Source organism: Oncorhynchus masou, chromosome 13, assembly GCF_036934945.1.
Source record: "Oncorhynchus masou masou isolate Uvic2021 chromosome 13, UVic_Omas_1.1, whole genome shotgun sequence".
NCBI classification, from domain to species: Eukaryota; Metazoa; Chordata; class Actinopteri; order Salmoniformes; family Salmonidae; genus Oncorhynchus; species Oncorhynchus masou.
Genome location: NC_088224.1, coordinates 53,913,159 through 54,034,305, shown reverse-complemented (window position 1 = coordinate 54,034,305; position 121,147 = coordinate 53,913,159). Strand labels below are relative to the sequence as shown.

At 45.0% G+C, this 121,147-nt stretch overlaps 4 protein-coding genes across 7 annotated transcripts; 1 reads left to right on the top strand and 3 right to left on the bottom strand.

The window, feature by feature from the left end:
* Positions 1–6,308: 6,308 nt before the first annotated feature.
* Positions 6,309–53,811, bottom strand: prkd2 (protein kinase D2). The gene is made up of 18 exons (XM_064984292.1): positions 52,879–53,811; positions 22,247–22,385; positions 20,203–20,334; positions 19,373–19,674; positions 19,001–19,184; positions 18,821–18,892; positions 18,028–18,190; positions 17,836–17,947; positions 16,248–16,325; positions 15,473–15,794; positions 15,021–15,073; positions 14,830–14,902; positions 14,612–14,718; positions 13,813–13,974; positions 9,948–10,046; positions 9,436–9,703; positions 9,219–9,304; positions 6,309–9,022 (listed from the first exon to the last, which is right to left on the bottom strand). The coding sequence occupies exons 1-18, from the start codon at positions 53,203–53,205 to the stop codon at positions 8,801–8,803; spliced, it is 2,901 nt and encodes a 966-aa protein (XP_064840364.1). The 5' UTR covers positions 53,206–53,811; the 3' UTR covers positions 6,309–8,800.
* Positions 53,812–55,744: 1,933 nt separating this feature from the next.
* LOC135552587 (striatin-4-like) lies at positions 55,745–81,509 on the bottom strand. The gene is given in 19 exon segments (XM_064984294.1): positions 55,745–60,628; positions 60,754–60,961; positions 61,113–61,199; positions 61,369–61,467; positions 63,133–63,273; positions 63,348–63,515; positions 65,768–65,889; positions 66,022–66,069; positions 66,363–66,538; positions 66,760–66,878; positions 67,166–67,261; positions 68,102–68,139; positions 68,141–68,256; positions 68,342–68,525; positions 68,798–68,992; positions 69,963–70,041; positions 71,280–71,350; positions 71,438–71,541; positions 81,219–81,509. Coding segments are annotated over 18 exon segments (2,304 nt in total). The 3' UTR covers positions 55,745–60,628; positions 60,754–60,791.
* On the top strand, positions 81,475–85,991 carry LOC135552590 (ribitol 5-phosphate transferase FKRP-like). Of its 4 annotated transcripts, none has more exons than XM_064984302.1 (2): positions 81,475–81,558; positions 82,669–85,991. In XM_064984302.1, the coding sequence occupies exon 2, from the start codon at positions 82,817–82,819 to the stop codon at positions 84,422–84,424; it is 1,608 nt and encodes a 535-aa protein (XP_064840374.1). In that variant the 5' UTR covers positions 81,475–81,558; positions 82,669–82,816; the 3' UTR covers positions 84,425–85,991. The 4 variants fall into 4 exon arrangements, with proteins under 4 accessions (XP_064840374.1, XP_064840371.1, XP_064840373.1 ...); XM_064984299.1 differs by lacking the exon at positions 81,475–81,558 and adding an exon at positions 81,822–81,990; XM_064984301.1 differs by lacking the exon at positions 81,475–81,558 and adding an exon at positions 81,822–81,994.
* Positions 85,992–88,204: 2,213 nt separating this feature from the next.
* LOC135552589 (neutral amino acid transporter B(0)-like) lies at positions 88,205–101,800 on the bottom strand. The gene is made up of 8 exons (XM_064984298.1): positions 101,103–101,800; positions 94,025–94,067; positions 93,563–93,631; positions 93,227–93,393; positions 92,683–92,916; positions 92,237–92,431; positions 91,882–92,016; positions 88,205–91,678 (listed from the first exon to the last, which is right to left on the bottom strand). Exons 1-8 carry the CDS (start codon positions 101,624–101,626, stop codon positions 91,435–91,437), a joined length of 1,611 nt encoding a protein of 536 aa, XP_064840370.1. The 5' UTR covers positions 101,627–101,800; the 3' UTR covers positions 88,205–91,434.
* Positions 101,801–121,147: the final 19,347 nt, after the last annotated feature.

The window sequence follows — 121,147 nt, the reverse complement described above, 5'->3', positions numbered from 1 at the left end:
TGCTCTCCCTGTTGAGTTGATTGATCTGTGCATGTTGGTAGCCTAGTGGTTAGAGAGTTGGGCCATCCACCGAAAGGTTGCTAGATTGAATCCCAGAGAAAAGGCAGTTAACCCACTGTTCTTATGCCGTCATTGTAAGTTTGATCTTAACTGACTTGCCTAGTTAAATAATATATATATTTTTAAAAGCCACAAATTATGCGTGTGCGTGTGCGCAGGCAGGCAGGCAGGCAGGCAGGCAGGCAGGCAGGCAGGCAGGCAGTAACAGTTAGCATCAAGGTCCATCTGTACTTAGCAAGTAGGAACATTTAATTTGGGTAGAAATGTCATGAAAAATATGGATGATGGTCTTACTCTACTCTGAGTGCACAACAGAGAGTGTATATGTCCAACCATGCCTTTTGAATGTTTTGCGATATTATAAAATATGATGTGAATGAATTACTAAGGCCTAGATTCAATCAGGTGACGTGTTAACGTGTGATAGCACACACCCACATAGGGCATATTGTGGCTGTGTCGGTGGGGGAATTGCGTTGGAGCACTCAATTCCATGAGATGCTGCTCTTGCATCATTTTCATGAAGCCACACCTGCCACAGTCATATCAGAAGTTCAGAACGAGTAAGTGTAGAGGCCATATAGAAATAATAACTCTCAAATTGAAAAACCATTCAACTAAATAATGAGGGTTTCGTTCATCTTAAATGGAGGTGTCGATTGCATCTCACATTCCAGTGCTTTCACTTGTTTACAAAGCTGCATGGGATTTCTGTTCATGCGATTCTGTGCAGCCAATGGCAATTTCTGCTTTAGGGGCCACTTGTAGATTTGACACCTCTATTATAGTTCCACCTCTGACACCGCCAAAACAGCACTAAATGCGATTGTCAGCTAAATCGAATCGGATTGAATAGAGCTCTTAATACATTGTAGCCCAGAGGGGAAACTGATATCTCAGGGATTCTTGAAAGATGGGGCGAGAGACAGAGCTACACTACCATTCAAAAGTTTTGGGTCACTTAGAAATGTCCTCGTTTTTGAAAGAAAAAGCTGATTTTGAATGGAATATCTACATAGGCATGCAGGGGCACATTATCAGCATTATCGGGGCAGGGGATTTTGCCCATAGGGCCGTTATTAAGGTACCCCCGTCGAGGGTGATACAAGTCATCTCACTCAAGTTCTTATGTCACCCGGCTAACAGGTGACTCACAGGTCTGGTTATGTATCCTGCCCTTTTAGCCAGAGATTAGCCTTGTGTGGTGCCGTTAGGCTTGTTTCGGGATCTTAGCTAATATCAATCAGACTTAGAGTACCTCTTGTTTTACTTCAGCTTTCCCTTTGTATGCTCTTATATCTAGACTCACGCTATACCTTGGTTACGATTTACAGTCTATGTCCGTCGACTAATACTGCTTGAGTATTAATATAGAGTATTACTATTACAATAAAATGATTATTCTGTCCAAACTATTATATTGTCTTTAGTGTAGAAACTAGACTTGTTTCCCTAGATTGGGAGTGTCAGAGGTGTTCTCTCCCCGAGGGTTTTGGGTCTAGTTTCTGCTTTTTATTCAATGTTTGCAATTCACACAGTTGTACACGTTATTACAGTTGATTTTTTAGTCCTTAATCTATAACATCAACAATCATCAAAACACTTACTACTATTAATGCCTTATATATGTATTACAACAAGCGGTTAATTACCTTAGCGTAGGTTGACCTGGTTGGTCCCCAAAGAGTATTCTTCCAACTCACAATTTCTCTAGAGGCTTATTCAATCACTCAGTATCTGTTTCTCCTGCTAGATGTTTGTACTATGATTTAGTGATTAGTGAAGAGAACGGTTCGAGATCAAGACCCTTTGTAACACCACTGATGCTATTTATCTACTCCGGTTAAGGGGTGGACATCTTTAAGCAACAGGAGTGTAGAGGGGAGTTGTCTCAGTATGTCTCGTTCAGAAATCAGAAGTCAAGAGATACAATTGTTCGAGAGTATGAAAGTCAGATATGACCTTTTAGGTTGATGATAGTTGAAGTATCACAAGCTGTCTGTCAGTGATAAGTCAAGTAGCACTATCATGCCTATCTGTTGAAGGCATGTTTTTTATATACTCTTTTGTCGGGACCAAGTCAACCCATGCTCTGAATTATGTTTGTTTTTTTCACAGCGTAGCCTAGCACTAAAAATGCCTCTGTGAGCGTGTCGCAGCAGTGCTATTACTAGTTGCAGTACTTCGGGTGGCTGTGTCGTGAGGTGGCAGTGCTATTATTATTTGCAGTGCTTCTGGTGGCTGTGTCTATCCATCATCTAAACCCAAATCTTCTGTCAAGTTCACCCAGTCAAACTCTACTTCTGGTTTGACTCCCTCCGTCTTGCTTGATGACTCATCCTCCCCTTCATCTGGGGGTGGTGCCTGAACCCGAGGTATGTCATTGAACCAGTTGTTCGGCTCCCATTCCAGAGGCGGGGCCAATGGAGGAGGTGCCCTCAAAGCTCTTTTTTGTGCTCTTGCGTCAGCAACCATCACTCTTGTGTTCCAATGGCACGTTGTGTTAGCTAATCCAAGTTGATCATTTTAAAAGGCTAATTGATCATTAGAAACCCCTTTTGCAATTATGTTAGCACAGCTGAAAACTGTTGTACTGATTAAAGAAGCAATAAAACTGACCTTCTTTAGACTAGTTGAGTATCTGGAGCATCAGCATTTGTGGGTTCGATTACAGGCTTAAAATGGCCAGAAACAAAGACCTTTCTTCTGAAAATCGTCGGTCTATCCTTGTTCTGAGAAATGAAGGAGTAATTGCCATCCGAGTAATTGCCAAAAAAATGAAAATCTCGTACAAACGCTGTGTACTACTCCCTTCATAGAACAGTGCAAACTGGCCCTAACCAGAATAGAAAGAGTGGGAAGCCCCGGTGTACAACTAAGCAAGAGGACAAGTACATTAGAGTGTCTAGTTTGAGAAACAGACGCCTCACAAGTCCTCAACTGGCAGCTTCATTAAATAGTACCCGCAAAACACCAGTTTCAACGTCAACTCAACTTCCTAGGCAGAGTTGCAAAGAAAAAGCCATATCTCAGACTGGCCAATAAGAAGAAAAGATTAAGATGGGTTAAAGATCACAGACACTGGACAGAGGAACTCTGCCTAGAAGGCCAGTATCCCGGAGTCACCCCTTCACGGTTGATGTTGAGACTGGTGTTTTGATTGTACTATTTAATGAAGCTGCCAGAAAAATGTCGCCCATACAATCACAGTCACAGACAACAACCAAAATGAAATGTGGGGTTTTAGGAGGGGTGTCCACTGAAAGTTGACTAGCCAAAACACTTTTTCAGAGAGTTTGAAATTAGGATAATTTTCTCCGGACAAGGGCATTTCTGGGTATAAAGTCGACATGGAAATGAATAATATTGAACATTTCCCCTTATAAAATCCCCCTAAATGTTTAAGGTCAAATAATGTAACCAAATGCAAAAATGTCAACTTTAAATAAAAAAGCTTCCCTGCCGGACGAGGACTGTCCCAACTTTCAAGAATCCCTGCTCTACAGTTACCAATAGTGTCAACTTTGCCAATTACATCCACAGCAAATTCAGGAAGTTGTGCAAAATAAGATATTGGACAGGATGTCTCTACCGTGTAATCTAGGTTGATAACAGGGCATTGTGTGTTCTCTGTTTGAAGACATTTAAGACCGCATAGACCAATCACTGGCACGTGACATCCATCACCACTCGGCCATCTAATTTCTCTGTATGGGTAAAAAAAGTAAACTTGCCCATGTTTATAATCTTCTCTAAAATCTAACATATAACCTTTTTAGTGCTTAGAAACAGCTATTGGTCACAGATGCACATAGGGGCACAGAATTCACCATGGCACCATCATGCTACTTATGATTCTAGCCACATCACCCTGGCTGACAGTCCGCAGAGCAGCTGGTGCCAAGTCGAGTCCTGTGTTAGCTAACCAGGGACTGTTTTTCTGATGACTGCAGCTGTCCAATCACGGCTGTATGGTAAACAAGCCCTCGGCTTGGAGGACAGATAGCTCTGCTATGATTACACATACTTCAGCTTCACATATCTTTACGCAGTTTGTTCATCTCACTCTCACTTTTTTTAAACATTTTTTATCTGTATTTATTTTTTGCAGATAAATGGTTGATGAATCATGATGCATTTCACCTCCAGCGTGACACTGTTTATCTTTTGTAAAGTGTAGTTGGTATTTTAGAGTATTTTTTTGTGCTGGAAAAATATGGTAATGGACAGGTCATGTATTCTTCCACATTATCTGTGCATAGTAGAGCAACTTAAGCTTTCCATTATCAGTTCCACTTGCTTTGCCAAAGTAGTTTGTTATGAAGTCTGTACGTTACGTGGGTCAAAACAGGGATATATCAGCCCATTATTAGAAACTCTGTAGGACAAGGTGGGTGGATGCATAGAGGTGAGCGCTGGCCTGGTCTGTTTCTGAGATACAGTATATATGAGAGGGATTATAATGTCACAATGACATCCAGCACTGTACTTCAATAAAAAAAAAGTTGGTGTAAGTGTGTCTGTGCTTGTGTCCGTGTGTGTGTTTCCATGTGTCTGTGTGATGACTCCTAGGTCATGACCATGTTTGGCGTTGTACCGAGAGGAAAACTGAACTAGTCTAAAAATGTATACTGTAGGCCTATTGTCTGTTGCCATGGCAGCTAAAGGTCTAGGCAGAGTCCTCTCATTGAAATACCCCCTTCCATAACTTGACTGTGAAGGAACCATCCTTCTGGATCACGTCGCATAATTTAACAAGTATGGGTTTCATACCTGGGTTAAAATATTATTTAGTGTATTTAAATTACTTTCAAATACTTTTTGGGTTGTTTGTTTTTATTGTAAAGACAGTTGAATGTATTTGGAAATTCACTTGGAAAGTATTTGAAAATACTCAAATACCCTCACTCTAATGCATTCATTTAACCCTGGTATTTGAAAATAGGATTTGAAATAAGTATTCAAATACACTTTCAAATAGTAGGCTTTTCATAGGAAATTATTTGACAGATCTTTCAAATACTTCCAATAGAAGTAGTTGATTATTTGAAAATACACAAATACACAGAAAATACATATTTAAATAACAAATACCGAAGTATGTGAACTCATGTTTGATGGGTTTATTGTTGCCACCAATAAATTCAGACTATGATGTCCTTTTTACCTGCTGTGTGAGATTGCCACTTACCAACCAGTAGGAGTAACAAGTGTTCCTCTGTCAGACCCAGCAGGCTAGTGAAGAACTTTCACCATTCAGTTTGGTCCTGTGCAGCTAAGTCGTTAGAGCATGGGGGCTTGCAACGTCAATAGTCGTGGTTTCAATTCCAGCTGGGTCCACCATATGCAAATGTAAAATAAGCATCTGCTAAATGGCATATATATATATATATAGCAGGTACTTTCCTTCACAGCTGGCCACAAGGCTCTCATATTATGCCCGTGTAGAATAATGCAAAAAGCTGGCTTTGGATCCTGACAAGTGGCACAGGTGTCAAACTCATTTCATGGAGGGACGACTGTCTGCGGTTTTCTCTCCTCTATTGTACATGATTGATCAATTAAGGTCACTGATTAGTTAGGAAATCCCCTTACCTGGTTGTCTAGGTCTAAAGTGGACACAAATTGAAAGAAAATAACAAGAATCAACAGACACTCGGCTCAGCATGGAATGAGTTTCGCACCACCCCCTTCTAAACCATGAGAATTGAATGGAAGGCGGTTGGAAGCCATGTCTATCTGAAGCCCCAGTTCTCTCCCATCTGTAGTATGGCATTTACACTCGAGATCTAGGAGAGCTGATTGACAGGCTGTGAAAAGGCCTTGGAAGCAGGACCCCCAAAATGTGATGAAGATGTGTTAAGTAGGCAGATATTGGCCTGTCAATCAGAAGGGGAGAAAACATCTTACGAGGAAAATCTCATCCCACACACGTTGATTATTAAGCATTGTCGACGCTCTCGCTCTCTCTCTGTGTATTTATCTCTCTCAATCGGTCATTCAATCCACATACTGTATGTTTTGCAGTGTGATGGAAACTCTGAGCAGATAATGTCTGATGAGCACCACTGATGCATGTCACGAAAACATACGTGCCGGGACGCAATTTGATCTCGATATGAGTGGTATGCACCACCATCATTATTCACCCCCTGTAATTCTCCCTAGTCTTCCATATGTCACCCCTAATCTTCCGTCTCAATGTTCAAGAGGCAACGCGCTGAATAAAATGACACAGATGAAAAATGGTATGTCAAGGTTTGTACTGATGTTACATATAAATGCCGGGATCTTCGATAGGTTTACATTCGCCAGGCGTACATCGATCACACTACATAAAGACATGGTTATACGTGTACATTAATAGTCCTTCATAACTATGCTTTTCTTCTAGACAAATCTACTGCACATGGACATGCAACTTGTTGACACGCTAGGTTCATAGTCAGTCATCAATATCATAGCACTCCTCCCACACTTTAACATTGACTCCAAAGATGGGCCGTTTGTTGACTTTCTACTGTATCTAAAAGAGCCCCCCCCCCCCCCACTATGGCTTTGTGATTTAGCATTTCCGATGACGAGCAGTCTCCACTCTTCCCTAATAACTCATCATCAATAATGGCGTTGCACCAACCAGGACAGTTCCGGGCATTTTTCCTATTTTGTTGCATTACAACCTGTAATTGAAGTAGATTTTTATTTGGATTTCCTGTGATGGACATACATAAAATAGTCCAAATTGGTGAAGTGAAAAAAACAACAAATGGAAAAGCTGTGTGTGCATACGTATTCGCCCCCTTTGCAACGAAGCCCCTAAGCAACCAATTTCCTTCAGAAGTCACATAATTAGTTAAATAAAGGCCACCTGTGTGCAATCTAAGTGTCACATGATCTGTTACATGATCTCAGTATATATACACCTGTTCTGAAAGGCTCCAGAGTCTCCAACACCACTAAGCAAGGGGCACCACCAAGCAAGCGGCACCATGAAGACCAAGGAGCTCTCCAAACAGGTCAGGGACAAAGTTGTGGAGACGTACAGATCAGGGTTGGGTTATAAAAAAAACTTTGAGCGTCCCACGGAGCACCATTAAACCCATTATTAAAAAATGGAAAGAATATGGCACCACAACAAACCTGCCAAGAGAGGGCCACCCACCAAAACTCACAGAACAGGCAAGGAGGGCATTAATCAGAGAGGCAACAAAGAGACCAAAGATAACTCTGAAGGAGCTGCAAAGCTCCACAGCGGGGATTGGAGTATCGGTCCATAGGACCACTTTAAGCCGTACACTCCACAGAGCTGGGCTTTACGGAAGAGTGGCAAGTAAAAAAGCCATTGCTTAAAGAAAAAAATAAGCAAAAACATTTGTTTGCCAAAAGGCGTATGGGAGAAGATACTCTGGTCAGATTTAGCTTTTTGACCATCAAGGAAAGCACTATGTCTGGCACAAACCCAACACCTCATCACCCCGAGAATAACATCCCCACAGTGAAGCATGGTGGTAGCAGCATCATGCTGAGTGGATGTTTTTCATCGGTAGGGACTGGGAAACTGGTCAGAATTGAACATTTAAATGTCTTGGAATGGCCTCGTCAATGCCCAGATCTCAATCCAATTGAGAATCTGTGGTATAACTTAGATTGCTGTACACCAGCGGAACCCATCCAACTTGAAGGAGCTGGAGCAGTTTTGCCTTGAAGAATGGCAAAAATCCCAGCGGCTAGATGTGCCAAGCTTATAGAGACATACTCCACAAGAGACTTGCAGCTGTAATTGCTGCAAAAGGTGGCACTATAAAGTATTGACTTTAGTGGGGTGAATAGTTATGCACGCTCAAGTTCTGTTTTTTTTTTTTCTTGTTCCACAATTAAAAATATTTTGCATCTACAAAGTGGCAGGCACCCCCCCAAAAAATCATTTTAATTCCAGGTTGTAAGGCAACAAAATAGGAAAAATGCCAAGGGTTGTGAATCCTTTGTAAGCCACTGTATCAGAGGACAGTTTTAAAAGGGGCAATCTTCGATTACTACATGCATTTCTAGCTTTGTTTTCTTTGCTGTCATTTGAACTGCAGATTTCCTCTGAGACCATGACACCCCACATGCACTGGTCTGCTGCCTACAGTTATAAGCCTTTTATCTACCATTCACAGGCACTAAATGACTGGTCTGCAGCAAACAGGTCTGACAGCACATGCAGGGCGATTCCACTCATCACATTCAATGAAAATAAAAAGGAACGGTTCATAAGGACTTGTTTATGGGTGGGTATAAGTTACGCATTAGTGGATCGATCGAGTCCTTAATGTTTTTTTTTGTCTGTCTCTCTCCCTCCCCATCTCTCTCTCTCGCATCCAAACTGACCTTTGCCATACTGCAGTTTAGACTGAATGAGCACACTGCAGCAACAATATTCTACACGTCCCCTGACCACTGGATACAGTATGTCCTTGTGGGATACAGAAGAGCAGTCTGTTAAACTCAAAGAGTTCTAGGGTTGAAGAGAGAGTGTTCAAGGATGGGGTCTGGAGATTGGACAGACTTGGGCAGGAGTGGGACACCATTTTAGTAGACGGACAGGGGCGGGATCATGTCTATAGAAGGCGCTGTTCTACAGCTAAACCTCCCAGCCTCACCCTCCCCACTCTCCAGACCTCCAACCATCCATCCAGCCAGCCCCTCTGTCTCTACACTCGCTCCCCACACTCCCCTCCTCTGCTGGTTCTCCAGGTTCTCAGAGTATGCTGACCCTCTCGGTGAGCCCCTGCATGTCTGCGTCCTCTCCAGCCTCATCGTCGGAGCCAGGCGCAGGCAGAGGGGGAACCAGGTGGGCCGGGTAGGGGAGCGTGTGCTCGCGGGCAAACATCTGCCACCGGCAGTCGTCGCTCTCATGGGTGATGTAGCGCTCACCCAGCTTGGTCTCCAGCTCCCTTAGATCCAACCACGTCTGGTAGTCCTGGAGAGGAGGAAGGGAGGGAGGGAGGATAGGCATGAGGGGGAAGAAGATAAGAGCATAGGAGGAGGGAAGTGGATGAGACAAGAGGTTTGAGGATGGAGAGAAACATGAGAAATAAGTAAGTTAGGGGGCCTTGTGTCTCCACTGTAGGTAATGGACTTCTGTATGGCCGCCATGATTCTGTTGACTAGCGTACCTGTAGATAGGAGTGACTCAGGCTCTTGTCCACGCTGTAGCGTTTCCTCATCTTCACCTGGAGCAGGTTGTTGATCAGGTCAGTGGCTGAAGAGAAACACAGGCACACAGGTGAGAACAGTATGTGTATGCCAAAAGAATCTGTATATTTGTGTATACTTACCCATGCACAAGACACTTGAATTGGCCATTTAACGGTGCAAGTGTGTGTGTCTTACCATCAGGTGAGATCTGTTTCCAGGGGTTGGGTGGGTACATGAAGGCAGCGTTGTGGATCTGGTCGTTGATGTCCTCGTCCTCGTTGAAGGGGAAGGTGCCACTGAGGCTGACGTACATGATGACTCCTACAGACCACATGTCCAGGGAGCGGTTATAGCCCTGGTTGAGGAGCACCTCTGGGGCCAGGTAGGCCGGGGTGCCCACCACCGAACGCCTGAACGACTTCTCACCAATGATACGGGCAAAGCCAAAGTCACACAGCTTCACCTGAGGGGGGAGAGAGAGAGAGAGAGAGAGAGGGGGGGGGATGGGGGGAGAGAGAGACAGACAAGTGTGAGAGGGAGTAAATAAGAAGAAGAAATACTGCATGAATCGCTACTTTGGAGTAGAATAAAGTCAGGGTGAATTTGTATACTATGCATTAAGGTACATTACATGGAGTAAAGGGCTGTCTACATTAGCTTGGATGTATAGAGTCTGTGTGTGATAGTGTGATGACAGGGTTCTGTACCTGGGGGAAGGGCTCGGCAGAGGCCAGCAGGACATTCTCAGGCTTCAGATCACAATGGACAATGTTCCTAAAGTGCAGGTTCCTCAGAGCTGCCAGAATCTACACACACAAACAAACCCGGATTTGGCTTTGACTCTCTGGGGCGTAAACAAGAAACTAAAAATCACACAGAAAGTGAGAATACACCCCCGAAAAAAAACATACACCTAGAATGTGTTTGTTACATAGTGAGTGATCTGTGGAGTAAAGCAACACGAAACGGTGACCAGCAAACCCTCAAGCGAATATGAATATTGCGGCTTAAATTGTTTTTTTTAACTGTATCCAAAACAGTATCAAATCTTTTTTTATATATATTTCAAATACATTTCAAATTTGAATCTTTGCTAAAAATGCATATAATGCCTGACCATATTCCAGAAATGCATGGCTGTGACATCTAGTCTACAGGGTGGCTAAACTGGTTACTAATTTGGCTTCTTAAATGACTCGTTACGTATTGATCAGTAGTTAGGTTTCCATCCAAATTGGCAAAGATTTGACCGTGAATATTCTAAAAATCGGCATTTTCCCACCAGAGATGTGTTTCCATCAAATTGACTTGTTGCAGATGAAAGGTGATGACGCGGTGCACATAAAAATACATTTTGTGGTTAAATTCCCATGTACTGAATAAAAAATACAAGGTAGAAAATACAAGTTAAATGGGTTTCCATCACATTTTCAACTCTACTGAAGGTTTTCTCACAAAAATGTTGCGTTATATAGCGAGTGTGTCCTCTATGGTATTGGCACACGCACTCTAGCCAACAGCGCTATCTGCTGTTGGCTAGAGAACACGTACACTGAGTATATCAAACATTAGGAACACCTTCCTAATATTAAGTTGCCAAAGTGGCTAAACTAAGTTGATCTTATTCCGGCAATGGGCACGGCCATCTTTGACTTTGACTACTTGTGTTTTATAGTGAATGGCGTTCTGGGATTAGGGAGTTTTCACTTGTCAAACACAAACAAACATGGCTGCCGTCGTAAACAATTTATCCTCTGTTAGCCGACACCTATCTCGTTGTGGCTGCCAGAGATGTGGCACATTGTAAACAAGTCTAGCTGTTCGGTCGCTAACTTGTGTTTTAGTTTTGTTATTTAGACTGGTTCATGGATTGAGTTTGGCTGTGGATGTGTTCTGTATGATGCTTGGAGTTCGCATTTATCTTTTACGATGAAATATGAAATTGAGGAATAGAGTTGTGAATAACTTAATTTTCCTTCAGTACAAAACATTGTTTAGAAATGTTTTATGCATCATACATTCTGTTGCTACTGTTCCAAATCACATATTTGCGATAGTACGCTGCAGGGACCACTCAACAATGATCACAAATATGAGCGTGAAAAACCCGGCAGCGTTGCATTTCTCCACACAATCCAGTGCGCCTGGCACCTACTACGATACCCCGTTCAAAAGGCACTTAAATATTTTGTCTTCCCATTCACCCTCTGAATGGCACACACACACAATCCGTCTTAGTGGTCTCAAGGCTCAGAAATCCTTCTTTAACCCGTCTCCTACCCTTCATCAAAACTGATTGAAGTGGATTTAACAAGTGATCATGGCTTTCACCTGGTCAGTCTATCTCATGGAAAGAGCAGGTGTTTTTAATGTTTGGTATACTCAGTGTATTGCGTACATAATGAGATTATGATGGACCAAAACAATTGTATTTTATTTTTATAAGATTTTTTTTTTCTTCCAAAGGGCAGCCAAGCATCCATTATCTTGTGACCAGAATAAAACAAATTCACATAGAAATGTGAGATCTGTCATTCTCATGGCAAGCAAGTCAAAGAAGCAGTAGATCTGTTCTATGTGTGCAATTTCTATGCTTCCCGTTCTTAAGTTTCGTTTTTCGCATCTTTTACTTTCAGTTTTGTACACCAGCTTCAAACAGCTGAAAATACAATATTTTTAGTTTTGGAAAATATATTTCACAGCAGTTTAGATGGTACAATGATTTTCTACACTATACTATTGTTTTGTCACATAAACTGAAATTAGGCCAATTATTAGAATTTTTGCAACCCGGAAATGGATTTCTGAATAGGGCATCTTTAACATTCGATCATAAAGAACACATGTTCAACTTCATAAAAAACATGTTGTTTTCCCATCTCAAGGGGAAAAATAAATAACTACAATAAGTCAATTTTGTATTTTATTAATTAAATAATAGATCTGGGACACTTATTCTTCTTACAGTTTAGCAATGTTTGTTCTGTTTTGTTTTGATCGATTCAAACTAAATCTATACATCGCACAACTCCGCAATATGTCAGTGTAGGTGTAGGTCTTGTGCTTCCAAGAAGAGGTATTATATGGCTCTACAGTGGAGGGTTAACTGTGTTGTGGTGCGTTTGTAACCAAGGGGGAAGTGGGGATTTATCACATCTGGGGAAAATCCCTTGAACGCACTCCAACTGGTAATTACGAGTTAAATCAGCCATGAATCCCCATGTGACAAGAGTAATGGAAGCTTGTTATGTGCAACAGGGAGGGGCAATTACCGTAAATGCAAGAGAAAAAACATGTAATTGTTCAAACATTTCTAGCCTGCCTATTTATAGGTAAACAAGGTTTACGTGTTATGCTCGACCCGCTCAGTTTTTCACCACAAAACAGCAGAAAATGGACAGAGTAGAATCAGATCAGCTGCTTTTATACTATGATTTGACTGTTAGATGTTCAATGTTTCTTTTCAAATAAATATATATTAAAAAAAAGGAATAGTTTCATCATATTAAATCCAGTTTGGTTCCCGTAACGGTGTAGATCTTAAAAGGAGGGACAAATCATTAAATCACATTAAATAACAATAATATTCAGAAATAAGTTAACACAATAACTAAGGCTTTACAAAAATGAATGATGCGAGAAATGGAGGTGGAAACGCCTTTTTGCTCAAATATTGATATAATAACCGCCATATCGAAGTCACGCAATGTTATGGTGTGTGATCCTCCCACTACGACTGGGTTAACCGTGCAGTTTACTAGGCTACAGATGAAATAAGTTACGATGAACTTCACAGGGTTGGAGAAAGTGCTCGGTGATGAGCTTTAACGCTCCTTTCCAATAAATATCGAGGGTCTTATTCTGGTCACATGATGATCGATGCTTGACTACTGTTTGACAAATACAAATAGCCTCGCTCTTATCCATAATAATCTCATCATGTAGACTAGCCTACCTGCACAGCCTACCCGCAATGTATCTGTGAGCTGTTGGCTGTTGAGCGTGTGTACCGAGACCAGAGTAGGCACATTTGTTTTGTCATAACAGCTTTTTTTGTGACAAAACTTTCCGTAGAGTTAAAAATGCGATGGAAACACATTGAAATGTAGATTTTTATTCAGAACAAGAAAAAAAAAATCAAATTTTGTTTGCACTACGTCATCACCAACTGATTTTTTTTATCCGCAACAAGTCAGTTTGGTGGAACCACCGGTGGGAAAATGCACATATTTTCTTTATGCAGATTTTTAAAATATTCGCATGAAAATCTGTCGCCAATTGGATGGAAACCTAGCTACAGTGAAAACCTGGAGTATTTTGAGGGGGTTCAAATCTTCCATTTTCAGGGGACTTCATTTCATATAACAGACATTTACAAATTCAATATTAGTGCATAATTGTTACTTAACTTATCAAAAGGCACTCATTTCGTGGAACATTTCAATTGGACAAATACATTAATTGCCCAATTGTAAATATTTCACATGTATCCTAAAAGGAGTATGAAAAATACAATTTTAAATGTATTTTCCCCCCATACGGGAGCAGGAGCACACACACACACACACAGACCTGTGTGATGAGGAACTTGGTGAGCCTCTCTGGGAGCCTGCCTTTCTCACTGGACAGGATCATCTCCAACATGTCTCCATGGAGCTTCTCCATCACCACAAACACCTTCTCTGGAGTCTCAAACATACACTCCAGGTTCACTATGCCCAGGTGACGTAGACTCTGGGAGATGGAGAGAGGGAGGGGCAGGAGGAAGAGGGGGAGGGGTTTGAGCGCGAGAGCGAAAGCGTGGGGAAAGTGGGGGAAAAGTGCGAGAGACAGTGAGAGAGAAGAAGAGAGAGAGAGAACGGGCAGAAGAAGAGGGGGGAGTGACACACAGGGAGGGAGAGAAAGAAACAGAGAGGTAGAGCGGAGTAGATGGAAGAATGAGAGAGATTTAGAATGAGTATCAGTTAGTTAGAGTATAGTGTGAAGGCAGTGTTTACTGACCTTTATCTAACTACACCCCATAGAGATGATAACGATGCTGCAAAACCTGCCAATGTAATTGAATGCAGTTGGCATGACAACCCCATGATGTAAAAATGAACCCTCGTGGCCTGTACAGACGTTGGACCTTAATTTGATCACTCTTTTGTTACTGATAGCGTGTAGTGTATTCGAGGTTTGCATGCCAAATGGCACCTCATTCCCTACATATTGCACTACTTTTTATCGGGGTAAAAATATGGTGCCATTTGGGATGCAACGCTTGTGTGGCAGCAGTAAGTCACCAGCCAGCCAACAATTAGCTGATGAACTCGACTTGTAGTGGGAGACCCGTTGAAAATGCGTTTCTGCGTCTCCCCCTGGTGGTCACCTGCAGTATGGCCACCTCGTTCCTCAGCTGGCTCTCCTGCTTGGTGGGGAAGCGCAGCTTGTCAATCACCTTCACCGCCACGTCGCGCCCTGTCTTCCTGTGCTTCCCTGGGGGCGCGGGGGGGGGGGGGAAGAGAGGAAGAGAGGAAATTACAGGAGTCTGATTAACTGAGATTCAACGACTCAAAACAGAGAGTGTAGACGATTAGGGACACTCACCCCCATACACCACTCCAAACTGGCCAGAGCCGAGGATTTCATCTGCAAATATCTGGTACACCATACCAATGTCCTGGAGGAGAAATTGATTTTTTTTAAAGCATCATCACCATCATCATCACTACAAAGTCCTGGGTAATGATTGTGAACGGGTATAATGTATTACGACCGCGTGGCAAGAGACGACTCACCACGTTCTCCTGGATCACACTGTTGGACACTGAGATGCTGACTGAAGCCTGTCCTGCGGATCAAAGTCAAAAATGCTAACCATCCACACTAACATATACAGGACTTCCACCTGAGCTTATGTGGGGTCACAACAGAGAGATTGAGCGCGCGCGCGCGTGTGTGTGTGTGTGTAAAGAGCTCTGAAAACAAGCTTCTGAGTTCCTCGAGCTATGGACTGCATACCACTCAGAAGCCTTTCACTGTTAAACTCCCACAACAGCAGTGCCCCCCCCCCCCCCCCCACACACACACACACACATACAAACTAAATCCAGACTAAGAGCAGGACTGAGATCAGATCCAGACCTCGTGATTCTGTTCTTCAGATGGCTAACGTTAGAACTAAGATACTTGGGAATGAAAGTTTCGCAAAATGAACATATTATTATTGTAAGGTGGTATTATATCTTACTGTGAGGAGTGTGTCCCTCTACCGGTGGTGCATCCTGGAAGATGACTGGCATGAGGGCCTGGCGAATGGCGCCCTCCCACGCCTTGGCCACCTCCCGCCCCACGCCGCTATTGGGCACCACGTTGCTGGGGGAGGGGGGTGTGGAGGGGAAGGCCTGGGGGGTGGTGGGGGGCAGGGCGGGGACGTGGACGTTGGGGTCCTCCCCTACAAAGTAGCGCATGGTGCCCATGACAAGCTCGAAGCAGTGGGGGCTGGTGCCCGGCGGGACCAGGGTGAAGTCACCTGCGGGGCGCACCTCCAGAATCTCAGACAGAGGAATCTCCTACAGGACGGGGGGGAAGGACGTGAGGCCAGGGGATGTACGCAATCAATCATGTGAAGACAAGCACAATCGAGACATTTTTGAAAATGTTTATGTTTTTTTTTTTTTTTACTTTGAAAATGTGGAATAGGTTGTGTAGATCAATAGGACTGGGGGTTTTTTCAATCCCTTTTTAGATGACATTTTAAGGCATAAAAATGTGAAAACTCCGCAAGGGGTGTGTAGACTTTCACCAGGTCAATGTATGTGAGAGCGTCTACATCTGTATCGCTTTCTCTTCGGGGTTTTAGGCTGGGTATCTGTATAAGCACTTTGTGACCACTACCGATGTAAAAAAAAAAAGGCTCTATAAAATAAAGTTGACTGATCGATTGACTGAGACCCGACTCACATAGTGCCTGTGAAGTTTATTGGCTTGCTAACCTAGTTGAGCGGAGCTGGAGAATACAATACCTTATAGTACTTGTTGGTGGTGTTGTTCTGGAACAAGATGATGCACTTGCAGTCCAGACGCCAGTAGTGCCGCTTTCTCTGTGGGGGGTGCCGGAGGAGTAGGAGGGGACAGGGGGGTAAAGGGGGTCAACCAAGGTTCACTGAGGGGGTCAGAGGTTAAGCTGTGGTCCAGGAAGAGTGGACAAGGAAAAGGATGAGGCGGGCCAGCTGATGAGTGGAGGAGAGGGAACGGGAACGAAAGGGAACGGTAGGAAGAGAGAAGGAGAAAAGAGACAGTGACAGTGTCAGCAAAGCCAGGACAGGTTGGCTTTGAGAAGGCAGAAAGTGTCAGGTAAACAGCAACACTTTCTAAGAGGAAGGAGAGAGAGAAGAAGAAGAGAAAAAAAAAAGGGGGCTGCGGATGTGAATTCAACACACGTCACCCGGGTGTCTTCGTTCGGCGGTGAGCAGGTATACACTATCTATCCCACTCAGCCAGAGACACACAAACACACTTTCACACAGATGAAAAAGAGGGAGAGCATTAACGAGAGCATTAAAAGGGGAGGTCAAAGTTGCAGAGGTAAGAGAAACTCCGACCAAAAACATTGTGAAGAAGAGGCGGAGGACTGGAGGGGTAGGGGAGAATGATAAACAGTGTGTCAATGTCGCGGAGGACAAAGGTGGAGGAGAAAGCTTCTCTGAAAGTTCTAGAAAAGAAGAAGGAGTGGAAACACTATTGTAAGGGAACCTAATAAACGCTTTCTACGGCCTTTGTATGTGTTCACCATGTATTAATCATTACTACAACATGTATTATTACATGTATAAACCATTTACTAATCATTAGTTAAGTCTTTTTGCAGTCCCTAATCTAAAGTGAGCACTATTTGTACTTTTTACGTCTTTTTTTTGAGTGACCAGTGTAATTTGTCACAACAGGATGGGCATGTGATTGGCTAGCTGACTAAACTCAACTTCAACGTTTTATGATGGTGTTGAGCGGCGACTAGTGTGGGCGGATTGGAGCTCTGACGTCACAATTTTTAAAATATATATATATTTTTTAAATGTAAACGACTGATTTTAGCAACCAAAGAATAGCCCCCAATTACACAGAACTATGTGGTGTGTAATTGTGGGCTATTCCTTGGGTGCTGAAATCAGTCATATTTAAAGTCGGAGAACCAGTCCGCCCACACTAGTCGCCGCACAATTCCAGCGTAAATCGTTGAGTTTAATCGGATAGCCATTGGTAGACGTTCCTGCAGTACCTGGTAAAAGAAGAAGCACACAAAACAGGATGTGTAAGAAAATATATGTTCATGTTAATTAGGTACCCTTAAAATAGAGTAGAATAAAAAATAAAGGAACGTTTTAGAAAAGAAGTAGAAAAAAAAGTAACATTTGGTGTGGTAGAGGAGAGAGAGAGAGAGAGAGAGAGAGAGAGAGAGAGAGAGAGAGAGAGAGAGAGAGAGAGAGAGAGAGAGAGAGAGAGAGAGAGAGTAGAGAGAATAGAGAGAATAGAGAGAATAGAGAATAGAATCTGGTGTGGTAGAGAAAATGTCTCACATTGTCAGTCGGTCAGTCAGTCAGTCAGTAGCATTACCAGTGTGTCCTTGTTGCTGTAGTGCACCACCCAGCCCTCTTTGATGGATGTGCTGGAGCGACGGGTGGTCTGCCTCATGGACTGAACCACCCTCATCAACGGGATGTTAGCGCTGAGGAACAAGCGGGACAGGGTTAGGTGGTCGGTGGGTGTGATGCGTGGGCGTTGGTGTGTGTGAGCGTACGCGCGTACCTCTGGTCCCCGCCGACCCCATCCTGGCTGCTCTCGGGGGAGAAAGAGCCAGGGATGCTGCAGGCCTCGTCTGAATCATCCATCAGAGAAGACTTGTCTGAGTCTCCATACTCACTGCTGTAGTCCATAGGCACCTCGTGGTCCACACTGGGACTCAACATGTCTGGAGGAGAGAGGAGGACAGAGCCAGCCACACATGACTACAAATTGATCTAGAGAATAGACAGAGAAAACAGGGTAACACCACCTTCCATTACAACGCCCCACTACACCAGTACGTACGTAGGCTGTACTTACCACTTGCGTTGTCTGATAAAATAAATAAAATGCGCAAAGTAAGTACTATATAATATTAGTGCTCCATATAAGTACTAATACTGTATATAATATTGGGGGCTATGTACGTGGGTACGCAGACCCACAAGCCACTGCCGCCCCGCATGACAGAGTTACACCCCCCCATCAAAGTTAACCCTCCCTGCTGTAGACAACGTCCTCTCAAGTGCGGCTGGACAAATCATGGTACAACGTGACACAACCTGATGAAACATGACACAACATGACACAACATGGCACAATGTGACACAACATGACAAATCATGGTACAACGTGACACAACCTGATGAAACATGACACAACATGACACAACATGGCACAATGTGACACAACATGACAAATCATGGTACAACATGACACAATGTGACACAACCCGATGAAACATGACACAACATGACACAACATGACAAATCATGACACAACGTGACACAACAAAGACGTGTTTTGTCATCTTTACCTCCTATGGTCTCCCCCAGGCAGTCGTTGGGAACCTTGTACGCACAGCGCTTGTGGCAGTTGAACTTGCAGTCTACGACACAACGCGAACAATCAGCGACAGTTCATCTTCCTCCCAATATGCACTCCAAATACGTTTATACCCTCTTGATAAACACCCAAAGGGGGCCCCCACACTAACCTTTGCATTGCAGCCCTTGTCGGAAGAGGCCCCGGAGCAGCCTCTTGCAGTACTGGCACACGGTGGGGCGCGTGTAGGAGTGCACGGCGAACGTGTGCGGCACCTTCACTTTGCTCATCAGGATCTTGTCCAGGTGCACCGGCCGGCCCGTGTAGAACCGCCGCGCCTCGCTGGGGGTCCGCGGCTGGAAGGGGACGCGAGGAGACCAAGAAACTAGACTTACACAGATCTATCAGTGGCATTTCTACCTATGTAAATCAGAGCGCTGGCTTTCCCCTTAACTACCGCACAGAGCCACGGGGGGGGGTAAATGACGCGTCACATGACTTCCTGCATATATTGAATTGAAATGGAATGCGAGCGTTGGCTCACCATGTGAGTGTTGGCGCGGGCCATGGGTCTGGTGATGGAGGCGCTGCTGGACAGGCCCAGGGACGCTGACGCGGTGCAGGTGGAGTTCGGGAGCGTCTGGGTGGTGTGAGAGCGGATCAGGCTGGCATCCTCCATGCAGGTGCTGACTGAGCTGGTCCCCACGCTGCTCAGGGACTCGCTGGTGGACAGACGCAGCGACGGGCTACTGGTCAGAGACGTGGTGGACAGGCGCCGCTTTCGAGCGCCGCTGCAGTTGTTGGGGATGCTGAAGGCACAGCGCTTGTGGTAGTTCAGACCACAGCCTGCAAGGGGGGGGGGGGAGAGAGAGAGAGAGAGACACACACACACATATATATATATATATATATATATATATATATATATATGAGAGAGACACACACACACATATATATATATATATATATGAGAGAGAGAGAGAGAGAGAGAGACACACACACACATATATATACACACACATGGATATATATATGAGAGAGAGAGAGAGAGAGAGAGAGAGAGAGAGAGAGAGAGAGAGAGAGAGAGAGAGAGAGAGAGAGAGAGAGAGAGAGAGAGAGAGAGAGAGAGGAAGGGGGAGGAGATGGGGAGATGAGCTCACACACGAAGGGGAAATTACTTTGCTGATAGCTACTGTATTTGAGAAAGAATACTGAGATGTGGTTTTCCCACCTCGCTATCTTGAGATGAATACTCGCAGTTAGTAAGTCGCTTAATGTAAATATAAACCCATATCCTTCGTCAGACAAAGTTCTTATCGGGCAAGCAGAACAGGCCCCCCTCCTCCTCCCCTCCTCTCACAATCTCTCTCATACCGTCACATTTGAGGCCCTGTCTGACCAGTCCAAACAGCATCTCTCCACAGTGGTCGCAGAAGGCCGGGGCGCGGTACGAGTGGACGTTCAGGGCATGAGGCCGGATCTGGAAGTCCTCGAAGGTGGCCGCAGCTGCAGACGGACAACACAACAGAGAGCACAACAGTCAGTCTGGGCATCAACCTGGGTATCAACCTGTCAAACACATTAGCAATGATATACTGTCTGTGAATATGTTTTGTACTTCAGCCTTTTGGAGTGGAGACCACATGTTTCATATGAGGCAACATTACAGAATGTCACCTTTCATTTGAGGGTATTTTCATACATATTTGTTTTTTTTCCGGATAGAAATGAAAGCGCGGTGCTTGGCCCAAATCCATAATGCTGGAGTACAGAGCCAAATTGTCCAAACACATATGGTGTTGAGTGCATGGTGTTATGCATGTTCCCTGTGGCTCTACTTAGCGTTCCATAAGGATACAAGGGATAGGAACAGAGGGGGTTCGGAGGAATTAGAGGCCGAGGGGATCAGAGAGAAAAAAAGAGGAGGGGAGAAGGAAGACGAGGATGGGTGGATGAAAGGATGAGTAAGGGGAGAAGGGGACGGGGGGATGAAAGGATGAGTAAGGGGAGAAGGGGACGGGGGGATGAAAGGATGAGTAAGGGGAGAAGGGGACGGGCGGATGAAAGGATGAGTAAGGGGAGAAGGGGACGGGGGGATGAAAGGATGAGTAAGGGAGAAGGGGACGGGCGGATGAAAGGATGAGTAAGGGGAGAAGGGGACGGGCGGATGAAAGGATGAGTAAGGGGAGAAGGGGACGGGGGGATGAAAGGATGAGTAAGGGAGAAGGGGACGGGCGGATGAAAGGATGAGTAAGGGGAGAAGGGGACGGGGGATGAAAGGATGAGTAAGGGGAGAAGGGGACGGGCGGATGAAAGGATGAGTAAGGGGAGAAGGGGACGGGCGGATGAAAGGATGAGTAAGGGAGAAGGGGACGGGCGGATGAAAGGATGAGTAAGGGGAGAAGGGGACGGGCGGATGAAAGGATGAGTAAGGGATAAGGGGACGGGCGGATGAAAGGATGAGTAAGGGATAAGGGGACGGGCGGATGAAAGGATGAGTAAGGGAGAAGGGGACGGGCGGATGAAAGGATGAGTAAGGGATAAAGGGACGGGCGGATGAAAGGATGAGTAAGGGATAAGGGGACGGGCGGATGAAAGGATGAGTAAGGGAGAAGGGGACGGGCGGATGAAAGGATGAGTAAAGGATAAGGGGACGGGCGGATGAAAGGATGAGTAAGGGATAAGGGGACGGCCGGATGAAAGGATGAGTAAGGGATAAGGGGACGGGCGGATGAAAGGATGAGTAAGGGATAAGGGGACGGGCGGATGAAAGGATGAGTAAGGGATAAGGGGACGGGCGGATGAAAGGATGAGTAAGGGATAAGGGGACGGGCGGATGAAAGGATGAGTAAGGGAGAAGGGGACGGGCGGATGAAAGGATGAGTAAGGGATAAGGGGACGGGCGGATGAAAGGATGAGTAAGGGATAAGGGGACGGGCGGATGAAAGGATGAGTAAGGGATAAGGGGACGGGCGGATGAAAGGATGAGTAAGGGAGAAGGGGATGGGCGGATGAAAGGATGAGTAAGGGAGAAGGGGACGGGCGGATGAAAGGATGAGTAAGGGAGAAGAGGGACGGGCGGATGAAAGGATGAGTAAGGGGAGAAGGGGACGGGCGGATGAAAGGATGAGTAAGGGGACGGGCGGATGAAAGGATGAGTAAGGGAGAAGGGGACGGGCGGATGAAAGGATGAGTAAGGGAGAAGGGGACGGGCGGATGAAAGGATGAGTAAGGGGACGGGCGGATGAAAGGATGAGTAAGGGAGAAGGGGACGGGCGGATGAAAGGATGAGTAAGGGGACGGGCGGATGAAAGGATGAGTAAGGGAGAAGGGGACGGGCGGATGAAAGGATGAGTAAGGGAGAAGAGGGACGGGCAGATGAAAAGAGAGCAGAAGTGGATGAGAGACTGCTACCCACCGGAGAGCACCACCTCCACCAGGTCTCCCTCCTGGATGTCCTGGGGAGCCTTGACCAGCTGCAGGATGTTGTTGGTGCCTGTGTCATGTTTAAATAGCAGGATCTTGTCATAGATGCCATAGAAGCCACACTCTGGGAACTACAACAGACAGACAGAAAGAATAGATTAATACCTCATTCATATCTTCTTCTTTTTTTGTATAATTTCACCATCTCTAAAAACCAAGGTAATCTTGGAGACACTGATGTACCGTCTTGACGCATATGAGAGTGAGAGACATATCATGTGTAGTCTACGGAATTGCTATATGGTGTCACACCCAAGTTGTTAAATAAATGCTGACCAAACAGATTTTTTTTTGCATAGTGCATAGTGATAGGCTGCAGATGTGCCCCCCAGTGGAAACTCTATTCAGTGAAGCGTTAAGGATGGCACAAAAGGCAGGCAAACATGCATATACACACCTGGCAACTGGGTGGTGAGTTAGGGGGAAGGGGGGTAATTAACCGTTTCCTGTTGTGTGTGTGTGTGTGTGTGTGTGTGTGTGTGTGTGTGTGTGTGTGTGTGTGTGTGTGTGTGTGTGTGGCTCTCACACACACACTCACTATTCTGAGAAAACCATGCTGGTCGCATGGCAAACACATACAGTGGGCTCCAAAATAATTGACACCCTTGATAAGGATGAGTAATAATGACTATATTAAATAAATAATTAAAATATTGTGCTATATCGTATGACTACTGTTTTCAAATGACTTTGTGCCCAATAGAATTTAATGGTGAATAATGTATGTGTCATTTTGGAGTCACTTTTAGTGTAAATAAGAATAGAATATGTTTCTATACACTTTACATTCATGTGGATACTACAATAATTACAGAAAATCCTGAATGAATCGTGAACAATGATGAGTGAGAAAGTTTCAGGGGGGTCAAAGACCATATCTCTAGGACACGCTAACCTCTCGTGTCATTGGTAACGGCGAGAGGTGAGCGTGTCTTAGAGCTATGGCAATCATTTCAGACCTCACTGTATATAATCCAGAATCCTATTTCAGATATCAAGCGGTTAAAATGTACTGACAGAGAGTTTAGAAAAAGATTCATTCTCAACAGTGCAAAATGAAGGTCTCTCAGTGAGCAGCTGTCAAATCAAATTCACAGCTGACTGGGGGTCAGTGTTAAGATAACCCTTCCCCGAGCCACAGAACTGAGAAGCAACAATCAAATCTAATGTTATTTGCCACATGCTTCGTAAGCAACAGGTGTAGACTAACAGTTGAAATGCTTACTTTGTCCAGAGATAAATATAAAAGAAATAAAATGTATAGAAATAGTGACACGAGGAATAACGAATGAAAAATGAACATGCTCAAATACAGAGAGTACCAGGACCGAGTCGTTGTGCAGGGGTACGAGGTCATTGTGGTAGCTATGTACTGTACATATAGCTAGGGGAAAAGTGACGAGGCAACCGGATAGATAATAGACAACTCCATATCATACGGGGATGGGCAGGGGTGCTCAGTAGGGAACAGACAGAACACATTGAAAAAGTCACAGGGGTAACACTATAACCCTGTCTCTCACACACACACACACACACGCACACACGCACACACACACACGACTTCCAAAAGTGCCCTGGCAGTTACGAATGAGTCAGTCAATGCCACCTAAGCGAGGCTAGTGGTTTGTATGGACAACCCTGTGCTCCTGAATAGTTCGTATAGTCTGGTTCAGGTCAGCAGCACTATACATGTTACAGGGTGCGGGTCAACAGGGCTGGGACATGACCACTTCATCCAGCACCACAAGAATCCCCAGGGTATAAAACAGCTGGCACGCACAGTATATGGGCCTATGAGATAGGATTGCTTGATGGCGGCATAAAATGCAGCATGCTGCTAATGTTAGTAAGGGAGTCGGTGTATCTGGGTCATCGAGAACAGCGAGGTGGTGACCTCTCCCATATGGGGCGTGGCACAGGTACGTTCAACTTGTTTGCTAGGCCTGTCAAAGGGATGACGGGGTTATGGGATAGCGTTACTCGTTTACTAGGAGAGAAGGCCTGCGTGCTGGAACGTACATACTGTTAACAGAGCACTGGAGCTGGTCAAGAGAAAGCAGCCCCGACCTCTCGCTCGCCCCCTGCCACCTCACCCGGAAGGCCCTCCTGTTGTCGACTTCCAGACTGACGAGAAGAATATCAAATAAACCCATCAACTTCTGGAAGCAATCGGGACTCGAATGATGCAATTCCATATTCCACATGATGAAACGAGCATGAATTTCAAAAGAACAATTCTCCCTGTCATTTTACAATATACCGTGTTGACCTCGGTAACAATTCAACCGTTTCACTTGGGAGGCGTTTCGTGTGTTACGTGTCTCGCCTCGACAACCAGAGACAAACAAATGCACGTGGCATATAATCATGCACGCCTTTCCATTATTTAGCATGAAATTGTGTAAACTCCTCGCAGCCTAGCCCCTACTGTACACCCTCGATCAATTTCACTCCCTCCGTTTTGGGACATTTGTCATGCAAATGGAGGGCTGGAGAGAGTGGGGAAGGGACTGGTTTGGTATTCAGCATCTGTCTCTCTCCTTCTCTGTTCCACCCCCATCTCTCTCCCTCTCCTGTTGCCCCCCCCCCCGGTTGTTCCCATGATTCCACCCTGCAGCCCATCTGGCCAGACCCTACACACTAACAGGAAGAGGGAAGCGGAAGGGGGAGAAGATAGGGAAGTTGTTTTTTCTTCCCGTTATCAAAGACCAGAATTAGCAACTTTCTGTTGGGGGGGGGGGGGGCGCAAAATGTTGAATGCGGTTGCAAAATAGTTGGAAAGAGATTCTCGACGTGCCGATTCCATGCGCAAAACGACATTTGATTCAGAACTGAAGTTGTTTGTTTTTTTTCATTTTAAATGATTATACAGATTTCTTGCCTCAAACAGACGTTATGTATATGGGGCACACAACGATCTGAGCTCTGCAGATTTTGGCTAGGAAGAGAGAATTATTAGATCACTTATTCTGGTATTGCCCCTACAGTATGTAGCTTGTTTCTGGTCACAGGTTCAGGAATGGCTGAAAAATCACATTAAGTTCAAATTAACCCAATAAATAGCACTGTTGGGAGATTTGGATAGCCAGTCAACCAATCAACAGTAATAGAAGTATATACATTAGCAGTCAAACGTTTGGACACACCTACTCATTCAAGGGGGGGGATTTCTTTATTTTCTACATTGTAGAATAACAGGGAAGACATCAAAACTATGAAATGACACATATGGAATCATGGAATGACGATAAAAAACAAATCAGAATATATTTTATGTTTGAGATTGATCAAAGTAGCCACCCTTTGCCTTGATGACAGATTACTTCATTCATGCAAAGATTGTTATTTATGTTTTTACTAATAATGCCATGTATATAAAATGTCTATATATAATAACAAAAGAACAAGCTGTAAAAACACTACACACTCCCTGCCTGTACACATTGCACACACTCCCACAGTCCCTCTGTTTATGTCTCTGCTGCTCACCAAACACACCCTCTTTCTTTCTCCCAGTGGGGAATCAACAACATCACATCTGAGGAAGGCCAAGAGCTTTGCTTGACTCCCTGCCAAACAACACAACCCTGTTAGCCCACCACACCCAGCTGGGTCATGCTACTATGCTGCCCGAACAGGAGTCAACAACACACACAGTGAGACCCACTCCAGACCAGGCCTGTCCCAATACCCAGAACCACAAAGGAACCCCCCATCCTTACTGCTCCCACACTAACTTTCCAACTCTGTTCGTCAACATCACACCCAAACCTGCTATAGGGCCAGACCAGAACGCTGTCACCACAGACCTACTCAAGGTTATAATGTCCATCGTCCCAAACCACAGTGGTGGGCCCTAATCACAACACACTGCCACACTGTCCCAGTACGCCACACCCAGCCAGTGTTTTTAGCCAATTTGGGTTGGGCCAAACTTAACCTAGGCAACGATGTAGTATTGTTGAATGCATTAACAGTCTGACACCTCGGCTAGATGACATAACCAAACCTCCCTTTTCATTGGCCTGGCTCTTCTACTTTTAAGTGGAGCGACTTGTGGTGTGGGTAACAAGACATCCTCTCTTTCCCGGTATCTGGGTTAGCATAGCGCATGGGCGGCATAGTGTACTAGGCTTCTAAGCAGTCTATATCTAAATGCATGGAGACTGTGTGACTATTTATTTGCACAGGTGCGTTTGTGCAGTATGTATTCAGACAATGGGAGCGGGTGCAATCATATCTTGTTGGCAGATTGAGTTCGTTTGCCTGGAGATAGTGTGTCTCTAGCCAGCGTCTTTGTGTTGCCAAGGATCAGGTTTCCCTCCTGCTCCCTCCTCGGGCCAATGCCTTCATTATGACTGACTGATCAATTATGGAGGTCCTCCTCCCCACCCATTCCCACTCTCTATCCTGCCATATTCCTCCTTTGTTTTTCCTCCCCCTTCCTACTTTCTCCTGCCCTACTCTCTCTCTCTCAACTCCCCTCTTTCCTGGTTCCTCCACTCTCTCAATTCTGCCTCCTCTCTCACTGCTCTTTCCATCCCCATCATCCACTGCTTCAGAATAAGTTAGGAAGAGTTGCCCAGCCCAAGGTAAAAACCCGTCAGGGCTTTAAAAATCTATCCAACCACTCATTCTAACCCCAGTCAATCTCGACAAAGTACCTCAGGTTGTCGCTAATAAGCAGTGATGCCATTGCCACGTTTGTCACCTCCAGCCGTCTGACCCCTTCCCGCCCCGTCGTTCAGAAGTCCAACAAACATGGGGAGAAATGTATCCACCAGCGAGGTGGGTTCATTCCCTCTATTAGCAGATGAAGTCATGTTGCTGTTGGCTGTGACTGAGGGGAGGGAGTTCTGTTCTGGATTGGCTAGTGGTTGGAGGGGCTCTGCTGCTGCTGGGTTTGATGTTAGATGATCAAATTCTCCAGGATTTCTGTCGGTGGGCTATTCATTCTAGCCTGGGTACTAGTCTGTTTCTGCTCTTTTGCCAACGCCATATGGATTGTCATGCTTGACAATGAGTACGCAAAAAGCACAAACAGATCTCGAACAAGGGAAGGGCTTACCAAGAAAAACTTCCAAAAGGACTAATTTGAGGTAGAAAGGAGTTAGAGCACTCAACAACAAAAAGTTGAGATCTATTAACGTGAGATCAAATATATCAATTGTACAGGATCTATTCTCTCTCATTCTATTCTCACTGACTGGACTATGTTTTGAGTCACACAAAGAGTAGAAGGGAGAGAGATGACCCTATAGCAGTCCTTATAGCAGCCAGCCCTCATCAGAAAATGTCCTACAGACTGCACACTCTCCCTTTCTCCAGGTGTCCACCATGTTGACGCTGTCAATAACAACTAAACTCAGCAAAAAAAAGAAACATCCCTTTCTCAGGACCCTGTCTTTCAAAGATAATTCGTAAAAATCCAAATAACTTCACAGATCTTCATTGTAAAGGGTTTAACCTTTCTAGCGCAGGCATTCCGCTAGTGGAACCCCTCGACAACATTCTGCTGAAAAGGCAGAATGTGTGCGAAATTCAAAACATTTTTGGGGAAATATGGAACTTTCACACATTAAGTCCAATACATCAAATGAAAGATAAACTTCTTGTTAATCTACCCATCGTGTCCGATTTCAAAAAGGCTTTACAGCAAAAGCACAACATATGATTATGTTAGGTCAGAGCCAAGTCACAAAAACACCCGGCCGTTTTTCCAGCCAAAGATAGGAGTCACAAAAAGCAGAAATATAGATACAATTAATCACTAAGCTTTGATGATCTTCATCAGATGACACTCATAGGACATCATGTTACACAATACAGGTATGTTTTGTTCGATAATGTGCATATTTATATCCAAAAATCTCAGTTTACATTGGGGCGTTATGTGCAGTAATGTTTTGATTTTAAAAAATCCAGTGATTTTGCAGATAGCCACATAAAATCCCAGAAATACTCACAATAAACATTGAGAAAAGATAGTGTTATTCACAGAATTAAAGATAGACTCTCCTTAATGCAACCGCTGTGTCAGATTTTAAATTTTTTTTAAGGAAAAAGCATAATCTGAGTACGGCGCTCAGAGCCCAATCCAGCCAAAAAAATATCCGCCATGGAGTCAACAGAAGTTAGAAATAACATTAGAAATATTCACTTACCTTTGATGATCTTCATCAGAATAAACTCCCAGGAATCACAGTTCGACAATAAATGACTGATTTGTTCCATAAAGTTCCATAAAGTCCATAATTTATGTCCAAATAGCCACTTGTTGTTAGCGTGCTCAGCCCAGTAATCCATTTTCACGAGGCGTGAGCACTACATCCAGAAAAAAATTGAAAAGTTCCGTTACAGGTCGTAGAAACATGTCAAACGATGTATGGAATCAATCTTTAGGATATTTTTAACATAAAACTTCAATAATGTTCCAACCGGAGAATTCCATTGCCTGTAGAAAAGCACTGGAAGGAGAGCTAACTCTGTCGGGACCGCGCATCACGAGCCTGAGACACTCTGCCAGACCCATGACTCATTCAGCTCCCATTCTCCCCTCCTTTATAGCAGAAGCCTGAAACAAGTTTCTAAAGACAGTTGACATCTAGTGGAAGCCTTAGGAAGTCCAACTTCACCCCATAGAAACGGTGTATTCGGTAGGCCAAGCATTGAAAAACTACAAACCTCATATTTCCCACTTCCTGGTTGGACTTTTCTCAGGTTTTCCACTGCCATATGAGTTCTGTTATACTAATAGACATCATTGAAACAGTTTTAGAAACCCAAGAGTGTTTTCTATCCAATACTAATAATAATATGCATATAATAGCATCTGGGACTGAGTAGGAGGCAGTTTACTCTGGGCACGCATTTCATCCAAAAGTGAAAATGCTGCCCCCTATCCTAAACAGACTGTTTCCCATGCTTGTTCAATGAACCATAAACAATTAAGGAACATGCACCTGTGGAACGGTCGTTAAGACACTAACAGCTTACAGATGGCAATTAAGGTCACAGTTATGAAAACTTAGGACACTAAAGAGGCCTTTCTACTGACTCTGAAAAACACAAAAAGGAGAATGCCCAGGGTCCCAGCTCATCTGCGTGAATGTGCCTAATGGCATGCTTCAAGGAGGCATGAGGACTGCAGATGTGGCCAGGGCAATAAATTGCAATGTCTGTACAGTGAGATGCCGAAGACAGCGCTACAGAGAGACAGGGCGGACAGCTGATCGTCCGCGCAGTGGCAGACCACATGTAACAACACCTGCACGGGATCAGTACACCCGAACATCACACCTGCGGGACAGGTACAGGATGGCAACAACAACTGCCCGAGTTACACCAGGAACGCACAATACCTCCATCAGTGCTCAGACTGTCCGCAATAGGCTGAGAGAGGCTGGACTGAGGGCTTGTAGGCCTATTGTAAGGCAGATTCTCACCAGACATCGCCGGCAACAACTTTGCCTATGGGCACAAACCCACCATCGCTGGACCAGACAGGACTGACAAAGTCTTCACTGACAAGTCGTGGTTTTGTCTCACCAGGGGTGACGGTCGGATTTGCGTTTATCGTCGAAGGAATGAGCGTTACACCGAGGCCTGTACTCTGGAGCGGGATCGATTTGGAGGTCGAGGGTACGTCATGGTCTGGGGCAGTGTGTCACGGCATCATCGGACTGAGCTTGTTGTCATTGCAGGCAATCTCAACACTGTGCATTACAGGGAAGACATCCTCCTCCCTCATGTGGTACCCTTCCTGCAGGCTCATCCTGACATGACCCTCCAGCATGACAAAGCCGCCAGCCATACTGCTTGTTCTGTGCGTGATTTCCGACAAGACAGGAATGTGTTCTGCCATGGCCAACGAAGAGCCCGGATCTCAATCTCATTGAGCACATCTGGGACCTGGTAGATGGGAGGGTGAAGGTCAATCCCCCAGAAATGTCCGGGAACTTGCAGGTGCCTTGGTGGAAGAGTGGGGTAACATCTCAAAGCAAGAACTGGCAAATCTGGTGCAGTCCATGAGGAGGAGATGCACTGCAGTACTTAGTGTAGCTGGTGGCAACACCAGCTACTGACTGTTACTTTTGATTTTGACCCCCCCCCCACCCTTTGTTCAGGGACACATTATTCAATTTCTGAGAGGTCACATGTCTGTGGAACTTGTTCAGTTTATGTCTCAGTTGTTGAATCCTGTTATGTTCATACAAACGTTTACACATGTTAAGTTTGCTGAAAATAAACGCAGTTGACAGTGAGAGGACGTTTCTTTTTTTGCTGAGTTTAGAATCTTTATCTTGGGCAGAGGGTAGATTGTCCAAACCGAAGTAATTGAAATAAACACACATCGAAAATATAAAAACGTCAGCACTCAAAACAAACATAGTGAAGTCAAGGGTACACACACACACACACAGTACAAACAAATGAATAGGCTGGGTGTCATGGAGAAGTCTCTTTGATTTTGAAATGGGAGCTCAGAGAACAATATATTCTATTCAGACCAAATGACGTCATGCTTCATAAGCAGCCCTCTCCACATCGCTGCTCTCGATCAGTTTGTTTGTTTATTTGCTTCCTTGTTTCTTTTAACAGTGCTATCACCTGACCTCGTGGTCATCTGTTGTGATCATCCAGGCTGTATTCAGTAGCCTCTGGCAGAGAGCTCCTTGTCCTGATTCTGGCCCGGCTTCTCCTGACATATTTTCTCTCCATCTCTTTCTCTTTCTCTCTTGAGGCTATGGGTTTGATTAGATTCAATCCGTGTGATCGCTCGATTGAAATGAAAAGGTAATTTCCGATTGAGCCAAGTGTGCAGTTTTTACAGTGAATGCAAACTCCGCTAATGTGGGAACATTTACATTTAAATGTAAATTGAGCTACAACGTGCTACGGATTTAATCAAACCCTCAATCGTTTTACTTTCGCTCCTGTCTTGGATTGACCAGACATATCACTGGCATGTGATCATATAGTAGAATAGGATATGATGAAAATGTGTTGGAAAACAACAGGGAAATGAGGCGTGTATTTACTATAGTGTTTCTGTTTTATTATCTTTGACATAGAAGTGGAGGCTTTCTCCTTGAGGAAACCTACTGGAGAAATGTTAAAAGGGCACATTTTTCAGAGCTTCTTCTCTTTTCTATAACCTATAGGGAACACAGTATGTTGTCTATACTGTAAGGTTTCTCACATATGGGTGGCAATAAATCAGGAAATGGGGGAGGGGGATGCACAGGGTATACTCAAATTAAATACTGTAGTGTTTACTACAGTTTTTTTTTTAAAGTGTAGCGTTTTTGCGGACATTGCTGTAGTATTTACTACAGTGTTTTTTTGGATACTACCTTAGCATTTCTTATAGTATTCTACAATATACTACAACATTCTTTAGTAAGTAGTACACAATTGAGGGATACTACAGTATGTAGTATAGTATTCTACAGTATACTACAGTTTACTACAGAATTCTATAGAAAGTACTGTAGTATTCTATAGTATTTTTTCATGTGGGTTCACTCAGTAAAACACAAAGCCGTAACAGGAAACAACAACATGATGCGGGGCAAAACCACAACTCCCCGACATTATTAAAGAGGTGCCCTGAGAGGGATTAGACATGTGAGTTTTTTTTATGTTGACCTCTCCTAGGAAAAACTCTCATTTAGAGCATTCATAGCATTCTACAGTGCTTACACCATGGCCTCACAGCAACAGAAAGGACTGTGTTTAGGACCTCACAGAAAGAGCAACCTTGTCTATGACATCACAGACAGAGAGAAAGCAAGAGAGAGGGACTGTCTTTGGCATGGTTCCCCAACTGGTGAACCGCGGGCTGAATTTAGCTCGCAGGTGGTTTTATGTGGGCCCCCAAGTTTTCTGAGCAAATTATTTTTATTATTATTTTTTCCAGATTTTTCTTTTTTGGACATAAAACACTTAAAAACACCAGGAAATCAGATTCAAGTGGTTTTAATTTTGGAAATCTTATTTTATTTGATAAAAAAAAATCAATCAATCATAATCACTAGTTATAACTATGCATGGTTGATGATATTACTAGTTTATCTAGCGTGTCCTGTGTTGCATATAATCGATGCAGCGCTGGAGGTTGATTTCAACGAAAGCGCATTAGCGAAAAAAGCTCAATCGTTGGACGACTGTACCTAACCATAAACACCAATGCCTTTCTTAAAATCAATACCCAGAAGTATATATATTTTAAACCTGCATATTTAGCTAAAAGAAATCCAGGTGAGCAGGCAATATTAACCAGGTGAAATTGTGTCACTTCCGGGTATATGCAACAGTTTGGGCTGGCTAGCTCATTGCGAACTAATTTGCCAGAATTTTACGTAATTATGACATAACATTGAAGGTTGTGCAATGTAACAAGAATATTTAGACTTAGGGATGCCACCCGTTAGATAAAATACCGAACGGTTCCGTATTTCACTGAAATAATAAACGTTTTGTTTTCGAAATGATAGTTTCCGGGTTCGACCATATTAATGACCAAAGGCTCGTATTTCTGCGTTGTTATGTTATAATTAAGTCTATGATTTGATAGAGCAGTCTGACTGAGAGATGGTAGGCAGCAGCAGGCTCGTAAGCATTCATTCAAACAGCACTTTCGTGCGTTTTGTCAGCAGCTCTTCGCAAGCACAGCGCTGTTCATGCCTTCAAGCCTATCAGCCTAATGGCTGGTGTAACCCATGTGAAATGGCTATCTAGTTAGTGGGGTGCGCGCTAATAGCGTTTCAAAACATCACTCGCTCTGAGACTTGGAGTAGTTATTCCCCTTGCAGAGGGTAATGCTGCTTCGAGTGTGGCTGTTGTCGATGTGTTCCTGGTTTGAGCCCAGGTAGGGGCGAGGAGAGGGATGGAAGCTATAATGTTACACTGGCAATACTATAGTGCCTATAAGAACATCCGATAGTCAAAGGTATATGAAATACAAATGGTATAGAGAGAAATAGTCCTATAAATACTATATTAACTACAACCTAAAACCTCTTACCTCGGAATATTGAAGTCTCATGTTAAAAGGAACCACCAACTTTCATATGTTCTCATGTTCTGAGCAAGGAACTCAAATGGTAGCTTTTTTACACGGCACATATTGCACTTTTACTTTCTTCTCCAACACTTTGTTTTTGCATTATTTAAACCAAATTGAACATGTTTCATTATTTGAAGCTAAATTGATTTTATTGATGTATTATATCAAGTTAAAATAAGTGTTCATTCAGTATTGTTGTTATTGTCATTATTACAAATGAATAAATAAAAATAGTTCGATTAATCGTTATCGGCTTTTTTTGGTCCTCCAAATACCGGTATCGGCGTTGAAAAATAATAAAATCGGTCGACCTCTAACGTGTACCCCTCCAGCTATTCTGACAGCCTTTAGATCGCCAAAGTGATGACATTTTCATACATAATCTATGATAGCAGGGTCACAAAAATACCACTTTTATCCTCCCTCTACCTAAATACTATGCAACTATCCAAAAAGTTACTTTTATCGATAACATAACTGTGTTGTGAACAAGGCTCATCAGTACAATATTTCAATAGCCATACATGGCTTTACGACAGAGTCAGAAACAGAAGAGTTCTCACGATAGCCTTGTCCTCCTGTTCTTCTAAAGGTAAGAGGAACATACACCCTCCTCAAACAGCCATTGTTTAGACAGCCATGTCTCGTTTTTCAGCTGAACACACTGTACAGTACACAGCACCAATGCCAAACCCCATCACTGGGAGTGTGAGTATCTCCAGACAGGGCGTGGAAAGTCCTCCATAGTGGGAAAGTCCTGTGGGGAGTTAGAACCCTCCCTGTTCAGGGACATGTTTAGAACGGGGCCTAACAGAGGACATGAAAGAGAACCATGCTGCCACTGAAATAGGGACAAGTGTTTAATGAGGCATTGCCGTAGCGACTGGGGTGTAAAAGACGTCAGCGTGCAGCCTCATTAGCACCTGACAACAGCTTGGCTCGTAGCTGGAATTTCTCCTTTCTCGTTGTGGGTTAGCGGGGCATGGGCTATTCTTAACCCCGTGAGGTCACTGTGACGAAGGGATGAAACAGACGACAGGAATGTCTTCTATTCCTGTCCTCCCTTTGCCCCCAAATCAACACCGCAGGGTAAGAGTGACAGCACAAGCCAGTGACGTCAGAGTTTATAGAGAGAGAGAATGACAGAGGTGAAGTCGGACGGTTACATACACCTTAGCCAAATACATTTAAACTCAGTTTTTCACCATTTCTGACATTTAATCCTAGTAAAAAATCCCTGTCTTGGGTCAGTTAGGATCACCACTTTATTTTAAGAATGTGAAATGTCAGAATAATAGTAGAGAGAATGATTTATTTCAGCTTTTATTTCTTTCATCACATTCACAGTGGGTCAGAAGTTTACATACACTCAATTAGTATTTGGTAGCATTGCCTTTAAATTGTTTAACTTGGGTCAAACGTTTTGGGTAGCCTTCTACAAGCTTCCCACAATAAGTTGGGTGAATTGTGGCCCATTCCTCCTGACAGAGCTGGTGTAACTGAATCAGGTTTGTAGGCCTCCTTGCTCCCACCCGCTTTTTCAGTTCTGCCCACAAATTTTCTATAGGATTGAGATCAGGGCTTGTGATGGCCACTCCAATTCCTTCACTTTGTTGTTCTTAATCCAATTTGCCACAACTTTGGAAGTATGCTTGGTGTCATTGTCCATTTGGAAGACCCATTTGCAACCAAGCTTTAACTTCCTGGCTGATGTCTCGAGATGTTGCTTCAATTTATCCACATAATTTTCCTGTCTCATTATGCCATCTATTGTGTGAAGTGCACCAGTCCCTCCTGTAGCAAAGCACCCCCACAACATGATGCTGCCACCCCTGTGCTTCACGGTTGGGATGGTGTTCTTCAGCTTGCAAGCATCCCCCTTTTTCCTCCAAACATAACGATGGTCATTATGGCCAAACAGTTCAATATTTGTTTCATCAGACAAAAAGTACGATCTTTGTCCCCATGTGCAGTTGCAAACCGTAGTCTGGCTTTTTTATGGCAGTTTTGGTACAGAGGGTTCGTCCTTGCTGAGTGGCCTTTCAGGTTATATCAATATAGGACTCGTTTTACTGTGGATATAGATACAAAAGTATCTATTGATTTGCACTTTTCACACCAAAGTACGTTTATCTCTTGGGGACAGAATGCGTCTCCTTCCTGAGTGTTATGATGGCTGCGTGGTCCCATGGTGTTTATACTTACGTACTATTGTTTGTACAGATGAACGTGGTACCTTCAGGCATTTGGAAATTGCTCGCAAGGATGAACCAGACTTGTGGAGGTCTACAATTCTTGGCTGATTTCTTTTCTGATTTTCCTGTGACGTCAAGCAAAGAGGCCCTGAGTTTGAAGGTTGGCCTTGAAATACATCCACAGGTACACCTCCAATTGACTCAAATGATGTCAATTAGCCTATCAGAAGCTTCTAAAGCCATGACATAATTTTCTGGAATTGTCCAAGCAGTTTAAAAGGCAAAGTCAACTTAGTGTATGTAAACTTCTGTCCCTCTAGAATTGTGATACAGTGAATTACAAGTGAAATAATCTGTCTGTAAACAATTGTTGGAAAACTTACTTGTGTCATGAACAAAGTAGATGCCCTAACCGACTTACCAAAACTATAGTTTGTTGAAGAGAAATTTGTGGAGTGGTTGAAAAATTAGATTTAATGACTCCAACCTAAGTATGTAAACTTCCGATTTCAACAGTAAAATGAAAAACAGAGAGGAGGGTGGTGGTAGGAATATTGCCTATTGTTAATGCCATTAATCCGATGCGGAAGTGTGAGAGTGACCGGTTGTTGCAAACTGGGAGAGGACTGCAGAATCGCAGAAATCCAAACCTACTAACTACACCTAGACACAAGGCCCAATACTCTCTGGAAGACAGGAAGTCAGAATGTTCGCTAGAAGAGAGTGTTTGTGTCACAACCCTGAGTGCAGTATTCCCCTGCGTCCTCACATTCAGCCTTACCACACACACACACACACACACACACACACACACACACACACACACACACACACACACACAGGAAGAAACAGGCCCGGGCCTCCTAATAGCCAGACTGTTGGCCCAAGTTTCAGAGAGAAACCCTGGAATTGAGCAACAGAGACTAGATGTGTAGGACACCAAATTATTCACCACTAGCTTAACATAAAGTTGTAGTAATATTAACCCTAAGTATGTGATTTTAACTGTAATGCAGTGGAGGCTCCTCCTCTGAGGAAGGAAAGGACCATCCTACTCAGTGAATTTCATAAAAATAAAAATAAAAATTGTGAAACCTTAGTTATAATTTTAAGATAAAACCATACTAAATATATTCACGTTACCAAATAACTGATTGAAACACACTATTTTGCAATGAAGGTCTACAGTAGGATCAACAGCACTCTATAGGGTATCACCATGGTGTATCCGGAGGACAGCTAGCTTCCGTCCTCCTCTGGGTACATTGGCATCAGTACAAAACCAAGGAGGCTCGTGGTTCTCACCCCCTTCCATAGACTTACACAGTAATTATGACAACTTCTGGAGGACGTCTTCCAACATATCAGAGCTCTTGCAGCATGAACTGACATGCTGTCCACCCAATCAAAGGATCAGAGAATGAATCTTGTACTGAAAGCATAAGCAACAGATAGCTAGCACTGCAGTGCGTAATGTGTGGTATGTACTTGAGTCAAAGAGAGAGAAAGGCAATAGTTTAACAGTTTTGAGCAAATTTATTTGTTCAAAAATGCAGGAGAAGCAGCAGAGAGAGCTAACTATATTTCATTTTATTTGTTTACCTTTCACTTAATTAGCTAATGCAGCTAATTTAGTCTACTCAACAACCTGACTCAAACAGAGAGGAATGCTATTTATGTGTTCTTGTTCAGTGAACGCGCCTTTTTTCGCTGACTCGTGGTTAGCGGTGGAAGGAAGTATGAGGCACTGCTCTGTCTGAACTTCGTCATGGAGAGTAGGACATGGAAAGGCACACAGGTTTACATTCCTGACGTGGCTGCTGCATACCAGAACATGCTCTGTAAACCAGCAGGACAGGAGTGGGAGAGGAGTGGAAAAACTGATGACACACACACACACACACACACACACACAAGCGTGACAACACAGATACACACACACACCAGAGTGCAAATACAGATATGCCCACATCTAGTACCAATAGTGCCAATCTTGACCAGCAGGGCCAGGATATGGCGCCAATCAGCCTGCTATCTGGATCCAGGGCTATATGACATATTCTACACAAACCGGAAGAGCCCAAGCTGGAATCATTTTTCCTCCAGTATACAACAAGGGAATAAAAGTCCAGATTCATATACCTCCTCTTGACCACAGAACTTGGCAAGCCTAAGAAAACAGGCCTACTTATTCAACAATGGACCAACATATCCAACCTGGACTCAGGGGTAGACGTAACATTGTTACCATAAATTCGAGACACTACCATCAGTATGATATGTATTCATTTATGGACATCCATCATCCATTTTGTGTGATACTGTATGTTACGAATTACAATTTGTATGATGTATTACAAATTTGCTAAATGTATGATATTTTACAAATTCCAATCTGTTGTTGCCAACGTTAGCTGGGTGGCTAATGCTAATGTTAGCTAGGTGGCTAATGTTAGCTAAGCTAGGAGTTAGTGCGGCAGCACTGTCATCTGACCAAAGACCCCCATTCCATCAATTGAGTGCAACTATACAGCAAATGTCCCTTTCTCTCCCCAGCATTGGCATGATGTGTAATATGTAGTTCTTTAGGTAACTTTAAAATTATAACCGAACTACTACTTGCCCTTTTAAGTTGCTTCCTCCATTCACAATTCACAGACCATACTCTTTCGCGGTATGCACCTGCTTGACCTGTTAATTAAGTATAGTCTTGAGTATGTAAATGTTGCTCTATGCAAATTGACAGTATTATCCTCTCACACTTTGCCGGTAAACAACCTATTGAATTCACATTTTTCCCCCCATGTATCATCTGCCATTATCATCCTTCAATCTTACTATTTTTATTATTCAGCTTTTGTATTTTACCTGCTGTTTCTCTGATACAAAACACTCTAGAAAACGGTACAAATTCATGAGTCTGATATTAGGCTCCTCCGATATACCTGCAGATAAATCCATTTGTACTACTGTTCACATTTTGTTCTTATTGTGCAATTGTTAAGATACATCATGGGTCAGATCTTCTTAAAAAGGTCATTTTTGTCCAATAACGGACTGGTGCCCCGATTTATAACAACATAAATTAATCATTTATAGTAATAACTTGACCAATATCCTCTACAGACACACACACACACACTTTAAATACTTTATTTGAATCCACAAATCACTTTACAGTTGAGAAGGATTCAACCATTTCAAAGGACATGTATATACAGATAGTACCTTCTCCACACAGCAAAGCCGACACAGAGCGTTAACTCGCTTATTCAGGCCTGCAATCTGAAGGCCACAAACTGTCAGCCTAAGTACATGGCTGAGACTCCTGAATATCAGCCCCAAAGGCTTGCGCTGATAACCAAAGCTACTAAGGTGTAACACAAGGGGCTGGCATTTCAGTAAATTGTCAGCAAATGTCTGCTCCAAGTAGGAGCTGAAAAAGCAACCCACTTCCAAAATAAGCTCCTCCCTCTGGCCTCCCCCCACAACAACATCTGGCATATTTTACACACACACACACACACACACACACACACACACACACACACACACACACACCTAGCTATTATAGTACACAGAAACCAGCAGCCCAGTCCTGTGAGGTGTCTCTTATGAAACGGGAGGATTATGCGTAGGAGAGAGGGATAGCTTATACGCTATAAGCAAGGTCTGTGTTCATTTCCATGTGTGGGTACACATGCATTTAAGTTTGTTTGGTGGGATCGATGTGTTAGAGGGGGCTGGTCTCGGGTGGGGGCTCGGCGACAAAGCGTCTCATTCTGCTCTGGGGGAGCGGGGAGGTAATATGAGAGCCGTGTCCAGACTGGGGCGGGGGGAAAGGGGGCCTGGGGATAAAGGAGCTGCGCTCCGCTGCACTGGACTGGGCTTTTGTGGGCCTGCCTCTCCCTCTGCCTGGCCAGGTAAGCCGATAGGAACCTGGCCCCTGATCCCCCCGGGCCTCGCTCTACACACTCGGAACTGAGCACAGCTTTCTTTATTCACAAGAGAAGGAGGGAGAGGGAAAAAGGGTGATGGAGAGCGAGACCTGAAAGAAAAAAAGAGAAAGTAAAGGAGTCAGGGATATGAGAGAGGAACAGGTGTACGAAGCATACCGATGTAGGATCTTCATTTGACCATGTTTCTCACAGCAGGAAAATAAACCTGCAGCAACAGGAAATTGTGAATTGCTGTGTGGATTATTGTTCATGGACATTTTCCGTAGGGGTTGATCAATTTTTTAGTTGGGTCAAGTCAAGTCTGACATTTTTAAGTGGAAAGTGCAAACTTTAGAAGCATTTTGAAACCTTCTATGCACAAAACGTTTACATTTCCTGCTGTGCAACAACAGGGGGATCAAATGAAGGTCCTGCATCTGTAGATCAGGAAAAGAGATGGAAGAGGAGAAGATTAAGATGGGCAAAATGTAAAGAAGAAAGACCCCCTCTTCTTTTCCCTAGAAACGCCTCCTCCTCCCTCCATCCCACCTCCACTCAGCAGGCCGGGGGTTATAGATGGGACTCTCCAGAGAGATCTCAAAAGAACACTGCACAACATGTGTTTGCTGAACATTCCCAAGGCGTGCTGGGAGTGCATGGTCGGTCACACACACACATTCCTCCCCATCCACACTGGGAACCACAATGGACACATTACTGGGCTGTGAGTCATTCCCTTTATGTAGGCTCCCTCTCCTCCCTCTGCTTTTGTTCCTTCCCTCCTCCTATAACCCATTCTGGTTTTTATCCCTCATGTGTGTGTGTGTGTGTGAGTGAGTGAGTACAAGTGAGTGAGTGTGGAGAGAGAACAAGTGAGAGAGAGTGGAGAGAGAACAAGTGAGTGAGTGTGGAGTGAGAACAAGTGAGAGAGAGTGGAGAGAGAACAAGTGAGAGAGAGTAGAGAGAGAACAAGTGAGAGAGAGTAGAGAGAGAACAAGTGAGAGAGAGTAGAGAGAGAACAAGTGAGAGAGAGTAGAGAGAGAACAAGTGAGAGAGAGTGGAGAGAGAACAAGTGAGAGAGAGTGGAGAGAGAACAAGTGAGAGAGAGAGTGGAGAGAGAACAAGTGAGAGAGAGAGTGGAGAGAGAACAAGTGAGAGAGAGAGTGGAGAGAGAACAAGTGAGAGAGAGAGTGGAGAGAGAACAAGTGAGAGAGTGGAGAGAGAACAAGATTGAGTGAGTGAGTGAGTGAGTGAGTGAGTGGATAGAGAACAAGATAGAGAGACAGATGCAGGCTAGTGCTGCAGCTCCAGTCACATGACTAATGTCAGCGCTCCCCTCTTCAAAGAGTTTGTCTAGACATTTTTACAAGGGACATCAGCGTTCCCTTCTAGTGATGCTCCCAGCATAATACTAGAAACAAATAATTTCATTCTGACTTCATCTCTCTCCCTAACCTTCCCGCTTGTCTCTCCCATTTTCTCTCCACTCTTGTCTTTCCACTGCCAGAGTCCTCTCCTCAGCCCTAATGTAATTTGTTTACCGAGGTAGCTCCTCTCCTGCCCTCCCACCCCCCATCCCTTCCCCCAGCCAGTCTGGCAGTCCTCTCACCCCCTCAAGCTCAGTCCCAAAACAGCCCCAGGCGGACAAGGGTGACCCCACCCAGCCAGCTAGCACACTGACCCCATTGTCGTCAGGCTTACCTAACACGGCCCATTACTAAAACACCAACCTTAACTCTTACACTAAACCCTTCTTGTCATATGGCGGCCATTTTGGTATTGCTTCATGTTGGATTGTAATGTGGATATGAAACTACATACCGACTTCTGTAGAATTGATCTTTAAGGTTTCTGTACTTCCTGTGGATTTTTTGTGTTTTTTTTAGGTGGTAGATGAGCTTTAATACTGCAGATAGATTGTAGCTTCCATCAATGTAATTGTCTGCATCATTTCCAATCCCCCATATATTTTTTGCAAATATCTAGATTTATATTGTGTATATACACACATATTTTAAAAATATAATTTCCTTCATTATTTTCCCCTAACCTAATTGTAGTAAACTAATGGACAACAACACTTAGGCTTCTACTTCCAGCTTATACATACTATATACATTGTACGGACACACTATATTTTACAGTAGTTATCTTTTGTTTGTTTTTAGTCCTGGCCTTCCTCTATTTCTGAAGTCCATCCAGTTTTATTACCCTTTGACATATATTTTTAGCTGTGCCGTTTCACAAAAGTTCTGAACCTCTATACATTTCACGTTGGTTATCTTGTTGTTATTAGTCCCACCCTTCAGCTCCATTCAACCCCTCCCATCTATCACTTAACACCATCCATATTGAATTTCTTTTTGACATTTATTTCTCAACTGCGCTGTGATGCTTCACACAAGTTCTGAACCTTTCTATTCTCATAGTTTCCACAGACTGTAAATTAAAAGATCACCTTTGTTGTTGCTAAATGTATTATGACATGATCGATTCTTATTATTCTACCGAGCGATTCTTACTCAAACCACACGCCACGGCTCTAACAAAATCAAAGTATCATGTTAGAAAACCCATAGAAGAGGGAAACCACTAGTTGGGATAAATCACGTTTGTCCGCCCACATACTCAAAGTAATTAGCCACGGTTGAACAGCTTTTCACTGTGAGCCCTGCGCACGAGACCGAGAGCGTTGAAGCGCACGAGACCGAGAGCGTTGAAGACCCACATGACACACCTATATCTTTCTCTCATATAATCTATCTATGATAATCGTCTATGTCCCCTCCTTCCTCTTTTTATTAAAGTCACGGCAGTGCCAGCCTCAGTGTTGTGTATTTACTAAATGCTTCTCTAACCTCAGGTTCCCCGAGTGCGGTAGAGTGTGTGTGCGCGCGTGCGTGCCTACGTAGGCCTCCGACACACGCCGCGGAACAGCCCCGACACACACGTAACCCTCTGAGTATCTGCTGCCGTGCCTGGTAACCACGGATCCCATCCGTGACCTTGTAGAAAAAGGCCGCCCCAGACCCTCCAGAGCAAACACGGCTTTTCCTGGAAAGCACCGAAGAACATCGTCCAGGCAGCATCTCCAAAAGAAACGGCATCTAAGTTGAAGCTGCAAAATGGGCCGATCTGACCAAATTCACCTAAAACTGAAATGTGAGTTACAGATCTGTCATTGAAAGCAAGTCTAAGAAGAGGTAGATCTGTTCTATGTGTGCTATTTTTATGCTTTCAGTTCTTTTGTTTGTGCTTCTTTTACTTTCAATTTTGTACACCAGCTTCAAACAGCTGAAAATACAATATTTTTTGGTTATGGAAAATATACACTATACATACAAAAGTGTGCAGACACCCGATCAAATGAGTGGATTGGGATATTTCAACCACACCCGTTGCTGACAGGTGTATAAATTTGAGCACACAGGCATGTGTAGACAAACATTGGCAGCAGAATTACCTTACTGAAGAGCTCAGTGACTTTCAACATGGCATAGGATGCCACCTTTCCAACAAGTCAGTTCTTCAGAATTCTGCCCTGCTAGAGCTGCCACGGTCAACTGTAAGTGCTGTTATTGGGAAGTGGAAGCGTCTAGGAGCAACAATGGATCAGCCACAAAGTGGTAGGCCACACAAGCTCACAGAACGGGACCGCAGAGTGCTGAAGTGCTTAGTGAGTAAAAATACTATTTACTCAGTTCCAAACTGCCTCTAGAAGCAACCTCAGCACAATAACTGTTCATCGGTAGCTTCATGAACTGGGTTTCCATGGCCAAGTAGCCGCACACAAGCCTAAGATTACCATGCGCAATGCCAAGCATCAGCTGGAGTTGTGTAAAGCTTGCCGCCATTGGACTGTAGAGCAGTGGAAACGCGTTCTCTGGAGTGATGAATCACTCCTCACCATCTGGCAGTCCAATGGACGAATCTAGGTTTGGTGGATGCCAGGAGAACGCTACCTGCCCCAATACATATTGCCAACTGTAAAGTTTGGTGGAGGAGGAATAACAGTCTGGGGCTGTTATTCATGGTTCGGGTTAGACCCCTTAGTTCCAGTGAAGGGAAATCTTAACACTACAGCATACAATGACATTTTAGACGGTTCTGTGCTTCCAACTTTGTGGAAGGCCCTTTCCTGTTTCAGCATGACAATGCCCCGTGCACAAAGCGAGGTCCATATAGAAATGGTTTGTCGAGATCAGCGTTGAAGAACATGACTGGCCTGCACAGAGCCCTGACCTCAACCCCATCAAACACCTTTGGGATGAATTGGAATCGCCCAACATCAGTGCCCGACCACACTAATGCCCTTGTGGCTGAATGGAAGCAAGTCCCCGCAGCAATGTTTCAACGTCTAGTGGAAAGCCTTCCCAGAAGAGTGGAGGCTGTTATATCAGCGAAGCGGGGACCAACTCCATAATAATGCCGTGATTTTGGAATGAGATGTTCGACGATACTTATGGCCATGTGGCGTATTTCACAGCGGTTTAAATGGTACAGCGATTCTCTAACCGACACTTGCTTGTTTCGTCACCAAACAGAAATTGGAACTTTAGCAACCAGGAAATGGCAGAGCCAAACCCCTTCCTCGGGTTTGAATGTATACCAACTGGGTTAGGGATTCATGGCATTTACGTGAGTGAGCGTTGTTGTCTGAAGAGATAGAAGTGCATATGTCTGTCTGCCCTCGATCCACAGAGCTCTCTCCCTGCTCTCAAAGAGCCCTGTGTGTTCCCGTCTGCTGCCCTGCTTGCTTGCCTGCCTGCCGGACCAGCTGGGAGGGTTTTGCATAGTAACACACCGAATGCTTCTGCAGCTGCTGCCTCAAATTGGATTATGGTACAAAACGGGTTTTTAGCAGAGCTAAATCATTGGATTAGTATCATAATGTCTCGGGGTGATCTGGAATGCAGGGCTCTACAGTAATAGTAAGTATGGACCTACTATACAGCCTTTGACACCTTCTGTAGAAAAACACTGACAAGGTTGTTACTACCTAGACTAACTGAGTGACGGACGGGCCTCAACATTTTCGAAACGATCAAGTCCACTTTCATTGCGCTTAAAAGAACGATTGTTCAACTCTAGAAAACAGTGGCTTCAAACTAGGTACAAAACCACAGCATTCCCCTTGATCCTAGCAGCATATGGCCTGAACCTTGCTTCCCATCTCTCTCTTTCTCTCCCTCTCTCCCTATTTCTCAATCTCTGTAAATGTAATTTTCCTCTCTCGCTCTCTTTCTCTCTCTCCCTCTTTCTAAATCTCTCAATCCCTGTCAATACCCCTTTATATCGCTCTCTTTCTCTCTCTGTCATCCCCCCTCCCCCTCATCTAATTGATAAGTGGACATGTCATTAGCAGTGCTTTGAATAGTCAAATGGAGGAGTACGCTGCCTGCTAATGCCCGCCAGGAAACACTGTAAGTTCATGCAAAGCTGCTCCGAGCTGCTCTGCTATGATGCAAATGAACAGAGTGGGGAAGAGGGAAGAGTACGGGGTTTGGGTAAGGGAGCGCTGTGTGGATCAATGGCAGAAGCTGTCGTTTCAATATTGGACACCATTTCCTCTAGAAGCCTGCTGGTTGTGTGTGTGACTTCATAAAGCCGTGGTGTGGTAAAGGTGTGGTGGCTCAGACCATTGTCCTGACTCACTGAGCTGTGCACCTGCCTGGGTTTAGCGAATTGGTCTGATAAGTCTAGGTCCAAGAGGCTTCTAAACAGCTTCTACCCCCAAGTCATAAGACTTAACATCTAATGAAATGGCTACTCAGACTTTGCATTGCCCCCCCCCTTCACTCTTTTACGCTGCTGCTACTCTCTGTTATTATCTATGCATAAGTCACTAAAATAACTCTACCTACTTGAATATATTACCTCAACTAACCGGTCCCCCCGCACATTGACTCTGTACCGGTACCCCCCTGTATATAGCCTCCACATTGACTCTGTACCGGTACCCCCCCTGTATATAGTCTCCACATTGACTGTACCGGTACCCCTGTATATAGTCTCCACATTGACTCTGTACCGGTACCCCCCTGTATATAGTCTCCACATTGTTATTTTACTGCCACTCTTTAATTATTTGTTACTTTGTTTATTTCTTGATTTTTTTTCTTTTATTAGGTATTTTTCTTAACTGCATTGTTGGTTAAGGGCTTGTGAGTAAGCATTTCACTGTAATGTCTACACCTGTTGTATTCCGCGCGTGTGATTTAGGGCTCCCAAAACGCATACACACGCACACACACACACACACACTCAACCAAAATGGGTTAGAACAAGATCAAAATGTATCAAATGAACATATGTGATACACGCAGATCAATCGTTCGGAGGGCTGGATTGGTTGAGACAGACAGACCTGGATTAGGCGGAGTCGTCATGTAGCTACAATAACAGCAATAATATTGAATGCTAGAGGATTGTCTTCCGCCACACAATACAACGTTGTCCATCAGGCTGGACGCTTTTCGTCACGATCAGGACTAGCGGTGCAGTGTGTGTGCGCACGCAAGTATTCTTTACTGCTTTATTGTGTGGTGTGTACGCTCCTGCCTGTGTGTGGTGTGTGCAGTGGTGTATTTTGGTAAAAATACTTTAACGTTTTCACATGTGAGTTCCAAACATCTCTAACGGTCGCCCCAGCAGGAGTTTTTTTACGTGCGTGATGTCAGAATGCTCTCACTGTTCCAAAATGTGATTGTTACACAACAGGACAGTTGCCGTGCTAGAGGCATTACTACAGACCCAGGTTTGATCCCGGGTTTGTAGTAACGCCCAGCGTCGTCTGAGTTAGGGGAGTGTTTGGCCGGGGGGCTTTACTTGGCTCATCACGCTCTAGCGCCTCCTTGTGGTGGGCCAGGTGCCTGCAGGCTGACCTCGGGTCATCAGGAGAACGGCGTTTCCTCGGACACATCGGTGCGGCTGGCGTCCAGGTTAAACGGGAGGGTGTTAAGAAGCGAGGTTTGGCGGGTCATGTTTCGGGAGGACGCATAACTCGACCTTCGCCTACAGAGCCCGTTTGGGAGTTGCAGAGATGAGACTAGATTGAAACTGGGGAGAAAAAAGGGGGTAAAATAATTAATAAAATGCAAATATTTTTTTTTTTGCCCATTTCATTGTTGTGAACAATTTATGTTTGAGGCTTTTCTGAGTGGAGATACTTCTCTCTTCAACAAGAGCCCAAGCACTTCCCCAGTGTTTCCCCAGATCAACGATGCAGGCATTTGCGCATCTCCAGTCAGAACAGGCCTTGAACAAACTTTTTCCCCCTGGCACATTTTCCGGCTGGTGCCCGCATTGCCTTCATTGTTGTTTTCCTTACAAATAATAACTTTGGACATGTCTGTCAGACCAAAGATGTTATAACAAAATGAGGTGAAGGGATGATTCACTCGTCTTTCAAGTAAACTTCCAAAAGTGAATGATGGTAGATGACACACCCCCTTCAACATGCACACTGCAAACAGACCGAACTCATCTTGTCTCCTCTTCTTATCTTGGTTGACGCGAAAAAACAAACATGGCGGAGTGCACAAACCACCCATTGTCAGATTACTTTTGATTTTTAAAAAGTGTTTCACTCAGTTATTTAGATCGTAATTGCTATTAGCTCATTCAGATTATGGATTCTGTCAGCCAAGAGTTAGCTAAATATAACCGCTTGTGTAATGTCAATCTTTCCTCAGTTAGCGCTATGACTAAATGTAGCCTACATTTTCCGGTTTGGATGAGAATTGTGTTATGCAGTCGCTACATCTGTGAAAGTCTGAAAAATGCATCCAATAATAAATTGGTCTCGTTGAGGACATAACCTTGTAAAGACCGTGTTTGTGCAAAATGCATCTGTGAAAAAACAGTGTAGCCAGCTTTAACACGGACTGTTGCGTCATTTGTGACTGGGCATTCTAAATAAGTGCTTTAATCAAAGCAGTTTGAGGTTATGCTGCAGGGACAACTGTAGAATGATCACACCTGTGTGTTGATACGCGTCAAAGGGTTAAATAACTACTTAAAGTTGTTTTGTGGGGGAAATGTACTTTACCATTTATACCATTTATATTTTTTACCATTTATATTTTTGACTACTTTTACTTTCACTTCACTACATTCCTAAAGGAAATGATGTACTTTTACATTTTTCCCTCACACCCAAAAGTACTCATTACATTTTGAATGCTTAGCAGGACAGGAAAATGGCCCAATTCCCACACTTATCAAGAGAACACCCTGGTCGTCTCTACTGCCTCTGATCTGGCGAACTCAATAAACGCAAATGGTTAGTTTGTAAATTATGTCTGTCTGAGGTTGTAACGTGCTCGCTGGGAGTCGGGAAGCAAGTTCAGGGAGTGAATAATTGAATAAATAAATAAAAACATAATACAATACAAGAAACACGAACAACGCACAGACATGAAACTGAAACAGAGTCCGAGTCACGAACACCTGAGGAAAGAACCAAGGGGAGTGACAGGTAATCAAGGAGGTGATGGGAGTCCAGGTGAGTGTCATGAGGCGCGAGACGATGGTAACAGGTGTGCGGGATAATCAGCAGGCTGATGACCTAGAGGCCGGAGAGGGAGTATACGTGACAGAGGTTTGGAGTGTGACCCTGGCTATCCGTAATAATAAAAAACTTGAATGTTGTGCAGTCTGGTTTGCTTAATATAAGGAATTTGAAACTATTTCCACTTTTACTTTTGATACTTGAAGTACATTTAAAACGAAATACTTTTAACCTTTTACTCAAGTAGTATTTCACTGGGGACTTTCACTTTAGTCATTTTATATTAAAAAGATATCTTTACTTTCACTCAAGTATGACAACACCACTGGGTGTCTATGTGTGCTTAAGTGTGTGTGTGTGTGTGTGTGTGTGTGTGTGTGTGTGTGTGTGTGTGTGTGTGTGTGTAAAAGAGAGACCGAGGTAAACAGGAGATAGTGTGTGTATGATCACATTCCCAGGCCCAACTCCTCCAGGGAGGCAGATAAAGAAACTGCCCATTCCAGAACGGAGGTGGAAACAATGGCCAGTGACTTTCAGTTGCAGCTGTGTGTGTGTGTCTGTGTGTGTGTGTGTGTGTGTGTGTGTGTGTCTGTGTGGCCCACCTGTCCAAATCGCTACACCTCTTCCTGTGTACAGTTCCACATTTCAATTGCTCTCTGTCTTTCCCTGCTTTTCCCCTTAAGTGTTTTTTTAAATATATTTGTTACATTTTAAACTCTTTCTTCTTCTCTCTTGGTCTCTCCATTCCTCTCTATCACTCCGTGAGCCTCGTTCACTACAGATACCACTGTAGAGTGCAGGAGTAGTGAGGGTGGCCACGTGTTGTATGCTAGACTGAGAATCACAGACACCTACACTAAATACACACCTCCCTTTGCACACGTGGGCATTGCCATGCTGAATTTTGAAACCTAAATAGCAAGCAAACGAGGTTGACTTACAGTAGAAATCTGTGATCCTGAGAGTATTTTCTCTCCGTCTGCGGGAAACCAATGAAGGGTGAGTTTGCTAGTGTTTTCTTAGTGAATAACCAACCTCAGTGCCAAGGATCTGTGCAATGCTCAGAGGCATCAGTTATTACAATCCTGTTAGAGCAATCATCTGACGTGATGAAACTATGGTAACACTTCAAATGACACAGTCAAGCCTCGACAGGTCGGCCCTCCCCAGTCTCACGCGCCCACACATGCACCATTCATTACAAGTCCAATTAGTAAACAGGTTATTGGTCTGAGAGGTAAGGATCAGCTTGAATAGGCACACCTCTTGGCAGAGTGAAACTTGATTGGCCGATGAAAGAGACACAACAAGCGACATGAAGCTCACAGCCACATGGGACTGAATGGCTCTATGACGAGACACAAATTGCCACTTTTCAACTGGTGCTTGTTTGCGACATTAAAACGTCTCTAGCATGCAGTACAACATCCCGACACACACATCTACTGTAGATTGTCCCGTAGGTTTGCCTTCCAGGCATGGTCTTATGGGGACTTAACGTTTGATCCTGTGGCTTCACAGGAAGTCCGTATTAGCATCGGACCAATGGGAAGCGGGGGTGGTCTCTATGAGTCAGAGTTACCGCATGAAACTCAGCAACACACTGGGAGTGGAGGCTCTACAGACCCCAATTGTCCGGAAACAATGAGAGAGATCTGCCCAACGGTCAGCACCAAATTCCCCCTACCCTACCTCGTCTCCCACCAACCCCAGAGAGAGGGGGAGGTGCCCTGGGGGAATATGTGGAGGACGACGGGAGGGGATGGAAGTGGAAGGATGAGGAGGAAGAGGAGGAGGAGGAGGACGTGGATCAACCCCGGACGGAGTGGACTCCAAGAGGAAACAGGCCTCATTTCCTCCTCTTTATCCGTCAGACAATGGGACACCGTTAGCAGGGAGAGTGATGGGGAGAGGAGGAGTGGGGAGGAAGGGAGAGGAGGAGGAGGGAAGAACCGATGTGAGAAGAAGAGAGGGAAGAACAGGGGAAGAGAGGAGCAGATAGGGGAGAGCGGTGAGGATGGGGGAGAGGAAGGGAGGACGGGAGGCGGAGAGAGAACAACAGCTTTTGGGAAGAAGAGAATGAAGGAAGGAGAGAAGATGAGAGTAGGAGGAGGGAAGGGAAGGATAACGGTCCACAAATCACTGAATAAACCATCAAGTGTTCTGCTGTTTCAGGGTTGAACAGACATACACAGCACTCGTGTTAAGGTCTTATTTGATCTTATGCCACTAGGAGCAGGGGCTGGGGGGCAGGGAAAGAGAGTGTCCTCCTACATATTGTAGGCTCTGAAGTTAATGGAAAAACGTGTCAGTGGAACACAGGGAGGCTGGCTGGCTGTTAAATAAACAGAGAGAGAGAGAGAGCAGCCTGGCCTGGCCGTGGCTGGTGACTCAACATTTCTGATTGAGACGGACGGACGGGAGAGGAGCGCCGAAGGGAATGATGGAACCGTGACAAAACACCCCTACTCCTGACACACACACACACACACACACACACACACACACACACACACTGCCAAACCTGAAATCTCCCTAAATACAAAGCCCCTGTCATGCCATCCATATGAAAGGGCAGGGGGACTGACTGACTGGTTTTCTGGTGCTGGTGTTCATTAAAGTGGCCCTCCAGTCTCCTCTGAACCAATAGCATGCACCCATCCACATCGACGGGGCTGCAGTGGAGCGGGTAGAGAGCGTCAAGTTCCTCTGGTCCAAATCACTAAAGACTTAAAATGGTCCACACGCACACACAGTCGTGAAGAAGGCAAGGCAGCGCCTCTTCCCCCTCAGGAGGTTGAAAAAGTTTAGCATGTGGGCCCTCCAATCCTCAAAAAGTCCCGGAAACCCGTTAAAAGACTCCAGCCACCCAACCCATCGGCTGTTCTCCGCGCGGCACCGGTGCATCAAGTCTGACACCAACAGACGCCTGGAAGAGCTTCTATCCACCAGCAATAAGACGACTCTACACACTCACGCACACTGACACTCCAACAACACACATAACATGCACACACACACTGACACTCCAACAACACACATAACATGCACACACACACTGACACTCCAACAACACACATATCATGCACACACACACTGACACTCCAACAACACACATAACATGCACACACACACTGACACTCCAACAACACACATAACATGCACACACACACTGACACTCCAACAACACACATAACATGCACACACACACTGACACTCCAACAACACACATAACATGCACACACACACTGACACTCCAACAACACACATAACATGCACACACACACACACACACACTCCAATGCAATCTTCCTTTACGCCCACTGCTACTCTTGTTTATCACACGTCCTGATGCCTCGTCTCCTTAACCCCGATGCATATCTGCCTCCGTCACTCCAGTATCCCTGCACCTTGGAAACATGTTATGGGAACTGACCCGGTGTCATAGCTTCTTACCTTCTCATGTTCTTGAGTTCTATTTATTTGTGGCGTCACATTGATGCTGAAGACCCCCCATCGTTGGGTTCAGCGGCTTGCAAGAGAGGCACCTCACTGTACTCGCGCACGTGACATTAAAATGTGTACCGCGACGAGTACGGTAGAGTGTTCCGAAGGGGGCAGAAAAGGGGAGTCCTAGCATAAACATCTACAGTTGACACAGGGACTTCTGAAACCCTTCACAGGGATATGAAGGGGCAGGCGTGGAGCTGATTTTGTTCCCGCAAAACAATGAACAGATTAGGGAAAGCAGCGTTTCCTGGAACAGTTACCCATTACACATTTTTCAAGCTGCTGTTGGCCAACCTCCAGCAACTGGCTTTGGAAATCTGGTAATCTAACCATCTCAGAGTGTAATTGGCTGAGAGAAACCAACGCCTCTCATGCCAGACACTGACTTGAGGATTATGCTCTCCTGCTGGTTGCTGCAAAATGGCCGCCTTCTTCCCTGTACTGCACATGCATGGCCCAGGTAAAAACCTGGCTGTATGGTAAGACACCACGGCGGATTACTCAGTAATTGTTTACCTTTCCATTTGATGCACAGAGATTGGTGCCACTCTTGAGCACAACCAAATCAAATGAAAACATCCTCAGCGGCTTTAAATGCGTTTCATAAATTGGACTGCGAATGCAGATTATGGAAGGTATCCTTGCAGACATGGGAGGCTCAAGCAGGGGTACTTGTCGTAATTAGAGTGGCCTGGTAGGCGTCCTGGTTTTGTGACATTATTAGCTCATAGTCTGTCACAGTGATGTAACAGTGTTTGCCTGGATGCCATCAACTGCTCGTTACATGGACTTACTTCGAGACAAAATCATATACATCACTTCATGGCACCTGGATGTACTCAGTGTGTGTGTGTGTGTGTGTGTGTGTGTGTGTGTGTGAGAGATTCACTGCCAAAATTCCTCACCATTAGCTATGAAATGTCAGAGACAGCTGGATAAAGATAGCACAGGCATTTAGGGCTCATCGGCGATTACTAAACAGAAAAACACGACACACACACACCCACCAATTCAGGGCAAATATAGTATTCCGTAGGTAAATCTCACACACGCCGACATGGTCTCAGAGCAATTCGTATTATTCTGTACTTTAAATATTAAATATGTGACACATCGCGACTCAAACAAGCAACCTTTGGATTGCTAGATGGTCGCAGAGTACGCCCACCCATCCACCCTGATCAACCTCCCTACTTTTGTTTCTGTCTAAAGTAACTAGACCATATATCTTGGAGATGCTCAGAAATACGTCAAGTATGTTTTGTATGGCTCTGAGGCCAGGCTGCACACACACACACACACACACACACACACACACACAGCTTGTGCTCTCACCTTGATGTCGACAATGGAGCAGGCAATCTGTTTGACGTAGGCAAGGTCAGCGGTCTGGGGCAGCAGCACTGACTCTCTGGTCAGCCCAATCTGGATGATGAAGGAGACCCCAGCTGGGGTGGGGGGCACGTAGGAATTGGCAACCCCCCCAGGGCCCAGCCCAGCCCCCAGTTCCACAGGGGGGAGACCACCGTGAGCAGGGGAGGGAGGCACGACCATGGGGGTCCCCTGCTGCATCACCACAGAGCCTGGGGGAGAGGGGCCCCCCGTGTGGAAGAAGACCTGGGATAGGGGTCCCGACGACATACAGGGGCTGGCGTTGGCCATCCCTCGCTACACACGCGCACGCTCTACCTCCCTCAAAAGAGCAGGAGCGCGAGGGTGTCGACACGGTGATCCACAGACAAATACACACCGCTACTGGGAGTCTCTGCCCTGTGACCACCCCTTCTCCCAGAGGAGTCAAGAGGAGATCCCTATCCAGGAAGACCTGCTTCTTCTTTTCTTTCTTTCTATCTCTCCCTCTTGATCTTTTGTCATCTGCACTCACACGTCTTCTTTCATTATCCCGGCGAGGCAAGCGTGAGACAGACTGAGAAAAACTTCTCCCCTCCTACCCACCACTCCTCCTTCTCGGGTGAAGAAGTTGTTCTGCTGATGAGAAAGTCTCAATTTTCACAGGAAACACTTGAGGAAGGAGAAAGAAGGGGGGGAAAAGTTTGTTGTCCTTAGACTCCAGCCTGTACAAAATGGCTTCCTTGAGCAGGAAACTGAGAGAATGAAGGAGAGACAGCCTGGTGGTGCTTTTCTTTAACAAGTCTTGTCCTGTTTCAGTTTCAGCCGAGTTAACTATTTTTCTGTAAAAAAGCAAGACCGAGAGTACCTCCCTCTCCCTCCTGCTCCCTCCTTTCTGAACTTGTCACAGCCAAGTAGGAAGTGATATGACTGACACAACTCTCGGCCAATGGGTGGAGGAGAGCTCTGGATAAGCCCATGTCAGTTCCTCCCACTCCCTGGTCTTCTCCCATGCTCTATGTTTTATGTTGCAGTAATTTGTCTTGTTTAATCCTTCTCTAACAGCTGGGCTCTTCTTACTCTAGCCCGAGGGGAACTGCACACAAATATTTATCTCTCTCCCTCTAAAACACACTCTTTTCTCTGTGGCTTTGCTTTTTGTTCTCTCTCCTCACCCTCTTGGCAGTGCCAATGACATTCAGGCCTCTCTCTGATTCGAATGCAGGACCACACCTACAGTGCAACCACCATTCTACTCAATGAAGTAGAAAAGAGCTGTAAAAAAATACTTTTGATAGTTCACTCAGTTTATAACTTGTGGTAGGTACTCTTTGTTTAATATCTGTTCAATGTATAATTGCTTATTGTGATAAACGATTATTTAGATATAGGTAATTAGCCAAAGATTATGCTAATTTAAATAAGAGACGTGGCCACAATAAACCTACTGTAAGAGGCACTTTCTTATCGATGGTTGTTCTGAGTTGTACCTCCTTTAAGGGCCACTAGAGGGAGATGTATCCCCCAGAGTCTCTGACATAATCATAACACTGGAACAGATCCAAGGTCTGTTTTGATCTTCATCACATAACTAATAAAACCGGCCTTGCTCGTCTTCAGGAAGGGGTGCTGTGAGCTTGATATTTCTGGGTTGTTTTCTCCAGAGCATGGGTAGCAGGTGGCTGTCAATAATGTCATGTTAATGTGGCTTGTTCGTTAACAATCCCTTGGTCACTTGCTTGCTGTGGGTCCTGTTGTATCTTTTCCTAGAGCCCTGTAAAAACTGTCTAGTTGCAGAATTGGCGATGACCGGGATAGAAGACGGGTACTTCAGGCATTCCTGGTCTGAAGGGAAGTCAGGTGAGGGAGAGAAGAGCGTATTGGGTCGTTCCACGAAATTAGTCCCCTTTTGGGCAGTGGAACTTGGTGCTGGAAAAAAACCTGTTTGATTTCTGCAAATGTTTACACTCTGTCATAAAGAGGACAGGATAAACTGAATAAAAAACATGCTTTCCCCATCTCAAGAGGTTTTAAATAAGTAAATAAAAATACTTGCAAAGTAACAGGGTTGACGACGCCATCTTACATCAGCGATAAAGCTCCTTGTGACAGGGAGAACGTTAAAACATTTCTAGTCTGTCGAGCTATGGGCAACAGGGTTAACGTATTATGCTCAACAAGCTCAGTTTTCCACCACAAAATGGCCGAAAATAGTAGAACCAGGTCATGATTTCATGCTATGATTTAACTATTTTATGTTCAATGTTTCTTTTGGAGAAAAAAAAAATATTTAAAAAGGAATAGTTTCACCATATTAAAATGAGAGTTCAGTCCACGTAACTTAAAATTAGTGAAAGGTTTTTTTGTTAAGCGCAAAAAGGAATCACTAATAAATAATAATCTTTAGAAATGACTTTGTCAAAGCAACAAAATAACTAGGGCTTTGCAATAATGGGGAAAACTTGGAGAAATGTTGGGGTTAAGTGGCTTTAAATCTTCCTAGAAGTCTCAGAGGGTGCACAGGAGGACAGGCTGACTTCGGTCGTCAGTTGAACAGTGTTTCCTCTGACAAATTGGTGCAGCTGGCGTGTTTTAAGGAGCACGGTTTGGCGGGTCATGTTTCAAAGGACGCATGACTCGACTTTCGCATCTCCCGAGCCTGTTGGGGAGTTGCAGCCATGAGAAAAGATCGTAATTGAAAAAGGGGTTAAAAATATACATAGTTTAGATACATGGTTTCTTTATTTGTTATTTTATTTTTAAATGAATCATTAAGTTGATAATTAATATGTAGTAATACAGTAATCAATTACAGTTGTCATGATACAATGAATGACAACACTGCTCTCAATTCACTGTACAAAATCGTTATTTTATTAGAATTTTTTGTTTTTCTTCTTTAATGACATACAACACGAGACCCGCAAAGTAAAGAGAAGGAAAATCTGTAATTTGATACAAGCTAGAATGCAGTTCCAAAAATATATATAATAAAACAAACTCAATAAAAAGCAGGTCTCTTATCCCTTGTAGTTAAGAGGAAATTGTTTGAATACCGCTTAATATGATGTACAAAATATCACACAGTGATAAGTTGCTATTAAAAAAATAAAAACACAAAGAAACAAGAGTCCTTTACCTTGGCCTCGGACTGATCACTTTTTGATTTTTTTCTCTCTTTTTTTCTGATTTGTTAACCGTTTAGTTGTTTTTTTACAAGGTATACATTGTCATTATCAATCACAAGCAAGTTCTAAGCCTAGCAAAGAAGAAATATTTCACTGATGATACTACAGTATTCTTAGATAATAATTATAATCAAAGGGGGAAAAAAGCAACAAATAAAAAATGAGAATGGACATGTAAATCAGATAATGGTTGCTCTAGTCTTCTATCATTTACAGTCATATCTATTTTCTTCTCGCTTTCTTGATTTTTGTTGTTGTTTCACATTGATTCGTCTGTTCTCAGAAGACGGGACATATTTGAGTTATATTCAGGACCAGTCTGTAGCTCAATGCAGCAGACGTACATGTGGACTCTGACTGACACACAGACACGGAGTGCAGAGTTCGTCCAACACACTCATGCAGTCTTAATATTTACTTGAAGGGAGGAGAAATACCAGGGAGACACTTCAGGGCTTGGTTTCCCGGTAGCGATGGAATTTAGGCGTACAAGTATTTTAACCGATGCATCGTTCCTGCAACGGCCGAAGATGTGACATGCGTTTCCCAAAACACCACGCAGAAAGAACGTTCGCCAAGTGCGTCGTTGGAGCAAGTGTCGATACCTATAGGATAAAAAAGAAAGGCTGCTTTCTCTATTCATATCTTACCTTAACATAATTATTTCACAATACTGGCAACCGGTTAGCTCCTAGAGAGATGATCACCTAATGGCTGCAAATATTGAGATGGTTTATTCTAATGCTTAACCAATAATAATGCACAAATCACAGATTTGGCATATCATTGCACACATTACAAATGAAATGTATTGAGGCAAAAATTGCAGACAGACTAGCCAGCTAAATAGAACTCAATTGATTGAACATGAAATCGATTTCAATATGATTTAAATAAACAGACCTATGTATGTAGCCTTTATAAACCTATTTGCTGTATTCATCTTTTAATGCAGTCAACTCGGTTTTCATTTGATGCATATTTGTATCCTTCGCGGTCAACTTAGCAGTCAACTTCGGTCTGAAGTTATCTGCGTCCACAGTGACAGATAAACATCTCGAATTATATTTAGATGACATCTTCTGGTCTGTGTATAAAGTGACCAGGATGGGTAAAAAAACAAAAACAAATTAAGCATCTAACGACACACTTCGCTGTTCTTAGGCAGTCGATTTCATATGCGACTTTAGTAATGGTTTTGGGAAACAGCTTGGCGATTTAACGACGCTCCTATGAAGATTCTAACGATGAACTGCACTTCCTGATTTGTCCTCGTTTTAGATTCGGTTCATTAGTAAATACTAGCGGCCAGGACTGAATTCAGTCGGGGTGTGGTTTGACGTGAGTGTCTCTTGTGCGTGTTCGCAGGAGGGAAGAGTTCGCTAAAATCGTTTCCTGAATTACCTTCAGCTAGCTGGTACGCGACCGTGGCAAAAGTAGTTTGTCAATAAATTACACAATGTAACCGGGACAATATTTTCATGTTGCACATCTTTTAGGTGTCTCATTAATTGCTTTCAATATTGCGATATGATTTATAGTCGGTTTTCTGCATTGTATAGTTGGTTTGAACATTTCAAATATTGTCCCATGTACATTGTGTTATTTACTGATGGTCCCTAACTTGCCCCATAGGGATATCCAAAGTCAAACCAAATTGATCATGAACATTACATTGGGTCGTGGTGCAGCTGCACTCAGAATTGATGATTACTTGGGTGCAGCCAGCTGTGGGAAGGATTCAAATAAACCCAACCTATGGAAAACTGTTATGGTACTTTTCATTCCGTGAAATACAGTTTTTTTCCTATCTCGCAAATCTCTGTTTTGGACAAGACTGACTTTATGACCGAAATCATTCTATTTACACATTGTAGTCAATGGCAGTAAAATAAATGCTTCTGACTCACACCGATGCTACTTTTTAGGGCCAGTTGCTCTTTAAGACTCTTTTGGGAAACTGGGCCATGGTCTCCACAGCCGCACTCAGACACATACGGGCTTCAGGTAACTTCTTGGTCTAGTCTTGGGGTCTAGTGCAGCTGATGTAATGCAGCATATAGCCAACCGTTAGTTAGTGTGTCACTGGAATGCACTTCGTATGGAAGCTATAACGTTGGTGGGAGTGGATGCACTGTTACACAAAAAAATGGCCACCGGACTTCCAAGAGGTGGGTGATACCATCAGCTGGGTGATTGACAACTGCGTACTATAGTTAACCTCTCAGCAACAAAGCATGACAGCACCCAGTGTGCTACAGTAAGTAGCACTTAGGCATTCTCTCTGCTTCATCAAATTCAATGCATCTGAAACCATCATGCAAAAGCAAACACATGAAGCTGACATTAACTAAACCAAGCCCACAAAAACCTGTCTAACCAGAGAGAGTGGCTTCCCAGAAGGTCTTGCAGTGGAGAGAAACGTTGACCTCTCCGTCATTTTTTTACCAGCAACCTTTGATTCTCTGACCCCTGTAACGACCCTGTTGCATGTAGGCGCTCTTGGTTAAAGTTGACCTTAACCACATATCTAGGATGAGATTACCCTAACCCCAATGCTGACTTTAACCATTAAGGGTATGGAAAAAATACCTGATCTGGTATCAGTGGTTTGGGATGAGTTCTACCCCCTCCCTCTGACGTATGTGCTAGGGGTTGATTAGTAGGTTTTGGGGGGGGGGGGGGGGGGCAGCTTGGGGCCAGTTACTGATTGACATGGAGCTACTGGGTCATTCAATCTTTACTGCCATGCCCTGCTCTGCCCTGGTCTGGTGGAACCTCCCTCCGGGCCCCACCCGCCGCCTATATTCCACCCCAGAAAGTTCAAAAATAAACTTGAAGGGTCCAGGAGGCCGGTTACTCAACGACATCACCCCCGACCTCTGACCTATATGTCAGTCTTTAGCAGACACCCAAGGCTCCGCCCTTTGTCCAACCACGTTACCACTTCCAGGAAAAACAGCTCCGCAATAATCCAAGCGCAAAGTGGTCGCTTGGTGAACGGTCACCAGCCCTGTCTAAACTCGGTCTTCGTCGGAGGCCAATGTAAAGGGTCTTGGGGGGGGTTCAGGTAGTGTTTGTTCTTGTCTCCTCTCCAAAGGGGAAAGGGAGAGGATGGAGGGCTCTTTATGTGGCTTTTGTTCCCATATCCTGGGGGCAAATTTATCCTGCTGGCCCCGTTGACACGGGAGAGAGGCACCAGTTTCCCACTATGAGCACTCAGTGCAACCCCCCCCCCTTCGCACAAAAACAGAAACCTAATCAACGACAGTCATTTCATTGGACAATAAGATTTTTTCCAAAGGCCGTTGTGACTAGATGCCGACTTAAGGGACAACGAGAGAATACAGGACGCTACATTCTGGTAATGTCCACCGTTTCAGTCAGAGGGGTTACTGCGGCATCAACATTAAATTACTCCCGTCATCTCCACATATTCTTTCACAAACCAGCTGTCCCGATGAAATGACAAAACTTCACACACACACACAGACACACACACACACACACACTATATATAAAAAGAAACCAGTAGAAAAGTGTCTGCTTAGCATAGCGTGTTAGTTTCCTATGAGATACAAATTACCCATACAGTATCTCAACACAAACAGTTGGCGTGGCTGGAGAGTGACGATACAAGCTATATCATGCTACTTTTGATGACAAATATCCCAGTGAGAGACAAACAGGACCCCCCCCCACACACACACACACACACACCTCGAATTAAAACAGGTCCCTGATTCAGACTCGGACTGATGAGGTCTTAGCACCAAGATTAAACAAGTGCAACACACACACAAACACACCTTTCTACTGAAATGGATGACCGTACAATACCGGACACACAAACGCTCAGACTTCGTATCTTGGCGATGAGGCTGATATTAAAGCCGTTTGTCCAACACTGGTTAGGAGGCGTCTCCAAAACACACACAAAAAAAAACTAAAACCCTCAGAAGTCTTTGGAATGAAATGGATTGTTCCCCCACACTGTGGTGCAGCAGACAATTGCTACTGCCATCAACGGGTGGGTACTGGACTCTACTGTAGTTAGGTAGCTTACGTGTGTTAGCAACTGGTGAGCTAAGCTTCTTATCTCTTAAAAAACTAAAAAGCTTCAAACTGAAAGTGAACCCGGGTGCGCGCCGCGTCACTTGTCATAGCAGGTGCCGTATCGGCATGCGTAGTGATCCAAGTCAACACACATTGTCTTATAATAACCGCAAGTGGACTGTCAAAAGTAGAAATGAATGAGAGTATTGTAGTGTAGTAAACTGACCTAATAAACCGAGCAGTCCGATCTAGTCGTTAGAAAAGCAGTATGGTTAGTATTGCAACAAGTTACCGAGGCATCATGGGATCAGCTAGAGAACTGTGGTTAATAGTGTCCTGTTGGCGATGACCCAGCCAGTGGGGTGCAGGACAACAGGTTTTGTGTGTGTATGTCACTGGATGGGTACGTGTGTAACTGTGAATGTGGAATTGTGTGTGAGCTTCGTCCATTGTAGTCATCACTCTCCTCTGGCCGAGTTGTGTTAGTCGGGCTGTAAATGAAAAGAAGGGACAAGTTCATATAAGCAGAAACTGTAAAGAAACTCAACTAACAGATTGTAAGATAAAGCACACACACACACACTCTCCCTCTCTCTCTCTCTCTCTCTCTCTCTACCAGTGAGGATGATGTTGAGTCCCTGTCTGTGCCTCCTCTCAGACGAAGACCTTGGCGAGTGCGTCGGCGCCAGCCGAGGCGATGAAGGGCTGCGAGGGGTGGAAGGCCACGTCGTGAATGGCCTCGTCGTGCTTCTTCCTGTGAGCCGTGATCTCCTGCACACACGTCCTGTTGTCCAGCATCCACAGACGCACCGAACAGTCATGGCCTGCATGGAGGAAGCGGAGAGCACAGTTAGAGTAATAGCGGAAGCACGTGGTGAGGTTAGAAGCAGTGGTTCTCAGTCCTGGTCCTGGGGATTCAATTCCTGGGGACTCAATTGCAGCCCTTTTAAGAAACACTGGATTACTGGTACTCACTGCCAGAAATGAGGTAAGTGCCTTTGGGGTCCGTGGTCAGACAGGTGACAGCATCCAGGTGTGCCACCATGGAGTGGATCAGTTTACCTGGTAACACACGCAGGTGGGCATTACATTTCATTGAATTAAATCAAATGGTAAAGGCAAGTTTTGGAGCTATGGGCTAGTTCGACCCAGATAAAAACAGATCAGGCACGAGGCCTAATTCTGGCGTAGTTACAGAAAGGTAGGATTTAGCAGTGGACAGTGGGCTGACCTGTCTTGTTGTCCAGATAGCGGATAGTGCGGTTCTCGTGTGCGGTGATGGAGATGGGCTCCGAGGGGTGGCTGACCACACAGTTTATCAACTCACTGCCTGCGGGGGGTGACACACACACAGATCAGCTCACAGACACATACAGATCAGTAGAGGGAGATCCTCCTGGCTCCTCTCATGGAAGGGAGGCACAGAAGGATGCATTTTATATATATATATATATATATATATATATATAAAAGGTATTTTCAGATTTTATTGAACAGAGAGAGGATGAGAGAGGGGAAAGATGGGGCAGTATGCCCGATTTGAACTTGTGCCGACTAGGGGTGTAAGGGTACACATTTTCGTACCGAACCGTTCAGGTACCTCAGATGAACATTTTAAAACGGCCATTTTGTGAATATACTCCCATCGTTGTTTAAATCTCCAGTTTGGGAAAATGTTGATTTCCCAGTAGATTACAACGGCGATGGACAGAGAGTAGTGAATAAAATGTTAACAGTATGTCGCCACGTGCAACGAGAACTGCCTATGCAGCGGCCAACACCTCAAATATGTTGACACATTTACACCGACATCACCCCAGTATTCCGGAGCAAGACGGAAAGGCAAAAAAACAACACAACATCGTCTCCCCTCTGCATTCAAGCACCCCTTGGCAGCTGATTCTGACCAGGCCAAAGAAAATAGAAGAGCGATAGGTAGGCTATGTTTATATTCTTTACAGTCTTTGGTACATAGCCGTGGATATGCGTCCATTCTCGGTGGTTGAGAATAGGGTGTTTCAGCACCTCGTTGAAAGTGCTCGAGCCACGCTACGAACTTCCCTCTCGCATCCATTTCAGCAAACAGCTAGTACCCCGCTCTATATAAGCAAGCCAAAGCCAAAGTTTTCAATTAATTGGCCAATGCATCCTGTGTTGCGCTTGCTTAAGTCACAGTCCATCACATTACCCCGGAGTGGGAGATGTGCTACGGACACGCCCCTTTATGAGAGTCACAAGTGCGTATCTGGCACTGAAGGAGGCAACGTCATGGTGCATTCGTAACCATGTGGGAAGTGGGAATTTACCACATACCACTGGGAAAAATCCACTTGAATCGCCCTTCAACTGGTAATTACTAGTGGGAAACTCATCTATCATTCTGAGCACCCACTTCTCCCACATGTTGACCTCTGACATCATCTACTAAGGAAATGGCCTCAATAACAGCATTTTCGGCAGTTAATTGCAACAACAAAATAAGATATAAAAAGCTATCTAGAATTGTTTTTGTTTTTTTACTCTATAATTTATTTAAAAGCATGATAGCTGTAATTTTAGTTGATGGTTTGCGCAGCTTGTTGGCCATTAGCCAATCGCAAATTGCGCAGTTTCTCAACGAGTTCAAATCACGTGAACGCACCCAACTGGTATCTACAACCTCTGTGGGAGGTGGGAACTTGGTCAAATTCCCACCTCCCACATGGTTACAAACGCAGCATCCGAGTGTAAACTTGAGAGGCCCAACAGAAAAGTCCTCTCACAGCAGACAATGCCAAGAAAAATTGTGAATGCTAAACATTGTGAATGGCATTTCATTTTCCCGCTGTACCGAAATGTAATCGAACCGTGACCCTAAAAACCGCAATAGGTACCGGTGAACCATTACACCCCTAGCCAACACCGTACACGTGTGCCAGAGGCTGCAGCATTACCGCTAGCCCAACCAGGCCACAGGAAACATTCTGACAGTATTAGAACAGGCCCTAGGACTCACCGTCCTTGGTGCCGGTGTCCAGGACCATGATGCTCTGCTCTGTGGTGAGGTCATAGAGCAGCGTCTCGCCACCGTCGAATGACACCACTGCCTGGTTGGGGTCAGAGTTCACAAAGGCCACCGAGGTGGGCGTTCCGTGTTCTGAGGGGGGGGGGGGGTGAGAGAGTTGAGATATAAGCACACACACACACACACGCAGAAACACACATGCTCACCTTTCTCCTTGTTGAAGACGGAGAGACAGGGGGCAGAGTTCTGTGGGTCCCAGATGCGAACGGTCCCGTCTGCGGAGCAGGAGGCCAGGCGATGGTGGGCGGCAGAGTACGTCAGACTCCACACAGAGTCCTCATGACCCAACAACACACTGCTCTCTATACCCGGGTCTACACAACAAAGAGAACACACACACAAATGGATTCTACAACGGGATGAAACGGCGTTGCTCCTTGCTGAAACGAGCAAGGTGTTGTAGCAAACGAGTCTTTGGTTGTCTAGGCAAGTGCTTTTCAAATTGAGGTCCGCGGCCCCTTATATACGGGGTCCGCGATTTTCTTTTGGGGGGGATTTTTGTGTGTAAAATAATGTGTCAAATGTGTCAAATAACTTTGTATGAATATCGCTATCTACAACAGAATACCATTGTGGATACCATTTGTATGTCTCTGAGACAGTTTCACGAGCCAATGGTAACTAGCGTTAGCTCAATGACGATCTCTACAGGAACAGTTAGCATGCTAGCTGTTCCCGTTCGTACAACTCTGGGGAAGTACGTAGATTCATGGATTCATTGCCAGAATCTCGAGCTATCCCTTTAAAACGGGGCCCTTGGGTCACCGGTTTGCTTGGGCGGGGTTCCCTGGAAAAGAAAAGTTTGAAAACCCCTGGCCTAGGCAACGACCGGTGACCGCGGTCATTTGGCTGACCAATAACCCCCCTTCAAAAATTCCACAGCCCTAATTTCAGTCAATCTGTTTTTATTTCACCTTTATTTAACCAGGTAGACTAGTTGAGAACAAGTTCTCATTTACAACTGCGACCTGGCCAAGATAAAGCAAAGCAGTGCGACACAAACAACAACACAGAGTTACACATGGAATAAACAAAACATAGTCAATAATACAGTAGAACAAAAGAAAAGAAAAAGTCTATGTACAGTGAGTGCAAATGAGGTAAGATAAGAGAGTTCAGTCAATAAATAGGCCATGGTGGCGAAGTAATTACAATATAGCAATTAAACACTGGAATGGTAGATGTGCAGAAGATGAATGTGCAAGTAGAGATACAAGGGTGCAAAAGAGCAAGATAAATAAATAAATACAGTATGGGGATGAGGTAGGTAGATAGATGGGCTGTATACAGATGGGCTATGTACAGGTGCAGTGATCTGTGAGCTGCTCTGACAGCTGGTGCTTAAAGCTAGTGAGGGAGATAAGTGTTTCCAGTTTGAGATGTTTGTAGTTCGTTCCAGTCATTGGCAGCAGAGAACTGGAAGGAGAGGCGGCCAAAGGAAGAATTGGTTTTGGTGGTGACCAGAGAGATATACCTGCTGGAGCGCGTGCAACGAGTGGGTGCTGCTATGGTGACCAGTGAGCTGAGATAAGGTGGGGCTTTACCGAGCAGAGACTTGTAGATAACCTGGAGCCAGTGGGTTCGGCGACGAGTATGAAGCAAGGGCCAACCAACGTGAGCGTACAGGTCGCAATGGTGGGTATTGTATGGGGCTTTGGTGAAAAAACGGCACTGTGATAGACTGCATCCAGTTTGTTGAGTAGAGTGTTGGAGGCTATTTTATAGATGACATCACCGAAGTCGAGGATCGGTAGGATGGTCAGTTTTACGAGGGTATGTTTGGCAGCATGAGTGAAGGATGCTTTGTTGCGATATAGGAAGCCAATTCTAGATTTAATTTTGGATTGGAGATGCTTAATGTGAGTCTGGAAGGAGAGTTTACAGTCTAACCAGACACCTAGGTATTTGTAGTTGTCCACGTATTTATATTCAGAGCCGTCCAGAGTAGTCGGTTGAATAGCATGCATTTAGTTTTACTTGCATTTAAGAGCAGTTGGAGGCCAAGGAAGGAGTGTTGTGTGGCATTGAAGCTCGTCTGGATGTTAGTTATCACAGTGTCCAAAGAGGGGCCAGAAGTATACAGACTGTTTTCGTCTGCTTAGAGGTGTACCAGAGAATCACCAGCAGCAAGAGCAACATCATTAATGTATACATAGAAGAGAGTCGGCCCGAGGATTGAACCCTGTGGCACCCCCATAGAGACTGCCAGAGGTCCGGACAACAGGCCCTCCGATTTGACACACTGAACTATGTCAGAGAAGTAGTTGGTAAACCAAGGCTGTCGAGTCTGCCAATAAGAATGTGGTGATTGACAGAGTCGAAAGCCTTGATCAGGTCGATGAATACGGCTGCACACTAATGTCTCTTATCGATGGTGGTTATGATGTCGTTTAGGACCTTGAGCGTGGCTGAGGTGCACCCATGACCAGCTCTGAAACCAGATTGCATAGCATCATCATGATCATGTGCAATGACTCAGAGCTGAATACGTTAGCTGGGGATAAACCTGACTGGTTGACCGGAGGTGAAAGGTGACAGAGGGGTCAGACAGGGGTCAGGGGCTGACCGTAGTTGTCGTAGGGATCCACGTTGATGTCAGGGATCTTCCAGCAGCGCACGGTTCCGTCCAGACCCCCGCTGTAGCACGAGTCTCCGTCCTCTCCCATTGCCAGAGACAGAACGGCACCACTGTACGCACACACAATTACACAAAGAGTAGCTATTATACCCAGAAACACACCAAAGCACATGATAGTTGCAACAAACGTGTTTGCGTGAGCGTGTCACGCGTGGGTGCGTGCGCGAGTGGTCTGAGATCACCTGTGGGCTCTGAAGGTGTAGATGGGCTCAACGTCCAGCGCTGCATTTCTGTGGAGGCAAAGACCAACATCCGTTTACAAATTACAACACAGTGTTATCGCAAACTACCAGACCTCATTCAGTTTCTTTCCCACTCCTGGGCCTGTATTCATAAAGCATCTTAGATTAGGAGTGAGTGCTGATCTGGGATCTGTTTTTTCCCCCTTTAAATAACCATTCATGAGATTACATGGGACAGGATGGACCTGATCCTAGATCAGCATGACAACTTTATGATACACTTTTTGAACACAGGCCCTGATATTGGTATGTTATGTTCCTGCTATTCCTTAGGCTCTTACTTCTTGGAGTGTATGGCCTTGTTGAGGTTCCACAGCTTCAGGGTTCCGTCCTCGGAGGCTGTGAGTAGAACGGCCTGGCTGGGGTGGAACGTCAACGCTCTGATGGCATCAAAGTGGCTACGCAGCGTGAAGCGAGGGTTCCACGTCTTCTTGAACTCCTCCCGGTTATCCTGCAGCTACACGCACACAGGTGTCAGAGTGTTTGTGAATGCATTCATTTAACAGCAGCGGGCCCCCACTGCTAAATTGTTGCCACCTATTTATTTATTTTGGGGGGGGGTTGAGTCCCCCCCAATAGCATAAGAACACGGCTTAAGCCATGTTTAAAACAGCAAATTCTTCTCTCAGTCCCGTCCCCCCCACTGTTGTGTGTGTGTGTGTGTGTTCAAGTATTCACATCCACGGTGAGGTCGTTGTCGTTGGCCACGGTGAGGTCAGCCAGCTCTCCCAGGTTCATGTCTCCGCCCCCGACGGCGTCCAGGATGAAGACGTCAGAGGAAAAACCCAGAGCGCCACCTTAAGGAGCGGAGGAAGAATGGCTACATTCACCCACCATCTGATCAAAAACACATCCCTTCCTTTTTTCAATACTTAAACAATTACCTCTTCAGAGCAGTATCCCTTTAGACGAGAGAGAGAGAAGCTATTTAGCTACTTTGGTATTTGAGGATCCCCATTAGCTGTTGCGAAAGCAGCAGCTACTCTTCCTGGGGTCCACGTAAAAACATGAAACAATACAGAACAGTGTAGAACATTTGGTACAGCAAGACAGGGAGAGTTTTGGGGGTCGGGTGTTGTCTTACCTTCCCCGGAGCGAGACTGTCCCGACACAGAGGGGGGCGGGGAGGGTTTGGGGGGGAAGTCCGACATCATGCCCTGTAACTTGTTCCTGCGCTTCTCTGAACCAGGCCAGAGGAGAGAGACACAACACACACAGTCATGCAGAGAGAGAGCGAGAGAGAGAGACACACACACACACAACACACACAGTCATGCAGAGAGAGAGCGAGAGAACGAGAGAGAGAAAGGGACAACACGCACTGTCATGCAGAGAGAGAGAGAGAGTGACACACACACACACACAGTCATGCAGAGAGTGCGAGAGAACGAGAGAGAGAGGGACAACACGCACTGTCATGCAGAGAGAGAGAGAGAGAGAGCAGACAGAAAGATAGATAGAGAGACGTGAAGGTCGAGAGTACACATGACCACGCATACAGAAGGAGAGACGATGAGTGGTCAGAGAAATAGAAAGAGACGAAGAGACACGGAACGAGAGACGGGCGGAGAGACAGGCCGAGAGACAGGTCGAGAGACAGGCCGAGAGACAGGCCGAGAGACAGGCCGAGAGACAGGCCGAGAGACAGGCCGAGAGACAGGTCGAGAGACAGGCCGAGAGACAGGCCGAGAGGTGGATGAAGAGATAAAGTAGCCAGACACCAAACAGCATGCTTTATGCTAACTGAACACATTGCTCCAGAGAAAGAGAGACACGTGGATGACAAAAGGCACCCACCAAACACAACATATGTGATAGTGAGACACACAGACAATGGTTCACCATAGGCAATGGTTTATTGGCAGTAGAGGTGAGAGTACAGAACATGTGACTCCCTAGAAAGAGAGAGATAGGGATGAAGGGAGAGCGGGACTGGCAAATAGAAAGAGACAGACAAAAAGCTAGACAGACGAAGAGACAGACAGGTGTGGCTGAGGTGGTTGCTATGACGATGGCGTACCTAACTCCCGGCCGTCCCCTGAGATACGGGCCTCTCCCCCCCTCCCCCTCCTCCCCTGATCCCAGGAAGTCAAACTCGCTCAGGGCATCCTCAGAGTCGTCTTCGTCCTCCTCATCATCAGGGTCCAGGTCTGTGGTCATGGGCTCAGTCCCCATCTACACACACACACACACAGAGAGAGAGGGCTTTAATACACACACACACACACACACACACTTTGCCGTGTTGACGTGATCGGACCTTAACGCGAGGCTTCTTGTTCTTGTTGCGCTGCCCGTCTATACGGTCCGTGCCCATGCCCTGGAAGTCATCTTCCTCATCACTATCATCCTCATCATCATCCTGGCAGCCGTGTAGGAAGGGGATCTTATCCAGCACGGAACCGCCTAGACGCTCCTTAGAACCATCCTTCCCCGCCGCGTTCCTACCGACACACACACACACACACACACATCAGAGGCAACACACACACATCAGAGGCAACCTCCAACGGTAACAACATTACTGACAGTTATAGAAATTTGACAAAAACATGCAATACACCACCACAGACGTAGTACTCATCAACGACACGACTACCGCGGAGACAAGCTTCCATTCATCACTGTCCACAGCACCCTACACCGAGGACAGGGGTGTGTGTGTGTGTGTGTGTGTGTGTGTGTGTGTGTGTGTGTGTGTGTATGGGCGTCTCACCTCTTGATCTGCTCCTCTATCTGTCTGATGAGGAGTGACTCCCCCCCTGCCAGGGGCTCGGGGTCCGGGGCGGGCTGCTGCTCGCTGCTGGCCGGGGCGCCGTTAGCCTCGGGGCTGGTACGACCCAGCAGGGAGCGCACACGCTTCGAACGCATGTCCAGGATGGTGTCCGAGTAGCCCACCTCCTCCAGGTACCTACACACACGCAAACCATGGCCACACACACACGATTAGACTCTTCATTCAGACTCAACAGTTTGTTTAAAGTGTTGGGGACAGTGCTGCTCTCCCGCTATGGGGAGGAAGCCTTACTCTCACTATGGGGAGGAAGCCTTACTCTCGCTATGTGGAGGAAGCCTTACTCTCGCTATGTGGAGGAAGCCTTACTCTCGCTATGGGGAGGAAGCCTTACTCTCACTATGGGGAGGAAGCCTTACTCTCGCTATGTGGAGGAAGCCTTACTCTCGCTATGGGGAGGAAGCCTTACTCTCGCTATGTGGAGGAAGCCTTACTCTCGCTATGGGGAGGAAGCCTTACTCTCGCTATGGGGAGCAAGAAATTACTCTCGCTATGGGGAGGAAGCCTTACTCTCGCTATGGGGAGCAAGCCTTACTCTCGCTATGGGGAGCAAGCCTTACTCTCGCTATGGGGAGGAAGCCTTACTCTCGCTATGTGGAGGGAGCCTTACTCTTGCTATGGGGAGAAAGCCTTACTCTCGCTATGGGGAGGAAGCCTTACTCTCGCTATGGGGAGGAAGCCTTACTCTCGCTATGGGGAGGAAGCCTTACTCTCGCTATGGGGAGGAAGCCTTACTCTCGCTATGGGGAGCAAGCCTTACTCTCGCTATGGGGAGGAAGCCTTACTCTTGCTATGGGGAGGAAGCCTTACTCTCGCTATGGGGAGCAAGAAATTACTCTCGCTATGGGGAGGAAGCCTTACTCTCGCTATGGGGAGGAAGCCTTAATCTCGCTATGGGGAGGAAGCTTTACTCTCGCTATGGGGAGCAAGAAATTACTCTCGCTATGGGGAGGAAGCCTTACTCTCGCTATGGGGAGGAAGCCTTAATCTCGCTATGGGGAGCAAGCCTTACTCTCGCTATGGGGAGGAAGCCTTACTCTCGCTATGGGGAGGAAGCCTTACTCTCGCTATGGGGAGGAAGCCTTACTTGCGCAGTAGCTGACGGCCCTCCTTCCAGGACATCTGATTGGCTGGCTCAGATTCAGATTCTGCTGGCCCATTGGACACTGTGGGATAGACGAAGAGTCGATCAGAGGAGGAAGCTTTGATGTAACAGAAGCCCCCCCCCCCCCCCCCCACACACACACACACACACAGTTAAATGGGACAGATGTGGAAACAAAAGCAGGGGGAAGTTACTAGTTCTGCTTTATCTAGGCTACATAGTGAACCAATCACTGATGCAACCCATTAGGCCACAGACATTCTCCACGGTGAAAAACCCAAGTCTGGTAGCAGATATAGTGAGCTTTTACACAGAGGGATGACAGTTTTACATGGGAAAATGGAATGTCTTCAGATAGTCCACAGAAGGGCTGTCAAACATATGGTCCGAGAGGGTCCAATCCGACCTGCCGGTGGTTTGACTAAAAAATACTTCAGAAATGTTGTTGTTTTTGTGTGTTTTTTTTATTAAAAACAAAAAATCAGGGGGTACGGTGGAACGAACTCAATATACTTTAAAATGACTAAAACCCAGTGTAGAAATGATCATGGACATACATTCATACAGTATCTTGACTGTGTCCAGCTCCCTAATAATTACCCTAATGAAAGCTAGACGGTCAGGCAGCATCGAAAATGACGGGTAAAGGAAACATTTCTCGAACATTTGGACGCCCTCCGGACCTCGTTGAAGACAAGGTCAACATTTGGACGCCCTCCGAACCTCGTTGAAGACAAGGTCAACATTTGGACGCCCTCCGGACCTCGTTGAAGACAAGGTCAACATTTGGACGCCCTCCGGACCTCGTTGAAGACAAGGTCAACATTTGGACGCCCTCCGGACCTCGTTGAAGACAAGGTCAACATTTGGACGCCCTCCGGACCTCGTTGAAGACAAGGTCAACATTTGGACGCCCTCCGGACCTCGTTGAAGACAAGGTCAACATTTGGACGCCCTCCGGACCTCGTTGAAGACAAGGTCAACATTTGGACGCCCTCCGGACCTCGTTGAAGACAAGGTCAACATTTGGACGCCCTCCGGACCTCGTTGAAGACAAGGTCAACATTTGGACGCCCTCCGGACCTCGTTGAAGACAAGGTCAACATTTGGACACCGTCCGGACCTCGTTGAAGACAAGGTCAACATTTGGATGCCCTCCGGACCTCGTTGAAGACAAGGTCAACATTTGACGACAGAACGCCCCCCCCCCCCCCTCCCCCCCGGGCGAAATGAGTTTGACCCCCCCTGGCCTTAGAGCATACATAGAGTCGACATAAGGTCTACATAGAGCCTGCATACCTTGTTCTGCCTCTGGTTTCTTCTCCCCTGGGCTCTGGTCACTGCCTGTCTTCAACTTCTGGTGTTTGGACCTGCAGAGAGAGGAAGAACCACAAGATGGCCGTGTTACCCAGGCCCTACACTCTGCGTGTGTGCGTGCGCGTGTGTGTGTGTCTGACCTCTCTTGTTTAAGGGCGTACTCCAGCATCTTTATCCTCCTGACCAGGTCCTGCTTCATGTTCTCCTGCCCCTTCCTCTCACCCTGGAGGAACGTCACCTGAGCCTGAGCGCACGCACACACACACACACACACACACACACACACACACACACACACACACACACACGTCAAGGACACGCACACACACAACACACATAACATTGTCTATTACCAATCAACACAACTGAATTTGAGTATACCATTTCCCAGTTATTTTGAGTGAAGTCTGTTTGGGACCCACTAAACAAATGCCATGTACAGTGCAGAAATGCTCGCTGTTTGGTTTGGCAAACCGACGTTCCTTACAAGTCCCAGGCTAAGTGGTGGGTTGTGGAGGGAGCTGCATTCTGGATTTAGAACTTCCCCTGACCAGCAAACCCAGACATCTGGAGGGGAAAACAATCGTGAGGAGAGGAGTGCGTGCGCGTGTGTGTGTGTGTGTTGCGTGCGTGCGTGCGTGTGTGGTCCCATTGCTCTTCTGAGACCGCAAAACACACACACGCTCGCTAACACACAGAGCCCCAGAAAAGTAGAACAGCCTAAAAAGAAAACGCAGTCTCATCAGGTCCGCGCGACGCCGGCAAGATCATACAGCCGGGACACACAAACCGCACCCGTGAAAACAAAATAATGACACGGTGCTGCTGCAAAAACTACCTCTGCTGATGGCGCATCACTTTGGGACACGCTACTGGGACACGCTACTGGGACACGCTACTGGGACACGCTATATCTGTTACAACTGGCTATTATTCTGAGAACACAGCATCTCATGTGTGTTTCAGCGAGAAGTGTCTATCTGGTTCTAGCTGCAGCTCCAGCCATACCTACAGACTCCAGGTACTAAAATACACCTGCAGGGCACCATGCTCAGGGCTGTGTCTATCTGGTTCTAGCTGCAGCTCCAGCCATATCTACAGACTCCAGGTACTAAAATACACCTGCAGGACACCATGCTCAGGGCTGTGTCTATCTGGTTCTAGCTGCAGCTCCAGCCATATCTACAGACTCCAGGTACTAAAATACACCTGCAGGACACCATGCTCAGGGCTGTGTCTATCTGGTTCTAGCTGCAGCTCCAGCCATATCTACAGACTCCAGGTACTAAAATACACCTGCAGGACACCATGCTCAGGGCTGTGTCTATCTGGTTCTAGCTGCAGCTCCAGCCATATCTACAGACTCCAGGTACTAAAATACACCTGCAGGACACCATGCTCAGGGCTGTGTCTATCTGGTTCTAGCTGCAGCTCCAGCCATATCTACAGACTCCAGGTACTAAAATACACCTGCAGGACACCATGCTCAGGGCTGTGTCTATCTGGTTCTAGCTGCAGCTCCAGCCATATCTACAGACTCCAGGTACTAAAATACACCTGCAGGACACCATGCTCAGGGCTGTGTCTATCTGGTTCTAGCTGCAGCTCCAGCCATATCTACAGACTCCAGGTACTAAAATACACCTGCAGGACACCATGCTCAGGGCTGTGTCTATCTGGTTCTAGCTGCAGCTCCAGCCATATCTACAGACTCCAGGTACTAAAATACACCTGCAGGACACCATGCTCAGGGCTGTGTCTATCTGGTTCTAGCTGCAGCTCCAGCCATATCTACAGACTCCAGGTACTAAAATACACCTGCAGGACACCATGCTCAGGGCTGTGTCTGTCTGGTTCTAGCTGCAGCTCCAGCCATACCTACAGACTCCAGGTACTAAAATACACCTGCAGGACACCATGCTCAGGGCTGTGTCTGTCTGGGGGAGCAGGGTAGCAGCCAAGCCAGGTAGTGAAGGAAGCTACTGGGTAGATGCACTGAGGTTGGGTGTTGCCAGGAGAGCAGAGCACTGGGACACAGAGAGTGGGCGTTGTGGACGTCGTCATTAAGTGGGTGGGGTTCTCACATGGTTCTGTTCCTTCCCTGACAGGGGCGAGCTGCGACCTGTCATTCTAACGCATTGTTCTTTACACACACACACACACTTACTTCTTTGGAATGTCCCTCCCATCTCAGATAAGCATCAGTGATCTCTCCCAACACTATTCCTTGCATTCCTGGCTTCTGTCTCCACTGGCCCACTGCAATCTGACATGGCTTTATTTGCCGTGTGTGTGTGTGTGTGTGTGTGTGTGTGTGTGTGTGTGTGTGTGTGTGTGTGTGTGTGTGTGTGTGTGTGTGTGTGTGTGTGTGGTGTTACAGTGTACACACAGGAGCATGTCATCAGGATCCATGAACATCACATCCACTCCCTGTCTTAACAGCAGGACTTTCCGTCCGTCCGTCCGTCCGTGATGTGTGGTTGATTACAGATCACTGATCTGTAGGGACGGACGGAAATGGTTTGTTGAGATCGGTGTGGACGAACTTGACCGGCCTGCACAGAGCCCTGACCTCAACCCCATCGAACACCTTTGGAGATGAACTGGAAAGCCAGGACTGCGAGCCAGGACTAACCATCGCCCAGCATCAGTGCCCGACCTCACAAATACTTGTGGCTGAATGGAAGTCCCCGCAGCAATCTAGTGGAAAACCCTAGTGGAAAACCTCCCCAGAAGAGTGGATGGAGGCTGTTATAGCAGCAAAGGGGAGGAGACAAACTCCATATTAATGCCCATGATTTTGGAATGAGATGTTCGACGAGCAGGTGTCCACATACACTACACGACCAAAAGTATCTCACAGGGCCTATGAACAAACTCACTAATCAATTTTGGTGTAGACTCGAATATAATGGGCCGGATCCTTGATTTTCTTACAAACAGAACCCAGAGGGTGAGGGTGAACGGGTGCCTGGCAGGGAAGACCCCATCCTCAATAGCCTCACCCAAGGGGGTTGTGTCCTCTCCCTTCCTCTGTATCCTGTACACTGACGTCGTAGCCAGTGCGAGAACCAACACATCCTGAAGTGTGCGGGTGACTCAGTAATGGTCAGTCTGCTTCACGCCGATGAAAGTAACCACGGTCCTGGTTGTTAAGGATTTTGTACATGGTTGCCACGGTGCTTTCTTTACAACTCGAATGTGACACACAAAAAAACAAAGATATGTGTATGGACCCCTACCCCTCATAACGCCATCCTTCAGGGCCAGGTGGTAGAAACTGTAGCCAATTCTAAGTATCTTGGGACCGTGATTGATGATGAATTGAGCTTCGAGTGGAACACTGACAAGTTGTGGAAGAAGGATAAAGAAGGGCCAGCAACACCTTCCAAAGATTCAGGTCGACGGGGACCCTGAAGACTCATTCTCTTTGATCCGTTGGTATGGTAACCTTGGTATCGAAAGCATAAAATGCACGAGCTGTAGAAGAGTGAAAGTGGGCAGTGAGATCAAGGAAGTCTAGCGGAGTTGTCTGTCTGACCTGTACAACAGACGACGTGGTGCGAAAGGCAGAATCCACCCTGTCTGACAGTGCCCACCCGCTACAACAGGAGCTCCATGGCCTACCCTCTGACCCCTGGTGTAGATTCCCCAACTGTTAAGACTAAAACAAGTACGAGCACTCCGTTACCCTTTACCCCTACGGCCACTGGCCTTTTGAATACAGGGAATACTCTATTTTGATGATGTCGACGTGATGTTTCAGAGAATGTGCACAGCGCACTTCACTTACCTTCGGTGTGGGCCTTACTTTATACTATTGCCGCTGATAATGTTGATCATGAGCAATGTTATATTTATATCGATGGCTGCCAATCCATGGCTAATTCTGTAGCATCGTATGTATGCTTGACGTTATTCTTTGCTGCGAAACCAATTGCCCTCTGGGACAAATTAAGTTGAAACTTCAGCCAAAAGAAACAGCTGTGAACTGAAATTAAAAGGGCATCAACTATGTTATAAACATGCCTGTTGAAAACTGGCACATAAACCAACAGCAGTCTGAGCACAAAGACAGGCTAAAGAACTACCTTTCTCAGTAAAAGCACTACCGCGCTTCCTGTATGGCCATCTCTGTGTGGCCTGCTGAGGAGCTCAGTCAGTCCCTCCCTCCCTGCCTCTGGACAGGGTCAAGGGCAGCTCTCCCTCTCCTATACCCTCTCTGCCATCCTCCATCCTTCGGAGAAGCATCAGCCGATAAGTAGAGCAGAGGACTTTACTGGGACAGGGAGCTGGAGTGTGTGTGTACCGTGCGTGCGTGTGTGTTTGTGTGTGTGTGCGAGCGAGCTTAAGTTCTGCAAAAATGTCAGCTTGTGTGCATGGGTGTGTGTGTGTCTTTATGTGCGTATGAGTGTGAGAGAAAGAGACAGAGAGAGTCAGTGGGGGGGACGTACAGTAAGGGCCCAGAAGTGCGTGGGGGCGAGTGAAGCACACCACTGTACATACAGTGGGGCAAAAAAGTATTTAGTCAGCCACCAAATGTGCAAGTTCTTCCACTTAAAAAGATGAGAGAGGCCTGCAATTTTCATCATAGGTACACTTCAACTATGACAGACAAAATTAGAAGAAAAAAAACTGACAATCACATTGTAGGATTTTTAATGAATTTATTTGCAAATTATGGTGGAAAATAAGTATTTGGTCAATAACAAAAGTTTATCTCAATACTTTGTTATATACCCTTTGTTGGCAATGACAGAAGTCAAATGTTTTCTGTAAGTCTTCACAAGGTTTTCACACACTGTTGCTGGTATTTTGGCCCATTCCTCCATGCAGATCTCCTCTAGAGCAGTGATGTTTTGGGACTGTTGCTATGCAACATGGACTTTCAACTCCCTCCAAAGATTTTCTATGGGGTTGAGATCTGGAGACTGGCTAGGCCACTCCAGGACCTTGAAATGCTTCTTACGAAGCCACTCCTTCGTTGCCCGGGCGGTGTGTTTGGGATACTGTCATGCTGAAAGACCCAGCCACGTTTCATCTTCAATGCCCTTGCTGATGGAAGGAGGTTTTCACTCAAAATCTCACGATACATGGCCCCATTCATTCTTTCCTTTACACGGATCAGTCGTCCTGGTCCCTTTGCAGAAAAACAGCCCCAAAGCATGATGTTTCCACCCCCATGCTTCACAGTAGGTATGGTGTTCTTTGGATGTAACTCAGCATTCTTTGTCCTCCAAACACGACGAGTTGAGTTTTTAACAAAAAGTTATATTTTGGTTTCATCTGACCATATGACATTCTCCCAATCTTCTTCTGGATCATCCAAATGCTCTCTAGCAAACTTCAGACGGGCCTGGACATGTACTGGCTCAAGCAGGGGGACACGTCTGGCACTGCAGGATTTGAGTCACTGGCGGCGTAGTGTGTTACTAATGGTAGGCTTTGTTACTTTGGTCCCAGCTCTCTGCAGGTCATTCACTAGGTCCCCCGTGTGGTTCTGTGATTTTTGCTCACCGTTCTTGTGATCATTTTGACCCCACGGGGTGAGATCTTGCGTGGAGCCCCAGATCGAGGGAGATTATCAGTGGTCTTGTATGTCTTCCATTTCCTAATAATTGCTCCCACAGTTGATTTCTTCAAACCAAGCTGCTTACCTATTGCAGATTCAGTCTTCCCAGCCTGGTGCAGGTCTACAATTTTGTTTCTGGTGTCCTTTGACAGCTCTTTGGTCTTGGCCATAGTGGAGTTTGGAGTGTGACTGTTGTGGACAGGTTTCTTTTATACTGATTACAAGTTCAAACAGGTGCCATTAATACAGGTAACGAGTGGAGGACAGAGGAGCCTCTTAAAGAAGAAGTTACAGGTCTGTGAGAGCAAGAAATCTTGCTTGTTTGTAGGTGACCAAATACTTATTTTCCACCATAATTTGCAAATAAATTCATTAAAAATCCCACAATGTGATTTTCTGGAGAAAACAAATCTTGTTTTGTCTGTCATAGTTGAAGTGTACCTATGATGAAAATTACAGGCCTCTCTCATCTTTTTAAGTGGGAGAACTTGCACAATTGGTGGCTGACTAAATACTTTTTTGCCCCACTGCACGTGTGCCACGCATCAGAGCACTGGGCTTTTCATTAGAGCTGAGAGAAGGGCATTACGGCCCCCCACTTAACATGCCCCAGCAGGAAGTGATGTCATCTTGGTCACCACTAGTCGGGAGTGCCACTGATCTTGAGTAGCAATGGCTACAAAGTGCTCTGTCCTTCTATTTATGGCAAGGAGTAACTGTGCCACAATTTTGATCGCAACGTTTAAATCTACAGTAATCTGACGTTTATTATCCAACTAGGAGTGCTGTAGGTCCTTGATCAGCACCAACTGTATTACCATAATGAAGTAGGACAAGAGCAGAAACACTCTTCTCTTTTCTCTACAGACTCAGCAGGAGTATATTCAGATATTCAGTAGAGAAATGACTGCTTGATTTGGAACCCTTCTACAGTTCTAAGAGACAGATATAGCCTGACAGAGGTTGAGAGGCTTACGGGTTTTATAGCAGTATCCCTCATCCTCTCTTTCTTGAAGGAATCGCTGATCTTACCTGACCGGACAGGATTAAGCCAGGGCTGCCACCACACAGCTTAGTCCTATCCCCTGTCATGTGAGATCAGTGATGACTAACAGGGCCCAGAGCGGTGCCCTCTGCAGTACCACCTGTCTGTCCCTTGGCCTGGCCTGCTGGCTGTAGTCACGTGGCCCTGTGGCTCTGCTCTGGGGACGTCACACCTGGTCCACCCTACGCTGGGTGCGTATATAAACGGATGCATCCGGTTTCCAGGGGAAATGGAGAGAAAAGAAATAGCCTGTGAAGCGACTTCCGCTTTTGGACGTCAACAAGGCGACACTCCGCTTGATTGGTTGAACAGTGCAGAAGAGAACTTCCCCCTAAAAAAAAATATGTTTTATCTCTCGTCAGGACCAGAAAGAAACGCCTGCAACGTTAGGTTACACCTGCCCCAGCCAACTGCTCGGCCTGGCCCCTCCACAGTCTGCCTGGCTGGCTGTCACAGGAGACAGAGTGCCACAAGTGTTCCCGTTTAACGACCTGATTCAACCCTAAAAAAAAACATACCACTGGCACACCATACACACACTGTCAATGTCACATACACACACACACTCACACAGTCACGTGGGAGGGAAGGCCAAAAGTGTTTTCCACACACCGGGCAGTCATCAATCGGCAACTTTTGGGTCGAGACAGAGCAGCAGCCTAGAGCAAACTGTAGGCTATATTCTGTATATTGTTGTGTGTTCTGTGTGTATGGAGACAATTCAGGCCTACATACATACAGTTGAAGTCGGAAGTTTACATACACTTAGGTTGGAGTAATTAAAACTTGTTTTTCAACCACTCCACAAATGTCTTTTCAACAAACTATAGTTTTGGCAAGTCGGTTAGGACTTCTACTTTGTTCATGACACTAGTCGTTTTTCCAACAATTGTTTACAGACCGATTATTTCACTTATAATTCACTGTATCACAATTCCAGTGGGTCAGAAGTTTACATACCCTAAGTTGACTGTAACTTTAAACAGCTTAGAAAATTCTAGAAAATTATGTCATGGCTTTAGAAGCTTCTGATAGGCTAATTGACATCATTTGAGTCAATTGGAGGTGTACCTGATGGCATCACGAGGCAGGAAAATGATGTGGATATATTGGAGCAACATCTCAAGACATCATTCAGGAAGTTAAAGCTTGGTCGCAAATGGGTCTTCCAAATGGACAGTGAGCCCAAGCAAAGTCAAGGCATTTGAGTAGCCATCACAAAGCCCTGACCTCAATCCTATAGAAAATTTGTGGGCAGATCTGAAAAGGTGTGTGCGAGCAAGGAGGCCTACAAACCTGACTCAGTTATACCAGCTCTGTCAGGAGGAATGGGCCTAAATTCACCCAAATTATTGTGGGATGCTTGTGGAAGAAGAATACCCGAGATGTTTGACCCAAGTTAAACAATTTAAAGGCAATGTTATCAAATACCTATTGAGTGTATATAAACTTCTGACCCACTGGGAATGTGATGAAATAAATAAATGCTGAAATAGATCATTCTCTCTACTATTATTCTGACATTTCACATTCTTAAAATAAAATGGTGATCCTAACTGACCTAAGACAGGGATTTTGTACTTATCAGGAATTGTGAAAAACTGAGTTTAAATGTATTTGGCTAAGGTGTATGTAAACTTCTGACTTCAACTGTACATACATGTATTTGTGGGAGATGAGAGAGCACATGTGAGTTATAATGGACAAGTGTGTGTCCTGCACACATGGTCTCAGAGCATGCCTACCCCTGGCACATCCTCGGCTCAAGAGGGTTGGCAGAGAAAACACACCAGGCATTGCCTTGCTTGTGTTTGTGCCACTGGGCTTTCCCTAGTTTAGCAGCCACTGGGGTCCTCTTATGTAAACTGCTGGGCTACTGTTTGAACAGGGCCCTCAACCGCTCCTCTCACGCTCTCCTGTCCCATGTTCTCCCCGCTAATTTGGCCTGAGAAAACCAGACCACACACACACACACACACACACACACACGCATGCACACACACATACTCAAGTTCATGCATGCACACACAAACATTCACGCCTTCACACACAAACATTCACGCCTTCACACACATGTTCACACGTAGACATTCTTCCCAGTAAGAGACTAGTGGTGTTGGTGACATACTTCCGACATCCATCCGCACGCTGCTATAAAATCCACACGGGCCTGTTTGTTATGGTTCATCCATAATATATAAAGCTCCTATTTATATCTAGGCTATAGCCTATGGGGTAGAGTGAGAAGGATAGTGAAATACACTGAGAGCAGTGGAATGGCATTGTTTTTCTACAAAAAGGCCTTTAGGCTACTGTAAATAATCAAGAAAACTCCTATTTCAGCAGCTCATGTTCATTCAGTTTACTTATAAGAAAACGTGTTGACAGAAGGCCACATATGGGGAAAGCAATGAAGAAGAAAAAACAGGCTTTGCACTCCCTAAGGGAGGCATGAGTGAAAATGTGCGTAAACGGAGGAAAAGGACCACATTACGTCACCTGTCTTTTTTTGTGCGTGGCTCCGGGATTTACAAACTCAATTGGAATTACTGAACCGCTGTTGTAATTGACAGTGAGTCACGTGGCCCACCGTAATCTCGCACAGAGAAAAATAGAAACCATCAAAGGGGTTCAGAAACAGCGGAGGCCAACCGCCTGGCGTTAATTCTAACCGCGTTAATTACATTTACATTTAAGTCATTTAGCAGACGCTCTTATCCAGAGCGACTTACAAATTACCGTTGGAGCAGCTCGACATAGTCGATTGACACCTCCACCTGTGTGATCCGCTATATATAGACAATGTCGATTATATGTCTGGCTGCGTTGGGATCAGGGGGTGAACGACATTGACTGCGCCTCAATGTAACACCGCAATTAACACACACGGACAATTTAAAGTCCTGTGAGTGATGCAAGACGTTAAGTAAATTCACAATCCAGTGTTTTGGATTAGTCAAGAAAGGTGACATCATTTTCTGGAATCCCCAAATAATGGGTTTGCTTTGATCCCAGAATAACGCGTGCGTCTTAAACCACATCAACGCTTTTGAACTGACGCAAACATAGCAACATTGTTTGAAGTTACTCCAGCTAACATCCTGGAACACAGGATAGAAACATTTGTGATTATGTGGACAGTATCCCGTCCGATTAGCGAAACTATTGACGAGCGGTCGTGATTTCTGTGGGGTCTGAATAATGGCAATGCTAGGCTAGCTTTTTTTTCCTCCAAAATCGTAGCAAGCTACTATAGTTATAAATAGTCTACATAGCTATAGCTAAATAATTACATTGTAATTACCCTGAGTTCGTCTCTCTCGGCCTCCCAGCGATATTTCTCGGCCTGGAAGCGTCCCCATTCGAACTGGATAAAGTGCAAGATCCCAGGAAGCGATAGGCCTGCGTCGCCGTCTTGCGTTTCCCGAGGCTGCGACGATCCAGCCATCGCCCCGGCCGCTGATGCCGCCGCGGCCGCTTCTGTCGTCGCCTGCCCGAGTACCGATTTCGGCCCGTTCGGATTGCGCCCCACGCCGCTGCCTCCAGAGTTCTGGTTCGTTCCCCCTGCTACTCCGCCGGATCTTTCCGCCTCCATTTTAGCGCTCTCGCTTTCGCCAGGACAAGGAGGTGGAAAACAAGCAGCGGTAATAATAACAACCCAACCCTCACAGACCCAACACAAGCACTCTAGCCTTCTTTCTTCCTCTCTCACGTAGTAAAGAGCAACTGCAATAACTCATGGAGAAAGGGTGCCAAAAAATGAGCTAAGAGCAAATCCACTACTGCTTCGACGGGAATCGTTTTTTCCATGAGTGGTAACCAGGGACGTCGTTCCTGCCATATTGTGATCTCACGCAAGCTTCCTGTGATTATTTCCCGAAACGGCAAAGCAAGGGTACAATGTTACAGACCGCGGCATTGAAATGAAACTAAACGTCTCAGTATATCACCACTATTTGAGTTAATTTGTCAGTATAATATCAGTATGTTACACTGTAAGTAAGAGCTATTGAACTGGCGGTGTCTCCATGTTGTGCTTAGCTCAGCCACCTTTGCACACAGAGAGCGAATTCGATGTACGTGCGTTGTGGGTTTGTATGCTCTGTCTTATTCTTAACGATTTGGGGAATGTTAGGCTATATAACGGGGAGAACATGAATCACATTTGAAGACCGATGAGTTCTGCATATGAAGCTTTTAGAGGGGTCATGACGTGGCCTTTATGAAATGATGTGAATTAAATTATTCTGTGGTTATTTATCATGATAAAAATAATTTATTGAGTATGGTCGTGGTTGCATTGGTTCCATGATTGCATATAAACCATGCAGCATTGGTGTAGTCTACTGACAGCGTTAAATGACGGAATAAAAAGTATTTTGCCTTATGCAGACAATTCTAGGCACTATTATTGCTGTAGCAATACTTGATAGCCTATGTTACCTATTCTAGAAGGGAGCATAGGCCTATAGTTAAATGGAGCATCAATTTGAAGCATCTCTGTAGCTCATTTGGCTGTAATTGATAGTCAAGAATACAATCTAGGTCAAAGTATTGGCTGAAGAGAACTAGGGCAATCCAGTCCATGTATGGGAGACACACTGCACCCAGTCCCTTGACGTTTGAATATAATGTAATAAACTAGACTACAGCCTCTAAAGCCTGTCACAGCCATCTGAAGTGAAGTGCTTTTTTTTTAGGACTCGTTTTAAAATCACGTTTTAATTTTCTGTGGTGTTTTCTGTGTATTTCAGCTATTCCAGCAGCTGGCAATTATTATTCCGGCGCACGTAGGCTGTAGCTCTTTACTGATGGGGTCCTGATGTTTATGGACAGGCTTTCTGAATAGAGAGCTCCATCCTATACCTTTCCCTGAGCCAGACGAGTGCAGCAAGAGGTGCCATGCGGGTGAGTTTCTGCCAGGGCCTTCTGACTGGAGCCATTGTTCTGAACCTGCTCATCCTCTACTATGTGTCCCGAGCCCAGCAGCAGATGATGGAGAAACGCCGGGACCCAGGAAGGGGCTCCAGGAAGGCTGCTTTACCTGCGTCCGGGCTGGGGGGCGGCATGGGTGGCCTGGTGGGGGTTGGCGGGGGGATGGTTGGCCCTGGAGGTGTCGGGGGAGAAGGGAACAGCCACGGCCCCCGTGTGACTGTCCTCCTACGGGAGTTTGAGGACTTTGAGAACTACGTCGGTGATGTGGCACGCTCCTTCCTGCACCAGAGACCTGAGCTGCCCTTCTTGGCTGTGTCTGACACCCCGCCCTATCCCCCTCTGTCTCTCCCCGATGGGGCCCGTCTCCTGGTGCTCTCCCCCAGCCCCGAGCAGCCTCCACAGGCCCACCGGCCAGAGTTCCACGTCCAGACAGAGTTTGTGCTGCTGGTGCCTGACGGGGTGGAGCTGGAGCAGGGCCGGGCTGTGGAGAGGCTGATCCGGGAGCTGGAGGGGGAAGGTGGGGGGCCCGTGAGGCTGGTGGCGGCCCCCGTGTTGGCACGCTCGGCCGTCCAGTGCCTGCACCTGCGGGTCAGTCTGAGAGAGTGGACGGCCACCTACACCCCAGCGGCGTCTGGGAGCAGTGGTAGCGTGTGTACAGCCCTTCAGGGGGACGCAGTGGTCCTCATCCGCTCAGAGGACCTCTTCAACCTGTCTGTCCCACTGGGGAGGCCCCTGCTGCCCTCGCTCTTCATCCAGACCTCCCTGCACGGCTGGAAGGTCAAGCTCCTGGAGAGCCCCTGCTTCTCCGCCAGCCACCGGCCTCTCTTCAGCTCAGCCCACAACCAGTGGAAGGCAGACAGCCATCTGAAGGAGGCCACTAGCCGGCTGATGAGGAACTTTGGGCTGAAGCGTCTCCTACTGGCTGATGGGAAGGAGCAGTGGCACGGCTGTGGGAAGGAGACGGCGCGTTGCTTCGGTACGGTCCGGGACGACACCCCTGAGTACCTGTACCTGGATCGCTGGACCCCTCCATGCTGCCTGCGCGCCCTACGTGAGACCACTAAGTATGTGATCAACATCCTGGAGAGCTCCGGCGTGCGCTACTGGCTGGAAGGAGGCTCCCTGCTGGGGGCGGCCCGCCACCAGGACATCATCCCCTGGGACTATGATGTGGACCTGGGCATCTACCTGGAGGACGTGCCCAACTGTGACTACCTGAAGAACCTGGACTCTGGTTCTCTGGTGGATGCTAACGGCTATGTGTGGGAGCGGGCAGTGGAGGGGGACTTCTACAGGGTGCAATATAGCGAGGCTAACCACCTCCACGTGGACCTGTGGCCCTTCTACCCGCGGAACGGCGTCATGACCAAAGACACGTGGATGGAGCACAAGCAGGATGTGGAGTTCCCCGAGCACTTCCTGCAGCCGCTGGTGCCGATGCCTTTCGCCGGCGTCACCGCCTACGGCCCGAACAACCACCGTGCCTTCCTGGAGCTCAAGTTTGGGGAGGGGGTCATCGAGAACCCCCAGTACCCCAATCCTGCCAAGAAGAGGCTGGACAGGAGCCGGCTGTGAGGGAAGGGTGTGGCTGGGACCTTTGGGGTTTTCATGTGGCCCCACCAAAAGGACAAAACGATTCTAGCCACAACCCAAACCATATTGGTAGCAATCCGTGATTGGGTCACAAGTGGGTATCCTTTGGGAACAACTGTCCTTAAGGTTGCCAAAATGCACGGATCAATTAAAAGTCCCTGGAGGGAAGTGGTTAAGAGAGAACAGACACTGCTGCCCTAACCCGGGCCAGCCACACTGAGGCAACGGACACGTGTGTTTGTTTGATTTACTGCCTGCCTTTGTCATCTGTCTCTTTAACACAATATCCTCACCATGGGTGAAGCAACGGGCTGCACGTTACGTCAGGAGGCGTGACTGACTGACCTCTGTCAGAACCGTGTCCGTCACTGAGACTGTGGAACAGGGCCTGCATTCATAAAGCGTCTCGTCGAGTAGGAGTGCCGATCTAGGACCAGGTCCCAGTCGTCCCATGTCATCTTATTCTGTGTGAGCTAAAAGGCAAAACCGATCCTAGATCAGCACTTTATGGAACACAAGGGGACTGCTGCTGACCTACATGACAGATCGACTGAAGACTCCTTGCAGTGGTCCATTATTCTGTATAAGCTGTGAATTAAGTATAGAGACAGAGTATTTATACATTCAAAACGGGGTTCTGTTGAACATCATTTTCCGGTACATAAATGACCAGGTATTTAGTAAGAAATTCTATGGTAAAATGGTAATTACACAGTAATTCTATATTTATTTTTAATATTCTTTTGGGGGGGGGCGCACCATGGGGTACAAGGTGGTTATGAATTGTTTTGAAATCTTTAATGTAGTACCATAAAGTATTAGTTGTCATTACCACATAATTTTCTGGTAATTATCAGGTGATCATTAAAGTGCTACCAGCTATCCAACGGCATATACACCACAATATCAGCTGCTGTTAAGCAATATCTGACACAATCAGTGTTGATAGCTGTGTTATTATTGATATTAGGAATATACATGTTGGTCAATTCTGTCCTAAAGCTAAAGATGTACTCCATGAAATAGATGTGTGGATTGGTTGCGCTGATTCACTTTCTTATTTTCAATTTGTTTACTTCATGTTCAGGGTACGATATGTATGACTTTTGACCTTTTGAACTTTCAACTGATGCCACTGGGTAGGCTTTGGCATGTCCCATCAGCATGACAATTTTGGCTGTCCATTTCCCAGTGGTAAAATGAGGAGCTTTCTCTTAAACTCTGACTAGGTTATTCATGTCATGATTAAAGCTCCATCAGTCCATTCAGGTGCATTCAAATCCCAGGTATGAATGATAAAAAACTGAACTATCCAATATACTAAATTAAATGTGTGTGTCATCTGTTGAGTGTTGCTGTTTCATTTGTGTTCTGCCTTGACTGGAATGTATAAAGTAATCTGAATTGTGAGCGAAAGACTGATATCTGATAGGTGCCACTTGTTTGCGCTTGACCTATCGTTTTACAAGTGAGGAAAAATGCACAAAATAACTCTTGCTGTCAATGTGTGTCGCTCCATTTCATGTACTGAAGAAAAAATAAATAATTATAACACTACTGTTGTTTGTGTTTCGTCATTTGAGGTTTGTGGATTTGATGAGACAACGTATACATTCCAGTGTTTCGGGAATAATTTAAGAAATGCATTTACCAGGAGGGCTGAAAGCTGTCTTCGGGTTTGACAAAAATAGAAGGATTTAGTATGCAACTCCCATGTTTCACCAGCAGGTGGCAGAAGAGCCTTAACATTTGCACTGCTTCCTTGGCCACTTCTAACCACCTCTGAATGAGAGACGGCATGTAGTGGACATTGAATGGGTAACTTGTGAATATTGCCGTGGGAAAGTCACTAGCTGCAAAATCCCCCAAACAAAATACATCCAACTAAATTACATTTCTGAATCCTACATTGATTAGCTACATCCAAGTACAAGAACACCAGAACACATTTCAGTGAACTGAAAATACTTCCATCCGTTCTTTCCCCTCTGCATGTAAAGTTGAACCACTGGCTGAAATCAATTGAGAGGGGTGAAGTTACCATATTGCTAACAGAACAACAATGAACAGGTCTAATAGGAGACCTAGGAATGTCAATATAGAAAGATTTACCCTAAATGTCCCCAGTTGTAAAACCTAATGCCAGCTATTCTTCAACCAAAGGGGCCATATAGCACTGAACCTCATAGGATATGAAACCTCTCAACACCTGTTAGTGTGGGATCAATAAGTTGGGCACTTTCCCAGTGAGTGTGTGTGTGTGTGCATACACACAACCCAAGTAGGTGATGTAATATTGGTGACTGCAGTGTGTGTGTGTTGGGAAAGGTCTATATATATTTTTTTTTCCACCTTTATTTAACCAGGTAGGCAAGTTGAGAACAAGTTCTCATTTACAACTGCGACCTGGCCAAGATAAAGCAAAGCAGTTCGACACATAACACAGTTACACATGGAGTAAAACAAACATACAGTCAATACAGTAGAAAAATAAGTCTATATACAATGTGAGCAAATGAGGTGAGTTAAGGGAGGTAAAGACAATAAATAGGCCATGGTGGCAAAGTAAATACAATATAGCAATTAAAACGCTGGAATGGTAGATTTGACAGTAGATGAGTTTGCAAAGTAGAAATACTGGGTGCAAAGGAGCAAAATAAATAAATACGGTAGGGGAAGATGTAGTTTGGGCTATTTATAGATGGGCTATGTACAGGTGCAGTGATCTGTGAGCTGCTTTGACAGCTTGTGCTTAAAGCTAGTGAGGGAGATAAGTGTTTCCAGTTTCAGAGATCTTTGTAGTTCGTTCCAGTCAATGGCAGCAGAGAACTAGAAGGAGAGGCGGCCAAAGGAGGAATTGGCTTTGGGGGTGCCAAGTGAGATATGCCTGCTGGAATGCGTGCTACGGGTGGGTGCTGCTATGGTGACCAGCGAGCAGAGAAGGCGATAGCCAGGGGCATGTCTGAAGTTCCATTAGAATGAATAGAAGTACATGCCTCTCCGTCAACACCTCATGGAAGCAGGACATAGCACCAGGTAGTCTGTAATATGTTCCTTCATGGGCATCGCCGTTAACTACAACCTGACAAACTTGTCTTGTCCAAAGGGCCTAGTCACGTGTCATAGTGTGAGTGTACAAAATGCCCAAGACTGACCAGGTGAAAGCTATGATCCCTTATTGATATAACTTAAATCCATTTCAAATCAATGTAGGTGAAGGGGAGGAGACAGGTTAAAGAAGGATTAAGCTTTGAGACAACGGAGACATGGATTGTGTGTGTGTGTGTGTGTGCCATTCAGAGGGTGAAGTGCCTTTGAACAGGGTGTGATAGTAGGTGCCAGACACACCGGTTTGAGTTTGAGACACAAGCAAACTTGACACAACTGTGTGAAGCGTCGGAGTCAACATGGGCATCCCTAGGAAAATGCTTTCGACACGTTGTAGAGTCCTCGCCCCGACGAACTGAGGCTGTTCTGAGGGCAAAAGGGGTTGCAACTCAATATTAGGAAGGTGTTACCCGTACACTGTCTGTACAGCAACCTTTGTAATATTTATGTACACAGCCATTACCATTAGGTCCTCTGTGGCGCTGTTGGTATAGCATGGCATTTGCAACGCCAGGATAATGGGTTTGATTCCCAGGGGCGCAAAAAGAATACGGGCAGGGCTGAAAGTCGCTTTGGATAAAAGCGCCTGCTAAATGGCATAGATTAGCGTATTATTATTTAGAAATATGAAATAAAAGAGGCAAAGTCAACAAGTGAATATTAATAAAAAAGTATTTTATTTCTAGAAATAACAGAGTAATGTCAGAGCAAAACCGTGGTTCTCTACAGCTCTAGTAACTATGTCATCGTGTGACCATGGTGACTGACTACACATCCACCATCACCACACATACATCTGTATACACGCTGACACACACACACACAAAGACCCTGTGGAATGTTTTTTTTTAAAGCATTGCACAAAACATGAAGACAGACAGCAGGGGGGGGGGAAGCTGCAGAATCAGAGGTGGCACCACAGGTTCAAAAGTAGGGTAGCAAAATAATTTATAGGTGTCTTTTCTGGTGCCTGTAGTTTTACCCAATCTCATGAACCGGGTCATGGTCTGGGCCCTATTCATAGGCTATGGCAGGGTCCAACATGATTTTTTTTATTTAACCTTTATTTAACTAGGCAAGTCAGTTAATTTAAGAACCAATTCTTATTTACAATGACGGCCTATTAGCTTTTATCTCACTGGCCCGAATAGGCCAGTCGGCCTGACTGGGCCTTAAAGAATCGATGCACTGGGGTCATGCAGAGCCCATATGTTGGCACGCTTTCTCTTTCTCTCAGCTATTAAATGTATAAAAAAAAAATCTGTTTAATATCATTTCGCAATGCAAGCCATTACTTTATTCTTTAGAACTGCATTGTATTAATTGCATTCCCTTACTTTTAAAGAAAGTATGTCATTGAGAATACTTGTTTTACATCTCAAAATGCGACATTGTCCCTTTAAGACAATTACATTCCAAAAGAGATTTTATAAACTGGGTGGTTCCTGAGCCCTGAATGGTGATTGGCTGACAGCCGTGGTATATCAGACAGTATACCACGGTCATGACAAAACATGTATTTTTACTGCTCTAATTACGTTGGTAACCAGTTTATAAATGGCAATAAGGCACCTCTGGGGTTTGTGGTATATTGCCAACATACCACGGCTACGGGCTGTATCCAGGCACTCCGCGTTGTGTCGTGCTTAAGAACAGCTCTTAGTCGTGGTATATTGGCCATATGCCACACCCCCCCGGGCCTTATTGCTTAAGCAACCTGGCTAGTACAGTAAGATAGTCTGCAAAAACCTTTTAGCATTCGTCTTGGCTATCACCAGTAGCCAGCATTTTGCTTGTATGTTCACTATTGAAGGTTTACTGTTGTAAATCACTTCCCCCCCCCCCAAAAAAAAATAAGCTCAGCGAGTAGATTTATAGTAGCTTAATTGTGCTCAGGAAAACAGTTTACAGAGCAGGTAAGTGTTGAACTGGAACACAAGTAACTGGCCCATAGGTGCTGCTGCATTGAAAGTGGTGAAACTGCATTGCAGTGCGAGAGGTGTCACTACAGACCCGGGTTTGATCCCGGGCTATATCACAACCGGCCGTGATCGGGAATCCCATAGGGACTGACTTGTCTAGTTAAATAAAATAAAAATGCTGTCTCGCCAAAAGGTTTTCAAGCGGCTCTGTGCAGAATGATAAACATTGAGTATAAAAAGCTATTACCAACAAATTATTAAAGCATCAAATAACTAGCAAAAATAAACTTTCAAATAACGTTAAGTCTACAATAAAAAAAAAAAAAAATTTTTAAGTGTTCATGATTTGGATAAGGTACATTCTTCAGGGGAAGCCAGTTTAGAGACAATTTAACAGTAGAACGGATCCAAAAAGAGGCTGACGAGTATGTTCCTACTCAGCCACTGGCCTCGCCTGCTTTGAAGTGTATCTAATTCAAGAAATACATTTCAAAAAAGAAAAAAAGCAATGAAATAAAACACAAATTCATAAACGGCCTACAGTCAATAACCCTTGCTTTAAAAGATACACCTTTGTCATAGAGACAAATAGAATTTCATAATTTATTCCGCTAAATGAAATTGCCTCAGACTTGCTCACTGTAACGCCCCCCACTTATCTTCCCACTCGTCTGCCAAAAGTCCTATTTCCCAATAAACATAGGACATTCAACATTAGGTTACTGCGACTCTTAGCCTAGTGAAGGAACAGGAAGGGCAACACCCATAGAATTAAGAATTCGAACACTAGAATGGCCATTAACCTTCTTATCACGGTCCAAAGGTCAGCCATGTTGGTCAGAGAGGTGGTGGTCAACCATGGTTTGGCAGTGCTGTGATAATATCGTGTAAAACAAAAATTGATTTGCACTCCATGTGTCTATTAGCTAGCTAGCCAGACAGTTTGAGGAATGATCCTATACATTTTTTTTTCAAATTAACTGCTAAAATGCCAACATTCCTATTGAAACAATGCAGTCGATCCACAGCCATACACTAACTCAAATATAGCACAATTCATGATGTATCACGCCTTACTTCCCCCCCTGCTTAAGTAAAAGTAGGAAATGCATCACCTATGCCTCGACTGCCATTCATTCCCATGACTGTTTTTGGATTTCGCCCTGACCAAGATGGCTGCCATTTTGTCCCATTCTGAAACTTTGAGATATGACATTTCCCCTCTTAGTAATTTAATAGGATCTCTATTGCAACACCTCTCACACATTCTTTTAACATTGTAAAACCACTGTGAGAACATGAAGCCTTCATTTGGACTGTGCAAACCCTCTTGTGCTTGGCATGGACGCCAGCCCCAGACTGACTGAAATGTTTGGGATAAAAACAGCTACAGATTAGAAGCATTGAGCAGAGCCACAGTTCTTTGTGTGAGAAAAGTCCTTTCTCCCAGCAGTGGAAAATAATTTAGGATTCAACTTAATTTGGTTCATGATACAGTACAGAGGATCTTGTGCGATAACTTTGGAATTTTCATCATCTACTCTCACAGAGTACAGTGAGAATTAGTGCAGGCTACTTCATACACAGAGAAACAAACTGTACATGCGGCTATGATATAGAAAACATGGAGATATTTGCCTTTAAGACTGGTTACTGTTATAAATATTTAAAAAGGGAGTGGAAGTCAGGGCCAGCTCTTCTGAAACAAAGCATCATTCAAAGGACTCCAATCTAGAGTCCTTAATCAAAAACACTGTCACGTTCAAATCTGAACAGCCTCTGTTCACGCTCTCCTTTGCCCCCGCCACCCCACCAACCCCCTCCCTACCTGGATCTCTCAGTCTCGCTTAGAAAGAGAGAAGACACAAGGAGAGGAATTGTCTTCAAATGGCCCTCTCCCCTCCTTTATGGCATGATTGAGGGGTCAAACGGAGGGTCATCGATGACACGTCAGCGAACCATCTACATGACCGACTCTTTCTCAGAGCCGCGAGCCGCCGCCGTCTCATCACCCGCGCCCCTACTGCTGCTCTCCTTCTCCTCGATGAGGGGAGAGTGCTCCGGCAAGGCGGGCGTGCCATCCTCCAGCTTTACCTCGCTTAGCTCCGGCCCCTCCCTGGGCTTGTCAGAGCGGTCCACGTACCACTGCAGCAGCCCGGCTCCATAGGCGTCGCCCTCCACGTTCAGAATGGTGCAGGTACGGTCCCTGAAACAATGGCCCCGACCACGGTTAAACCATTCAAACCCAGGGTGGTCACCATACGCATTCATTTGTCATGTCAATGCGGTGTCAAGTGTACGAAGCAGACAAACGGTCAAGGCTGTTATGACATGTATACGACAGCATTATAGAGGCCTTGTGATGGAGGAGCTGTTCCAGTAGAACTGCACTCAACACGAGGTACTCACACGAGCCAGTCGACGGCGAGGATGAGGGAGATGTCACTGGTGGGCAGTCCCACTGCCTCCAGGATGATGGCCAGCGTCAGCACACCCCCCGCGGGGATCCCTGCTGCTCCCACACTGGACGCCGTGGCTGTCACTCTGACAGTGGGGGCGGAACATGCAGGGAATTAGCCACTCAAAGAGCACAGCATTTCCTAATACTCAGCCTGGCGAGTTTGACCCAAGCTTTATTCAAGTCTGTTTTGCATGCGTGTAGAACAGCTACGACATTTGAATTTGCTCCGCTTTACCCAACACAACGGCCCCGTAGAATCAAACGGAACCGAATCAAACCGACTAGAGAGAGATCGGGACTCACAGGATGGTGAAGACTTGGATGAAGTTGAGCGGGATGTTGTTGAGCTGAGCGATGAAGACGGCCGCCACACACTGGAAGAGCGCTGCACCGTCCATGTTCACCGTGGCGCCGATGGGCAGGATGAAACGACTGATGTGCTTCGACACGCCGTTGTTCTCCTCCACGCACTTCATCATCAGGGGCAGGGTGGCAGAGCTGAGAGAGAGAGCATGAGTGTGTGTGTGTGTGTGTAAGAGGGCTAATTTCTGTTCTGACGTATTCCCCAATGTTTCTCTTCCCAGTAACACTTTTGGTAACATGTTGTTACGTGTCACTTGAATAATTGTATTTTAACTGCATAGTAATGGAGTTGAGCTCTTGGTACGGTCCAGAGCAACCTAGGTATAAGAGTAATTAAGGATTTTACCATCCTCTCCAGTACGGTGATCTAGTGACTACAACCGTACCTGGAGCTGGTTCCAAAGCCGGTGGCCAGAGCGGTGAAGATGCCCCACAGGAAGGTGTAGGGGTTCTTGCGGGTGATGATAAAGTAGATGCCCGGCAGGACCAGCAGGCCGTGAACGGCGTGGCCGACGATACAGCAGGCGATGTACTTGCCCAGGCTGGCAAACAGCGTTCCCACGTCCTCCATCTCCACGATCTTCCCTGCTACCAAGAACATGATTCCAAGGGGGGCATACCTGGAGGGAGAGGTGGGTTACCGCTATGAATTTGTAAGGACGCAATCCAAAGTACAAATACAATTTTAAAAAAGAACAAATACGCATCAATATTACCACATATGAAGCAAGTACAAAAACAATAATTAGCGACTGAAGGTCCTTGAAAAATACTATTTAAACACCATATTATTAGTACAAATCACGAGTTGACGTGAGGAAGAGAAACGCTGGGTGGCAAAACGCACACACACACACACATCATCCGCGTATCCTGTCTCACACCCAGATCTAGTCCCTGCAGTGCTGCTGGGCAAACGGCTTCCCTTACCACATGATCCAGGACACCAGCACCATGGTGGCCTCGTTGAAGGAGTTGAAGAACTTGATGAGGATCTCTCCCTCCTCTCCCAGCTTCCTCAGGGCCACACCAAACACTATGGCAAACACCACCAGTCCTAGGATGTTCATACCGTCCTGGTCTGTGCCAAAGGGAACCTAGACACACACACACACACACATTAGCCACTCAACACAATGCTGTAACTCAGGCCGGCGTGAGTGATGCCCTTTTAGACACGTTCAAACTGTCAACAGCCATAGATATTATAAAGTCAAATGTGACATCCCTTTTAGATGTCACATTTCGGCATTCAAGTCAACGCACCTTCTCCACTGTGATGCTGGGCAAGCCACTAGAGACATTCTTGGTCACAAACTTGTAACTGGTAGCGTACTGCAGACAGAGAGGGACATATTTCATTAGCACACCGATGCGAGACGTGTTCTGTTTAACTAACTAATTCTGTGGATTTCAAAAAGAAAAAAGCCTTAAAAACCTTGACATGCTTCGCATGTCAGCAATCAAGTTAAGATATTTGACTTTGAAACAGCCAATTGTAACTTGCCACATCATCATGATGACGCGTTTCGCATCACGAGGCAAATTACAATTTGCTTTTTGAAAGCCCTGTATCTTGAAAACGTGGTTGCAGACATTGGGATTGTATCAACAGCAGACTAATGAGGAAAACAAAAATGTCACAGGAAAAAAGAGTTTGAGTGGATTATTCCTTCACGTCTCGGTGTCTCTCCTTCTATTGTATGTGCAGTACAAGAGGACACTCACAGACTGAAAGGCAGCAGACACCAAGTTGGAGGGGAAGATGTTTCTGGAAGAGAGAACAAGAGACACATTCAGTACACTACAAAGGCACCAGCTGTGCTGACAGGGACCCTAATGATGAAACCCCAGCTAGAAACCAGAATATGGGGGGGGGGGGGGGGGGGGGGGTTACAGGAAGGGAAACATTCAGTCACTTCACCTGAGGGACTCTGCTAGTGCAGGTGTGTGACAGTCAGGGCTGAAATGTATTGGCTTGACCTTCTGGTGTGTAACGGTATACGGAGAGCCGTGTACCCGTTGGCGTTCTACAGGAGGTGAAAGTCGGGACATTCAGCTAGTCCGTTTGGAGTCCCCCCCCCCCCCTTAAATGGCTCAAAAGAGAATCCTTAATTGAAACCGTAACTAAGCTTTCTACGTGCCTCTGTTTGGGTCTAAACAGCTTTGGGGACGAGGCCAAAGAGACGTAACCACTCGAAAACATACACAGCTACGGATGCAAGAACTGACCGTTCACATAGCTTTAACCGTTCTCTGATGCTGTTCAGTGTATATTTACAAACATTGGCGTAAAATGCACTTATATTTTGAGTTCTGGTGGGGTACAACAGTTGAACTAGGCCTAAATAGGCATTTCTGAATTAACCTCTTCAAAAATCAATGGGTATTTATCTCCATCATTAACTTATCATCATTCCAAAAATGGAATTTGGGGAAAGGTAAAGTGATTCGAGCTACAGTTAACAAGCCACGGGATACAACACCTAACTCAACTCCTTGTTCTAACTTCTAAGCCATCTTTCCAGGATCCCTTTATGCTAACTCGGCGCCTATACCCTCGGGCACCGACGCCTCACGAGGGAACCAACCACGAGTTCTGTCATGTGGGGGGAAAAAAAATGTCAGTGTTTTAATCCTCCGACCTGCCCCCAAAAACTGCTGCTGCTGGGATTTCATGCCCAAACCCAGACCTCACAGAGAGGTGGGCAGATTACTGCTCTTCGATACAGCACAGACACACCCCAGTGGAGTTACTGTACCAACCCTTAATAAAGCCACATACAGGCCAACTCTCCTCAGAGCACTAAGCCACACCCCCACACGTCACTCTCAGTCAACATCCATATGGATTTAAAGTAATAAGGGATGAACTCGTTTCATGTGTTTATGCTGCAGCTCTTTCCGACCTGAACACGGGCGGGACAAGAACAACGCATTGTGGGATTAAACGGCCGCAACCATGTGACCGAGGGTAGAATGAGTTAAGGTAGAAGTGGACCTTAAACCACACTTCTAGGAAGCTGACCGCTATCAGTCTAACAAACCCTGTCAATTCAAAACACTCCACTTCCATGACTGTCGCAGGACTTGGTATATATCTTTTTTTTTAAGGGAACGAAAGTGACTTGCCTAGCTAAATAAAGGTTAAATGAATAAAAACATCTTGCTCTGGCTGGGAGTGAAGGTCCCACAGAAACAGGAAGCAGTGACGTTAACGTGGGTGTCAAGTTTCAGCGGACAACCGTCTGCCTGCCCAAACCTCGCTGGACGATGGCCACATCTCTGTTTAGATTTAATACCCGGCTGACCCCGCCTAACCCCCCCCCCTTCCTTCCTTCCTTATTTTTACTTCCTGGTAGGCCGTGTCATGACAACCCAATGTCACCGTGGGCCGTGTCATGACAACCCAATGCCACCACGGTCATTAAAGCCAAATTAACGCGGCTAGACGCTGGGACATCGGGTGGTGGTTGGAATAGACCGAGGGAAAAAGAGAACGCAAACGGGGCTGCAAGCGAAGGACTGATACACCCTCCCTGACCAGTACAGATACACCCTCCCTGACCAGTACAGATACACCCTCCCTGACCAGTACAGATACACCCTCCCTGACCAGTACAGATACACCCTCCCTGACCAGTAGATACACCCTCCCTGACCAGTACAGATACACCCTCCCTGACCAGTACAGATACACCCTCCCTGACCAGTACAGAAATACCCTCCCTGACCAGTACAGATACACCCTCCCTGACCAGTACAGAAACACCCTCCCTGACCAGTACAGAAACACCCTCCCTGACCAGTACAGATACACCCTCCCTGACCAGTACAGATACACCCTCCCTGACCAGTACAGATACACCCTCCCTGACCAGTACAGAAACACCCTCCCTGACCAGTACAGAAACACCCTCCCTGACCAGTACAGATACACCCTCCCTGACCAGTACAGATACACCCTCCCTGACCAGTACAGAAATACCCTCCCTGACCAGTACAGATACACCCTCCCTGACCAGTACAGAAACACCCTCCCTGACCAGTACAGAAACACCCTCCCTGACCAGTACAGATACACCCTCCCTGACCAGTACAGATACACCCTCCCTGACCAGTACAGATACACCCTCCCTGACCAGTACAGAAACACCCTCCCTGACCAGTACAGAAACACCCTCCCTGACCAGTACAGATACACCCTCCCTGACCAGTACAGATACACCCTCAAATGAAACACACAAACGCTCCCGGGTGGCAGCCGGATCTAGACCCAAACACCCAAGGAAAAGTAGACACACTACTTTGAACTTGCAACGGAGCACATATTAAACCGTAACCCATCTCGGTCAGGGTCCAGTTTTGGCATGTGGTGTGTGCGTGCGTCCAGCCGTGCGTCCGCCTCCGTTTGTCATGTTACTGTAAGAATGTGCAGTTGACATTTTGCCATCAATGCGGTGTACACGCTTAGTGTAATAGCGGGTTGGTACTGTATTCACATTACCATGGTGTTTGCGTAAAGAGCGAAGGGGCTGGTAAAACAGCATAAATACACACAACACAGCCTGCCTGATCTTCTGAGGACATGTGAAGAGTGGTGCTGGGTGTGTTGTGTTTACAGTGCAAGAGGCGTCACTGCAGTCCCTGGTTCGAATCCAGGCTGCATCACATCCGGCCGTGATTAGGAGTCCCATAGCGTGGTGCACAATCGGCCCAATGTCGTCCGGGTTTGGCCGGGGTAGGCTGTCATTGTAAATAAGAATTGTGTATATATAAGTATATAAAAAAATATATAATAAACGCCTTCTCTGTGAACCAAGTGCCATAGAGAGAACTGTAGAGGCATGTTACAGGAAGGGGGGGGGGGGTGATTGACGCAACACCTGATACTCTACCTCCACCTTTCTTTGTTCCTGCAGACCAATTATTTTGTCCCGGGGCTTTTTTTCTTTTTTTTAATGACTTGCCTCCCCATTCAAATCCAGCGAATAGTAGCGCCGCCCTTCTCTCTTAACGCCGTCTCCGTATAACAGCTACCCTCCATTGTCCTGTATGTTTGTCTGTGTGTTTACGTCTCGGAGTTAAACTAACAAGTCGAAAACGGGACAGACAAATGACTTTCAACTGAAGTCCAACACTACCAGTCACTCCATGTGAATGAGTCACTGGGCATATCAAACCTTGATCAGTAAACAAACAAGAGGTACAACACTGCCTGCATACCTGTGAACGACACATTGGGCTAACAGGCGGGAAAGCAAAAACGGATGAGAGCCAGGTGGATATAAGCAGCGGAGGCTGCCGAGGGGAGGACGGCTCACAATAATGGCTGGAACGGATCCAAGGGCATCTCATTCCACTGACTCCGCTCCGGCCATTACCACCAGCCCGTCCTCGCAATTAAGGTGCCCGGCAACCCTCTTGTGAGATAAGCAGCAAAGTATACCAGGATGTGGAAGGGGAGGGAGGGTTTATTGTACCTGGTCGGGAAATGTGATGCCGTAATCCCACTTCAATTGGTTTATGACCTTTATTTAACCCATTGACCGGTTTAAGCCGGCCGTAGTTCATTTGCAACTACGAGAACCTGCCACAACTGTTTGTGTTAATATGTATGCGAGAGAACGGAGGAGCAAGAGAGAGAGAGGAGTGAAATACAGTGTGTGAGCGTGCAAACTTTAAAGGGCTCATCGTTTCCGCTGAAGTGAACTGCTCTTCGAGCCGGCCGCTGCCAAAACGGGACCCCGACAGAAAGTGGTCGATTTAATGAGCCACATAAGTCACGCAAGCGGCACAATTAACCATCATCCTTTGTTGCCTTTCTGTGTGTCTGTGTGGGTGTCCTCCCCGAGACTGACAACCTTTCTCATTGATTCCCCGCCGAGAGCCACACGCATCCAAGAAAGACTCATCCGGAATGAAAACATAAAAATGAAGTATTATAAACGAGTGGATTCCTTATGCGTTGGATTTGGAAGGAGAGACCACCCTGTCGCAACTTGTAGATCGTATTATGCAAAGGGCGAATTACTAAGTCATAGCGGCAACTATAGGTGAAGGATTATAAACTAAAGCATATGCATTACCCAACTCCACTCCACCCGTGTAATCTGAGTTAGATAACAGTTTGAAGTGTATTTAGGACATTTTCCTGGACTGGGACCTAGGGGGTCTGGACTGGGACCTAGGGGGTCTGGACTGGGACCTAGGGGGTCTGGACTGGGACCTAGGGGGTCTGGACTGGGACCTAGGGGGTCTGGACTAGCTGAAGGCTGAGACAGACTTTGGAAAGTAGCCTCTGACTTTCACCACCCACAATGAATTTGGAGGTTTAGAGGTCACCCATAATGCTGACCGGGAGGAACAGAGCAGCTGACTGACAACAAAAAAAGATTGTGAACTTCATAAATTATTTAAAGGTCGAGTATGGGGTGGTGCTTTTGGCTGCCTTCCCTCTGCCAGATATACTATTTTGCTCTATCTGCCTTGCTAGCGAATTGTTTTATAAGAAGTAAGCCGCTGGCAGAAACTGGCATCAATCCATACTAGACTACATCTCAAGGAGTCTCGAGACTGGCTGCATGGCATCAATTTAGAGACGCTACATGTGCTTCTCTTTATAAACCCAAAGAAACAGACATAGGCCTCGTTTAGGTTGTGTGAAGAATGGGCCTCCAAATGAATGTAAATAACCTGAGCGAGGCTCTTTTTTAATGGTGAAAAGCCGAGAGGGCACACCATAAACAATGACTTCTCTGTAGATTGGGAGTGGTCTAGTCAGGTTTCTAATCCTACCGGAAAACACAGGGTCCTTCAGTTCAGTTCGAGCCCTGGAGAATAGGCCATTCTTTATCATCCAATTGAAACACAACATGTGATAGGCTAAATGATTGGCAATATGTTTAGGTTGAAAAACCCCTAACTAGTAGGCCTAATCTAGCAGTGGGGGGGGGGGGGGGGTGACTCCCCTCGCCTCACCTATGATGTGCCTGTGGCGCAGGAATTTTGTGACATGCGCACAAAGGACCCTTTGACAGTTGAGTACTTCCCGTTAACAGTCACTGTAGGGGGTATCTGTGTAACACAACCTGATGCTATGGAACAGCAGTGTATGGAGACGGTTTACAACACCCAAGGTCCAGCAAATAGTTTGTTTTATGACATCAGTTCTGTTGCAGTAAGGGCTCGCGGCAGACTGACACTTTTGTGCCACATTCCTAGTAGATTTTGAGTACTGTACGCACCAACATGAGGCTTTAGTGACAAACTGTTCACCACTTCCTTCCTAAAGCCAACAGCGAGGTTGGCGAGGTTACATTGAGAGCGAGTGCGTAGAAGTACGCTCAATGTCCGTAGGAATGTACGGTATATTAAATTAGTAAAAAAAAGTCTGGTTTGTTTCTGAATCAAGGCTCAGTTTGGCATAGCCGTGGTCATCCTTTAGATAAATAGAAGTACAAAAGGGAGTGGCTCGACACAAGCGCACACATTCCCACACTAACACATTTTGCTCTCCATCTAGAAGAGATCACCCTCTCCCGGGCCAGTCAAAACGACTTGACTCATACGTTTGAGAGGCTTTTAGGGCATCAAAGCAGTAGAAGCACAGAGAACAATGAGACAAGATAAGTCACATGATGTATAAATATGAAGCATCCCCTATGCGTTTCCACTCACTACCAAACATTGTTAGATATTGCTGCACTGTCGGGGAACTAGAAGCAAGAGCATTTCGCCACACTCGCAATAACATCTGCTAAACACGTGTATGTAACCAACACAAGTTTTATTTGAAAGAACGGAATGTTCAAGAAATCGTTCCTCGTCGCGTGTCTAAAAAAAACACATGGCTGGAACGAAATGTACTGCCCATTTTTGGAAATACAAGAGTCTATTCCTAGAAAGAAAGGGGCCACCCCAAAAACCTACTCAGAACTCCCGCCCCACACACGCTATGACGATCATTACAATGTTTCCGATGCAGTGTATTTGTCCTAAGCACATGCATGTGTTACATAATATCAGGTATGTAGGCTAAACAGGTTGTACTTTTTTTCTGATAATAAGTAGGTTGGAATGACAAGAGGGGACAGGTCAAGACATCCATCTGCCCTTGGACGCTGAATAAACTTCCGAGGATTTAACCAGCTGCACCATGAGCTGATGCAACTACCCCCCTACGTTACAGCAAGAGGAATTCATTGGCTGGCTAGAGTGTAGTTAGCAACTACTAAAGCTCGTTAGCGCACCGATACCTTCTCAACCGTCTCGCTATGATGGCACGGTGTGTGGACTTGATCGAGGTAGGCGAGATTCTTTTCTGGGCACACGGCGAAGGGAACCCCGGCCGGTTGGGGGATACTGTGCCTTTAATTAAACTGGATGGCGCGGACATCACCAACAATCCCAGAAAGCAGGGCTGAGAGTACCCCCCCCCCCCCCTTCAAAGTTTCAAGATACTTTATTTGTACTGACCCAGCAAGAGAGCACTGACTGTAAAAGTGTTAGACGATACAAGCGCAGCCAGACTACTTTGCTCGGTTTTCTAAATTCATATATGGGAATGTATGCCTAATTTGGGGAAACAAAGCAACATCAAAAGGAGACCCGGTCAAATTCAAACAGTGGGTTCCTTAGCTTGCTGTCGGCTAATGGGTCTGCCACGTGTGAGCACTTTGTCATGGTGACCAAAAAAAGATGGGGACAAGACAAGGCAGTGAACTACCCCCAAATGGTTAGATGCCACATCAGCCCGTCTGCCCTTTCTGCTCAGCTTAAATCACCACCCCTGCCATGATCTCACCTGATCAAGTCCAAGAAGGAGTCCACCACTTCTTTGGCCTGGGGCAGCTTGCCGTCATCCGACAAAATTGGCTTGGAACCGGTGTTTGATCCGGGGGAGATGATGAACGCCATGATCACCCCGATGGCTGATGCAATTAAAGTGGTGACCAAAAAGAAAATCATCGCCCAGCCGCCTAGCTTGCCCAGAGCTTTGGGGTCGATGCTGGCCGCCCCGGACACCAGGCTGCACACCACCAGGGGAATGATGATCATTTTCAACAACCGGATGAGCAGCTCGCCGGGAAAGCCCACGTAGAGGATCTGTGTCCTGCTCAGCTCCATGTGGCGCACACCAAGTCCGATGAACACCCCGATGATCACCCCGGCCACTGTGAGAATCACCAGCAAGTTGGCCATGACTAACCTCTTTATTTTCTCCACGGTTGTCTCGTTGGAACATTTCTTGTGGCGGAGTCCGTTGGCTACCGGCTCATCAAGATGCGCTTCTCCGTTGGATACCTTCCCCTCCATGTTTTCTGCCATTGTGCGCCCTGAGTGTACCTTAAAAAAGGAACGAAATACTTATATGAAGAAAATGTTTTACTATATTGTCTGTTGGCGGTAGTAATGGGCTTGTATTTTAACGAAATGGCCCGGGTTGTCCGTGTGTTGCTGTGCCTCTCAGCGTGTAATTTATATCCCGACCCGCGCTCTCTCCACGAAATAGACACGTTGGTAAGGACGTCACACAGGGGCGGGCTCCTGCATGCAGGTGGGTGGCGTCCCCCAACCATTCCTAATCAAAAGGCATTTACCTAGGCCATCTGTCCTTATACCAAAATAATTGTACAAATCTAATAGAAAAGGAGCAATATAATTTGACATTTTCTAAACCATAACTGCACAATTCAAATATTCCAATAGGACAAATAAGTAAACACATAATGAGCAATTAAATCATGCTTATTTTTATGTTCATGTTTAAATGACATGAATGACATTACATTTTAGCAATTAGAAGTACACTAAAATTAGGATAGATCAGTATTTCTCAATCCTGCATGGTAGCCTATCACTGCCCTAAATTACACAAGGGCTGGATTGCATCAGCCTCAGTGATACATATATACTGTGTATACAATGTTCTTTATTTAACTAGGCAAGTCAGTTAACAAATTCTTATTTAAAATTATGCCTTTTCTGGCCAAACCTGGGCGTCGCCCTATGAGACTCCAAATCAGGGCCATATGTGATACAGCCTGGAGTTGAACCATTGACACCTTCTGCATTGAGATGCAGTTCCTTAGACCACTGCACCAGTCAGGAGCCCATTATACTTGTCATTCGCTCTCAGAAAAAAAGGTTACGGTTAAGGGTACGGTATTGTTCCCAGGGGTACAAAAATATTAAAATACACAATGTACATTTCAAGGTACACATAAAATATAACATGGTGTGGTACCTTTTAGGGTACATGTGCAGATAATCTAGTATAATGGTACATTTTTGTACCAAAAATCTTGACTATAAAGAAGGTACAATCATCACACACTCAAAAACCCCACCCATCATTGTCATATTTCCCAGCATGTTCTATTGCCAGTTGATTTTTAGATTATTTATTTTTTTCAATGGGTGTGTTTTTGTATGCACATGAATGTATTGATTTTATGCTACACAAAGATAAATAAAATACATTTTTCTAAACTAATCCAATACGTTACGGAAATGGTTGTTCCAGTTTAGGTGGTTTAGTTAGTCTCGTTTATCAATTTCTCTTACCTTGGCAGTCATTCCAAATGCAGGTTGCGGGTGATTGAAAGTAGAACTAATTGGATATCCTAACTCTGGCTGGGAATTACATATCACTTTGCAAGCCAGCATGATGTGACCTGCCCGATGTGCTTGCAAACCAAGAGATTCAGACCACTGTGTTAGGGTAAAACGAGGCTGTCAAAGTATGTCCTTATGATATAAGAAATGTATTGTCATTGAGAGTTTAATTTCAATTCTAACAAAATATTCACTTTGGCACTCACTTGGTGAAGGCTACAGAACTGAAAGCCATTGGCCGTGTTTCAAGAGGCTCATAACCACATTTTATCATGGATAAATTGTGACTGACAGACTGATCTGCAAATAATATTGAGTCATTATTTATGATGCAAAGTGATTTGTAGATCAGTCAGTCGTCACTCACCTGCAGTCGTTTTGACAATCTCGAACACGGCCATTGGCTCAATCCCAATACTCATTTTAGCCCTCCCCCTCATTTTCGAGTGTCCCTCGGTGGGCGAATGTCCTTCAAAAATGCAACAAATGTTAGGGACTAAGGAGAGATAAATAACCATAGGGAATGGGACATCCTTACATCACTCGTGCACAGCAGAAGCCTCCAAAGGACAGTTTACTATGCAATTCATTGATGACGAGCCTTGTGTTTTTCACCAATGTCTGTACTGGCAACACTAATAGCTTTCCTTATATTTCTCATGTAACAAATACGTAGGGCAACCATGAGCAATACGTAGGGCAACCATGAGCAATACGTAGGGCAACCATGAGCAATACGTAGGGCAACCATGAGCAATACGTAGGGCAACCATGAGCAAACCTAGCGGCCAAACAGGGAAATGGTTACAATTGTTTTTCCATTTCAGAGACACTTAAAATAAGGGCATGTTTGGCAGCATGAGTGAAGGAGGCTACTGAGGCAGGACTTTCAATTGCAGTTTGATCCTTCACTCTGTCATTTTCTGCGAATTTCGTGGGTATTAATGATTAACCGTGGAAGCAATTAGAACCACTGTTCTGAACAAATATTTTTATACCTAACGTTTTAGGGTCCATACACAGATTGGCTACATAGCTATGCATCCATTGAACCAGTACACCAGTAACTATCTTAATTTACTCCCGTGACACGGCCGGTATGTACTTCAAAAATGCCTCTTCGGCACTTCCAATGTATTGAGCTGTTGTAGGCTTCCAACCTGTTTGTGGCCGTAACTAGTGATTGTAGCTACATACCAGCCTTAAGGAGTAAATTAAGATACAGTAGTTGCTCAGTGAAACTCCATATTTGGTGATCAACAAACTTATTTTGACATTATAACGCTTGCAGAGCTGGTGAAAGGGAGTTTAAACCTGAGCATTCTAGGGGTCTCTAACACACAGACACTCACACGTTCATATGCATACAGGTTTTTTCTCCGCTACACCTAAACAATATATTAGTTGTAATTATCTATGTTGCTTCAGAGGGCATTGCATGACAATTGTCTTCGATCTCTAATGTTAACGTTACTACAATAAAGAAAAATGATTGACTTTTTTTTTTATGAACAGCAAGACAAGCTTACAAAATTGTTTATTCAATTTGCAAGTATATATATTGTAGAACAAACATACCTCTGATTCTAAGGAATCATGTCAGTTCTATTCATGGCATTTATATCTGAACACGCCCAGGGCCTCTCCTTCCAGTTCTCTGCTGCCAATGACTGGAACGAACTACAAAAAGCACTGAAACTGGAAACACTTATCTCCCTCACTAGCTTTAAGCACCAACTGTCAGAGCAGCTCACAGATTACTGCACCTGTACATAGCCCACCTATATTTTAGCCCAAACAATTACCTCTTTCCCTACTGCATTTAATTTATTTATTTATTTTGCTCCCCATTAATTTTATTTCTACTTTGCACATTCTTCCATTGCAAATCTACCATTCCAGTGTTTTACTTGCTATATTGTATTTACTTTGCCACCATGGCCTTTTTTTGCCTTTACCTCCCTTATCTCACCTCATTTGCTCACATCGTATATAGACTTGTTTATACTGTATTATTGACTGTATGTTTGTTTTACTCCATGTGTAACTCTGTGTCGTTGTATGTGTCAAACTGCTTTGCTTAATCTTGGCCAGGTCGCAATTGTAAATGAGAACTTGTTCTCAACTTGCCTACCTGGTTAAATAAAGGTGAAATAAATAAATATGAACCCCATTGCCCATCACTTGTCTGTCTGGAAACCCTCCGCAAATGAAAATGTGTGGTGGGCGGAGTCAGCCCACAGCTGACCCCGCCCCTTCCCGTGTGCCTCTTCTCCTCAATCAAGGTTTCCACTAGCTTCTATAGCCACAAAGTCAGATTTCACAGGTCACAAATTCAGATTCCACATCCACAATGTCAAAATTGGATACAAAAATATATATATTTTCAGGCTTAATTTAAGGTCAGAGTTAGGTTTAAAATAAAAATGTAAGATGACAAATTGTAGATATGGGTGGGGTTTATGGTTTATGGGTGGGGTTTATGACTTGTTGCTATAGAAGCTTGGGACGACCCTCAAGTCTGCATCTCAATTTGATTTGTTTCTTAATGCATTTGAGCCTATCAGTTGTGTTGTGACAAGGTAGGGGTGGTATTCAGAAGATAGCCCTATTTGGTAAAATACCAAGTCCAAGAACAGCTCAAATAAGAATATAGAAATGACAGTTTAAGACATGGTCAGTCAATACGGAACATTTCAAGAATTCTGAAAGTTTCTTCAACTGCAGTCGCAAAAACCATCAAATGCAGTGATGAAACTGGCTCTCATGAGGACCACCACAGGAAAAGAAGGCCCAGAGTTACATCTGCTGCAGAGGATAAGTTCATTAGAGTTAGCAGCCTCAGAAATTGCAGCCCACATAAATGCTTCACAGAGTTCAAGTAACAGACAGATCTCAACATCAACTTTTCAGAGGAGACTGCATGATTCAGGCCTTCATAGTCGAATTGCTGCAAAGAAACCACTACTAAAGGACACCAATAATAAGGAGAGACTTGCTTGGGCCAAGAAACACGAGCAATGGAGTCCAAATTTGATGATGAGTCCAAATTTGTGATTATTGGATCCAACAGCCGTGTATTTGTGAGACGCAGGTAGGTGAACAGATGATCTCTGCATGCGTGGTTCCCACCATGAAGCATGGAGGAGGTGTGATGGTGTGATGGTGCTTTGCTGGTGACACTGTCTGGGATTTATTTCAAATTCAAGGAACACTTAATCAGCATGGCTACCTCAGCATTCTGCAGCAATACGCCATCCCATCTGGTTTGCGCTTAGTGGGACTGTTATTTGTTTTTTAACAGGACAATGACCCAACACACCTACAGGCTGTGTAAGGGCTATTTGACCAAGGAGAGTGATGGAGTGCTTCATCAGATGACCTGCCCTCGACAATTACCCAACCTCAACCCAATTGAGATGGCTTGGGATGAGTTGGACCGCAGAGTGAAGGAAAAGCAGCCAACAAGTGCTCAAGCATAAGTGGGAAGTCCCTCCAGGCTGTTGTAAAAGCATTCCAGGTGAAGCTGGTTGAGAATGCCAAGAGTGTGCAAAGCTGTCATCAAGGCAAAGGTTGGCTACTTTGAAGAATCTCAAATATAAAATGTATTGTGATTAACACTTTTTTGGTTACTACATGATTCCATATGTGATATTTCATAGTTTCAATATTTTATCAAATCATTTATTTTTTATTTTTAAGATACCTAAAGGGGTCCTAAAATTCTAAATCAAATAGCTAAATGATCCATGGTGTGACCATATTAAAACAATTCTATATGTAAGCTTAGGAACCCCCTCCCCCAATGACTTAGACTCTTATAAGGCCAGTTTTAAAAGTTCAGAGTGATGGAGCAGCTCTCAGATGGTGAGGGAGAGCATTCCATAGGCGAGGGGCAAGGGAGCATGAAGGCTCGGTCCCCCATAGTTCAGAGATGTGTCTTGGGGACTTGAAGCAGTAGGGAGTGGTTGGAGCTGAGAGTGCAATGTATAGATACAGTACAGTACATCATCAAAGTGATATGAGTCCAAAACAGAGTAGATCTGTGTGTTTGAGGGGAGAGGGAAGATGGAGCCATCTGGACATATTGAACCATTAACTCTGTGAGTCACCATATTTTCTACCTATATTTAATGAAGATGTGGGGCAGAATATTACCAATCACAGTCTTTCAAACAGAGCACCTCCCTGAACATTCCATCTGTGCTATCCTTGAAATGTTATTTTGTGCTCTCCCTCCCTCATCCCTGATACAGAGAGAAAGAGAGAGAGACCTGACCCGATATCCCCACAAATTATTTTCAAAGGCATGGTTTTGGATTCGTAGAAAAAGTGACAGAATCTAAATGTCAGGGAGAACGGTGCCCCGTCTCTGATAGTAGGCAGTCTCTGTCGGGGTGCCACTATTCTCCAGGTTAGCTTATACTGAGAAAATAATCAGAACCCTCTTTGAACCCGCCTCTCAAGGATACACATTGGTGGGAAAGGCACCTTTTAACAGTTAGAAATTTTAATTCAGCCATGAGAGAGCAGTAGGAGGCTCTCCTCTCCGCCCTGGCTTGTGTTATCTCAGGCTTTGTCTTTGTTGCACCACAACTGGGTGAGTGATGTTTCGAAGAATCGTTGTGTCCCTGTGAAATTGTGCATTCCTCTGTGAGACTCTGTGAGAGAGGTGCGTTGGATAGTCAGAGCAGCGTGAAGAGTAAGTGCTGTGAGAGTTTTGTGAAGCAGGGCGCCTCTAATGAAAACACACACGGGGATGGAGTGTCTGTACACAAACCCACTGTGCGTCCCCCCTGCGCGTATCACAACTGCATGCAGACGACCTCACTGACCCTGACGCCTCTGTGTCAACACTGGCCTCCCCTCACGCTGCACATGCACACGCTCGCACACACAGACACATACACACCGCCCTCCCCCTGAGACACACAATCATACACACATGCATGATTGTGCCTACCATATTAACAATTATCATGTTGCACATGCGTACACACAGACACAGACACAGACACAGACACAGACACAGACACATTGCCTTACATGTCATCAACTGTCACTGAAAAGCTCACACAGCCTGTATGCACATATACACAAGCACAAATCTTGAATTGTTCAATCTTATAGAGGCTGACTGAACATAAATGGCTTTTGAATTTTGGATTTGCTTGGTCAGCAACAGCAGTTACCATAGACTTCCACTCATTGCGCTAACACTAGTTAGCAATTGCGCTAACACTAGTTAACAACTTCCTTTGAACTGCACTCAGAGACATAACAATGGTATCCACAAATTCATCTGACTCTGGGAAGGTAGATAAAGGGCTTCATTGTCAAAATCCTAAAGTATCCCTTTAACCTTACATAGATAAGGTTTTATGTTCAGATAATAAGGTGACAAGTAGTTTCTATTCTGAGGCATCATTACGCCATTCTCTCCCAATGGGGGGGTCTATCTGTCTCAGTCTGATCAATATCACAGATGTGTACACACACTCACGCATACACACACTCACCTTCCTCCTGTCTAACTCACTGCTATTGGACAAAAGCATTGAGGGGAGGCAGGTAACCTAGTGGTTAGAGCGTTGGACTAGTCACCAAAATGGTTGCAATATCAAATCCCAGAGCTGACAAGGAAAAAATCTGTCATTCTGCCCCTGAACAAGGCAGTTAACCCACTGTTCCTAGGCCATCATTGAAAATAAGAATTTGTTCTTAACTGACTTGCCTAGTTAAATAAAGGTTAAAAAAGTATATTTGAAAAAGTGACGACACGCAAACACTCTCTGACATAATGTCTATGTGTCAGGAGAGAAGCTCCAGGTGTTATCTGATTTTAAGTACCTTGGCATCATACTTGATTCCAACCCCTCTTTTAAAAAGCATGTGAAAAAGGTAATTCAAATAACCAAATTCAACCGAGCTAATTTCCGATTTATACGAAATTGTTTGGCTACAGAGGTAGCTACAGGGAGGAGGTGAGGGCCCTCGGAGTGTGGTGTCAGGAAAATAACCTCACACTCAACGTCAACAAAACTAAGGAGATTATTGTGGACTTCAGGAAACAGCAGAGGGAACACCCCCCTATCCACATCTATGGAACAGTAGTGGAGAGGGTAGTAAGTTTTAAGTTCCTCGGCATACACATCACAGACCAACTGAATTGGTCCACCCACACAGACAGCATCGTGAAGAAGGCGTAGCAGCGCCTCTTCAACCTCAGGAGGCTGAAGAAATTCGGCTTGTCACCAAAAGCACTCACAAACTTCTACAGATGCATAATCGAGAGCATCCTGGCGGGCTGTATCACCGCCTGGTACGGCAACTGCTCCGCCCACAACCGTAAGGCTCTCCAGAGGGTAGTGAGGTCTGCACAACGCATCACCGGGGGCAAACTACCTGCCCTCCAGGACACCTACACCACCCGATGTCACAGGAAGGCCATAAAGATCATCAAGGATAACAACCACCCGAGCCACTGCCTGTTCACCCCGCTATCATCCAGAAGGCGAGGTCAGTACAGGTGCATCAAAGCTGGGACCGAGAGACTGAAAAACAGCTTCTATCTCAAGGCCCTCAGACTGTTAAACAGCCACCACCAACATTGAGTGGCTGCTGCCAACACACTGACTCAACTCCAGCCACTTTAATAATGGGAATTGATGAGAAATGATGTAATATATATCACTAGCCACTTTAAACAATGCTACCTAATATAATGTTTACATACCCTACATCATTCATCTCATATGTATACGTATATACTGTACTCTATATCATCTACTGCATATTTATGTAATACATGTATCACTAGCCACTTTAACTATGCCACTTTGTTTACATACTCATCTCATATGTATATACTGTACTCGATACCATCTACTGTATCTTGCCTATGCCGCTCTGTACCATCACTCATTCATATATCTTTATGTACATATTCTTTATCCCCTTACACTTGTGTCTATAAGGTAGTAGTTTTGGAATTGTTAGCTAGATTACTTGTTGGTTATTACTGCATTGTCGGAACTAGAAGCACAAGCATTTCGCTACACTCACATTAACATCTGCTAACCATGTGTATGTGACAAATACATTTGATTTGATTTGATTTTTAGCAAAACTGTACTTCAAATCTATGATACTCCCCCACTTAACATACTGCTTGACTAGTTGGGTCCAAGCTTGCTGTACAACAATAAGACCTATTCAGTCTGTCTTCAAACAGGCTCTCAAAGTGCTTGATAGGAAGTCCAATAGCCATCATCACTGTTACATCCTCAGAAAGCATGAGCTCCTGAGTTGGGAAAATCTTGTGCAATACACCGACGCATGCCTTGTATTCAAGATCCTAAATGGCCTGGCTCCCCCTCCACTCAGTATTTTTGTTAAACAGAAAACCCAAACATATGGCAGCAGATCCACAAGGTCTGCCATAAGAGGTGACTGTATAGTTCCGTTAAGGAAAAGCACCTTTAGCAAATTGGGTTTCTCTGTGAGAGCTTCCCATGTCTGGAATACACAGCCATCAGACACACATAACTGCACCACATATCACACTTTCACAAAATGTTTGAAGACATGGCCAAAGGTCAATCAGATTTGTGAACATGGTCCCTAGCTGTGTGTTGCCCCTTTCCATGTTGTCTGTCGTCTGTAGCTTGTGAGGTGTGTTAACACTTTGTTGCTTTTATGGATTTTGTCCTGCTGATTTTTGTCCTATGTTGCTCTGTCTGTATGCTACGTCTTGCTTGTCCTATGTTGCTCTGTCTGTATGCTACGTCTTGCTTGTCCTATGTTGCTCTGTCTGTATGCTATGTCTTGCTTGTTCTATGTTGCTCTGTCTGTATGCTATGTCTTGCTTGTACTATGTTGCTCTGTCTGTATGCCACGTCTTGCTTGTACTATGTTGCTCTGTCTGTATGCTATGTCTTGCTTGTACTATTTTGCCCTGTCTCTATGACACATCTTGCTTGTCCTATGTTGCCCTGTCTCTATGACACATCTTGCTTGTCCTATGTTGCTCTGTCCGTATGCCACATCTTGCTTGTCCTATGTTGCTCTGTCTGTATGCCACGTCTTTCTTGTCCTATGTTGCTCTGTCTGTATGCCACGTCTTTCTTGTCCTATGTTGCTATGTCTGTATGCCACATCTTGCTTGTCCTATGTTGCTCTGTCTGTATGCCACGTCTTTCTTGTCCTATGTTGCTCTGTCTGTATGCCACATCTTGCTTGTCCTATGTTGCTCTGTCTGTATGCCACATCTTGCTTGTCCTATGTTGATCTGTCTGTATGCCACGTCTTTCTTGTCCTATGTTGCTATTGTCTATATTGTCATTGTTTTTAATAACCTGCCCAGGGACTGCGGTTGAAAATTGGCCGGCTGGCTAAAACCGACACTTTTACTGAAACGTTGATTAATGTGCACTGCCCCTGTAAAAAATCATCTAAACTCAAATAAACTCAAACATAAGACAAGGACTATGACTGTCTTTGTATCTCTTGAGCTACATTGTCTTACTTCCTTTGGCCATTCGAGACCTATTTGCAGCGCAAAAGACCACGGTCAAGCACTTTGAGACTTCCTTGAGTTCATGTTGTGTTACTTTGGCACACAGTACAATGTGACTTAGTCTCCAGTCTAAATGTGAGCAGTGATGTTATGCATGTAGTATTGTTGGCAGAACCAGAACAGTCTGGCCAGGGAAGGAGATAGGCCTGTCATGTGACCACTGAAAATGGGGCTGACACAATGGACTGGGGTCTCAGGTGGTATGGGAAAAGGCTGGCAAAGCAGAAGGAAGGAGGTAGGTGAGAAACACAAACCTCTGTTTTTAGTCCTCCAGTCTGGCAGCGACCCATGCCCCTTTCCTGTCCAGGTGCTAGCCTGCAGTAGACGAAGGCATAAAAACAAGGAGGCTTTACTGACTGTAAAGCTAGAGGAAGTTACTGCCATTACTGTTGGCAGTGGCACCATGAGTAAAAGTACAACAACAAAAGAGGTAGGAGGGAGAAGAAGGGGGAGGGATGTCCTCTAAAAAAGTCACCCAGCACAGAAGAAGATGAGTTTGTAATTTGACCTTTATCATGTACGGTAGCCTACAATTGCCTCAGGTTAATAAGATCATAACAGAGAACAATCTTTTTTTGACAAAGTTTTTTTTTTTTACTCCTTTTTCCCACACTTCACTTTTTTCCACACAAAAAACATACTGTCAATGGTCAGAATGAAAAGAGAGAGAAAGAGTAGAGAGTGTGTGTCAAAAGAGAGATGGGGACAGAGAGAGAGAGAGAGAGAGAGAGAGAGAGAGAGAGAGAGAGAGAGAGAGAGAGAGAGAGTGAGAGAGAGCATGAATAGAGGCTGTTGACCAATATGCTGAGTCACTGTTACACTGGAATAATTTCAGCAGACATACTATGGAGATTTAGGCAGATTCAGAGATACAGGAGTACTCCTAGTGATATGCAAAATACACTGTAATACACTGATACCCCAAATATTTGTATACAGCATTAGAACGTTTTATTTGTATAATGGGGGCTACACTAAAATGTATTTCCTGAGCAACATCAGATGTTCATAATTCAATGTAAGGGTCATCTCTCTCAAAACTGCTGATTCATGGCTAGGATGGAACTTCTTACCAATCATGAGTCATCATTACAGGAGAATGCCACTGACTAATGGGCCGGAATGTGAGAATGTGAGAATCAGGAGAACAATGTCAGTTTATTGCTAGTGGTATCAATAATGGTATTTTTATATAAATAATTCCCCATAGGATTCAATAGAGAAGCACATTTTTGATATTGATAATAAAAAATTATATACAAAAATTCTAATTTCGATAATACAGTGTGAAATAAATAATTCCATTTATTTGATATAATTTTTTAAATGATCAATATCAATATAAGAAAATCAGCCTCATTAGGGCCGCAGCGGTCTAAGGCACTGTAACGAAGTGTTGCGGCTTCTCTACAGCTTGGGGTTTGATCCCAGGCTGTGTCACAACTGGCCGTGACCGGGAGTCCCATAGGGCGGTGCAGAATTGGCCCAGCGTCATCTGGGTTAGGGGAAGGTTTGGCTGGGGAGGGGGCTTTACTTGGCTCTTCACGCTCTTGTGACTCTTTGTGGCAGGCCGGGCGCCTGCAGGCTGACTTCAGTCATCAGTTGAATGGTGTTTCCTACAACACATTGGTGCAGCTGGCTTCCGGGTTAAGCAAGCAGGTGTTAAGAAGCGCGGCTTGGCGGGGGGTCCATGATGTGACCTTTGCCTCTCACAAGATTGTTGGAGAGTTGCAAGGATGAGACAAGATCGTAATCACAAAATTGGTAAATATTAAATATTAATAATAATTGAAAAATGTATTAAATTATATTTATTTTTTTGAGGAAGGAAAGGACCATTCTACTCAATGAATTTCATAAAAATAAAAATAGGGAAACTTTAAAGTTATAATTTTTTAGGTAAAACTATACTAAATATATTCACATCATAAAAATAATTGGTTAAAATACACTGTTTTGCAATGAAGGTCGACAGTAACTTCAGCAGCACTGTCTGGGAAAGCACCATGGTCCATCCTCCTCTGGCTCCATTGACTACAAAACCTAGGAGGCTGGTAGGCCTCACCCCCTTTCATAGACATGCATTGTAATTATGACCACTTCCGGAGGACGTCCTCCAACCAATCAAAGCTTTTGCGGTATGAACTGACATGTTGTCCATCCAATCATAGATGTAGGATCAGAGAATGAACATTGTGTGTTGTATTGGGATTGTGCCACAGAGCATTATGGGGTTTTTATATGTTGAGAAACCTGATGATATTGTTGGAAGAGATTAAGAGTGATAGTTAAGTATTTTTGGAAATTATTACATTCAAATGAGTTTTTTCAAATTACAGGAGACAGAGGAGGTATATTATACATTGTTTTCTTGGTTTTAGATCTTTATTTTTGTATCGTTAGTGCAATTTATTTAAATTTGCCTTGCTAACTTCAGTAGCTAGCTAGCTACCAGCGTCATTGCACATTTTCTCCACCAGAATGGTAGAATGTCCCAACACTGCCGAAAATGTTGTGGACTTTTTGTTGAAGAACTCCTTCCATTCTCTTGGGTACACAGAAAATGTGTGAATTAACATCGAGGGTCGACCTCTGCCTGAGATCAGTTTCATGAAGAAAGATGAAAAAGTGAGGGCTTTCAATACCAACTGGTGTCAAAAGTATAGCTGGTTAACAGAGAGCCTATCATCAAGACGCCTGTTAAGATTCTTTACATACTGAACATCCTTTCTGGGATGTCGAAAACAATTCAGAATGAGTTGATAGCTTCTATCGCACCATCTGTTAAAAGTTAGATTTAAAGAGGTTGACACAGCACATTATTTTGCGTGCGCTCAAGTAGGCTTTGCACTTTCCTCCAGTATTTATTTGACAAAGATTATAACACATAGTCACTCCGGACAGACACAAGCAAAAACTCATGACATAAATTTTGCAGCAGCCTAGGCCACACCTAAACATTAGAGATCTGACATGCAGTACGGGATGAAAACTAGACTATTATTCAGTCTGATCAACTGTGGACTACTAATAAGAGCAGCTGCATACAGCCTATGTGCCCTGTCCATCTGGTCAGGGTAAACTAATTGGTAACATTATGTATTTATAGTCCATTTGTGTGTCAGGGGAAAATGTGAACATGATCAAATTTTGATTCTATTCACAATTGGGCTGCCTATGTGTTTTTAATCCAAAATTATTAACTTGAAATAATGAATCAACATAATAGTGAAGACAGTACATTTGTTATTAGACCTACAGTTGCATAGGCCTGCGTGATGCAAACATGCATAAAAGCAAGCTCAGCCCTGTGAGTTCCAACGTCTATCAGTTGTTGTCTCTGTGTCTGGGTAGAGGATATCCCCCTCCTAATCTAGTCTAAATATAATTTATATCAGCAAATATAAGGTAGCTGCAGTTTGAAAGGGTTCATCCTCCCAGGGCCAGGAGTGTTTTTAAACCATGTGACTTGATTAGGAAAAACTGGTCCCATCATAGCCCACATAAAACCTTTTTACAATTGATTAATCACTGTCATACCTTATAGGGTCCATAGTTTTCCTAGTTAGATTAACATATAAGGAAAAACTCCAGGCCCTAGGAGGTTTAAATTGCCCCACCACTCTGGGAGCTATGGTGCCACCAGCCTGCTTGCAGTTGTCAGTTACCATCAGCTATGTGGATGATCAGGGCTTTATTCAGGAACGTTTCTTGGGTCTACTTTGATGTGTCAAGTGGGAGAGATGCGCAGTCTGTGTTTGACCTTCGTGAATTCTGAGATGTCTGAGTTTAAAGCTCTTAGAGAAACTCTGTTGTCCAAACCTACGATGGAGCCGCTCTAATGGAATGTCTCTGCTCTTTGTATTTACAGCTAAGTCCCCTCCTGTTCCCTGATGAAGAGGTGATGACCACTCCACTCCACTACCATTGTCAACTTTCTCCTGACATGACCTGAAGCCACGGCGTCTCAGGTGCCTGCCACATTGAATGTTTCCCTTCCAAACACTGTGAGCACCAATATCAATTTTCTCTCGTTACTGTGTGTAGTGTCAGTCACATACACAATCACATTATTCCACATCAAAGATTTTACGCCTTGCTTGGATTAACTCATTCCTAGCTCTTTTGTCTAACGGTGTAGTGTCTTGTGTTGTTGTTTTTTGTCTTCGCAGTAAAATCCTGTCCTGCACTGGTCAAGCCTCTGAACACCTCGACTCATGCCTCATACCCTCATTCAATCACTGCCGTGATCCCTTTCCAACACGGTGTAAGTAGCACTCTCATTCCCATTCCCGATAATATTGTACTGTAAATGTCTTTATTAAATGCTTTAGGTTAAAGTAATTAGTCTTTGCCGATTTTTGAAACACGCTTGGTGCTCTCTGTGTGTTCCGTGCCTATAACCGTGGGTCTCCCATCCTCCTCATTTCTTCAAGTCACCAGCCTCCGCTGATGGTATGACATGATTCAGCTGTTGTGAAAAGGTTTAATATGGGCTATGGGAACAGAGTTTTTCTCATCAGCCCACATGTCCACATGTTGGTTTTTTAAACTCCTGGATGAAAACCCTGTTAAACTGCAGCAACCTAGTACTTCATCATGTGAATTATATGTTAAAGAAGGCCTAGGAGGGTTTCCTATACACAGAAAAAGCAACATGATTGGACAATACAACTCACAGGGCTGAGCTTGCTTTATGTAGGTTTGCATCCTGTAGTCCTGCCCTATGCAACTGTAGGCCTAATAAAAAAATGAACTCACAGTCTGTCAGCTATTGTGTTTATTGAGTCATTCCAGTTAATCATTATGGACCGAACAATTCTAGGTAACCTAGTACGGCCACATTTTAATATTAACCAAATGTTATCCCATTCACATCCTGGCCAGAGGGACAGGGAGCATAGTAGGCTAGACTATGCAACTGCTGTTTGTAGCCTACAGTTGATCAGACTAAGCAATAGTCTCATTTCCATGCAATACACCATCCCAGCAAACAGGGGATGTCCTGAGGACATTCAGCGACGTTCCCATTTTGTCCAAAGGGAATGTTCTCTGTGGGACCTTTGTCTAGTTCCCAGGACATCACTCAGGACCATGTCAGGACCTTTTTAGGACTTGCTCAGGACTTTCATTTTACTAGTCCTTAGGATGTCACGTGATCGTCCCACGGGAACATTCTCTGGGGGACCTTTTTAATAGTCCCTGGTTTGTCCCTGGGACGTTTTTAGTACGTTCTTGGGACGTTGTGTCATGGTCCACTGGTGTTTTTAGTCATGTGACGGTCCCAGGTGTCCCAACCATTATAAGTAAAGAACTGAAATGGCATAGGGGTTTTAAGGTAAGTTGTAGACTGTTCAGCAAAAATAGTCTAATAATCTTTAATCAATGACATCTATTGACATGATCACTTAGTGAGTTTTCAATATGACCCCATCTGGGATTTGAACTCACAACCCCTGGATTTGGGTGATCTTTATGCTGGGCCACAAAGTCTGTAGAAGTCCCCTTCGCATTAATTACCTATAATACATCGCTGCACTTAGCAAAATAGTGCCATCTGCACTGCAGTCAATTTGACTATTCTCTCACTAACTTAATTTACTTAACTTAATTTAAGTTTGGGGTTTCAGTGGAGTTCTCTACAGTTGGTGGGGCGTAATGCTACTCCTGAATCACTATGATAAACATAATAGATTTTCTTCAGTGTATTTTTAACAGAGCTGAGATTTACTTTGAAGTGCACAGTGCATGAATAGACTTACAGGCAAAATCATTCATTGATACAGACATGGTGGTGTAGAAGGAAGATTGGAATGCTGTGAACCAAGAGGTTATGAGTGCAAATCCCAGGTGAGGACACTGGGAGATGAAATCACCTTTCAGCAGGACAATAAAAACACAAAGCCAAGCTGAAGTTGCTTACAAAGAAGATAGAGGCCGAGTTACAGTTTTGACTTAAATCTGCTTAAAAATCTATGGCATTATGGCAAGACCTGAAAATGGTTGTCTAGCAATGATCAACAACCAAATTAACAGAGTTTGGACCATTTTGAAAATAATAATGGCCAAATGCTGCACAATCCAGGTGTGGAAAGCTGTTAGAGACTTACCCAGTAAGACTCAGATCTGTAATCGCTGCCAGAATTGATTCTAACATGTATTGACTCAGGGGGTTGAATACTTATCTAATCAAGATATATTGGTGTTTTAGATTTTTTTTGGGGGGGGGGGATTTCTTTACAAATGTTTGGATTTTTCTTCCACTTTGACATTACAAAGTATTCTGTGTAGATCGTTGACAAAGACATGACAATTAAATCCATTTTCGTCCATCCCACTCTGTAACACAACAAAATGTGGAAAAGGTCTAGGGCTGTGAATACTTTCTGAAGGCACTGTTTGTTTGAGTTCTTGTTTGTGTCTGGAGTGACGTGTTATCACGCTTGTTAAATAAATACCGGGGGGAAAGTGGATACCGTGCCTTGTATAAGATGAGTGTTGTGGTGGCAGCATCATGTTCTGGGTGTGCTTCTAACCGGCAGGAGCTGGGAAGTATGTTAGGATCCAAATGAATATGAAAGGAGCAAAGGACAGGTTAAAAGGTAGAGGAAAACCTGCCAGAGTCTTCTGAAAACCAAACCCTGCAAATGAGTTTTATTTCTCAGCGGAATAATTACACCAATTCTAATCCCAAAGACACCAGAATGGCTCTCCAAGAGGTGTTGAGTGTCCCTGAATGGTCTAGTAGTCTCAGTCCTGACCTAACTCTGCTTGAAAATCAGTGACAAGCATTGAATATTGTTGTCCATTATAGAGTACGTCTACATGCACACCATTTTGCGATTATTGTGCATAGTCAGATTAATGTAATAGTTTGATTAAAACGTTTACATGCTTTGCAAGAAGACGACCTGAAACCACTCTGATGAATGCAGAAAATTGGCAATCAAAATAAACAGTCTACCACAGCGACCGTGTTATTTTTTGGTAAGCAAATTTGTACGGGAAAATGACTTCTAAGACATACATTCAGTTGTTCAGAAATCATTTCACTCGCACTAAAGAGGGAGGCTCACTCGGCTGGTTCTAGCACATGTGCAGATCAAATACACAGCTGGAACGCCGATTAAGGTGATTACGTCCTCATAATTTGAAAGATTTCTAAGAAAACCAGGTGATTTTTTTTCATCCGCGTGTGTTTACTTCGATTTTGACCTTACGCCAATTAAGATAAGCAGAGTAAGGTGTTTACATAGACTCGATCAGGCTGTTGATTGTGGCCTGTGGAATGTTGTCTCACTCCTCTTCAATGGCTGTGCGAAGTTGCTGGATTCCGGGCGGGAACTGGAACACGCTGTCGTACACGTCGATCCAGAGCAACCCATACATACTCAATGGGTGACATGTCTGGTGAGTATACAGGCCATGGAAGATCTAGGACATTTCCAGCTTCCTTTTATTTTCCCCAGTACAAGGTGCACCAGTGTAATGATCATGCTGTTTATTCAGCTTCTTGACACGCCACACCTGTCAGGTGAATGGATTATCTTGGCAAAGGAGACATGCTCACTAACAGGGATGTAAACAAATTTGTGCAGAACATTTGAGAGAAATAAGCTTCTTTTTTTTAATGGAAAAACTTTACATGTTGCCTTTATATTTTTGTTCAGTATATGTTAAAACATCTTTCCATATAATAGTGACTGTTCTGCCAGGGACACCCTGAAGCAAATTCCTCAAACATAACTTTTTTTATTGACAAATAAGAACTATATATTTTACCTGGTAAGTTGACTGAGAACACATTCTCTTTTACAGCAACAACCTGGGGAATAGTTGAAGGAGAGAGGCATGAGCCAATTGAAAACTGGGGATGATGGTATGAGAGCCAGATTGGGAATTTAGCCAGGACACCAGGGTTAACACCTCTACTCTTACAATAAGTACCATGGGATCTTTAGTGACCACAAAGAGTCTGGAACCCGTTTAACGTCCCACCTGAAACACCCTTCACAGAGCAATGTCCCCAATCACTGCCCTGGGGAATTGGGATATTTTTTTGGGACCAGACAAATGAGTGCCTCCTACTGGCCCTCCAACACCATCTGGTCGTCCATCCAGTAATTGACCAGGACCAACCCTACTTAGCTTCAAAGTTATTTTATTTCATACTAATATAATTGCTCGGAGAAAGATTTTGTTCTTGCTTTTTTTGTAATCAAAAAATGTGAAGATAGCAATCTGGTCACAGAGCAGTTCGTATTATTCTGTATGTAAATGGATGACACTCATTTTAGTATGATATGTTACGTTTCATATGGTATGTATTAATTTGTGGATGTCCATCACCCATTTCATGATATGTTACCAATTACAATTCATGTTATATGTTACAAATTTGCAAAACTTACAAAATGTTACGGATTTGCAAAACGTACAATATGTTACGAATTTGAAAAAACAAATGATATGTAAAAAATTCTAGCTTGGTGGCTAACGTTAGCTGATTCGCTAACATTAGCTAGGCTAGGGGTTAGGGATTAAGGGTTAGGGTTAAGGTTAGGGTTAAGTTTAGGAGTTAGGTTAAAGGGTTAAGGTTAAGGTTAGGGGATAGGTTGGCTAACATGCTGAGTCGTTGCAAAGAAGCTAAAAAGTATTAAGCAGTTGAAATGTTGCTAATTAGCTCAAATGCTAAAGTTGGCCATGAACCTTTAACCATTGAGTTGCAAGACGTTCACGTTGTATGGCCAACCACCCTCCTTTTGTTTTTGCCTTAAGTAACCAGCTGTCTCATGTAACCATACCAAACGTATCGTAACATGTATTAAATGGAGTGCCTTGGATTTATGTACGGAATAATACGAAATGCTCTTAAACCAGTTTGAAAATAGGGTTCAAAATGATTGGCACCCCTGTTTTCAATACCTTGGAACCCTCCCCAAGCTAGTATAATGGCACTGAGTCTTTTTCTTAAATTATTTATGAGCTTGAAGAACACATTGGGAGGGATCTTAGACCATTCCTCCATACAGAATTTTTCCAGATCCTTGAAATCCTGAGCTTAAGGACTGCTGAGATGGCCATTGCAAAAGATTTTGTGGTCAATGAACCATTCCTTTGTGGATTTTGATGTATGCTTGCGGTTATTGTCTTGCTGGAAGATCCACTCGAGGCCAAGTTTCAGCCTCCTGGCAGAGGCAACCAGGTATTTGGCTAAAGTGTCCTGGTACAGGGTAAAGTTCATGATGCCGTTGACCTTAACAATGGCCCAGGACCAGTAGAGGCAAAATACCAGTAGAGGCCAAAGAGCTCTTTTTTCATGTTATCCAACGAATGCAAACGCCTTGAGTTTGGCACTTGGATTGGAGCTGGTGCTTTGGTGAGATGACATGGAAAACATAGATCTTTTTTTGCTCATCTTAATCAAACGTGCCAGTCATTTTGGTTGCGACTGTAGATAGTTGCGTGTTCTTGGCGCACACTGTTGAAGAATATGACCAATGAAATACCATGCCAGTTTCTAATGAGGTTTATGGTGCTTTTGCGTTACGGAAAATGTTGCCCCCTGTGAGACAACAAAAGCGCACGAGCCATTGCCATCTACGTCCATTAGCAGCAGTTGGAGACTTCCCTATGCATGGTCTCAGGGGAGA

Coding starts and splice junctions, on each gene's coding strand:
- prkd2 (XM_064984292.1), bottom strand. CDS start 53,205: ATGGCCAACGCCAGCCCCTGTATGTCGTCGGGACCCCTATCCCAGGTC. Junction 16,326..17,835: donor ACAGCAACAAGGACACACTG/GTAATGCTACTG, acceptor CACCCCCCACAG/AGAAAGCGGCACTACTGGCG. Junction 15,074..15,472: donor AGAGGGACACACTCCTCACA/GTAAGATATAAT, acceptor TTTGATCCGCAG/GACAGGCTTCAGTCAGCATC.
- LOC135552590 (XM_064984302.1), top strand. CDS start 82,817: ATGCGGGTGAGTTTCTGCCAGGGCCTTCTGACTGGAGCCATTGTTCTG.
- LOC135552589 (XM_064984298.1), bottom strand. CDS start 101,626: ATGGCAGAAAACATGGAGGGGAAGGTATCCAACGGAGAAGCGCATCTT. Junction 93,632..94,024: donor TGTCTGCTGCCTTTCAGTCT/GTGAGTGTCCTC, acceptor CTCTGTCTGCAG/TACGCTACCAGTTACAAGTT. Junction 93,394..93,562: donor CCAGCATCACAGTGGAGAAG/GTGCGTTGACTT, acceptor GTGTGTGTCTAG/GTTCCCTTTGGCACAGACCA.